The 139,925-nt window shown below is 32.9% G+C and overlaps 8 protein-coding genes and 2 long non-coding RNA genes across 13 annotated transcripts; 4 read left to right on the top strand and 6 right to left on the bottom strand.

Moving 5' to 3' along the window:
• Nucleotides 1-17,027: 17,027 nt before the first annotated feature.
• On the bottom strand, nucleotides 17,028-18,255 carry LOC149490665 (uncharacterized). The gene is made up of 2 exons (XR_016317701.1): nucleotides 17,991-18,255; nucleotides 17,028-17,534 (listed from the first exon to the last, which is right to left on the bottom strand). It is a non-coding gene; the product is annotated as an uncharacterized LOC149490665 (long non-coding RNA).
• A 4,266-nt stretch (nucleotides 18,256-22,521) lies between these two features.
• Nucleotides 22,522-63,680, top strand: LOC149490666 (tyrosine-protein kinase transmembrane receptor ROR2-like). 2 transcript variants are annotated; one of them, XM_089707777.1, is made up of 8 exons: nucleotides 22,522-22,929; nucleotides 59,541-59,622; nucleotides 59,758-59,913; nucleotides 60,062-60,162; nucleotides 60,682-60,885; nucleotides 61,050-61,272; nucleotides 61,536-61,694; nucleotides 61,867-63,680. In XM_089707777.1, the coding sequence occupies exons 1-8, from the start codon at nucleotides 22,870-22,872 to the stop codon at nucleotides 62,640-62,642; spliced, it is 1,761 nt and encodes a 586-aa protein (XP_089563903.1). In that variant the 5' UTR covers nucleotides 22,522-22,869; the 3' UTR covers nucleotides 62,643-63,680. The 2 variants fall into 2 exon arrangements, with proteins under 2 accessions (XP_089563903.1, XP_089563911.1); XM_089707785.1 differs by having other exon boundaries at nucleotides 61,104-61,272.
• A 2,299-nt stretch (nucleotides 63,681-65,979) lies between these two features.
• On the top strand, nucleotides 65,980-106,562 carry Ziz (dedicator of cytokinesis protein Ziz). Its single transcript, XM_089707765.1, has 34 exons — nucleotides 65,980-66,187; nucleotides 66,680-66,799; nucleotides 67,013-67,185; nucleotides 68,363-68,657; nucleotides 68,743-68,914; nucleotides 69,143-69,350; nucleotides 70,060-70,363; nucleotides 70,724-70,941; nucleotides 71,165-71,355; nucleotides 72,118-72,362; nucleotides 72,696-72,895; nucleotides 73,303-73,423; nucleotides 73,816-74,085; nucleotides 74,340-74,456; nucleotides 74,561-74,743; nucleotides 74,865-75,002; nucleotides 75,089-75,284; nucleotides 75,381-75,451; nucleotides 75,754-75,913; nucleotides 76,081-76,320; nucleotides 76,500-76,617; nucleotides 76,838-76,981; nucleotides 77,213-77,430; nucleotides 77,604-77,840; nucleotides 78,143-78,303; nucleotides 78,613-78,733; nucleotides 79,007-79,099; nucleotides 79,621-79,751; nucleotides 80,129-80,270; nucleotides 100,599-101,011; nucleotides 101,787-101,994; nucleotides 103,397-103,562; nucleotides 103,853-103,978; nucleotides 104,390-106,562. Exons 1-34 carry the CDS (start codon nucleotides 66,140-66,142, stop codon nucleotides 104,601-104,603), a joined length of 6,162 nt encoding a protein of 2,053 aa, XP_089563891.1. The 5' UTR covers nucleotides 65,980-66,139; the 3' UTR covers nucleotides 104,604-106,562.
• On the bottom strand, nucleotides 80,345-92,679 carry LOC149490668 (venom acid phosphatase Acph-1-like). Of its 2 annotated transcripts, none has more exons than XM_089707794.1 (10): nucleotides 92,534-92,679; nucleotides 90,392-90,507; nucleotides 88,404-88,471; nucleotides 87,793-87,900; nucleotides 86,930-87,011; nucleotides 82,574-82,731; nucleotides 81,860-82,042; nucleotides 81,651-81,771; nucleotides 81,169-81,416; nucleotides 80,345-80,817 (listed from the first exon to the last, which is right to left on the bottom strand). In XM_089707794.1, the coding sequence occupies exons 1-10, from the start codon at nucleotides 92,563-92,565 to the stop codon at nucleotides 80,665-80,667; spliced, it is 1,269 nt and encodes a 422-aa protein (XP_089563920.1). In that variant the 5' UTR covers nucleotides 92,566-92,679; the 3' UTR covers nucleotides 80,345-80,664. The 2 variants fall into 2 exon arrangements, with proteins under 2 accessions (XP_089563920.1, XP_089563928.1); XM_089707802.1 differs by lacking the exon at nucleotides 92,534-92,679 and adding an exon at nucleotides 91,730-91,903.
• Nucleotides 83,011-86,094, top strand: LOC149490669 (uncharacterized). The gene is made up of 2 exons (XR_016317196.1): nucleotides 83,011-83,164; nucleotides 85,607-86,094. It is a non-coding gene; the product is annotated as an uncharacterized LOC149490669 (long non-coding RNA).
• Nucleotides 92,931-95,721, bottom strand: LOC149490670 (venom acid phosphatase Acph-1-like). Of its 2 annotated transcripts, none has more exons than XM_089707404.1 (7): nucleotides 95,461-95,721; nucleotides 94,922-95,032; nucleotides 94,594-94,833; nucleotides 94,078-94,188; nucleotides 93,885-94,005; nucleotides 93,592-93,803; nucleotides 92,931-93,241 (listed from the first exon to the last, which is right to left on the bottom strand). In XM_089707404.1, exons 1-7 carry the CDS (start codon nucleotides 95,614-95,616, stop codon nucleotides 93,080-93,082), a joined length of 1,113 nt encoding a protein of 370 aa, XP_089563530.1. In that variant the 5' UTR covers nucleotides 95,617-95,721; the 3' UTR covers nucleotides 92,931-93,079. The 2 variants fall into 2 exon arrangements, with proteins under 2 accessions (XP_089563530.1, XP_089563521.1); XM_089707395.1 differs by having other exon boundaries at nucleotides 94,078-94,260.
• Nucleotides 96,448-99,151, bottom strand: LOC149490671 (venom acid phosphatase Acph-1-like). Its single transcript, XM_089707414.1, has 7 exons — nucleotides 98,966-99,151; nucleotides 98,754-98,864; nucleotides 98,293-98,532; nucleotides 97,852-98,034; nucleotides 97,648-97,768; nucleotides 97,163-97,374; nucleotides 96,448-96,864 (listed from the first exon to the last, which is right to left on the bottom strand). The coding sequence occupies exons 1-7, from the start codon at nucleotides 99,089-99,091 to the stop codon at nucleotides 96,709-96,711; spliced, it is 1,149 nt and encodes a 382-aa protein (XP_089563540.1). The 5' UTR covers nucleotides 99,092-99,151; the 3' UTR covers nucleotides 96,448-96,708.
• Nucleotides 106,563-111,829: 5,267 nt separating the features above from the next.
• Nucleotides 111,830-116,530, bottom strand: LOC149490672 (protein phosphatase 1L). The gene is made up of 2 exons (XM_089707426.1): nucleotides 115,414-116,530; nucleotides 111,830-114,135 (listed from the first exon to the last, which is right to left on the bottom strand). The coding sequence occupies exons 1-2, from the start codon at nucleotides 116,419-116,421 to the stop codon at nucleotides 113,746-113,748; spliced, it is 1,398 nt and encodes a 465-aa protein (XP_089563552.1). The 5' UTR covers nucleotides 116,422-116,530; the 3' UTR covers nucleotides 111,830-113,745.
• A 1,967-nt stretch (nucleotides 116,531-118,497) lies between these two features.
• On the bottom strand, nucleotides 118,498-123,092 carry Atg4a (Autophagy-related 4a). The gene is made up of 9 exons (XM_089707437.1): nucleotides 122,816-123,092; nucleotides 122,550-122,745; nucleotides 121,786-121,932; nucleotides 121,440-121,519; nucleotides 120,707-120,846; nucleotides 119,817-119,951; nucleotides 119,443-119,541; nucleotides 119,198-119,363; nucleotides 118,498-119,122 (listed from the first exon to the last, which is right to left on the bottom strand). The coding sequence occupies exons 1-9, from the start codon at nucleotides 122,934-122,936 to the stop codon at nucleotides 119,064-119,066; spliced, it is 1,143 nt and encodes a 380-aa protein (XP_089563563.1). The 5' UTR covers nucleotides 122,937-123,092; the 3' UTR covers nucleotides 118,498-119,063.
• Nucleotides 123,093-125,664: 2,572 nt separating this feature from the next.
• LOC149490674 (NHL repeat-containing protein 2) lies at nucleotides 125,665-132,999 on the top strand. Its single transcript, XM_089707447.1, has 11 exons — nucleotides 125,665-126,025; nucleotides 126,110-126,276; nucleotides 126,379-126,538; nucleotides 126,746-126,924; nucleotides 127,275-127,422; nucleotides 127,597-127,764; nucleotides 128,390-128,581; nucleotides 129,911-130,030; nucleotides 131,258-131,362; nucleotides 131,664-131,773; nucleotides 131,867-132,999. The coding sequence occupies exons 1-11, from the start codon at nucleotides 125,869-125,871 to the stop codon at nucleotides 132,671-132,673; spliced, it is 2,313 nt and encodes a 770-aa protein (XP_089563573.1). The 5' UTR covers nucleotides 125,665-125,868; the 3' UTR covers nucleotides 132,674-132,999.
• Nucleotides 133,000-139,925: the final 6,926 nt, after the last annotated feature.

Here is a 139,925-nt window from a genome sequence, read left to right on the forward strand (position 1 = left end):
CATTCTTACTCGAAGTATCACTGTCACATTCGTTACATCGCTGAGTTTGCATTGGGACAGTTATTTCATTTATTCACTTATTGCATAAACTCTACGGTTTATACAAAATGTTCATTTGTTAGAAAATATATATATTAAAATACTTAATGTAAGTAGAAATGATCATCGTTTGTTTGCTTCACAATACAAGAAACCAGTCATCAAATTACAGCTTAAATCTTCAGAGTTCAGAATATATTAATCATTTCTGATTCAAAGAAAGGTATGTAATAATGCGAAACTGGTGAATCACGTTTATATTTCAATGCGTGTATACGTAGTTATATGAATAAATTCTGTACCGTCGGTAATCACTTTGATGATTATTTTTTGCTAATTTACCGTGGCCTGTCGATAGCAAGCCGGAGATGAGAGCGCAATTTGTAATTATGGTCAGAAAGCTTTGACCGGGAAATGCATCTACACCGGCTTTCTTGTTTCGTTTCTACCTCTGCAGCATAGTCATTAGATTTGATAGAAGATTGTCTTCGTTATTTTCACAATAGAGTAAATAAAGACTTATAAATAAAATATCTTTAACATAAGATTATTGGTAAGTACTTTTCATATTCTAAATAAATAAATATACATGATTACATACATCATAATGTCGAAATACTAGAATTCTTGTACAAACGTCAGGTTCATTAACCCCCACGCTAAAATCATCAGTAAGTAATGTGTTACAAGCTCCTCCTACACATTTTACAAATAATATTTATGTATATTAGAAACCAATGCAGAAAGTTAATAAATTGCAGTTGTACTTGACGGAGGCTGGGCCAAGGCCCTCGCATCGGCTTGTAATCCGACACCTCTTGTACTCAATCTTCTCTACTAATTTGCGGTTCCCTGCTGTTACAGGGTTGTATTTTACAAAGTTAATTATGTGATTAATTCATTACTGCCATTTCTCCTAAAATTTATTATTATTTATAATTACCATTAGACATTGTAATTAATGATTGTTATTAGTTTGCATTCGGTAAATATTTGTATTCACTATTGACATAAATTGAATAGTTTGTGTTTGTGTGTTTGTGCTTGCCTTTGTAAGAGTTCATAGGAACTTTCTTAGAAATTTTTGGCCTTTGATTGCCAAAATAATTTAATGATTTCCATTAAAAACTTTACTAAATATCAAAAGAAACATAATGAAGTACATTTCAAAATCTAACTGAATGGAAATCGATTTTCTCAAACTCACACCAACAAAAGCACTTCATTAAGTTACTAGTGGCACAGTCTATGTAAATTTTACAATGGAATTTGGTATTTTAATTATGTATTGTGGGAACCCTAGCGTCCAGGCCTGTGTGTAAAGAGGCGGAACCCTACAACGGGTTGCGTTGTGCCGCACGATAAATCGAACATCGCCGAGGACAATTTCGCTGTCCGCAGAGATCGACTTTCATGATATTGCCCAGATATGTAAGTTATTTCTAAGAAATCGCAGGGTGTGAAATGTTTAACCTTCTTGAATTTATTGTACTGTTGTATGAAGGTGTATTCTCTATGTAATTTAATATTTTATTATAAAGCCTTGGACCTGTTGTAGATACCTAAGGTAACACGACGTCTTGTTTTAATTAATTTTAAGTGAAGACAGTATAGGCATCTAAGTCTACCACAGTGTTGACCACAGTTAATTTTATTTTAATTAAAACACTCGACAAACACTCACAATACCTTTTCAACAATTAAATTCCACTCTTAAACTTCAAATCCTATTAAGCTTTGAGCAACCAGGTACTATAATATCTAAAACATGCATAATTCCGCAAGACTAATAGGAAATACTACAAATAATAATCGGTCTCAATAACAACAAGCGATTTGCTTTGCATCTAGCACGCTTTGTGCGGTTACTGTAAATCCTACTTTAATAAACCAAGCCCAGTTGAAACAGTACACTCATATTCATTAACAATAATGCTTGCAATCTACACAGCTTCCTATCTAGTAGCGGACGCAATAGAAATATTATCTATTCGACTTATTGAAATTCTGCTTCATTCCGATAGTTTCGATCGTACAATTTCTCACGATAGGTAATTTCTGTTCTGTATAAATTATCAATTATATCCTATTTAGAAAATGGCAATGTTGCGCAGGTACAATTTTTATACATTCTATGCTTGTGCATATATATGAAGAAAGAAATAGGTATGTTCGTATATAATTTATGTCTGTATATTTATTTTTTCATGAGTAAATGACACGTAATATATTATTTTATTATTTGAAATAGACATAACATATTTCTGAGGTTTACATTATAAGTGTACAGGTACCTACAATATGATTTAGGTACGTCTAGATATAGTGGAAATCAAATATGTAGAGTCGGTCTTCACGCATAAAGGGTTTTTTATTATTTTAAAAGAAGTATATTTTACATAATATCAGTAATAGAACTACTATTTTTTTAAGACTCTTAACAACTAGATACATCTATTTTCCATGGAGCACTAAAAGCTCAGTAGTAGAGTTCACACCATTTCACAAATCACAAAAGAACAAGGCACAAAGTTCGAAGTTTTAATCATTAAATATCTACAGCTAATGTACAGACAATGTGGGGTGATAGTGTATCACGAAGAACGTGTTCCCAATGTATTCTGAGTGCATCCATTTCTCCGCAACACAACTTCAAGTACGATAAGGTAATTACTCTCTAGATTGACTCATGTAAACAAACACGTATAAAAACAAATATAAACATCAGCAATTTAAGTTCTATGAACTGTTAATATGGCGATACTCAATTTATGTCAAGATTTATCTTTAACTAGTGGTCCGCCCCGGCTTCGCCCGTGGTACATATTTTGAAATAAAAGGTAGCCTATGTCCTTTCTCGGGTATCAAAATATCTCCATACCAAATTTCACGCAAATTGGTTCAGTAGTTTAGGCGTGATTGAGTAACAGACAGACAGACAGAGTTACTTTCGCATCTATACATATAATAAAATCGTAGGAAAGTCAAAACTGTACATTGAATATTTTTTTAAAAGAATACATAATCCATGATCTATAATCGATATAGAAGCCAAAAACATAGTTTTTAGAATTTTTGTCTGTTTGTCTGTTTGTCTGTTTGTCTGTTTGTCTGTTTGTCTGTATGTTTGTCCAGGCTAATCTCGAAAAGTACTGCATAGATTGACTTCAAATTTTGCATGAATATTACTAACAGGTCGGGTGAGGCTTTTTTAAACATATTATCATGCTATCACCTCCGGGGGAGGAGCTGTGAACCTTTTTTTTTCTTTCGTATTCCGTGTATTACGACAGCGTACAATCTAAAGACTCATGTTTAAATGTTGGTTTCGGGTAAGCCATGCTATTATCTAGCTTTACACAATAAAAACTATGTCATTTACGTAATTTGGGCAGAGAATCAGTTTAATGAATTTATTAGTATACAAATTTGAAACAGCGCCATCTATGAGATTTCGTAAAAATCAAATCAATTTACATGTTAACACTACTGAACACAATGTTAAAAATTAATAATTTAAATATAATTATGTTATTTATTTATTTAACTCTTTAACCCATATCTTCCCTTCCCTATAAGGTGCGCTTATAATTCGTGTGAATATACTACATTTTTAAAAGTGAGGGTAGATGTTTATTATTTTAAGTCAAACTAGACACCATTACAGTTAATCTAATATTGATTGTGTTCATTGGTTACATTTTTAAAAATCTTCGTGTTTTAAAAATTCGATAACGAGGCGGGACTCGAACCAGCATTCTTTAGTGGTCGAATTTTTTCTATTCTTTATAAATTTATTGTTTATGAATTTATATTTATAAATAATAATACAAAAAGGTTAGTTCGTTGATAATTATTATTCCTTCATCATTTACATGTTGTAAGTAAAAATTTACTTTGACTGTTAATACTTTTGTTCAGTATTTACCTGTATGATTATTGCTTGGTAATTAATATATTTTCATGTCGTATACCTAATTAAAAACATAAGTTTGATGTGAAACTAGCTGGATTTATTTTTACACACTCACAGTCTTATATTTTGTGTTAATGTTAAAATAGTATTTATAGTGTAAATCATAATATTTTTTCACAATTAAAAATATTTCCTTTTTTTGATGGTGTTGGCATCGAATTAAACCGCGCTGTCGTTTCGTTCACAAAAAGTGAAGTTATGAGGACCGAATATGTAGCCGCCTCAACTTACGGAAACGAGAGTAACCTGCGTTGTCTGTTAGTTATTGTATAGTCGAATTTAACGTTACATGGAAATTGGCATCTAATTATATGAATAATACTTATATTAAATCTGTAGAGGTCAATTCTGTACATGAAATATATTTCCTAAATAACTATCACGAGGTGATTAGGGATCGACACTGACGCCAAAAATTTTTGTCCGTCTGTCTGTCTGTATAACCGTTATAGAAACAAAAACTACTCGACGGATTTAAACGAAACTTGGTACAATTATTAGTATGAAAGAAATGTTCTCCATATTATATAAAAAATATCTCCCGACATCATAATTAATGTCTATCTTTTATGGTTGAGCTTAGGAGTTCAAAGCTTTCTGATTATATTTGTCTACTAGCTGTGCCCGCGACTTCGTCCGCGTGGAATAGTGACTATGGGACCTATGACCATGGGCTCAGGGTGGGGCAACAATAATTGTTTTTATTTTCATGCTTCCACTCCCACGCCCACTCCCAGGCCCACGCCAACGCCCACGCCCACTCCCCTTCACAATTGGTACCTACCAGATCAAAGCCAGGGTAAGCGCCCCACCCAGCCCCACCGTGGCTACGCCCATGCTGAATTACTACTTAACATACAATTATTGAGTAAATACGTACTACCATAAATAATTAAAAGAATTGTTATTAAAATTTCTTACTAAACTGAGCTAAAAAACTTACGTACCAACTTATTAAAGAAAATCAAGAAATGAAATGCCTAACCTATACCAAATAGTTACTACATAATATTGTAATTAAAAATTATGATTAGTATATAATATCGAAAATCAAAAAAGAAATGCCTAACTAATTCTACGTAAAATTTCTTTTAAATTATGTCATATTATTTTTTAGGAACCAGGGGGGGAGAGGAGCAAATTCTATTTCCTTCCTTTCTTAAATGGATGTTTTTAATAATGTATGGTGTAGCCACTGATCAGCTTAATCGATACTCAATTTTTATCAAATCCAGCAACAAATCCAAATTAGATGTTTCCTGTCTCACGCACGTAACTAAAGGCTGAAGAGAGAGAGAGGGAGCACGTAACTTAACCGTTTAGACGAAGAAAAGTGTATAGAAAAAGGAATAAATAATTTCATAAACTTCCCAACGATCTTTAAAAATAAATTATTATATCATTTTTTTCATTCCCACTTTTACCCCTATGTAGGTATAATAAGTGGATGAACCGATTTCGATACAATTTATCTAAGAACCAGCGTCGGAAAATATGCTGCCTAACAAAAAAAAGCCGCATCTAATTCGGTTTACCTGTTAGCCAGCTACGGTGCCATAGACAGACACACACACACACACAGAAATACATAGCAGTCAAACACATAACACCCGTCTTTTTGCGTCGGGGGTTAAAAATATAATTTACCTATTAGAAGTAACCATAATGTTAATTTGACCCCGCCCCCCCTACTACCTCAGCTTACCCCCAAACCCCTGGGGAATTTTGATATGATTATCTGGACATGTAAAGGAATAACTGTAGCGTATAACAGATAAATTACGTTTTATCGTACACTGTACAGTGTACAATAGAATGCCTTAGCAAATGTTCGCCGTGATTACTTATAAATTGTCATAACTTTTTTATTTATGAACCGATTGACATGAAATAAACACTAACTGTTAAATGAAGATTACCACAATACATTAGTGAAAACCGCATCTAAATCGGATAAGCCGTTTCTGAGATTAGCGTGCACAAACATACAGACAAACAGACAAAAAAATTTTTAACTACAGTTTTGGGTTCAAGATCGATTTAATAATAACACCTGCTAATTTTTTTCTACATATTTTCATTGTACAGACATCGCTTTTCCACAATTTTATTATATGTATTGATGATGATGATGATTGATGATTATAACACTCTCAGTCCGTTTTAACTTAATTTTTATTTACTCGCATCAGTGCCACCTAAAAAATCTTTATATCGAAATTCGAGCAAAGCTAAAAAAATGAGAAATAAGAGTTCTCAAGGATCGTTAGGGGATTTTCCGAGCATTTCCCGGGGATTTTCCGGATGTTTTCCAGACATTTTCCGGACATTTCTCTGGCATTTTCCGGGGATTTCCAGACATTTTCCGGGGATTTTCCCACGGTTTTTCCGGAAATTTCCACGCATTTTCCGAGCATTTCCCAGGCATTTTCCGGTTATTTTCCGGGAATTTCCCAGGCTTTTCCGGGGATTTTCCGAGCATTTCCCGGGCATTTTCCGGATGTTTTCCAGACAATTTCCGGACATTTCCCTGGCATTTTCCGGGGATTTTCCAGACATTTTCCGGGGATTTTCCGAGCATTTCCCGGGGATTTTCCGGATGTTTTCCAGAAATTTTCCGGACATTTCTCTGGCATTTCCCGGGGATTTTCCGGATGTTTTCCAGAAATTTTCTCTGACATTTCTCTGGCATTTTCCGGGGATTTTCCAGACATTTTCCGGGGATTTTCCCACGGTTTTTCCGGAAATTTCCACGCATTTTCCGAGCATTTCCCAGGCATTTTCCGGTTATTTTCCGGGAATTTCCCAGGCTTTTCCGGGGATTTTCCGAGCATTTTCCGGGGATTTCCGAGCATTTCCCGGGGATTTTCCGAGCATTTCCCGGATATTTTCCGGACATTTTCACGCATTTTCCGAGCATTTCCCAGGCATTTTCCGGTTATTTTCCGGGAATTTCCCAGGATTTTCCGAGCATTTCCCGGGGATTTTCCGGATGTTTTCCAGACATTTTCCGGACATTTCCCTGGCATTTTCCGGGGATTTTCCAGACATTTTCCGGGGATTTTCCGAGCATTTCTCTGGCATTTTCCGGGGATTTTCCAGACATTTTCCGGGGATTTTCCGAGCATTTTCCGGACATTTCCCTGGCATTTTCCGGGGATTTTCCAGACATTTCCCGGGAATCTTCCGAGCATTTCCCGGATATTTTCCGGACATTTTCACGCATTTTCCGAGCATTTCCCAGGCATTTTCCGGTTATTTTCCGGGAATTTCCCAGGCTTTTCCGGGGATTTTCCGAGCATTTCCCGGGGATTTTCCAGACATTTACAAAAAAAGAAAAAGAAAGCTAAAATCTTTCATATTAAATGTAGGTATATGGGATATTCATATTTCATACTTAATGTATGGGAGGGTTTAAAGATATTTTTTTTGATATTTCTCGATTTATTTTTAAAAATTTATTACTGCCATTTTACTCATTAGGTTAAGTACTTTCGATATCAGTTTAAAGTTTTTTGTTATCTGTGATACTTACGGAAAAATCGCCTGTGCACACTTAACGATTACACCCTGTATAATGATGCGCTCAAACTGTTAATCTACATTTAATTTAGATTATTATTTGAATTACTAAGTAATGTAGAATTTAAATCAAATTCATGTTTTCCTCAGATTTACGATGTCCTCCGATTTTAAGATTTTCTTATCAGAGTATTCAATTTTAATGTAGTTTATTTTTATAAGAGACAATTAAGAACATTCAAAAATAAAGTGTCACGTATTTTTTTTAAACGACGAATGACGAAAAACGACGTAATCGCGGACGAAGTCGCGGGCAACAGCTAGTTTATAATATTAGTATGGATGAATTTTGTAATGTCATATGTTTTCCGGCAACGACTCTATGATGTATTGGTACATATTCTATTAGATTGATTGCATTAGGTAATTAATGCAGGGATTAACATTGATCATTTTATTGAGCTAGGATTACAAAAATGTTGTTATGAATTAAAATTAAAAAATGACAACATTTCTATGGGAATGTTAGTTTTTCATCACTATATATTATTAAAGATTATATACCAATGCTATATATTCATACAAGCTAGGAATGAAGTGACGAAGTTTATTCCAACTTACCTTAACTACATATTTCATAAGATTTCTCTCATTTTCCCACAAGAGCGGCTGCGGTTAATTAATCATAGATGAGCTTTAGTTAGCGTTGATCAAAATAGGGATGTTTACATTATGATTTAGCTACATTACAGTTTGCGCTTGTTATTTGAGGCTGCTCAAACATTGAACTTTGTATCATTATATAAACTAAATATAGAAAAACAATGGATTACCAAGATAAATTAATATATGAAAGCTTTGCTGCAGGTAACGATATTGTCAAAAGCAATCGAAAGTGTGGGAGAATAGACATTGATAAGCAATAAATTAGAGAAGTTACTGTGGACATCAATTGAGTCTTCGAGAGTCTTCGTGTGTGGTCAGTCAGGCGGCTGATTTATAATCATTATAACATTGTAATGTCTTTAAAGAATAGATCAGTTAATCTCTCTACGTAATCACTTGCGTCATAGTGCCAAAATTGTTGGTACAATAACATGTTACTAAATTTAAAAATAACATCCAAGAGAAATAACTGAACGAAACACGCAATAAATCATACCTTTTTAAACAAGTTTCCGAATTCTTTTATAAACTTTGTCAGTTTCCAAGCCACTTAACATAAATAACTGTGAAACTTACGACTATTTTAACAATCAACATGTACCTACACATATTATTGTTAAATGCATTGTATTCTAATTTCTAACAGAACGCTAAAACACAGATATTTAACGAATAACAGTTAATTACTTCTTCGTTCTTGGAATAATTTTTGATATTATTTTTTTTTTATTTATTAGGTACAAATATTAAATAGTTTGGAAAATCCAAAAGTGCACGCCTCATAATTTTTTTTTAATAATTATTTATTAATTATTATTTTTGTTTATTTAATAACAATTAAACCACATCGAATCAGACCCTGAAAAATGAAAGGGTTCTATTCCTGAGCATACTCAAGCGTAAGAGAAAAAAAAAGACTCGATTAGTAAAGTATTTCGGTCGCTATCGTGTTAACAAGAAAAAGGATCCGCACATACAGACACACGGACGTCCAAGACAGAACTTTTTTAAACTGTTTTTTAACTAGTTTAAATAACAAAAATGACATCAAAAATATCATGAACGTTAAAAATAGTGTTTTTTCTTAATATGTGTGTGTATGTATTATCTTACAAGTGCAATGTATGATACATAAAGACATTTTAAGTTTGAAAAATCAGATGTTTTGCGCGAAGTGACAGTAGTACCCACCTCAACGCTTCGCTTATGAGGCGTGCAATATACTTAATTAGAAATTTCCTTTCATTTGTTTCGCACTAAATTCCATTAATTTTTCGATAAAAGACTAAAGCAAATAACTATAGGTAAACTTATTAGGGGCTTAGTTAATATGGAAAAACCAATTTATTCTACGGCTTGTCATTTTATAAGAAAATATTTCAATTAGGTACATAACTACAAACGTAATAAAAAATTTAACGCATGCTTAACTAGAATTGTAATTTAAACACTTCAAAGTAAAATATTTTTCATTAGTCGCTACAGGCTACGACCTATATCAATGGCAAAAGGACCCGCTATTGAAAATAAAATAAGATAACGTTCTTACAGGATAAAATAAGCAAGTTTCTTATTACAAGCTTGGTAACTTGCAAGCTATCATGATTGTTTCATATAATATGTACTAAAATAAGAATTATCGCTATTTTTTTTCGAAAACAGTATCTATTAATTTACGCGACGCGGACGGTATCTATTTAGTAATTTGTGGTATAATCCTGAAATTAATAATTCGTTCCACATCCAAATGTAGACATAATCTTCCTCTGTTAATTAAAAAACATACAATTAGTGCTTGAAGGAAGATGACCTTGAATGACTTTTAATCATTTGACCTTATTCTCATACAAAGCTAGCTTGTTAGCGGTTCTGATAGATGTTTCTAATTATTATTGGTTCAATCGTTCTTTTCATGGTTTTTTGTTCATATAAGTTTGCAATTTGAAATCTGCTACAAATTCATCTTATAGAATTAAACACAACACAAGGTAGGTACCTACCTAGAGTAAGTACATGTAAATAAAATTTATTTCTGTTGTTCGTGTTTTAATATTTTCAATTACATATTTATTTATTAGACCGTAGTATTTAAGTAGTTGTTTTTTTTCTTCTTAAACTCTATTTTTACTTTCCTAGCTTCGCCCATCCGGCATAATATAACTACCGCTCCGCTAATGTGGGCATTGTGTCCCTGAAAATAAGTTAAAGGTAAGTGCGGATGGCAAAGGTAACATTGAGTTATAATAATTCATCTTTTTGAGCTTTATTTGTATTTTTTATGTAATCGGTGTATGTAGAACTATAAGTTCCATTGAATATAGTACACCGACCGTGATACAGTCTGAAGTTATGATCACAGAACTATATCGATTAGATATGATCCATTACACTTATTACTTACAATTTTATAATATGATAGAATTCACGTGTCAATCTCATAATATTTTTGAAAAATATATATGAGCTTTTTTAATTTCTAAGCTCTTGGTCCCAAAGGTAGGTAGTAAATATCTTAACAATTATTTGAATTGTTTTTTTATGGTAAGAATTGAAACAGAGTGAAATCAACAATACAATGTACCTTCCGTAGATAGTATAAATTGCATCTGTCACTAGAAATCACTCGAGTTTTAGATTCAGTAGCCGCTGCTGAATTGATAACGATTCGTATCATCAGTGATTATTATAACATGTGTATACGTGATCTGGAAGCCGTATTAGAAACAACGCTCCTTTACACGTAAGATCGATCAGTCATTGTAAGAAAACTATTGTGGTTCTCAACAATACTAACTGACCATGTCGTCGCTAGCGCAGCGTGCGTGCGTGACGGGAGCGACCTACATTGAGCCTTGTCTATTCACATCGCGGATGCCTTGAATAATATTATCTATGGCAGAAGCTATTCGGTGAACTATGTGTTTTCCCACCATTTGAAAGACAAATTGTCTTCATTAAAAAGACGGATACAACAAAATGCATTCTTCTATTATCTTGAAAAAGTGTGTAAGTTGGTAACATATTGAGCTATATATACGTATGCTATTTAATGAAATGAATATGAATAATAATTTACAATATTTATTAGTTTATCTATAGTCATAATTATCATAGTTGTATCTATGAAATTGTTGGAGCGTGTAGCTATTAGTAAAACGACATCGAATATTGATTGCCTACTACAATTTTAACATAGATAGTTCTTTCTCAGAATCGAAAACCGCTTTTCGTACTTTGCATTGCAATTAGAGTTTATCACGGCGCTCAAGTTAATCGTGGCTCAATCAATTAGCGTGATTTGATTAATTTGAAAACAGTCACGCACTTGCGTAGAACTGGCCTACCGGATTAGATTACCAGTGTAAGTTGGAAATCGTGAGGAAAGCTTATATTTGCCGTATTCGTGTAGTTACAACAAACATTCCCAAGATAGAAATGCCATCAGTTTGTGATAGTGCTCCAGACAGCTTATGATCTAATTCATTAATCCTGTTTTATTTCTGACCTTTTTCTGACAATTTTGATAAATTATAATTAGAATATTTTATGTATTTTGATAGTAATACTCTAAATGTTGTATTTTGTGATAGAACATATTTTTATAATATTTTAAAAAGGAGTAACTACACTTATAATATTTTAAAAAGGAGAGTTTTTAGTTTTTATCCCCGGGCGGAGTCGCAACGAGTGCAGGCTAGTATAATTTATTTATTTATTTATTTATTTATAACACTTCATTGTACAAAACAATATAGGAAATTTGAAATAATTGTATACTTATATTTATTTAACAACATATTTGTAACCAGATTTTTTCTATTCCTTAAAAATTTCTCATTTATAAAGCGTTTAAATGCAATAAATCAAAATATCAAAAATATTTGTAAGCAGTTTAAAAACATCTTGAATGCCCAACGTCATCATGACGTGTTGCATATCCCTTGACGTTGTGACCGGTGCGAGTATAGGTACTCTGAATTCTACGAATCTCATCGATGCACCTACAAAAAGGAAATCTGTTTAATTTATTTAAATCATACTTTTCAGGAACACATAAGCAACCTTCTGAAATTTGCAGAGATAGCGGTCACCGCTGTTTAGAAAAATATGAAGCGAAATAAAGACAAATTCGTACCTTGTTATTATTTGTATACGAATATATTCTTGACAAACTATTTAGATAAACCGTAACGAAAATTTTAGCCACCCACACTCTTACGTCAATCTGAATTTATCTCTTTAGGTATATAACTATAATACCAACAACTAACATAATATCGGAAAACAGGAATAACAAATGTAACCAAATTGAAAATCCCTCTTATTGTAATAATTGTCACATATTGTTATTTCAACATTCGTCCAGGATTTAAGCTTATTTTTAGAAGTAATTGATATTAATCCCATTACTTATAGATTTATAAATTTACTCATAACATCTAAATAAATATGTTAAGAGACCATAGACAAACAAGTATGGGGCGCTGATAATTAAGTGCCTATTAGGGCGATGGCACTTTATCACTCATTTAGCCGGTAAGTACTGTCTTTAACTCTGCGTTCCAACCAAATACGGGCAAAGGAGATAGTTTATCGGGTTCCCAGTAAATTAGTACCTTATTTATTATAATAATGTTTGCATATTTTACCTAATATAGCACAGAGCTCCTTTAGCCGAATACTTGTACACAATTAAATAATATTTTATCGTAACTGTATTTACACAATATTGAAGCATGAATATATTCCAACAAGAACGGTATTGTCAACATTTTGTGTTGTTTCAGAATTGTTTTGTTAAAGTATTTATGATTATAAAATAAAGCTCATTATAGTACGGGTAATAGGCAGAAATGAATGGTTAACGATTCAAAATGAATTAAGATAAAACATCAGTATCTACTAAACACACGACGAAAATTGTAAATTTTCCAGCAACGCATTCGTTTTACGTGCCTTTACTATCGAGTAGGTAGTAGAGCGTACATCATATTGTTTGTAATTAGTATGTTAGTAAGATACCCGATTACCTATTAACGACGCTATTAGATTGTTAATGTGGGTTGTTTCTCTTCTTTATACTATTTAAACCCACTTTTATTTTATTAATGAAATAAATAGGCTAAATCACTGATGAATTTGACATAAAAATATGTAAGAAGAAGTAAAGACTTGATCATAATCCATACTTAATATTATAAATGCGAAAGTAACTCTGTCTGTCTGTCTGTTACTCAATCACGCCTGAACTACTGAACCAATTTGCATGAAATTTGGTATGGAGATATTTTGATACCCGAGAAAGGACATAGGCTACCTTTTATTGCGAAATATGTACCACGGGCGAAGCCGGGGCGGACCACTAGTAATTTATAAATTGAAATTATTTCTCATGAAACTTAACGAGAATTGTTTCTCAAACATCAAACGTTTCCTGACGAATATATAATTAAATATTTTTTCTTACATTACGATTAAACGAAGAAATTTCCTCTGGGACTAGTATATCGTATAAATTCAAGCTTGCGTTCCCTCAGTAGCAGAAGGTCAATAAATCAGATTTATAGACTCTAACTTTACATTCAAATTTTTAGTAACCACTGCTGGAGTTATAAACCTAGAATAGTTTTTAAAGCAGTGTCAAAATTGGACTTAAAAGTCATTTTCTTATTTAGCTTTTCTCAAAATTAACATCGTAAAACCAAACTTGCTATTATTTATTACATAGAAATAAGACATTTTAATGTTAATTATTGTACCCCTGTAACGACGGCTAGTACCGAACTTAAATGTATTATTTTTATAAATAAAACATATTTTCATCGAGCTCTACATTAAATACAACGTTTCTAATTTATTGCAAGCCGTTTATTACTTGTCTAATGAAATACAATCAAGATGTCCATTCATCAAAATTTCATCTAGTCTAGACTCTATGACACTTCTTATAGCAAATGAATCGAACTAATTTCTGCAAAGACAAGCATGTCGGCCACTCTTTCAATAAAAGCTATTAACGTATTGCACGCCTCATAAGCGAAGCGTTGAGGTGGGTACTACTGTCACTTCGCGCAAAACATCTGATTTTTCAAACTTAAAATGTCTTTATGTATCATACATTGCACTTGTAAGATAATACATACACACACATATTAAGAAAAAACACTATTTTTAACGTTCATGATATTTTTGATGTCATTTTTGTTATTTAAACTAGTTAAAAAACAGTTTAAAAAAGTTCTGTCTTGGACGTCCGTGTGTCTGTATGTGCGGATCCTTTTTCTTGTTAACACGATAGCGACCGAAATACTTTACTAATCGAGTCTTTTTTTTTCTCTTACGCTTGAGTATGCTCAGGAATAGAACCCTTTCATTTTTCAGGGTCTGATTCGATGTGGTTTAATTGTTATTAAATAAACAAAAATAATAATTAATAAATATTTATTAAAAAAAAATTATGAGGCGTGCACTTTTGGATTTTCCAAATTATTTGATACTAGCGGTCCGCCCCGGCTTCGCCCGTGGTACATATTTCGCAATAAAAGGTAGCCTATGTTCTTTCTCAGGGTCTAAAGATTACCTGTGCCAAATTTCATCAAAATCGGCCCAGTAGTTTATGCGTGAAAACCATACATACATACATACTTACATACATACAAACCTTTCCTCTTTATAATATTAGTATAGATTACAGTTAAACCAGTTAGACTGCCAATTATTTATAGATTAAACATTAGACAAACATGCAAATACAATTTATGTAACAAACTGCTAATAAGCTTTGTGGCTTCGCCCTCTTTGTCTAAAATATAATAAATTATATATACTTGTACTAAAAACCTTCCTAGATTATCAACTATCTATTACAAAATACCCTATCAAAATCTGCGGCGTATCGTATGTGTATGTAGTGACTATAGTGACGGCCAGCTCTCCGTGCGAGGCTTCACCTGCATAGTCAAAGGAAAACCCCGCGGAAATGAGATGTTTTACCGCGGTAAATAATAAAGTCTATATATCTCTCTTGCCTTCTAACAAGCTTCTATCTCTAGAGGCAAAAATTTTTATTTAATATCATGACGTTACGACTTGATAGAAATAACAAAAAACAAACACACTATCAAATTTTAATTTTAATTTATAATTGGAAATGTCTTTTTTAATCTTAAAATGTGTTGTTCAACTCCTATGAAAACAATAGTAATAAATAATAATGTGACTCTCAATGGTTCATTTGGATTACCGAATCCATATCAGGATAAAAAGTTTTATCTAGGCACCTAACAAAGCCTAAAAAATAACAAGATCCTTAATTAAGTAAATACATATATACCTAAGTAAGTAACAATATTTGATTCGTACAAAGATAGCACCGTTATTCTTTAGACACTGTTGGTGTTTTGATAATACCTGTCTCGACATATCGCATAGGCTACACGTTTAACCTCATTTCTCGGAGCACACTAGTCAAGGAGGCATCACATAAATCACTTTGAGTAATTGTCGAAAGCAAACGATAAAATGCAGTGTTACGCGCCGCGTGCATTTTTATCAAATGCACCGTAATATTCAAATCAAATCTAAGAGCACAATTCAAATGTATAAATAGTGAAATCAATGCAATGGAGACTCGAAATTACTTTACAGTGAATTATATTAATTAGCGTTTGATATTTTTATTGCTATAATATTTCAATTAAATTTCAAACGATCACAGCACGACTTAACAAATTTTATGAAACCGGTAGGTTTTACTGCGTTCGTGAGCTCTCAGCTCTCTGAAAGTCTGACACAAATACTGGACATATCTCTTCTTTATGATTATTATTAGTACTGAATTACAAATTGTTTCTTAAGGTATATTACCTACTGTGTCTGTATTCGTGCCACCGACGCGGATGGTATCAACTAATTTTCATAATTTAATGATTACGTCGTGATTAATCATGGTATTTAATATCAATTATTGTATTGTAAAATGCTAATCAAAATTAAGGAGAAATTATTTTTTTATAACTTAAGACTCATATTCTGGATTTATATAAAAGCACGAAAAACTTACAAACAAACAATAATGTTTAAAAACATTAATGTTTCTATGTATATGTCGAAGATTTTTATCTTACATTTGTACAAATACATATTCACCTAACAAAGTAATAATTTATTCGACTTTATAAAACCGAAATTTCCCATTTTATTTTCAAGTTTTAAAGGGTAGGTACATTTTTAACATTTAATATTGTTCAGAGAGTGGAGGATTGTAATCAACTTTTTTTCATTTAATAAATTGCCTCTCTGGCGAAAATAAATTCAAAATTCAAACATTTAAGTATGTACCTACATCCAGTCGAATTTAAATTGTCCAGTCAATGATTGCTTCGTCTATTAAAATATTGGCGATTGACAAGAGCCATTAGATATTAGATTTGCCTAAAACATTTTTCATTAAATAAAGAAAAATCTAAAACTGGAATATTTAATTTTTAAACATAATTGTGCTGTATTCTACTACATATATAAAAATAAGTCGGGTTTTCCATCCTGACGCTATAACTCCAGAACGCATGAACCGATTTCCACGGTTTTGCATTCTTTGGAAAGGTCTCGGGCTCCGTGAGGTTTATAGCAAAGAAAAGGTGTCTCTGGTGGCGAAAACGGACTTCGCCCGGTTTGCTAGTTATGTGTAAAAGCAAAGAATTACTTTCGTAAGTAAGTAAGTAGGTAGGGTAACGGCACCAGTGGTCAGCCTCATAACAGCTTTTTGAAGTTTTGACAATTGCCATTTCTACGACAATCGTCGAATAAAAAAACGTACAACATGTATGGATTTATTGTTTATTGTAGTTTCGAATCAGCGTTTATCAAAAACAATAATTCTCTTAGTAAAATATATAATTAATTTTAAACAAAAAATGGCCCAGTGTCCCAGTGAACAGCCTCTAAAAACCAATAAACAGCCTTGTTGAACCCAGTGTTCAGCCTTTAGTAAGTATAACTAATTATGAGATCAAAATAATCAAAATCAACTATATTAATCACATTTTTATAGCAACGATTCACTTAGCACAAAAAATATATATATCGTACATAATACAAATATTATTTTAAACATACTATTACAATCTCTTTGTGTCTTCTTATTTTCTAGGAATTTCTTATTATTTATCATAAAAACAGCAATAATTCTTTTTAAAAAAATCAGCGATATTAGTTTATAATATTATTGATGTATCTATAATCCACAATATATATAATTATAATCAACCACAGGAGGATCTCTTTCGGAGGATTTCTCTGGAGGATACTGTTGTCTTGGCGGCATTTTTAGCTAGAAAAAGAGGGAACAATAATAACTTTTGGATATGAATACACATAATACCGTTATTTCAGGTAAAACTTAACTAACATGAAGTATTACTTACATATTTAAACACAAACATTCGCATTTATACTTAAAATATTATTTCAATAACATCGTGGCTGAATACTGGTTCATTGAGACCACAGATTGAGACCCAGTGGTCAGCCGCTTGAAAAAATATTTTAAAATGCGGCTGACCACTGGGTTTTCTAACAATTAGGAATAATCCCAGTAATCAGCCTCAGGGGCTGTCCATTGGATCTTTCATAAAAAATCAGTATCCAATGGTCAGCCCCTCAAATTTTTAAGTAAAAAAACAATATTTTTTATCAAATTTCATAAAATTAAATGCTCTAAGTAATCTATAAAGTTATTATCTATAAAACACAATCACATTTCATACTAAAATATGTTATTTCTCACCTTTCAAAAGAGCACCACGTGAAACAAAAATATTGCAGACATGACACTTTTGCTCTTGTCGGCGGACAGCACCTGTACGAACGTGTTTACTTCTCTCCCCTGACCCCCTGCTGCTCCTATCGCGTGATGCATGAACCAATAACGAAACAGAGCTTCTATTTAAGTGCGCGTGATTTGGTTATTTTGATTACAGCGATATTTATGGCCAATAAACAACGCAATAGGCTGATCACTGGTGCCTGGCTGACCACTGGTGCCGTTACCCTATGTGTTTCATGTACATCCATAAAATTCACATCTCATGTTTATAACTAAAATCTTCAAATTTTTATATTATTTTTTGTGTCTATTTGGTAAGTCTGGGAATAAGTCATAAACATTCGTTAATACCCCTAAGTGATAAGAATGTCCTGGCAACGCTTGCAGGGTCAACTAGTTTATCTTCCTATAAAATAAAGTCGACGCACATAAATAGTTCCTAATGAACTTTGAATAAAATTTTGTATGACTTTCCATAAAAAAAATATAATAATTCATAAGTTTGTCAGTATATTGGTCGTACAGTGTTTCATTTCTAATTTAATACTAGCTGTGCCGCGCTGTTTCACCTGCAGAAGAACTCAAACTCAAACTCAAACTCAAACATCCATTTATTCAATTAGACTACTATTTAGTAGCACTTTCGAATCGTCATTACATAGTATTTTTAACATTTACCACCGATTCGGAAAGCAGTATCTATGGAGAAGAATCGGCAAGAAACTCCAAGAACCTGAGCAAAATCAAGTATTTCTATAGTTCCTGGTAAAGATTCACCCTAATTCGTCTAATGGTTTTTAGTTTTTTACTTGAATGATTAACAAATATCCATAGATCCATCCATCAATACAAATTATACAGGGTGTCCTAAGAAGTATTGATATGCTGAAGCTGGGAGGTCGAGGACCTAGGGGGCTGTCCGAATCACCCCCATGTATGTTTTGCGATTTTTTGTATTTTCGGAGTAATTATGAGTGAGTGTTTGAGTTTGTATAAGTACTAATAAAATTTCGCGTTTATAACATTAATATGAAGTATGAAGTATGATGATAAATCATTCGTAGATCTACCATAGACAATGCATTGTAATTAGCGGGTCAATTTTTCATCCATCGTGCATCGATGAGAGACGCAAAGATCAATAAATCAACGAGGACGTTTTATTTATTTATAAAGTTTTATTAACCCTTAACACGGCACGCCCTGAAATAATGTACCCAGATATGACCTGAATTGGTTTTAGTGATAGTTATTGATTAAAAAATACTATAGTAGAGAAAAAAATAAAACAAATTTTCTGTAAGTAGGTTTTTCAGGATGTCCGTTAAAACGGCCTTTGCCAAGAACCCCGTCTTCATTGCTGTCTTAAAAAACGGACAACGCTGTCATACAGCTTATAAAATAAGAATGAAAAAAAATAAAATTCACATAATATAACACAATTGAAAACAATTTCAAGTAGCATTTTCTTGTTTTATTGTATCATAGTATTTTCACTATCTATTATAATTTATAACAAAAAATTCTTCAATTTTAACTAAATACCTAACAAATGATAATTGAGCCCTCTCGAGCTCAATCACACTATTTAGTTGTGTGGAATGTTAAATTACATTTATTATGTCGTGTGAAGCAACCTTTGGTTTCATTTAATACAAATAGTAATGGTTTTTCTAAATGTGAAGTGATATTTGGCCGATGATTAGGACATTTAGACGAAATGCATGTGGAGGTCGAGGAACTCCCGGTTCTATTGTAGACCCAACAGACTTAACTGATCTTAGATTATATTCGTCATTTTGAACTTAATTAAAATAATTCTACATATAATTAAAGACTCTAAAGCAAGAAAATCCCATAAAAGTGATATTTTATTAAAGTACGAATCATGGCAACGTCCGTTTCTTGGGACATGTCAATGGGTTCTTAGGTACCTGTATCTACGGCACTGTCCCAAAAAACGGACCAGCTATATTTCGAATATTTTGGCATAGAATTATTTGAATATTTCATAATCTTTAGAGCAAAAACAACAGTTTATCTCACCTGAAAGTTAAATCAATAGAAATCAAACATGGAAACTATTTCATTAAAGCTATTATTGACCAGAAACACAAACCATCACTAATTTCGGGAATCCCTAAATTCAACAGTCACCTAGCACACGAATCAAATGTTCTCTATAATTAGCATGTAGGAGAAAAATAAAGGATTGTTATCGTACTTTCTCCAACGTACTCAATTTTCTAGATTTTTTGGAACGTTCAAGATTTACACGGCATTAAGTACATGTACTAAAAAAGTGACAGAAAAGCTTTAAGGGTTAAGACGTCACGGCATATGAGTATTCTTATGAAATATGATCGCCGTTGGCTAATACGAAAAAAACTCGTTGCTTATTTAAATAAAATCATACAATCTTGTTTGTACAGATTTTCCAGTTGAGATCCATGATTCTAACCCTTTCTTTTTACGTGAGGTGTCAAAAATGTTTTGATATATTTTTGAAGTGAAAACTTCTTTAGCGGCGTTGGGTATAAAATCTTAAACTCGCGTCAGGACACGTGGCCTGATCGAAAAAGCGTAAGACGGATGTTTTATTTTTTTAGCCCTTATATTCCATGCGTAAGACGGATACCATTCCAAAATATCAAACATGATGAACGTTAATAATCAAGTTTTCACTTCTGCCGGCACTCCCGGAGTGCAACCCGTCTTTTTTTTTAATTTAAATAATTATAGATTATATTATTATTATAGACCATTAGAAAATATCGGTTTTCATTACAGCATCGTAACCTATACATATATTTTTTTTAATTTTTGAGAACAACGTAATAACGTAACGATAACGTATAACGTTCGGTTCTCTGTTATAATTATTTATAAATATGTCCATCGTTTTTTATTGAAGTGAAACTTTTTTAGGCGCGTTTAGAGAGTAAAATTTCAAGGTCGCGTCATGGTAATACCGTCACGTAATGAAGTAAGAAGACGATTTTGATATCTTTGAATCTTACCAAAGAAGTTTCATTTCTGACACGTGTGCGTGTGTTATTGTAAACCAAAAGTTAATGTTTACCTTCCCATATAATGAATGAGAGTTTGTTTAAACTATGACCTCATTTCACTTACATAGATTTTTGCATAAGTGCCAAAACGAAGACTGAGGCTAACGTTTGGGTATTTTGTGTTAAATTTAGTAAAGTTGGCGCTTAATACATAGTTTGAATAAGTTTCATAAACAATGAAAATTTATTTATATAAAAACAATCAACATAGAGCTAATTTAATTTATATATGTAATTATTTCTTATTCAATTACCTATTCAATATACTATGAAAGATAGAATGTTGATTAATAAAACAATTATTAACGAATACTTTACCAAATCATAAATAAAGTGATCGTGAGTGTTTATGAGCCATAAAATAATGCCGCAAAGTGCGTAACTTTACACGTTTATATTTTAAAGTGACATAGGTGGAGACGTTCAATTTGTATGCGGCGTCAATGCAACCCGACGTTTATTACAAACTTGTTGTAGTCATTAGCTTTTAGCGATAGCGACGTAAGCGGCACTAAGTGAAAATTATCCATCGTAGCCTGCATTTATATGTAAACCTTGTTATTTCGCGTTCTAAAGAACTAAGCAATAGGCAAATTATGTGAGAAGTGCCTGTATTCTCAGGTTACTTCCAATGCTAATTTGCAACTCGCGTGTTAAGTGCAAATATTTAATTTTATGTTGAAATTCAAAATTCTACTTCTTTTGTAGGTTACATGACAGCTTTGCGAAGGCTGTCATAGTTTTAGTTCAAGTAAATAATGGTTCTTATCATTCATTATAAGAAGTTATGTTTACCTATTTAAAACATTGGTATATTATGTTTAATCTACATAAATAATTAATAATATTTGGGTACAATGCATTTATTACGTAATATCTTATTTTCATCTATTAAATTCCAAAGGTTTATCATAACAAACTGTTTTGTAACTAATACATACGTACTCGTTTAACTGATATTTATAATCATCAATAATAATTTTAATCAATTAATATATTATGCAAAGTTCTTCCTATTAACATTTGACTCTTCTACATGTTCAGTGTAAGTGAGAACTTTATTTAGTATTCATATTTATCACGAATAAATGCAGCATGATTAATAATCCCATTAAAAGCAACCGTACGACTTCGCTGGCGGAAAATGCGGTGAAAATTATTAAACAAACGTTCATTATTTCCTTTCATCGATAGATATATATATATTAATTTAATTAATTAAATAAACAAAATGGCATATGAAATAAATAAAATTATTTGATTTAAAATTTAAATTGAATGTCTCTACATCTCTATCTAGAGACTTTTAATTTACATCGAACATTGATTTAGGTACGTGTCATTGATATTTAGCTGAAAATTGGCTGTTGTGTGTAGACAGTGAAATAAACAAAAGAATTAATTAAGAAGAAAGCAAACAATGTGATCTATTTGGATGGTGGCGGGGCGCGGGACGCGTGCGGCGCAGGCAGAGCGCCACAGGACCACAGTCCACAACACTCAAATTGAGTTTCCTATCGTAGCGAGACGTTCCCCTACGCAAGCTCATACTCGCGTATACTGCGTACGGACTTTCAGTATCACGCACGTTCGGTGTTACTTAATATGCATCGAACAATCACTTTCTTACGGATTTGTGCGAAAGAAAAGTGCTGTGTTAGTGATTTTACTCCGTTCAAATTTAAAAAATCATAAACTCTACATAATGTTCTTATAACTTTGTGATATAGTGAAATGTATTGATACTGTAGTGAACTTAATTAATAAAAATGAATATCCGAGGGAAGAATCACGTGCACACATCGGAAAAACCGAGTAAAAAGAGAAGGGTGAGTTAGTTCTAGAATTGATAAGACGCGAGATTTGTTTATCAGTTTGTTTTGAAGCGGGGCAAAAACATTAATATGAGGAGAACGTGGCACAATAATAATTCATCACATTATCTTCTTGTACCGTTTTTTTACTAGAAATGTATCGAGCTATCTCTCATAAGTAGTTTCAAGTCTAAATAGGTACTTTTTAAATATTTATGAGCAATATGTTGGTATTTGGTATGTACCTACTATGTTTTTGCTAATTATAATAATTTGCATAATTTTCTGTAGTGACAATAGATAACAATAGGATGAAAATAGGTACTTTTTAACTTTTATTAATTAAATTAAAAAAAAATATACAAGCTATATAAGTATCTCATATAAAAAGTCTCTCTCATTTTTTGAAACAAAAAAAAGAAAAACAAAATATATTGAGATGGCGACGCAATTATTTACATTATGATAACACTAATAAATTTTTCACACTATATCTTTTAAGCTCCTTAACCCAGGTGTACGATCCATAAAAGTCCCGCCCATAAAAACATAAGAACCATATAAAAATATTAATATCTATCCAGTAGTTAATTCCACATTCTGACCTAAAAACTTTTTTGTTCAAGCAGCTGTACTTATATTAAATTCGATTGACTTGCATTGAAGTAGCTTTAAGGCAAATGCCCGCGGCAATATTTATAACGTTATCAAACGCAGCCGTAAATCAGTAACGCTAAATATAGATACCTAATCCATACATCACTCTTAATTTTAACGTTCACTGATTATTGATTAGTCTATATTATGTCTGCCCACACGTAGAGTCCCTATTTACATTTCCGTGTGCAACCTACATTCAATATATTTTTACATAATAACAAACATCCGCTACGAAAGATAAAATATTATATTTTGATTAATTTATCCTCACACATTAATCGGACGAAAAACAGTAGCAAATTTCTAGTTAGAGAGTGGGAGTGCTGAACGATCAAAGCTCTACTTATTTTCATGACAAATACATACGTTGAGATTTAATATGTTTAAATTTATACAATTTTACATAACTAATTAATTCTTATTTTATAATATTTAAATTAACAACTGTTGTGTACATAGTCAAAAGGACAGAACTCTACAAAATCATACAACTTAAATTATTATACAATAGCTATTACTCGCGGTTTCATCCGCGAATGAACTTGCAGGCAAAATTAAGTATTTCTATGGCTCATGTTTTATTCTGATGACCTATATTCCTGTAAAGTTTCATCCAAACATACATTCATCCTCACAAACTTTCGCATTGATAATATAAGTCAGATGCCTACTAAGTTAAATTACTAACATGCACAACAAATAAATATGTACAAGAAACAACGATTACAATAATGTTATCTTAAAGTTCTTCATGATCGTCTGATAAGGTAAAATGTAAAAGTTTTATCTCAACAGAATGATGATCTTATATACCTATAGTTTATTTCGCCTCCGTGAATAAAATCTTAGATAATAAGCGAAAATATTACTTAATTAGTCTCTAATTATCTCATTTATAGATCATAATGGAATTCTACGTATTGTTTGTCCAATACGTAGGTATTATTATGGGGGGGCAAGTATCTCGCCTTGCGGCGGTGCTGAAAAAAAACTCCGGCTGAGTGGCCAGACGGCCGGAGTCTAGGGCGGCTGAGTGAGGAACCTTCGGACTATCCGAGCGTTATTATTTATTATTATGAGTTAATATTTACTTAAATCTTTAAAACTAATTGCAAAGAATTTAGATGCGGTTTTTAATAGATAGAGTGATTCAAGATGAAGTTTTAAATAATTTATTAGGTTTTAGACAAAGCGGGTGAAGCCGCAGGCCGAAAGCTAGTAATATAATAACGTAGTTAGCCCACTGAACATTTTTCTCTTCTTTTTCTGTCAACTGTAAACATTCAGTATTTTATTTTTATTTTAGCAAGTCGACCGTATCTACAGAAAAGATATTAGGTTGACTATTTATAGGTATAATTTTATAAAACAACGTAGATTTATGTAACGTTTTTATCTATACTAGTATTATAAAGCTGAAGAGTTTGTTTGTTTCAACGCGCTAATCTCGGGAACTACTGGTCCGATTTGAAAAAATATTTCGGTGTTAGATTGCCCATTTATCGAGGAAGGCATATTATCATCTCACTAAGACCAACAGAAGCGGAGTACTGCGGGTAAAACCGCGGAGCACAGCTACTCTGTATATAAGATAAGATGATATATTAAATAATAACATTATTTCTTCTGTCATATACTTATTGAAAGGGGTTATTACCTAAGTTTATTCATTACTTTTCATTATGTTAGTAAAAGAAGTGAATATTTTATTAAAAAAATGTATTAAATAATAAATATTCTGTCTCTCAGTATAGAATATTATATTTCATTTAAAGGGTACCTAATAATGAATGATTTAATTTACCCACGATAAGAGTTCGGCTTAAAATAAAAGAGTAAGTATAAAGCTATAATAAAGGAGCTTTACATCGGCACACCGGTCATTTGAGTGCCGATGTAATTGAATTGAAGGAAGGTACTTTTTATAAGTTTTATTTTTATACAGTTTTGGACTTTGAATTCCTTAATGGTGAATATTATAAAATTTCATCCTTAAAATATGTATATTTTTGTATGCATTGTGCATCAGTAATTATAACAACTTCATCAAGACGTATCTCAATATCAAATTGTTATGATGTTATAAATTGAAAATAATGCGAAAACGTGTTTGTTTGTTGGTCTATCTTTCAAGACGCAACGGAGCGATGTTATGGTTATTATGATTTTCGAGTGTGGATATAGTTAGGAGGCTTGAGAGTAATAAAATATGCTACTGTAACTACGATGAAACAACGGATAATTAACCTCCTAAGACCCCGCGTACAAAATTTTGTACAAAATAAAATAGTGCTATCTGACCCAGCTCTGTCATATAGTTTATAGTAGTAACCACCCAGTGTACAATTTTTTGTACTTATTCTTTTAACAACTGTAGTTTTTTTCAAATCTTCCCGCGAATAGTTTCACATGTCAAAATTACTTAAATAGTTTGTATTGTCTATGTTATCAACGCTGCCAACAAAAAAATAAGTATATTTTCAAAACTAGCTGTGATGAACGACGAAACCTGCCGCTCCCTCGTGCTAAGAGTAAGTTTAATCTCAAAATACTTATATAATCACTAGTTTTCCCACGTCACTGTTAATGTTATTTTATACTATAAGGTGTAAATATTACACACTATTAATATTTTTTGTTGATGTAAAGTATAAAGGTGATTCACAAAGTCATCAATTATTTTGTTCAATATTTTGTACATTGGTTCTCAGTATCAAACGTTAGGTATCTGCTTTTCATAGAGAGTATTTTTGTTTTTATTTTAGATTCTAATGAAAATGAGATTCTTCAGTGTCTAAATGAATTAGAATATGAGTCAGAAGCTGAAGAGGACCCTTTTGAATATAATGAGACAGATGACGAGTACATGCCAGTTGGAAGAGAGGAATCTTCATCTTTAAGTTCTTCTAGTGAAGATGAACAGCCGCTTATTGAAGATGACAATGATGATTCTCCTTTTTGCGAGGATCAAGTCGCAGCAGAACACGAATTCGTCTACGTTGGACACGTGGTTGTAGTCGTGGAAGAAATATTATAAGCACTCGCGGAAGAAGGAAGTCGTGGGAGTAGAAGTCGAGGACGCGTAATTTAATATTGCCTTAATAGAAGTTAAGCCTAAAGATCTCAAATGGAAAAATTTTGTTTTCTATTTAATTTCTATAATAAACTTTATTTTTTGTAATTTTGATTTATTATTTTCTCTGCTACATTAAGACCCACTGTACAAAATTTTGTACAAAAGATAGAATTACAGAAGGTGACCAAAAATGTCCCATAGACACCTGGTATTACGGTAAAAATACTTTCGAAACCCTAAAAGGTATAGCTTCAAAATTACGACGTTTTACGTCTCTGGGTCTGACAGCAATAAATTAATTTGTGCATAATTTTGTACAGTGGGTTTTTACCACTACCTTTGGTAGTTCCGATCTGGGTCTTAGGAGGTTATAAGAATTTACAGCTAGTAGGTACAAAAATAAAAAAAAATCCACTGTAAGGTATGTCTGTAAATATTTTAGCATAAGTACATTTTATGGTTAGTTTACACTACACACTAACAAAAAAAATCCAAAATCTATCTAATAAAAGTTATGTGATGGTTGGGTGTGGTTAACTTATATTATCTTCAATCTAACAATAACTTGTATAAGAATCCTCCGTCGAAGATCTCGATGAGATTATTGTTTATTAATTAATGATTATTAACAAATAAGAACAATGATTCAGAAGTAAAACCTGATAACTGTCTTTTGCTATTTTATCCAGGTTTAGTCATAACCAAATTATGGAGCTTTTATGCCTATCTTTTATTGGTTAGAGTAAAAGTTTAAGAAGTTATTATCAACGCAAATGTGATATTGAATTGTTTTTATCAGTAAGAGGTATTTAGTAATAATTCATCCTACTGTTTATTAGTTTTTCTTCAAAAAATCAATCATAATTTTTTTGCCACCGAAGAGTACCTATATTCTGCGAAACATCGTAGCTATTATAGAAACAACCATATAATTTGAAATGTAAATTATAATTAACATATCTTCTTATATATAAAAATGAATCGCAAAATGTGTTGGTAAGCGCATAACTCGAGAACGGCTGAACCGATTTCGATAATTCTTTTTTTATTATATTCCTTGAAGTACGAGGATGGTTTTTACGTAGAGAAAACGTATATATGTACCACGGGCGAAGCCGGGGCGGACCGCTAGTAAATCTATAATTCTTAATGTAATAACACAATAACACACATAATAATGATTAAAATTGCTTTTATTTGTACATTATAATAGATTTGTTATCTATATGAATTCAAGTTGAAATGGTTTCCATTTCCATGCAAATTATATTTTGTCGAAACAAACACAACTTTTCTAATCGTATAGATACATTGTATAATTTGTACTATATTGTAATTTGTTACACTCTACACTGTACTCTTATGCTTTTTGCATTCATAAATTTTTATTGAACACTGAGAGCTAAAAGTACCTCTAGCAGAGGAGAGCGTAACTAAGAAAGAATATAAATTATAGAGTAATATACCACACTACACAATTCGTGATGGAGAGAAATTTGTATATTTAAGGGCTTGGTCTAGTAGTGCAAACAAATGCATCCTGTCATCCTATATGTAAATAATACAAATGTACTAAGGGAAAGTTGCTCCACTTAATTTTTAAAAATTAAATCATTCGTATGCATAATTTAATATTCGTAATAAGTACCAAAAATGACAATTTGAAACAATTTTCGTGAAAATTACACCGGGTGATTTTTTTTTTATCAGTACACAAAATTTGCGAATACTTTCTATTGATATCTTCAACTTCATGTTTATATAACTGATCAACTTTTACAAAGAAATTTGGACGAAATATAAAAAAAAAATAAGCTTTCCATACAAAATGCATAACTCTATACATTTTTTTCGACCTAAGTTTCTTAGTGAAAGTTGTTCAGTTTAACTAATAAAACGGATAAACAAATTTTGTATATAATAAAAAAAAATGTAATGTTTGTGTTAAAAAATTATAAAATAGAAAAATACGCAAATGAAAACAAAAGATATTTATTTCTGACTAGCTTCCGCCCGCGATGTCGGTCCTCGCGTCTTCTACAGATTTATTATATTATGTATAATATATAGATTTATATTGATAAACCTAATAAATCTTTTGCTAGCATTCTGATGCTTTATCGGTTGCACTGGATTTATCTCTTTTTTTTTTCAATCGCTTGAATGATATAGGATGGGTCCTTGATGGGCATCGAATGCTGAAGTCTCAAACTCAAACTCAAACTCAAACATTTATTTATTCAATTAGACTTCTTCTAGAAGCACTTTTGAAACGTCATTAAGTACATATTTTTAACATTTACCACCGAATCAATCAATCGAATCAATCAATTCTGACAGTAGGCAATTTATGTAAAATCTTGATAATGGTCCATCATTTTATTTTGCCTAAACGTTACATAATTTTTTATATATTCTTTTTTTAACGAATGATTCACTCCAGTCCAAACAGCAAATAAGCAGACTTCTGCTTCTGCAACGTTTAGTTAGCAGAAGCAGAAGTCTGCTTATTTGTATTTCAGAAGTGTTATTTTTTGCATTGTAATTCAAATATTAATTTTTTTATTTTTAACCGCATCTTCCGCATTCATGTCTTTTGCCGGAATTAGACATTTAACTTCTACTAGTCCCATTTTCCCTTTTTGATATGGGAGTGTATAAAGTAATTTTTTTAGATATTTCTCGTTATACTTTAAAAAAGTTATTATTGTCATTTTGCTCATTAGGTAAAGTAATTTCGATATCAGTTTTAAGTTTTTTGATACCTGCAATAATAACGTCATAATCGCCTGCACATACTTAACGATTACACCCTGTATACAATCCACCATCCACATTCATAATGTTTTCCTGTCCTCCTCTCCTTTACGCTGTTCACCGATACATTTTAAATGAGTAAATCTGCTACCACTGAAGGATGTTTCATTGTGATCAGCAAATTTTCACCACTGTTGTCGATTATTTGTTTTTCATTTTTAATCAGCAATTGGGAATCATCAGTTTTGTTTTTTGCAGATTGGTGATGTACCCTAACAATACGTCGAAAAGGGAAAGCATCAACGAATTATCGTTTTCGTCCTCTTTTTTATTCTTCGCGTCTCTGTTACTTGTGTTTGTTTAGTTCTCAACACCCACTGAATTTTCTATGTTATTGTGATCTTCCATTACATCTGAGTTTTGATGATGTGATGATAATCCATTCGTTTTAATATTGGTACTTAGAGTTGGTGGACTAAACTAGAAATGGCGGACTAAATTTGTCAGCGCGTCTGTAAGATCAGAATATAAAACCAACATCCTGTATTTAAGTTACAAAATTAATAATCAAACAACATGCCGCTACGTTGAAAATGACTAGAAGAAAAAATTAAAACACCTCGGCATATAATTTTGGAGTAAACAAATCATTTTCCCCGTATGGGGATTTCCCCGGATGAACTTGGGAAGTTCAAGTTCTCAATACAAGTTTATATTATATTTCGTATTTCTCAAACGAAAAATAAACATTTTTGGAACTTCAAAAAAAATATATATTATAAGAAAATTTATGAGCTTACTTTAGTTTTAAAGAAATATACATCCCTTTACTGACACCCCGTAAAATAAAGAAATTGTTGCCAATCACCTTTGCAATCTATTTGGTTTCATTAACTTTATGTTCGAAGATAATTTTTTTTCTAGTAGTTACACGCGTATTTTTTTCGTTTATTTTCCACTAGCTTTCCGCCTGCGGCTTCGCCCGCGTTTTCAAAGAAAAACCCGCATAGTTCCCGTTCCCGTGGGATTTCCGGGATAAAACCTAGCCTATGTTACTCGTGGATAATGTAGCTTTCGAATGGTGAAAGAATTTTTAAAATCGGTCCAGTAGTTTATGAGCCTATTCATTACAATCAAACAAACAAACAAACAAAGTTTTCCTCTTTATAATATTAGTGTAGATTAGTGTAGATATCGAAATCAAATGTTTAAAAATACGAATATTTGCACAAAACTAAGATAAAAATAATCAATTAACAAAAATATTAAATTTAATGAAGTAGAGCAACTTTCACTTCGGTATGAAGGAAAATCGAGCGTAGAGCACACGTCAGAACGCTCCGGCCCAAGGAGCGCGACTAAAGAAATTCGCTAGGATTTTTCCTAATTATTTTAAATATTTTTTTAATATTTAAAGAATTATCAAAATTCAAAAAAAAATTTTTTTAAAGGATTAATACTCATTGGTCTTCAACCAACTCGAATAAATTAATGGAAAAAATAACTTTTAGCAGTATTTATCAATAGATTTTGTAAGGCAAAAAATGGGAAATTTAATGAATTTATAACGTTCTAATTAGGAAAATCATAAGTTTTTCGGCAATTGTATTCAGCAGTTTTTAATAACGACTATATAAGGATAATAATGCGCTGATCAGATTGTATAAATTGTAATCGGTTGCAACGTAGTGAGTGCACAAACTTAGCTCGAAATGTCTTTGGGGGAAAGAGACTTATCTTGAAGGCCTGATTAAGGTAACATAAAGTAACTTTATAAATGTGAAAAAATTCACGCGCATTGCGTATATAACACTAATTGATAAACAAGAAAAAAAAATTCAGTTTATCATTTCATTAGCCGGGAAAAAATTGTCAAATAACTTGTTGAAAACGCAATTTTGCTAGACTGCAGCCTTAATGTTTCACTTTTTTACTAAACTTTTGTTTTTCACGTTTCAAATATTGTGCATTTGTCAATTTGGAAGTGACAAGCATAAATGGAAGTGTTTTTCGAAGCGTACTGCGTAGGTGCATTGTATTGTTTTTGAAATATTTTAGGGAATGATAATAACTATGTATTAAAACCTTAATAAAAGAAGTGAGTTAATACTTAAGCTTTTTCTTCTCATCTTCATCTCAAATCATGAGTAAATTATAAGAATTTTTTTAACACGTTTTTGTTAAAGTTTTTACCAAGTTTTTCTACACGGTACATGTATTATGCAGTTTAAACGGTGCAATTTACATTATTTTATTTTGATGGGATTCAAGCATTTGCGTCATTGAATTTAAATGCTTCGGTGGGCTGAAGTATTGTTTATACATACCATCATTGTAAAATTTTAACAATATCATCAGAATAGTAGGTAAGTATTGTTATTGGAAAGCGACTTTGTACTTTTCTAGTACGTCATTATTTCAATAACAGCTTTGTCCCAGCTCCCATTCAAGGTTCCTTTAATTTTTTGTATTTTAATATTTATTCACTGAAGCCATATTTAAGCAATTACTATATTTAAATCTTATTTAGTAGGTTTGTTTATGTAAGTTTTAACTTTAGCTTCGAAGAAATACATCACTCATGATGATAAATTTTTATTTCGGGTAATAATGACCCCACCATGTCAAATAAATTGTTATCAAATTCTTAAAAGTCATATTAAGTTGAAAACATAATATGTTATATTATGCGCCTCAAACAACAATATAACAACATGATGGTTTCGTTAATACAGGTTTACGATGTAGATACCGAATAAATTCTTAAAGTATCATATTAATATAATATTTTTTTGATACTTTATTGGTAATTTATTTCTATTACACTGCATTATATTATTAAATATGAATGATTCGACACTATATTTAGATGTTAGAACGTTTTTATCATAGTGACCAATATCTTTATATTTCGCTAAGAACACAGCTAAGAATATTAAAAATCTTATAGAAATAAAACATGCCAGGCTTGCATTTATAATGAAAACCCATTCATAATTTTTATGGTCAAATATCTCTTAGCAATAAAAACTAATATTAAATTGCCACAGGTTTTTAAGAGACGAATTATGCGGTTAAGCGGCATAAGGAAATTGAGCATTTTTTATTTTGTGTGATTTTAGTAAGCGTCGTTCGTATTGTGTCACTTAAGATTTTATCTGTGATAATATACCGAATACATAGCACGCAATTTAATGTACTAAGGTTATTGACTGTAGTTTAAAGTTTCTACTTGGGTAGGTTACATCTCGCAATTCGCATCAAGATCTTTGCAGGATTTTTCGCCGATTCGTTGAATTCATATTATTTCCATAAACAGTTAAAAGTTTAAATGTTTTCGTTAGATAAAATCTTGATGAATCATATAAATTTCCTGGACATAAGAGTAGATACGTAACTATTATGTTATCTTTTTCTCAAAACTAATATTGTCTCCAAAGAATCAGCATTGGAAATTTAGTCATATTTGGCCTCGACCAGTAGGAGAATATTCCAAAATTACGAATCATTCTTACCAAACTTTTATGTTCATTATCTTACCGTAACAAATATTTGAATTCGAAAGATCTTTGACCCTTGTAGCTGATATCAGCGAAACGAATTTATACTTCCATTACAAATAAGTATATTAGAAATATGACGTAATTAAGTAATTCATTGATGAACGCCGACTTTAATAAAGCATCATATTATTTCCTCCTATTTTACACATTGTATAGTATAGTAAATACTTTAATTAAAAAAATGCTAATTAACTAATGCTGTGTGGCCAATTGTGTGGCACTATAAAATGTAATTATGTTAGAGAGAATCATTAATAACAATTAAATTGCGCACCACAAAGTTCTCAATAATCCCCTGAGTCTCAGCTAAGGATGGAAATTTACTAAAGAGATCTAGGTATTGCCTTCAGCCTTCGGGAGTAAGTACGATTTATTTATAAATATAGGATATAGGATATTAAATGTTAAATTAAATAACACATTATCGGTTGTGTTTTTAACTTTTTAACCCTAAGTTAAGCCCTAAGTGATGACGTACCTAAATTCAAAATTCAAAATTGGCAGGACATAGTTGCTTGTCTAATCTATATGATGTTTTAATAATAAATTAAAATAAAATATGTTCTATTGGAAGTAAATTTATTGATTTTTAGTTTTTGGATTTGTTTTTAACCTGTAAAATGTATGAAGAATATAAATATCATAATCAAGATCATATTATTTGTTCCCACTGTACCCAGAACTCTTTTATACCATACATCCATCCATCGTCCTGGCCAAGTGCGGCTTGGAAGATGTCACATGTCGAACTTTTGATTTTTGGACATGTCTCGGCCAGTTTCCTCACGATGATTACCATTACATTTTCAAACAGTGATAATTTGGGTAATGTGCAAAAAAAATAAAAATCTTATTTATTTTTTCCACCTTCGACTGGTCTCAATGCTCCGACTTTTCTGTTGAAATCGGAATCTTCATATAAACACGGAGCCACCACCGTTTCAAAAAAAACCTATAGAAGTAAACAAATACAATAAAACATAAAATAAATAAATTATACATAATATCAGAAAATTAGTGTTGCGCTACAGAACGAATAAAATAAAGTAACAATCACATAAATTAACAACTGTTAAATCTCAATGGATGTACAAAGTGACCTTAGCGTAAGGAAAAATAAACCATAAGGGGATAACGCAAAAATAGCGCACTACAATGCCTCTGTATCTCGAAATGTATCTGGTATGTTTTATTCATTCATTCACCTCCAACTTGTTATTATGATCAATCAGATGCGTTTATTTTTACGGGCCGATTGCATTTGGGCCCCACGTGCCATGCCGTTGCTCCGCCGGACCCCTCGCGGTATGTCCGGTCCCGACGCGTCATTTTGTTATCATTTCATTTATATTTTTGAATTTGAATCCGGCTCTTCTTCAGTTCATACAAAAAATTGGTCAATTAGAGGTTTGAATGATGAATCAAACTTACAGTACTTGTGAGTTGTGCTTGCTTACTAACAATACTTGCTACTTACTAAACTTCTGCTCGTTGGAGGCTTCGTTCATCCTCTATCACACACACATTCATGTTTTATCTTCGAATCAGCAAATGTGTCTCCAATGTCTTATCTACATTTTAAGCATTTATGCTAAAAAAACAGCTAAAAGCCGTTGTGGTTCGAAAACCGAATATTTCAAAATTAATTTCGGAATTTTTCCTCAAGCTAGTGGACATATTCATCGTTAAATCTAAAAAGACAAAATAAGTAAAATATTTATAAGTAGAAGTATCCGTTAAAAGCTGAATTAGCAAAGACAGATGCTATTTATAGTTTCTGTAATTTGAAGAGAAGTTATCCAAATACAAATCCCACTCATAATTACAATAAATCAATAACAACAGAATAACGTGAGGGCGTTATAATTGCCAGTTTCGTATTGGATCCACCGATCAATTCACAGTAAATCATACATACAAACATAAAAAATCTGAAAAACGTAAAAATCTTTATCTCAAGATCGTTTAATAAATTAATATTCAAGGTGGTCTTTGTGGATTATAAGCAATCAAAAGACAGTTCGGCATTTCCGAATGAATGGTTTCGTTTGCTCACATATATTTATTTGCATTGGAGTGATCGCTGTGAGATGGGCGGGCGGTGTCCAGAGATAATAAAGGTCACGTTCTTCAGATAAACTACAGATAACACAGACACATAGTGAAGACACACGAGTGTCTTCAAGTCGCAGACTCAAACGTACGGACCTATACCTATTCTTCATCTCCAACTACCTACTATTGAACTTGTGGAAGTTGTAAACAAACAGTTTTTAACTTTCTGTTACTTTTGTACTTATAAGAAAAATATTTTTATTTAGGAGCCCATAAAAAAAGGTAGCCAAATTTTCGAGCTTTAGCATTTTTTTTTAATTTTGTATTATTATTATATATACAACTAGCTGTTGCCCGCGACTTCGTCCGCGATTCGGTCGTTTTTCGTCATTCGTCGTTTAAAAAAAATACGTGACACTTTATTTTTGAATGTTCTTAATTGTCTCTTATAAAATTTAACTACATTAAAATTGAATACTCTGATAAGAAAATCTTAAAATCATCGAAAATCATAGACATCGAATATCTGAGGAAAACATGAATGAATGTGATTTAAATTCTACATTTCTTAGTAATTAAAATAATAATCTAAATTAAATGTAGATTAACAGTTTGAGCACACCATTATAGAATATGTACCTAAGTAATAAATTACGTTAGTTTACATAGTAACTTTACTAAAAACACCATGACTTTCTTTCGCGCTCGGTACCACAAACTAAACATGTTTGTGGTACGTGGCCCGCGTCACTTTACCCCCCACGAGTTCCCCTCCGTTGCTATGCGAAAATACATTCGTCGCCCTACTGTAGGAAAAATTGTAATACTGCGGCCTGGGCGTTATAACACGCTCAGGGAATTCCTGAGTGCTGATAGACTTCCGTCTATCGGCATTTATACCAATTTTATATTAATATCACCATCTTGAGGAAAAGCTTCTAATGTCGATTTAAAACGCATATATACGGATTAACCTGATGAATTAACATGTTCTAAAATTGTGAAATGAGTTCAGTTTTAAATTCGAGAAATATTGATTTCTTGTATTCGATTATTCGTCGTAGTCGAATACAAAATATATTTAAAGAAACTTAGGTTGGCCTTCAGGCAAAAGGGATCCTATCAAATGATAAACTTGACCTTGTATCTTAAAAGTAAGAATGAAAGGAGCATCTGATAATTGTTGAGCACCAAAGGATCATTTAAAACGCAATACTATAAGAGCTAATATTGTCTAAGAACTGTTTAGATTGCACATGTTCCTCTAAAACTTAAAAGTAGTGATTTCAAAAGTTCCGGCGTATCTTCAAACGAAAGCCGACTCCTTACTCCACTTTAAAGCATTACAAAAAGAACATACTACGTTAATATCGCCTATACAGAAGATGATCTGTAATCAATTGTGAGGTTATAAGCAAACCCACTTTTATATTATTTTGTCGGACCACACCACCGAATTTGTAGATTGATCTTCTATGTTTACCTCTAAGTCATTAAGACTATGTCGAAATCTGTCTGCAATAAGACGGGCCTCTCGCTATTCGTCCGTTTAAAGAGACCAATAGTTTCAATTCTTAATCTTTCATTAAACAAACTTATTAATCGTTCTTGTCTCAAATAATGGTAATATTCGCGTCCCTACTCTAGTCATTGCTTATGCTCATGTTCATCTTCGAGAGATCGAATAATATTATGGTGCACCCTATTATTTGTCAAACGGTCTTCATATTGAGTAAAAGTTTCAGAATTCTCGAGATAAAATATGACGATCGTGATCAGCTGTGAGACGTAATTCCCTCTCAGTGAGGGTTTCGGTCTTACGGGATAGTACAATATGCCATTTGCGATCAGCTGTGAGACGTTATATATACCCTCAGTGAAGGTTTCGGTCTCACAGGATAGTACATGCCGTTCGCGGTCAGCTGTGAGCCGCAATTCTCGTTGTGAAGCGGTTTCAGGTTCGGCATAGCACATGTTGTTTTCGGTCAATAGTAAGCCTCTTATCTCTAACGATCCTTGAGAACTCTTATTTCTCATTTTCTTAACTTTGCTCGAATTTCGATATATAAAGATTTTTTAGGTGGCACTGATGCGGGTGAATAAAAATTAAAACGGACTAAGAGTGTTATAATCTCAATCATCATCATCAATACATATAATAAAATTGTGGAAAAGTGATGTCTGTACAATTAAAATATGTAGAAAAAAATTAGCAGGTGTTATTATTATCGAGAAATCGAGAGAAACCATTTTTTTCTCTTAAAAGCTCCCCCCCTCCCACTTCCCGAACTCCGATTGACCGTAATTTATTTTTCCTTACATTTTTATCATATCCTTTTCTAATGGGTTTCATCCTACTGCGATTTTTTTTGTTTCAAAAATTATCTACCCTGATGTATAGGTAAATTTTCCACATAAAATCGTGTCGTATTATATTTTTAACCCCCGACGCAAAAAGACTGGTGTTATGTGTTTGACCGCTATGTATTTCTGTGTGTGTGTGTGTGTCTGTCTATGGCACCGTAGCTGGCTAACAGGTAAACCGAATTAGATGCGGTTTTTTTTGTTAGGCAGAATATTTTCCGACGCTGGTTCTTAGATAAAGTGTATCAAAATTGGTTCATCCACTTATTATACCTACATAGGGGTAAAAGTGGGAATGAAAAAAATGAAAGTTATAATTTATTTTTAAAGATCGTCGGGAAGTTTATGAAATTATTTATTCCTTTTTCTATACACTTTTCTTCGTCTAAACGGTTTAGTTACGTGCTCTCTCTCTCTTCAGCCTTTAGTTACGTGCGTGAGACAGGAAAGATCTAATTTGGATTTGTTTCTGGATTTGATAAAAACTGAGTATCGATTAAGCTGATCAGTGGCTACTGGCTACACCATAGATTATTAAAAACATCCGTTTAAGAAAGGAAGGAAATAGAATTTGCTCCTCTCCCCCCCCATGGTTCCTAAAAAATAATATGACATAATTTAAAAGAAATTTTACGTAGAATTAGTTAGGCATTTCTTTTTTGATTTTCGATATTATACAGGGTGTCCCAAAAGGTTACGTAGCTAGGAAGAGGGGTGATAGGGGTGGTCATGAGAGTCACCAGAAAAATAAAAAAAAAATTCCCCTCTGGGTATTAAAAAAATAAAAGGCATTTATAAAAAAAATTAAAATTTTATACCTTGTGAGGCGATTTTGCCCCCGATGACCTACAATTATTGGTATATTTAAAAAAAATTGCTGTTATGCTATCGTCAATAACCCCTTTTCAAATTGAAATAAGAAAAACAATACATATCTAACCAATATTTTAAAGAAAATTAAGTTTTTGTCCAATCAAGGACTTAGTAATTACGATTTCACTCAACTTCCTCTAAGTGTACTGAAAAAAAAAAGTACTATGCAACTCCGGCGAGTAACTTAAAAAGTTAGGTAATTTTATTGCAATTCCAAAATGGTATAACACTTACTTGAAAAATTCTTATTAGGATATGTAAAGATAATTTTCGGGAACAATACCCCAGCAGAACAAAACATACCAATAACAATGTAACCAAACTAAACACGTTTGGTGGTTCACGTTGGGTCTGTTACCACGCGATTATCCTGCGAGACTTGCATTTTGTCGTAGGATGTTGCGCATGCATAGGGAGGACCCTCAATTTTTTAATAAAATACTGTGGTCCGACGAGTCTACTTTTAAAAAGGACGGATACATGAACCTACACAATTTGCACGAGTGGCACGTAGAAAATCCCCACCTACTTAGAGAAGATCGGTCCCAATATCGTTTTAAAGTGAACATGTGGACCGGAATACTAAATGGTAAATTAATAATAAGACCCTTTGAGCTACCTGAGGCACTGACTGGAGAGGCGTACTTACACTTCTTACAAAACGAATTACCAAATCTATTGGAAGATGTGCCGCTAGAAACAATGAGGAATATGTGGTTCCAGCATGATGGGTGCCCAGCACATTATGCACGTCCTGTAAGGGATTTCCTAGATGAAGAATACCCTGGTAGGTGGATGGGAAGGGCCGGTGCTCTAGCGTGGCCAGCTCGTTCACCAGATTTAAACCCGTTAGATTTTTTTTACTGGGGTGCTATAAAAGAAAAAGTTTACGGAAAACCCATCAGGGACTTGGCTGACTTGAGGGCGAGGATCACAGAGGCTGCGGAATCAATAAACAATAGAAGATTTGCCCGCCATATCTCCCGCTCATTTTTAAAACGATGTAGGGCGTGTATTTATGTTGGTGGTAGACATTTCGAGAATTTTGTTTAAATAAATAATTACGATTTTGTTTTATTTTTGAGTTTCAATTAAAACCATTGCAATAAAATATTATTTATCTTTTTAAGTTTTAAAGAACAGAATAGACATTTAAAAATGTACTATTTGCGTACGAGTTTGAGACTATTGTTTTATTGGTATGTTTTGTTCTGCTGGGGTATTGTTCCCGAAAATTATCTTTACATATCCTAATAAGAATTTTTCAAGTAAGTGTTATACCATTTTGGAATTGCAATAAAATTACCTAACTTTTTAAGTTACTTGCCGGAGTTGCATAGTCCTTTTTTTTTCAGTACACTTAGAGGAAGTTGAGTGAAATCGTAATTACTAAGTCCTTGATTGGACAAAAACTTAATTTTCTTTAAAATATTGGTTAGATATGTATTGTTTTTCTTATTTCAATTTGAAAAGGGGTTATTGACGATAGCATAACAGCAATTTTTTTTAAATATACCAATAATTGTAGGTCATCGGGGGCAAAATCGCCTCACAAGGTATAAAATTTTATTTTTTTTTATAAATGCCTTTTATTTTTTTAATACCCAGAGGGGAATTTTTTTTTTATTTTTCTGGTGACTCTCATGACCACCCCTATCACCCCTCTTCCTAGCTACGTAACCTTTTGGGACACCCTGTATACTAATCATAATTTTTAATTACAATATGTAGTAACTATTTGGTATAGGTTAGGCATTTCATTTCTTGATTTTCTTTAATAATTTGGTACGTAAGTTTTTTAGCTCAGTTTAGTAAGAAATTTTAATAACAATTCTTTTAATTATTTATGGTAGTACAACAGTACAGTATGGTTGTACGTATTTACTCAATAATTGTATGTTAAGTAGTAATTCAGCATGGGCGTAGCCACGGTGGGGCTGGGTGGGGCGCTTACCCTGGCTTTGATCTGGTAGGTACTAATTGTGAAGGGGAGTGGGCGTGGGCGTGGGATTGGGACTGAACGTGGCATATGGCGTGGGAGTGCGAGTGGGCGCGGGAGTGGGAGCATGAAAATAAAAATGATTTTTTATTGTTGCCCCACCCTGAGCCCATGGTCATAGGTCCCATAGTCACTATTCCACGCGAACGAAGTCGCGGGGACAGCTAGTAGACAAATATAATCAGAAAGCTTTGAACTCCTAAGCTCAACCATAAAAGATAGACATTTATGATGTCGGGAGATATTTTTTATATAATATAGAGAACATTTCTTTCATACTTGATTTCTGTGTAGCTTTAACCATTAAGATACACGCATTAAGAACGCACACGCGACGAAAGCTTAAAAATGGAGTTGCTGCTCTGCTCACGAATATGAAAAATAATTGTACCAAGTTTCGTTTAAATCCGTCGAGTAGTTTTTGTTTCTATAACGGTTATACAGACAGACAGACGGACAAACATTTTTGACGTCGATGTCGATCTCTAATCACCTCGTGATAGTTATTTAGGAAATATATTTCATGTGCAGAATTGACCTCTACAGATTTAATATACTTAAGTAGGTATACATATATTTAGATTCCAATTTCCATGTAACGTTAAATTCGACTATATAATAACTAACAGACAACGCAGGTTACTCTCGTTTCCGTAAGTTGAGGCGGCTACATATTCGGTCCTAATAACATGACTTTTTGTGAACGAAACGACAGCGCGGTTTAATTCGATGGCAACACCATCAGAAAAAAGGAAATATTTTTAACTTTGAAAAAATATTATGATTTACACTATTAATACTATTTTAACATTAACACAAAATATAAGACTGTGAGTGTGTAAAAATAAATCCAGCTAGTTTCACATCACACTTATGTTTATAATTAGGTATACGACATGAAAATATATTAATTACCAAGCAATAATCATACAGATAAATACTGAACAAAAGTATAAACAGTCAAAGTATATTTTTACTAACAACATGTAAATGATGAAGGAATAATAATTATCAACGAACTAACCTTTTTGTATTAGAGTCCCGCCTCGTGATCGAATTATTAAAACACGAAGATTTTTAAAAATGTAACCAATGAACACAATCAATATTAGATTAACTGTAATGGTGTCTAGTTTGACTTAAAATAATATACATCTACCCTCACTTTTAAAAATGTAGTATATTCACACGAATTATATAAGCGCACCTTATAGGGAAGGGAAGATTTATTATGGGTTAAAGAGTTAAATAAATAAATAACATAATTATATTTAAATTATTAATTTTTAACATTGTGTTCAGTAGTGTTAACATGTAAATTGATTTGATTTTTACGAAATCTCATAGATGGCGCTGAATCAAATTTGTCTTTATAGTACTAAGATTCATTAAACAGTTTCTCTGCCCAAATTACGTAAATGACGTAGTTTTTATAGTGTAAAGCTAGATTATAGCATGGCTTACTCAAAAACAACATTTAAACATGAGTCTTTAGATTGTACGCTGTCGTAGTACACGGAATACGTAAGAAAAGTAAAGGTTCACAGCTCCTCCCCCGGAGGTGATAGCATGATAATATGTTTAAAAAAACCTTACACGACCTGTTAGTAATATTCATGCAAAATTTGAAGTCAATCTATGCAGTACTTTTCGAGATTAGCTCGGACAAACATACAGACAAACAGACAAACAGACAAACAGACAAACAGACAAAAATTCTAAAAACTATATTTTTGGCTTCTATATCGATTATAGATCATGGATTATGTATTCTTTTAAAAAAATATTCAATGTACAGTTTTGACTTTCCTACGATTTTATTATATGTATAGATACTTATGTAAAAGATAATAAATAAGGAACATTCTTAAATGCCACTGATTAACCTATAGTTAATCTCATCATATATCTTCGCCATAAAAATGCACGAAGTGTAAAAATAAATAATATTGGGACCGTAAAACATCTTCCAAAGTTCCATGTTATATAACTATTTATAACTAGCAATGATAATAGGACGATGACAAACATAAGTTATACGATGATTTTTAATGCCTTTAATAAATCATGAGCGTACGGTGTCTCGACGACCCACCATAAACATTTTAAAGATATATTTAAGCGATTTCAGTTATAAGACTTATAAGTAAAATATATGTATGTGTTAAGAAACGAGGAAGTTTTATGCAAATATGCTTTGCTTTATAGAAGTTTATGTAATTTAATGTGTTGAAGAAAAAGAGACGACATCTATTAAGTGTTCGATTAGACTTCTCCATAAGAGAATAATGTATAGGTATAAGTATTATGTACTTGTATAGTTTTCTTCATCTTATTATTTAAAATGGCAAATAATAATAGTTATGTCTCGAAGAAATGTAAGTAACCGAGAAGTAGAGACTTGAGAGTATTGTTTTCCGTTGACACCACGTTCATAGTAACTCGGTATATGTATTCTGAGTTCTGACCCCGAGGTTAACGTGATTTATACTCTTTAGAATTACAATATTTCAGTTTAGTTGGTAAATTAATATATATTTTAAAAATATATATCTATACTAATATTATAAAGAGGAAAAGTTTGTAAGTATGTATGTATGTATGGTTTTCACGCAAAAACTACTGGACCGATTTCAAAAATTCTTTCACCATTAGAAAGCTGCATCTTTACTGAGCAACATAGGCTATATTGCATTTTCAAAAAAATTAGAGATCCTTACCAAAAATGCAATAATGTAACCCAAGGTGTAAAAAAATCCTCAATAAAACTTCTGTTATCGCGTGCGCTGCGGAATCTATTGAAGATAGAACAAAAAAATGTTCTACGGTATTATAGAATGGATCAATATCTACAAGAAAGTCCGCGATACCATATGTCCATCTTCAGTAGTTATGTTACTACAACAACTTTTTTACGTTTTCAAAGTAAATAGAAATGCCGACAGTAATCAAAGCATGTTATCCATACACATATATTAATCCTTATCCCATTAAATGATGTTTTATTATAGACTGTTTCAATACCAGCAAAATACTTTTTAAATGAAAAGAATTGGATATTCCATTCAAAAGATATAACGAATTTTTAAAAGTGTCAATCTACAGAAAATAGTAGGTATACTGTTCGAGCAGGCCGTAGTGCGGGGGTCACGGAGGAATTCTACCAATATGCGTCTTGACGGAACACAGTGGGGTTTTGGTCGGTAGGAATCCGACATAACCCACGGCACCTCCCCCGGAGGCCGTGGGTATCTATGAAAGATTTCCCCACTAAAACAAAAAAACCGGCCAAGTGCGAGTCGGGCTCGCGCACAAAGGGTTCCGTAGCAGCAAATATAATAAATTACAGTTAAATCAACCTATCTCAAAAACTATAAGAGATACTTTGATCAAACCAAAAATCGTTGAAAGAGTTAATTAGCATGCATCACCTCTATTTTTTTTAGAATTTTATACCCCGTAGTTATAAAAATAGAGGGGGGGGGACATACTTTTTACGACTTTGAGAGCTGATATCTCAAAAACCGTTCACTTTAAGAAAAATGTTTTTTAGAAAACTTTATATCATTTTAAAAGACCTTTCCATTGATACCCCACACGGGTATGTACATCGAAAAAAAAAATTTCATCCCTCAGTTACATGTATGGGGGGCCCCACCCCCAATTCTTTTTTTTACTATTTAGTGTCATATTTTTGTAGCGGTTCATACAACACATATTCCCATCAAATTTCATCACTGTAGTACTTATAGTTTCCGAGTAAATCGGCTGTGACAGACGGACAGACGGACAGACGGACAGACGGACATGACGAAACTATAAGGGTTCCGTTTTTGCCATTTTGGCTACGGAACCCTAAAAAAAGGCCGTAGTGCCGGACGGGGTAAAGGTGATTTTCATGTGATTAAAAATTAAACCTATAGTCCGACCTATAGTAGACTTTTCACTGTAACGATATCGCTATCTATGCGGGTGAAACCGCAGGGCATTGCTAGTTTTTAATAAAGGCATATTTTTCATTATGAGCTCGAGATTTGTTTAAGAGCGATATAAGTAGGTAGGTTAATTTAACTTATATTTAAACAAATATAATTAAGGCTTTCTATTGTTTAAATAATAAGTATTAATTATTTATTCGTAACAATGTCGATAATAGTTTGACAGCGAAAAATGCGCTGCGCTTCGCTATATCTGCGCGGGTCCTTTTTTTCGAAAATATGAAAACTGCATTGCGTTATCGATGAAAATGTGGAAGTACATACCTACTATACTACATACTCATTTACTAACATTTAAGTACTTTCATTTAATTCTTATTAATTATTATAGATCCGGTTCATGCTAAAGTTCTTTATCGAGACACTAACTTTTATGGTGACTATAAACCTGAACGGAAAAAGAAACATTGTTTTTGTTTTAAGTGTCATACCTATATTTATTTCACACCTCATTTTAACATAAATAAAACTTTTATTATGCGTTTAACATACTTTTTATTTTTACGTTTTTATAACAGACCTCGATTAAACAATGCTTTCTATGCCCACTCATAGGTTATGTATATGAAATAAAAAACGTATTTAAAAACTACAGGCTGAAATAAGATGCCTTATATCATGGAGCATCTACAAATAAAAAAATTACACCCGTCATTAGATACCTACTGAATTTTGCAAACTTTCACCTGAAACAGTGTATATATGTATATAAGTAGGTATATAAAAGACACCTTCATAATATCTAGAAAAAAACTGGTGCCATTTACTTGGTTCTCTGAAAGCAATAAATAACATAAATACAAACTTTCCTTCATCGGACACCAGACTATAAATAATGGAATTTCGCGCAAATAAAGCCTTAGTAATTGCGATAAAACATTGCCTTTAGTTTTATATAAAAACGTGGGTTTCACGAAACATGGCACCTAATTAACGTCACTTATTCTCCGTGCAGTGAATAAAATACATTACTTAGTACACATGACCACTATATATGGATAAATTGCACATTCTTAAAGTTTTTCTTCCACAATACTCAATAGCTCTTTATGTACATTGAATTGATGTTTGTTAACAGTTATTGGTTTTGTATCGAAAACTTGTATCGTGGGTTGTACTTATTCTGTTTTTTTTATATAAGTTTTTTATATAAGTTATAGCGCGATAACCCCAGAATTTAATAGAAATCGGTATTTTTTTCAATGATTTATTTGTTCTTAGAACCAATACAATTATTATTAACGATACTTTTCCTAAAAAGGAAATTTAATTAGTTACGTACGAGTAAAATATTTTATATTGCAAATTAATAAAGCTTTGAGTTACTTTTTATTTTTTTGGTTATGAAATTAAAGACAATGTTTTATATTAAGAAAAAAAAACACTTTATATTAAAGACTAAGTACATCGATTCTTGAAATCATATTTAAGCTACTTACATTCATAACAAGTAATAATCCAGATACCTATTGATTTTACTTACAGAAGAAAAATGTGATGAGAAAGAACATAGGTAAATTTTCCTCCAACCGTCCGCGTCTCTACTCTCTACCTAACATAGGTAAATACAATCATGATTTGATGCTCTGGCATTAAACCTTTTAATTTCATTCGTTATTGATGGTTCAATCTGAACCTATACTTTGCCTAATAGCGGATGCTTTCTTGATGGTGAATCGAGCAAAAATAGCCAATATCCACGTTGGCGTTAAGTGCTAGACGACAGTCGAATAAACAGAGAGCCGGCGGCTCAAGGGCGCACGCGTTTTTGTATCTAGTGGAACATCCCACGCCCCGCAGCACTCATGCGCTGATACATGACCACTTACCAAACCGAATCATTGCTGATAATATAAATATTTTATTGAATCTTACTTTTGCACGAATTATCAGCGAGGCCACAGAGAAAACGACCATACTACCCAGAAATACGCCATACGGCATTCATCAGTTTTTCCACTAGGCACAACGTTGATAGTTATGTTTTTTGCCGCTGTTATCCGCTAATAGTTCTTATCAATATTTATCGATTCGATTTTGGTAATGAAAATGTCAAATCTTAATAATTGATGTTACACAAATAGTAAGACTGGTTTTCATAAGAGGAATATTTGCATTTGCATTTTATTAACCAACAAAAGATGAATTAACTTAGTTAGGTATCCCTACCTAATTATTTATCAAAAATCATCCAATATATATACCTACTAATAGGTAATTATAAGATGGGGTAGAGTAGGCTAGACTAGACGTTGTTTTAAACTAAACCAGATTTACCTATGGTAATTGGTAGATAAGGGTGGTAAATCATATATAGTTTATTTTGACAAAGCATGATTTAGACTTCAAGCAAATTGCTTCTAAACCATTTTCCAATGAACATTTTTCTCACGTAAAATATAAGGTTTTAGAAATCAATCAAGTTGGAATGAATTTTTCTATCCATTTATAAGAAAAAGACGTCGTAACTTAGACACTGATTAAATTGTTTTGGAACATTTGAGAAAGAAATAAGATAATATCGAGTTTCTGTTTACTAGAATTAAATGAAACGCTTAATGTTTATGAAGGTTTATTTTAATTGAGTAACACACTCAATAAGCTATATCTGATGATCAATATAAAATTATAGAGCGTAAGCATAATTAATTAATTATATAAGCAACGATTTAATTTATATAAATATAAACAGTATATTGGCATTTTCAACAGAAAAAAATAAACTACTACGTTATTATAATACCTTACAACAATAATTATTCTAACAAACTGGGCCAATGCCCAATTTTTATGTTTTCAGCGCATCACGTTGGCTTTCTCATTTAATACAAATAAAACAAATCATTTGCTGAAATTTATAGTCAAATACATACAGATATGCTACAAGTTATTGGCGGTAATCTATCTTAAGGCTGCAGTCTAGCAAAATTGCGTTTTACACATTTATTTGACAATTTTTTCCCGGCTAATGAAATGATAAACTGAATTTTTTTTTCTTGTTTATCAATTAGTGTTATATACGCAATGCGCGTGAATTTTTTCACATTTATAAAGTTACTTTATGTTACCTTAATCAGGCCTTCAAGATAAGTCTATTTCCCCCAAAGACATTTCGAGCTAAGTTTGTGCACTCACTACGTTGCAACCGATTACAATTTACACAATCTGATCAGCGCATTATTATCCTTATATAGTCGTTATTAAAAACTGCTGAACACAATTGCCGAAAAACTTATGATTTTCTTAATTAGAACGTTATAAATTCATTAAATTTCCCATTTTTTGCCTTACAAAATCTATTGATAAATACTGCTAAAAGTTATTTTTTCCATTAATTTATTCGAGTTGGTTGAAGACCAATGAGTATTAATCCTTTAAAAAATTTTTTTTTGAATTTTGATAATTCCTTAAATATTAAAAAAATATTTAAAATAATTAGGAAAAATCCTAGCGAATTTCTTTAGTCGCGCTCCTTGGGCCGGAGCGTTCTGACGTGTGCTCTACGCTCGATTTTCCTTCATACCGAAGTGAAAGTTGCTCTACTTCATTAAATTTAATATTTTTGTTAATTGATTATTTTTATCTTAGTTTTGTGCAAATATTCGTATTTTTAAACATTTGATTTCGATATGGAAAATAAACGAAAAAAATACGCGTGTAACTATGTACTAGAAAAAAAATTATCTTCGAACATAAAGTTAATGAAACCAAATAGATTGCAAAGGTGATTGGCAACAATTTCTTTATTTTACGGGGTGTCAGTAAAGGGATGTATATTTCTTTAAAACTAAAGTAAGCTCATAAATTTTCTTATAATATAATTTTTTTGAAGTTCCAAAAATGTTTATTTTTCGTTTGAGAAATACGAAATATAATATAAACTTGTATTGAGAACTTGAACTTCCCAAGTTCATCCGGGGAAATCCCCATACGGGGAAAATGATTTGTTTACTCCAAAATTGATCCGAGGTGTTTTAATTTTTTCTTCTAGTCATTTTCAACGTAGCGGCATGTTGTTTGATTATTAATTTTGTAACTTAAATAAAGGATGTTGGTTTTATATTCTGATCTTACAGACGCGCTGACAAATTTAGTCAGCCATTTCTAGTTTAGTCTACCAACTCTAAGTACCAATATTAAAACGAATGGATTATCATCATATCATCAAAACTCAGATGTAATGGAAGATCACAATAACATAGAAAATTCAGTGGGTGTTGAGAACTAAACAAACAGAAGTAACAGAGACGCGAAGAATAAAAAAAGAGGACGAAAACGATAATTCGTTGATGCTTTCCCTTTTTGACGTATTGTTAGGGTACATCACCAATCTGCAAAAAACAAAACTGATGATTCCCAATTGCTGATTAAAAATGAAAAACAAATAATCGACAACAGTGGTGAAAATTTGCTGATCACAATGAAACATCCTTCAGTGGTAGCAGATTTACTCATTTCAAATGTATCGGTGAACAACGTAAAGGAGAGGAGGACAGGAAAACATTATGAATGTGGATGGTGGATTGTATACAGGTTGTAATCGATAAGTATGTGCAGGCGATTATGACGTTATTATTGCAGGTATCAAAAAACTTAAAACTGATATCGAAATTACTTTACCTAATGAGCAAAATGACAATAATAACGTTTTAAAAGTATAACGAGAAATATCTAAAAAATTTACTTTATACACTCCCATATCAAAAAGGGAAAATGGGACTAGTAGAAGTTAAATGTCTAATTCCGGCAAAAGACATGAATGCGGAAGATGCGGTTAAAAAAAATTAAATATTTGAAATACAATGCAAAAAATAACACTTTTGTCATAGATAAGAATCATGACTATTTTTTCTAAATTCAGGGACAACTAAACGTTGCAGAAGCAGAAGTCTGCTTATTTGCTGTTTGGACTGGAGTGAATCATTCGTTAAAAATAGAATATATAAAAAAGTATGTAACGTTTAGGCAAAATAAAATGATGGACCATTATCAAGATTTTACATAAATTGCCTACTGTCAGAATTGATTGATTCGAGAATTCAGCATTCGATGCCCATCAAGGACCCATCCTATATCATTCAAGCGATTGAAAAAAAAGAGATAAATCCAGTGCAACCGATAAAGCATCAGAATGCTAGCAAAAGATTTATTAGGTTTATCAATATAAATCTATATATTACACATAATATAATAAATCTGTAGAAGACGCGAAGACTGACATCCGCGCGGACGGAGTCGCGGGCGGAAGCTAGTCAGAAATAAATATCTTTTGTTTTCATTTAACACAAACATTACATTTTTTTTATTATATACAAAATTTGTTTATCCGTTTTATTAGTTAAACTGAACAACTTTCACTAAGAAACTTAGGTCGAAAAAAATGTATAGAGTTCTGCATTTTGTATGGAAAGCTTATTTTTTTTTATATTTCGTCCAAATTTCTTTGTAAAAGTTGATCAGTTATATAAACATGAAGTTGAAGATATCAATAGAAATTATTCGCAAATTTTGTGTACTGATAAAAAAAAATCACCCGGTGTAACTTTCACGAAAATTGTTTCAAATTGTCATTTTTGGTACTTATTACGAATATTAAATTATGCATACGAATGATTTAATTTTTAAAAATTAAGTGGAGCAACTTTCCCTTATAGACCGGGAGATACTGACACAAAATTTCGAGTCATTTGTAACAGGATGGCGGTTCTACAGGGGTCTTAGTACGCAATGATAAAAAGAAAAATGATGGTGTGATCGCTGGTATCGGTGGTTTAGTCGCGTGGGCGTTAGCCGAACTCGTCGGAAAAATAGCGAAAGTCAAACGATTTGTAACACAAAAATTTTAGTATTTACCGATAGCCCATAAAAAAGAAGTAGGCGGTAGTGTCATGCCATACTTTTCCGGTGTGACTTACAGCCCGCCATACCGACGCGAATATATTGATTTAAATAAAACAATTATTCAACCATTTGTACCAGGCTAACTTTTGCACAGGTAACCATCGTCGTGCAGCCATTTACGAAAATCGCCATGCCATACTTTTCGGACGATTCCAAATGGTCGCCATACCGCCGAAAATCTGCAAAAAAAAATTATTTCGCCAAACTTTTTGTACCAGTATTGCATTTGGATTTTTGGAGAGTATTTGATAAAATGTGACCATTATTATATTTGCCATACTTCTAGTAGGGGGAAAAAGTGCTGTCATACTTGAAAAATTAATTTAGTATTAATTTATATAAGTGAAGATTTCCAACACCTAGATCTATGAAATTTTGTATTTATATTCTTTGATCCTCAAACTTCCAGGAAAAATAAGTGCCATACTGTTACAAATCGTTTGACTTTCGCTATTTTCCGACGAGTTCGACTAACGCCCACGCGACTAAGCCGCCGGTACCAGCGTTCACACCATCATTTTTCTTTTTGTCATTGCGTACTAAGAACCCTGTAGAACCGCCATCCTGTTACAAATGACTCGAAATTTTGTGTCAGTATCTCCCGGTCTATTAGTACATTTGTATTATTTACATATAGGATGACAGGATGCATTTGTTTGCACTACTAGACCAAGCCCTTAATACTGAACGTTTTCAAGTGCAAACGCCACTACAAATAAACCAAATGCATTGCGTAATGAGATATGCAACGTTTGGTTACGTTGCAACGTCTAATTAGAAGTGATAAGCATGTGGGTCGAGAGATTTGTAGATCAACGCCCAACACCTACGATTATTCTCATACCTATTCGAATATTACCCATTACTGCTATTACAATAATTCCAATTTTACGGGCGACAGATGTCCGAAACAAAATGGTTAACTAAACCTTTTTGTATCTTCTCTATTATTTTGAAAGTAGCTTTGTCCACCTTTAACTGAGAAGGTTTTTCTTATAGTATTACCACACTGTATTACATATAAAACGAAGAACTGAAAGGGATTGAATTACAATAAAGACAGCGAAAATTCATATTATGTGTATCTATTTCTATGAAGTTGTCGATAAATTTAGCGAGACTTAATTTAACATTACCAAAAGAATTGTTTCTTAAAATATAGAGTCGTAATAAAAGAAGGCTCGAAAACACCCTTCAAATACCTTTATAATATTTAGTAATATTTAATTTATTTCCGCTCTAGCGAATAATTACTATTGAAAGCGAGGTAACAAATATAAGGTACCTATTTATTGTATAAGGTATTTTCATTGTTTTGTTTGCAAATTTAAATTCGAATATTCGTACATTAACACTATTATTGAGCCTTGAACTTTAATTCGGTCTAGGTAAATATCATATGCGGGTGCTATATCTGAATACACACCTAGTCAGTTCGGATGTCCCAAATGCTTGTTTCCGCATTAAGCCCCAGTGCCGCAGACACTCTCAATAATTTTAAATCATACAAATTGTTACACCCCAGAAATGTTTACACTTATATTAAATCACGCTTGGGTAAAAATGAAAGTATTAGGGAGACCTGGAATAAGATTATAGAGACGGTTTAACACGAAAATTCTATTACTGAAAAAGTTTACCTATGTCCAAATATAATGTGTAACTTTAAGCTTCGATCAGAGTGAAATGAAGGAAAAGCAATTTTCACATTTTTTCTATATTGATTAAAATTATGAGCGAACGTGATGAACCATATCGCTTGATAAATCGTATAATTCAAATAAAGATATTTACATTTTGAGAGGAAACCATTTAGGACTAATTTGGGAAAACGAAATTGTGTGAATTCCGGAAGTATAACTTCCTATTTCCCTTGTATTTTTTGATAGCTTGTTTTTATACGCTTGATTGATGATGATTATTTTGATAATTATTTTGATTTCAATATTATTATTGAAATCAAAATAATCATTGGATAGGTACAGGATATTCATTTGGCTACATTTGTATTTGTTTATAGTAACGGTCGATAATTACTGTTTATATTAGGTACTGTGGAGACTGGAGTAATGTAAAATAAAAGTTTAGTACACTTACTTAGATTTTTATCTACACTTTGAAAAAGCCATAAGACTAGGTAGCTAATGGAAGAAATACTTATAATTAAGTCCATATACCTATCTCTTATCTAAGTATCCATTTTCAAGGGAAAAGCTACAACAAGTTACCTATGCTACTAAAAAATTTAAATGAAAAAGTTTTATGGATAAGGCAAAAATCACATAGGCATATTATCACTTCACTCTTACCGTTAATCACGCCTTCCTTCTATTGAACAGTTATCTGTCCTTAGAATGTCCTATGTCCTAGAATCTGACGGCCTTAAATAGGGTGTCCTTAACTATGAGCATAATCTAATGTAACATACGCTTGAGTGCTAGGTCACTACACTATTGCTATTTTATAAAATTTATTATTATGTAATAGGTATTTAATTTCAATGAACTCAACAATTTTAATAAATTTAATTGAAAACACTACATACATTTGAATATATATATAGGCCAAACAGACTATCTGTCCGTATTTGTACTCGCTACAAACAGCGTAAAACAATGGCCCTTTAATCCAGTTTTAAATCTATAAATATATTTCACGTTAAAGCAATTCTATTTGCTAAACGTTCATTTCGCACATATAACTGCCAAATAAACAACAAGTGCAGTCATTATATTAAGAGAAAATCAGGGCAGCACCAAAATAATCTGTGCTGAGTTTTATTGTAACATAAACTGCTATAAGCCATTTCGTAAACCACAATATACAATTGTATGTCGAATTGCATTACAATAAATCTTAAACATTTTAAGTGTAAGATGAAACTACGGTCGATGTAGCCATACAATTTATTAAAGGCCGTGTTAACCTTTGCAGAAGATTTACTGAAAAGAAACGTTTATATTATAAGGAGTTGTAGGTTCACGGATTGATGAGATAATAAAGCGTTCATTTTGACACCAATCTGGTGTTTATTATTTGGAACAAATGCGACCCGCCGCCTGTAACCCGACACCATGCCGTCTGTCGACCGACACCACTCATCTTGTTTGATCTACTGAGAGCTTTTTAAACTTTTTATGTCATAGTTTAGTGTGCTTTAAGCGCCTTTATTGCTGTATAAACATTTCAGGGATTATTCTTCGACTGCGGCGGAGACATTATAGGATTCCGTGTTTTGACAGTCCAGTTCAACTACAAAACTATTTTTGTAGCTTTCAATAGGACATATTTGAAAACTGTGAAGTGATTTAACAAATACGGCACGTTCTCTCGAAAATATAACATTGCACAAATAGTTTGTTGTAGGTAGCCAGCATTAACAGAAGCTCTCTAAATGTTATCGAGAGCGCCGATAGATTTATTCTGATAAGATAAACAAAACAACAAATTAAGGGCTCGTCTTGTATTGTATATTTTTACCTTCAACGTTTTAAGTTCTCAATATATTGTTGATGTTAATGAAATATATATAATTTGCTAAATAGTACCTAAGTATAGAGTATCTCTTCACATAAATCGATCGCTATGTTATGTTGTACATACTTACAAATAATAATATTGCCCCAATTAATTCGAAAACATCTTATCGCCTGCAAGAAACCGTTTATATTTATTTAAATAAATGAAGGGATGCTCCACTGTCGTCTACTCTATGGCAGCGTTAAGCGGTCGGATTTTTAAATAAACATTTTTAATGATCGGCCCGCGCTCCGCCAGGTGTACGCAGACGGTCCGGCCCCACTCTCCTCAACCCGAATCCTTCCCACTTCTTTTGTTCCTATTCATAGAATTCCCTGACATGACCTGTAACAATAATCAAATTATGATTCCAAGGAAGTGAGCCATTCACCATTTTACCGAGCTACTCAACGTCACTCTTATTAATGTTGATGACGTCCAAACGATACCATTAATCATTGAAGTATAATTTAAAATTGGTATCCGCTACTTGTTTTATTTAAAAATTATAGATGTTACATCCGCTATGTTATTATTCTTCAATTGGGTAAATATTTGTTTATCGAATTAAAGCTTTCCTCACAAAATATATTCATAAGCAATCCTAGACAATATTATCCTCTTGTAATAAAAACGAATCATCTAACTGGTTCACATTATAATAAATATACATTATACAGTTGCTCATAATTTTTAATTATATCAATAAATTGTTGATATCTATAAAACTGTTTCGTAATAAAAGAGAAATGGAGCTTCATTATCCTATATGTATATTATTATCACGAGTAAGGTCAATAGTTATCTAGCCATAATGTATTGTCTTCGATATTTAATATGCCAGGAAACAATAACATCAAAAATGGGAAGAAACAATTACTTACCTACTACTGATTTATAGTACCTATATGATTGAGACAAATGTATAATATTTATGTAATCAGCACGTGTATTGTTCGAAACAAAAGGAAGATATATAAAGGCTAAAAATACAACTACAGATTTAACTACACCTTAAGGCTATCGTTAAGAAGCTTTAACTATCGCAATTTAACAAGTGGCCAGTGTGGGCGTTAGAAATAAACCTCTGATTATATTAAATAGACTGTCAAAAGTTGAAAGGGAAATGATGTATTGTCCGAATAACGTTTTGATTTTAATGGAGCAACCCTTATTATAAATACCTAGATATTAAATGGAAATCATTGTTATTTATTAAAATGCCCACTTTCACGATAAGCTGTGTCCTTAATAAATTTTACTAGATCGATTAAAAATAAACTAAAAGTTATACATATACATACTCATAAATGAAATAAAAAATAATATTTTTAAGATAAATTAACATAAGATTGTAGAGCCTTTTTTTTACGTGGGGAAATCTTGCATAGATACCCACGGCCTCCGGGGAAAGGGCCGTGGGTTATGTCGGATTCCTACCGACCAAAACCCCACTGTGTTCCGTCAAGCCGCATCAACGACGGGGCCACGGGTATAGGTAGAATTCTTCCGTGACCCCATCAGCAGCTGCCCGTCTCCAGGCCAACACAAACTATGAGCCCGCCAGCTCTGACCTCATGGGGCGGCGTGAGCGGAACACGTCTCACGCCGCCTCAACTCACTGGACGATGGACTAAATAAGATTGTAGAGCCTAGAATGGCAATTCTATTCCCATTCTTGGCGCTACAATTGTTAATTTTCATTGAAAAAGCAACACTTGCAGTTTATAAATTATATACCCATTTTTTTTTTCTGAGATCCTGAGCATTAGCCCTTGGATTAAACGTTAACAGGAACAAAACTTTCTTCATTAAACTGGTTGGAAGAACATTAAGACCTAAACCTTTGCCTACAATTCACTTGTATACTGTACTGATTATGTTATTATCTATAATTATTCATATTCCTTAGATAATATTTTGTAATATACATTTAAGTATATTGTCATTAATAATCCTTTCATTTTAGAGAATGGCACAATACATTAAATAATTATGTACTTATTACAAATTCAGCTGGCATCGCTTGAGGCTGCAATCTGACGCCATCTCTGTGCAATGATACTGATCCGTATCGATCACATTTTACTTCGACCACAATAACCGTCTCGTTAACTATGCCCGTTAGATAAATGCTTGTTTATTGTGCAATACACCATGACTATACCTTAAGAACACGGATATATTACATGTAATAGCTTGAATAACAAAATAACTTCTAGTTACACTGATTTACATTACCAATACTCGCTTGGCTTTATGTTTCGACTTTGCTATTTAGCTGTATTGTATTTTATCATAAAATGCATCAAATATTCAAATATGACATGACAAGTATATTTTGTTTTCGCTGGTAATAAATATTGTTAAAAACGATTCAATATTGAATTTTTAACTTGATTCACTTTGTCTGATATTGTATACCTATATAGCTCTGAGTTGCCACTAAAAAGCATCTTATATCATATTTAAGACGATAAAAAGAATATAAAATGTTCTAATGTACTCCATTTGTGCCAGTTTATCAATCGATAATATAAGTTACGTCTTATAAATTTATTTCCCAAAGCTCCAGATATCATTTTATGTGTACCAAATTTTATTGTGCACCATAAAATTGATTTTACTACCGAGTTAAAAAGTCTGCATTTGTTCACGTGTATGGTAAATCATGAGTTACGGTGTTCGAAGAGTCATAATATCATTGTTAATAATTATTTAGTAAACATAAGAATTATTCAGTGTACATAAAACTTCCATAGCGTATAAAGAGATAACTCTATGATTTTATAAAATACTTATTATTTTAATGTTTGGATGCCTCTGAAAACCTGCTTTAATATGATAGGTATCTTGAACTTAGACCACTATGATTTTTCGCGAGGTTGCAAACCTGAATCACCTATAATGTTCAGCAACAGGTATAATAAAGGACGAGCTTGTATAACCAGTAGCAGCAATTCCACGCGGGATTCCCAGAAATCCATGCGAATTAGCAATTTCATGAGGGCAAACATAATCTAAATCTCATCAGATCGTCAATTAATACACGACACTATACGTAGGCGAATGCGTGATTTAAAAAAGAATCAGAGGATATTGAGCTAGATATTGACACAGAATAAATAATAGTACCTATCAAAGTATACTATTAGGCTGTTGTTTACCTACGTGTCAAGACCTCTGAATGTGCCCTATTTGTAAATAACGTCGTTCGTTTCAGTTAATATTATAATTGTTAAGAAATATTGTATTACTATTTATGTAGGATTAATTTTATTGTCAGGTTTTGATTTACAATGTACAAGACTTAACAAGACACGTCGAGATGTACTGTTGTGTAATGCTCGTTAGTAAAGATGGATGATGTAAATTGCATTCCTAATCAGTTACGTTGAGATCTTTTAAAGAATCATTCGAGTTGTTATTGTAAAGTAATGGTTTATCGATATTTCATTATGTTTGTTATGATGATACATCGTAACGTCGGGCTCGCCAGAGTGCGGCCATGCTCTACGATAAGATGTCCAAAATAACTACATTGAACATCTCAAACGCTCCAGATAAAACAACTATACAATTCAATATAACGCAATTCTTAATTATATAATGTGCTTCTTAGATGTTCATAAGACGTTCAAAGTGTTGTGAAAATTATCCAAGAGCTACTTTTAACTACAGAATTATAATATATTAAAAGTTTATTTTTATTTTTTCAAGCCACCAACCATGATTTAATCCATTCAGAATAGGTAGAACACTTATTTCTATACCTAATGTAGATTTCCATAAATCTGTAAAATGCAATAGAAACGTGGTATTTACTTACATGGGAAATAAATCAATATTCTGAACGCGTTGGTTAATTAATATTTTAATTTATTCTAATTAGTAGCATGAATCTCCTGTTAAACGTTATTTGGCATGGACAGCGGGTAGCAAGGTCCACGATGAGGTCGTGTAGAGGTATTTTTAATGCGTTCTAAGGAATACATTGTTTACTTGCATGTGTATCATAATATATAAATATATTTTCTACTAGCGTAAGGTAGCGTTTGTAACATTGTTTGGACATTCCCTGTTCCAATTTAACTTTAACACAAATATTTCGTATTTACATTATACATAATACCGTAGTTCGCGCTTGCTCTACATTAAGTGTGTAGTTCCTTTTTAGTTATCATTTTTCTTTTAATTCTCTATATTTTTGATCTAATATGGATATTCTATTATCTAATATATATTATAATGGCGAAAGTTTGTATGGATGTTTGTTACTCTTTCATGTAAAAACTACTGAATGGATTTGAATGAAACTTTACCACAATATAGCTTATACATCAGAATAACACATAGGATAGGTTTTATCCCGGAAATCCCACGGGAACGGGAACTATGCGGGTTTTCCTTTGAAAACGCGGGCGAAGCCGCGGGCGGAAATCTAGTTGATCATAATAAAGTCCACGTGTCACTAAGAACAAATCATTCATCTTTTTTCTCATATAATAATATACTTTCATAATCATAATCTTTTATAATTTGAAAACCAAACATAAATGGAAGAATTAACAGTGAAGCAACATTATTCAAAAATATGTAAATTAAGCTTTAAAATAACGAACGGCGGCAAATTGAGCCTTAAAATAACGAATTTCTATAGAATTTATAATACCTAGGTATTTTTGAATTTATATTGAAATGAGCGTAATCTCCGGCATAAAGATGAGTTTAAAATTCAATGTGTAACTGAGCTTCAATTTCTCGTGAACATGTAACGTATACGAGTAGGTACGCCTCACTTATACGCTTCCTGAAAGCATTATACATATACAAAGCAACCTTGTTCTTCTCGAACCGACTATGCACACACACTCACACACATGGCTATGTAGTCGAATAAAGTTAGGATTTATGCAGAGAATACACTCACTATATTATTATTATCCATTTCTAATATATTTCATTTTCCTCCTCCTAGGAGAATAGTGTCTAACAAAGTCTCTACAGAATGACAATCTGCTTAATCAATTTATTTTCATTCTTTAACATGAATGGAATGAATAAAAAGATTATGATTTGGGAAATACGGTATTTATGCGAGATACGTGATAAACCTACGACTCAGATAAAATTTGTAGGATAGCTACATAACTACATACATACGCAACTAGCGACCCGCCCCGGCTTCGCACGGGTGCAAATTGCAATACTGATACTAAATACACTACAGAAAAACTGTGAATGTTGTATATAAAAACATAGTACATTATTTTGATAAAACTCGTAGGGTTCGGCCTGCGTTTGCAATGTAAGCGGAAAAAATGTAATTTTTTACGACATCACATTAGAAACCTCAAAAATAACAGTACTTCTCTATAACTATTTAATGGATGTTATTATACATATAAACCTTCCTCTTGAATCACTCTATCTATTAAAAAAAACCACATGAAAATCCGTTGCGTAGTTTCAAAGATTTAAGCGTACAAAGGGACATAGGGACAGAGAAAGCGACTTTGTTTTATACTAGGTATGTAGTGATGATGATAGTGATGCGTCAATATGTAATTGAAATAAACCAATATTGAAGGTATTGCACCTACGTCGCGTCGTCGACATCATTTTTTTTATTTTTTTTTATTCTTATTTAATTTAGGGACTTTGAGTCAGCGATGACTATGTCAGTCCCATAGTATATGCTATAAATTTAACCTAACTAGCCTACTAATATCCGTCGTGTTCATATAACTTATAGTTCAACTAATAGAAAGTTAAAATCGGCTTATCGCCACATAAAATTATTATTACTGATAGTTTCATTTCCATTTCAGAAAAATAAAATAAAATTTATTTTCTTTTAGACGCAGCGGCAGAAATCAGAAAAGCGGGCACGAGTGGCACGAGAGGAAGCGCGCCCTAAACTTTTCATTCAAAACACAACCAGTAAGTTTACATTTATTATTTGAAGCTTCGTTATTTTTTTAGTTATATATGTAGAAGTATATTTTAATTTTTAAAAAATCAGTCTTTTTTGAGCGATTAAATATAATTTTGCTTATGGTGACGTAATGATTTCAGTAAGCGTTATCCCCGGCGGTTGTGAATCATCATCATGCGGTGGTCCAGATTTTGGTTGTATTCAGGCGTTTAACAATACCTATCACTACTGCGTTTGTACTTCAAATGGGCAATTAGTAAGAGAAGGAGAAGAAGAAGCATGTCCAAGAAGTACAGGTAAAGAATTCCTTTTTTCAAATCATGTTTGCAATTTACCCCGTTACTTTTATATTATCTTTTTAATTCACTTTCAAATTATTTATAAAATAAAGAATATGTCAAAATATTTACTAGTTAAGAGTTAAGAATATCTTTCAACTTCCAGTGCCACTAACGCAAAGCAAAGCAATCCACAACGTTATCCCACCGTCGAGACCGTCAAATGCGACAGGCCCCAGATTCCCGCCGACAGCGGCCCCGGCACAAGTAAGACAATCCATCACTATTATATCTTATCATCTTATCTATCATGCTACAATGTTGTCTTATATAAACACTGCGATTAGGACGAGAATAGTTTTTTAACCCTACCTCACTTTATTTACGCCCTGTATGTACACAATGTTACATATATTCAAATGTATGTATGATGATGTAAGGTATAAACAATAGGTACTTATAAAATTAATACAATAAATATATTATTAGCTGAGTAGAATTTTTTGAGAACAAACGAATGTTAAACAATGGTTATTTTTTCTGGCATTCAAGCACTTTATTAAAAGCTTTCTGGCAGACAGACGGGATGGGATACAAATGAAATCAGTGTTTTTCCATGGTCACTGATAAATATTCATTCAATCGTGATAACGTTTGATACCGACCCGTCACTTCGCCGTTCGCCAAATTAAGAGAAAATAGGTCACTCAATACCTACGATAATTGAGAATGGAAAAATGGTTCCTTCATTAATAGATATAGAATTAATATAAAATATTTTTTTAGGGAGCCAAGTCTCTGGAGAGTAGCGAAATACTTCCTGCAACAACGGGAACCGACCCTTCGTTAATCGGCTCAGGAATCCACGCCAGTGCTAGCGCCCCAGTCATCGTAAGCATGGTCGCTGGCTGCTTCCTATTGGTCCTCATACCGATAGTTATCTTCTACCTCAGAAAAAGGATATGCAACGTCGATGGCAAAGTAAAACCGGTAGGAAGAAACTTTATCACGTCAGCTTCAGCTTTACATCTAACAACTTTCATTCCATTTCTCATACTAACACCCGATTGAATGCTCACTGAATCTCGTCACCTTAGTCATACGTGGTTGACGTCGCTTTGCAATTGTCAGCTTAGTATACATTATGTTTGTAGCGTGTACGACCAGGCGAGCCTCTGCTTGCTGAACGGTATATAACGAACCCGCAGTACGGCGTGTGCGGAGCGGCGACGGTGGCTTCGCTGGCGTCAGCGCCGGGGTCGCCGGCGCCGATCCATGCGAGTGAAGCCAACGAGCCACAGGTCACCCTGCTGGAACGTAGCGCCCTCACATTCCTAGAAGAAGTTGGAGAAGGATGTTTCGGCAAAGTCCATAAAGGTAAATTAATAAAAATATTAAACATTCATTTACATACTTAATTGAAATCCTTAAAAATCTCTTGACTCTTGTCCCGTTAATATGTTCGACACTAGGATTCGGATATACATATAAGGATTTCCTTCTTTGAAAACATAATATGATACCACAGACTAATAATAATATACTACGTATACAAGTACTACTTATTTCATGAGTAGATAAACGAGCATTTTAGTTATCAGATATAACAATTAACGTGTTAATAATTCTTCGACTTTCAGGTGTTCTGCGTATTAGCAATGGTGAACAAGTTGTAGCTATAAAAGTATTGAAAGAGAGTGCCGGTCGCAGTGCAGAAGAAGACTTCGTCAGAGAGGTGTCCATAATGTCCGCGTTCCGACATCCAAATATTTTGAGCTTGGTTGGAGTAGTATATAGAGGTAATATTCCTATTAATTTTTGCATTTTTTTTAAATAATAGCGTATCGTCAAAGTTATTATTAATCTCTACTCACGCAATTAGTTAGTATATTCCTTCGATTGATTTCAAAAATCAAAAGCTCTCTTTTTGTATTTTCCATACTTACCACAATTTATAACTTCTTTTTCCAGATGATACAAACGCTAGTCCTTGGATGGTATTTGAGTATATGGAGTGGGGAGACTTAGCAGGAGTTCTAAGAGGATCCAGAGGCGGCGGGAGGGCTGGACCTACCTTAGTTGAAGCAGCATTACTTCACATAGCCCTACAAGTCGCACATGGCATGCAATATCTAGCTTCAAAAAGATTTGTCCACAGGGACCTAGCAGCTAGAAATTGCTTAGTGGGAGCAAATCTAGCAGTTAAAATAGCTGATTTTGGCATGTCTCGTGATGTGTACACGTGTGATTATTACAAAATGGGTGGCGAACGACCGATGCCAGTCCGGTGGATGTCACCAGAAAGTATTGTCTATGCACGCTTCACTCATGAATCCGACGTCTGGTCTTACGGAGTTGTGCTTTGGGAAATTTATAGTCGTGGAAAACAACCATACTATGGATGTAATAATGACGATGCCACAAAACGTATCATCAACGGAATATTATTGGTTCCTCCGGACGACTGCCCGCAATTCGCTTGCAGGTTAATGAGGGAATGTTGGGCAACAGATCCTCGAAATAGGATCGGCTTTGATGAAATATGTAGAAAATTAGAAGTAGCCGCAGCGGCAAGTGGAAGTAATACTCAAATAAGATTACCCCGACCTCCGCCTCCACCTCAAGATTCAACTGGATATTTAATTCCAACTAAACCGCCGTGCAATGCAGAATATTTAAAACCACTTCCCGACTTAGATCCCGATTCGGATTCCAGTGAAGACGAGGATATTGACGACTACACCTGACGTCCAGCTTTAAAACCAGAGTCTCAGTATGTGCCGCGCACTTCGCCCCTGGCTGCCCAAAATTTTACAACCTTCACATATTTTTCATCTGGTGAGAATATTGAACAATTTGACTGTTAATCGTGTAACGCAACGAGATGTTTGTGGAGGAAATACTCAACTATTTTAGTGTGATATTGTATATAATATAGTTAAATATGAATTGTATGTGTATGAGATAAAGTAAATATGAGTATACGTATATTAATGTATTAAATGTGCCATAGCATTACCAAAAAAATATATGCTTATCTACCTACTAGAAATGATTTCATTGGATATGGAAATTTATATACAAATAATTGTATTTTTAGGCTACAGTACTTTGTAAAATTGTGTTGTTTACATTATCGATATAAAATTATTATATGATCTGAATATGTCCCCAAATAATCAATACAATTTAATCATTACTTACCTATTACGTTGATTCTGCGGGTAAAAAATATTTATTTATACTTAATTTGTATAGTTGTACGTTTTAATATTAAATTTATGGGTAGGTATGTAATATTATAGATATTATATTGTAATAAAATTTAATAATTGCCAATCTATGGGTACAAGATTTGTGTGAAATTTTGCATAATAAAATAGTTGTTAACTAGTAGGTAATTGGTATTCAGGTAATTTAGTAAAAACCGAATTATTGTACATTTGGAACTTATTATTATACTATAATACAAAATATACCTATAGTAACCAGCAACACAATATCACCCATGTAGATTTGTGAAATTCTCGTACCTACTTTTAATGTGTATTACAAAAAATGCATTTGTCTATATGATTAAATAACGTCGAACAATATTATTTTATTTAATATTTTTTGATAAATAATGTTTTTAAATACTAAGCTGCATAAAACCAATAGTGGGTATGTAAATATAAACATACCTAAACTTAATAACCAGGTGTATACTGTATACTGTGCCAATTTTGTAAAAAGTTATGAAATGTAAAAATTATCTGGATTTTCGAATTAAAAATTATCTATCATTTAACATGATAAAATTGGTTTCATTCTCAGTCCTACGGCCTACCTAGTAGTAGTTCCTACTGTTTGTATCCCTACATCCTTTTTCAATGCAAGCAACAGTCTCAAGATAGTTAACTGTGTCTAGTTTGGTTTGGAAAGCAGTCTAGGTATTGTTCATTTTCTATATTGCTGTAGGAACCTACACAGTACCTACCAAAAATAAGGGCTCGCCGCTGATAAATTCATTCTCCATTATTTCAAATACATACTAACGCCATCGTAATTTTCTGTTCACATTAACTGAGGTAATCGGTATGGTCTCTCTGGAACTCTACATTATAAAATGGGTATGTTTTACAATCTGCAAGCAGAAATAGTTCAGACATTTCACCAATAAAATAATAAACTAGTCTTTCCTGCAGATTATTGATTACTTATTTATCCAATTTGCCCAATCATATAGATGTAGACTATAGTGAAGAATAATTTAATTTGCGTAATGCAGCAAAAAAAATGTACCTACCTATAAGCAGCTGCTAGAAAGCAGCTCCCGACTTCGTCCATGTGTTTATGAAAATAAGGCAAGCTTATCTTGAGCTCATATTTAAAAAGGCGGTATATTATGTAGGTCACAGAGCAAGTACCTAATATATTTAATGTTTAACAAGCCCCTATTTAAACTATAGTAAGTCACAGTCGCCGGCGACTAAGTCGCCAGCGACTGGTCGACAGTGCGTAATAGCTCTTAGAAAATCCTGAAACTTGTAGTATTGAGATAGAATTATAAGACAGGTTTACTAGTTACTACATTTACAATAATTATTGTATTTATCCATTATCTAAATAATTGCAACAATTTATTGCTCGAATATAATATTTTTCTACATTTTTCCACCTACCTCCGTTACACATTCCGTATATAGCACGTATAGTGCCACAAACTTATCTGACCCGGTGACAGTGTCACTCTCAGAGGAATAAACCTAACTGATGTCGCTTTCTTTTATATAAACAAAATATTCCGTATGAAAAGTCTGTGAAAATGTGACATTTCAAAATGGCGGCACGTAGTTCCAGTTTTTGCCACCGGGTCAGATAAGTTTGTGGCACTGTATATATAGTATGATAGTACTTGCTTTCCGCCCGAGGCTTCGTCCGCGTTTTCAAAGAAAAACCCGCATAGTTCCCGCTCACGTGGGATTTTCGGGATAAAACCTATCCTATGTGCTAATAATTGAAGTTACCCTCTATAATATGTGTGCCTCATTTATAATATTATTAGGATAGGATTAGAAGGATGTACCTAGGTTAAATTCCAGGCAATATTAAATTTAAGTATTTTACTATATATACTTAGGCATTATTTCTCCATCCCACATTCAGGATTGTTAACTGTCGTCAGTCGTCCCGGCGACTCGGCGACTCGCCGCGTTGTGGCGACGCACAGGCGACTGGCGGTCGCCGGCGACCAATAGAAGCACGGCTTCAAATGGGAGCGAGCGTTCACACTGCAAGCAACTGTCGTAGCGACTCTTGTAGGGACCGGATTCTGCACGAATGTACTTAGAATACTGTCGCTCGGCTTGGTTTCCTGCCCCTAGTTTCTCTGTTTTGGTCGCCGAGAGACTGAGTCGCCGGCGACTGGTCGACAGTGCGTAATAGCTCTAAGGGTGAAATGATAATATTATGCATAAATAAATCACCGCCACAAAAGAAGTCTCACGGCGAAGGTAGGAACAAAATTTAACAGGTCGGCCATATTGTAGAAAAAAATCACGAGTTGCCGCTATATCACTGAGATTTGAACTAAATAGAAAAAAATATTCTATGGAAAACGAAGAATCTCATTGCAGTGTAGACAACTCACACTTCACATACTACCTGTTTCAAGCGAACTATGGTCTATGAGTGCTTTATAACTGATAGAAAACCTTTAAGCGTTACAGAGTAATATAATTACTGTTATTTATATTATTAATACTCCATAAAATAAATAAATACTCACTAGTCACTACACGCTACTTCACTCAACACAAATAAAATGTATTTCTTATTAATCTTATCATATCTATTTACCCTAGGACTGGGGGCATTTGTATTCAAAAAATGCTGGCAACATCATTTAAGGCGCCGACAGCGCCGCGTCCACGGGACTTCTTTTGTGACGTTCATTCTAGTCCGAGATTCTAGTGCTCTCGCCATTCTCGCCATCGCTTATCATTATCTATGGACTGTCATGTCAAATGTCAAGGTAATTGTCAAATGTCAAGCAAGTACCTAAAGGCTAAAACAATTTTCACTTTTCAGTTCTCAGTTCGTGCGGCTGCGGTTTTGTGTTATTTTTCTAAATAACTATAAAAGTTAATTGGTATTTATCTTAATTGTATGTGTTCAAAATTCAAATGGTGTGTATTGGTTAATATATCAACAATGGAAACTTTTAAATTAAAATAAAGCTTCACATTGTGGTATTGTGAAAATGCCTCCTGTGAATTCTAAAGGAAAAAAGAACGGCGCCGAATACGAGGTAAGTATTTATTTATAAGAAATGAATAAACTTAATTTCTATTACTCTCATAATCGTTTGTAAGTGTTGAGTTGAATTTATTTGTAAGAAAAATATGAGTAAAGTATGTATTCTATTATTGTATTGCAAACTATGTCACCTGGCTTTTACATGTAACTTGAATACGTACTTTACAATTTAATATTTTCACATTTTCTTTAATGTATTCGTGAATTGAAACTGCGTAATTTTTTGTTCGTGACAGAAAATTTCATTCTAAAATCTATTATTGTTTAATTGTTTAAAGTCTAACTGGAGACATGTTTATGTCATGTGTTTGAAATTGGCCTGTTAAATATCCATAATATTTACATAATATTAGATGTTATGCATTGCCTGACAAGGTTAAATGCTACTTTGGCTTCTGTTTTCATAATATCATGAGTTATTTTTTACTTTCTTATACACTTATGGTTTGAGTGGGTTGTTGTAAAGCCAAGTATCATGTTACAGAATATCATTACCACAAAATGTACAGTGTTGGATTTCGAGCGATACATTCAAGAAAACAAAACATTATTACTCAATGATCCATTGAGAGACATACTATTGTATCCATCTGATGATGTTTCCGTAAGTGTTTATTGAAATTAATAGCATGTATCAAAATTTCCTTTTGTAGTTAATTTTATATATAATATGTTGCTTAATATTAAAATACATTTTATGAGTCTCCATTTAAGAGTAGAACTGATATTAATAAAAACATACTTAATTTATTTGTTTTACACAATCATTGTTGTTATTTCATTTCTATCATTCTGTCTGACATATAAATATTTGTAGAGTGTAGTACTGCCCCGAAGATGGAGGACAGTAACAACAGCTGTTCCAGATGTCAGAACCGCTGCAACATGTCCTCTCCTCACGAGACAAGCCCTGCTCAGCTATGCGTCCAGTTGGAATCTGGTTCACTACAAATATAGCAATTATTCAGGCTCTTATCTAAACTTGCCTAGGTATGTTGTTTTCCTGTTAAAGTATATCATGTTTGTTCTATTCAATTGATGTTAATATACCAATAATATTAGAATAAACACAAATGACACAAGTCAATAACTGCGTTAAAAACAACCGACTTCAAACTTGCACTTGCAACATTTACAAATACAGACAAAAATGCTCATAAAATAAAAACTACTGGGCCTATCTGAATAAAATTTTTATGGGACCAATTCAACACCATCCCGCATCGAACAAAAAAAGAATCACGCAAATCGGTTCAGAAACCACGGAGTAATCGGTGTACATACATAAAAAAAAAACATACCGGCCGAATTGATAACCTCCTCCTTTTTTTGAAGTCGGTTAAAAATGCATGAGTACCATAACGTTTGATCAGTAACATAGCTAATTAATACTATCTGAAATATGAATAATATCTAACTTCAACATATTTTTCTTATTTTCACATTTACAAAATTCTGTAATAATTTTTATTATCAAGCCACAAATGATAAGGTCTTGAACAGGAAATAACAGACAATTCAGAAAGGAACAATCCTATATTTTAATGAATGCTAAATAAAGTGGAATCATGGAATTTTATCATAAGACAAACAAATTTTAGAAATGCTTGGTTGCTCATTAGCAAACCAATTAGAATTGAATTCATGGTCGGCATTCAAAGTTTGTAGATTGAAGTAAAATTTTTGAAGGTTAATTTGTATTTTTAAGGTCAAGAATATTTTCCACTTAAATATTAATAGGTGGCATTTAAATGTTACTCATATTAAAATGTAATATAGTCTTTCTTGTATTATTCAATAAATTATTCATAATATTTTATTGCACATAATGCTAATATTTATTTTGAACATTTTTCTTTGACCATTTGATTGGATTACATGTTATTATGTATTTTTTGTTAATGTATGTAGGTATATTTGGAATAGCTATTGCTAAATTTAAACATGTGTTTTAAGATGTTAGGTATTAATAGATTTAGCCATTATTAATTGGAAAAACTTAGACTAAAAGTTAAAAATTATAACTTGTTATTATGTATATTTTTAGCCATTAGTATATTCAAGCTATATACTAATACTACTATGTTGAAAAACTGCTTTACCTGGTAATTTTATGTATTTTTATATTAATTAAACTTACTCCCCATTCATAAATATATAATATCAGACCCTTAGATACAAAACTACCTGTAGAAGTCTATGACATAGATACTGAAACAGAAAGTGATCATGAAGCTCAAAGTAAAGTTGATATTGGCACCAAAGAGGGCTACCTTCTTAAAGGACCAGAGATTGGCTCAGATAGGATATTCAGTAATCTCGCCTCCAAATCGTTTAAGAAACGATACTGCTCAATGGTCAGAGAAGCTGATGGGACGTACATACTTGAAGTTTACAAAGATGAAAAGAAAACGGATACAAAACTCACGATTGTAATGGATTTTTGTTCTGATGTTGTGAGAGTAAGTACGACTATCCTGTAGGTAAATGAAAGTAATTTAAATTTTGCTATGAGCAGAGTTAAAATTTATTTATTGTTTTTTGAAGAATACCAAACGGGGGCGATTCTGTTTCGAATTGCGTATGTCAGGGAATAAAGGATATACGTTTGCTACCGAAAATGAGGATGAAATGAAAGACTGGATAAATGCTTTTACAGCGGCTCTCAAGAAAAATAACGACCAAGGAAATCATCCTAATGACGAGGTATTAGACAAAGGTAAATTTAATTAATATTATATACTGTACTATTTATAGGACTACACTCCACATAAAATATAATATTATCATATATTTTTTAGGTATAACTTGAATGAATTAGCCCTTCTTTTCTTTGCTTTTAACCCATTGACCACCGTAAGCCCCGATCGGGGCGCGACACAATAGATTTTCTATTGTGTCTGTGATTCCAAGGACTGATGGATTAAATAGTATTTAATGATTTCAGATGCAGATATATCCTTAACTGCCGAACCTCCTCCCCCTATATACGGCACCCTTAAAGGCTTGGAACACAGTATGAATCCGTTGCTAATGCGCTATTCAAGGGAGACTGACTTGTCCATAGCAGCAGCTCGAAATGACTGTCGTTCGAATATATTCAATCTGCCCTACAAAAGGGCACCCTCTCCTGAACCTCAGTTAGAACCGTTCAAGTAAGTATCTGTAATGTATGTTTAATGTAATATATGTTTTTCGTATTATGTTAAACAATTTAGAAAAGTGTTAATATATTATGTAACTGCCTTGATGAATCACTTGGTAAAAACCACAGGGAAATCCAATCAGTAGTTTTTTTTTTTACTTTATTTTTATCAGTCGCGGCGTAGGCCTTTGTTTTTCAATATACAGTAGTGATGTTGATTAAATTAAAAATTTTAATTTGGGACTACTACAACAGGATAAGCCAGTTCTCTGATAAGAAATTACGCTAATTTACTACTACTAGAATGAGCTTATTATATTCGAACGATAAAACTATGTTGCAAAATAAAGGTCTCATTTATTTAATGTAGCACATTTTATTCGTATGAGGTAATATTTTAATTTCATTTGTTAATACCTTCCAGATAACAAATACATCACTGTGCATGTACTGTTTGTTTAGGAGATTATGAAAGTTGGTTAATGGCTATGTTAAATATATTATAACCATGTAGATATGTATTAAAAGTATGCAATTTTAAAATAAATAGTAAATAAAGTTATTGTAACTTGATGAGACAAAAAAATTACGAATGTTATATTTTTTCCTTCTTAAAATGATTTCCGATATATTGTCATATTCATTTCATTATGATCATGTTCCAAAACTTATGATCAATTCTAAAATCGTCTATATTTTATCTCTCCTTTGTCAAACAGGGAACATTTTGGCCAAAGAATATTGCTCAAATGCGAGAGTCTAAAGTTTAGGTTACAAGCACCGATAGACGGTGATAAGGAACTGCTATGTCAAGTCGAACCGTACTTCACATATCTGGCAGTATACGACGCTCGGAGCGGCAGGAAAGTGACGGAAAACTTTCACTTTGACCTCAACCACACAGCCGTCAAGGATCTAGTCAATGAAAACGAGTGCACAAAGTCATTAGTTGAAAATTTTAGCTACGATGTTAAGTTAGATATTAAACAGATATCCGATGAGTGGTTTAAGTCAAAGAAACAGGTAATGGTATTCGAAATATGGATAGTGATTGTTAGATACCAATGCGAAAATTGTTAAACTATCGCAATTTTAACGATGCATCTACTAAAGTCCGACTAGGGTTTGCCTTACAAACCATCAATACACTGAATAACAGAAAAAAACCTGTGTTAAACAGATTTAAAATGGTAATTAAGTCTATCTTATGGTTTAAAATAGGAGATTTATTTCATCTCGAATTCATTTCTCTTAATTGCTTGTTTAAAATAGCATATGTATAAATCACAAATACGACACATTTGTTTACTACGCAAAATAGTACACTTTCACAATGTTACTATTTTATTTATTTTCCATTAATGAAATGTTTCTCCTTCATAGGTTGTTTTATCAGTAAACAATCCACATTCTGATCTGTTTTTGGTGGTAAAAATTGATAAAATCTTACAAGGCCATGTTAGTCAAGTTATGGAGCCATATCTCAAAGCAACAAAGGATCCTCGCCTGGGACTGAAAGTGCACAAAAATGTTCAAGCGTATGCAAATCGCGTAGGCAATTATAGAATGCCTTTCGCTTGGGCTGCGAAACCTTTGTTTAGGTAAGATTATTATGTAAAGGCCAAGGCACTTTTAGATCTAATAAAGAAAGTGAAGAATAAAGGGCAGATTTAAACAGCTTGTACAATTTTTTTGTTATGTGGCTATTGGCAGAGACTATTTCTGTAATATTTCAGATTTTTACCACAAAACAACATTGCATGATAAACTTGTATGATAGTAATTCAGTATGGCATATAATAAATGAATTTTCCTTGTTTTTAGATTATACAGTAATGATTTAGATACAACTCCCGAATTTCCGGCGATATATCGGCAGGAACCGAACAAAATGTCAGACGATGATCTATTGAAAATTCTACTGGAATACCGAAAGCCAGAGAAATTAGCAAAATTAACTGTGATACCTGGATGGCTCTCTATCAATATACAACAGAGTAATGAACAAATACCAAGTAGGTTTTGATTAATATTTTTATTACAAACATTTAATTATATTTTATACTTGCTGTGCCCCGCGTTTTTACCCGCATTTCCCCTTCTAATAATCGTAGAGTGATTACATACCTATACAGGGTGTAATCGTTAAGTGTGCACAGGCGATTATTCCGTAACTATTGCAGATATCAAAAAACTTTATAGTTACTGACATCGAAAGCCCTTTACCTAATGAGTAAAATGACAACAATAACTTTTTAAAAATAAAACGGGAAATATCCAAAAATTTTACACCAAACACTCCCATACATTTAGTATGAGATATGACTATCTTAAACATGTTATATGAAAAGTCTCTTCTCCCTTAACTGTTCAGCTTTATACTATTAAGTATAGATTACTATAGATGCGTTTGTATGAAAGTATTCTAAGAGTTGTATCACTGCGCGTTTCTGTTTTATACAAACAAAGTGCTCTTAAATCCTTGGATCACTGCCAACACTTGAAATTGATCATTTACGAATTACTCAATTGTATCGTAGATAGCATAATAGTGATAACATTGCTTCTACTTTGATCTATAATACTGTATTAATAGATTTTTTTATTTATAGACACAGTTTCAATTAGCCATATATAACAGTACTAGATGACCTACATAGTTAAAAAAGTTTACAATTTCAAGTTTTAGATAGTCAAACACACAGTGATTTATTTATATACAGATACATAGATTATAATAAGTGTCAATTGTAATACTTTCTATAAACCTTTTCTAGATTGTATGACAAGTTCATACGCAGCACTGAAACCGTTCCCACTGCCGCCTACATCGCCGCTCACGTTAGAACTGGCGACTTTTAACCTCGAACCGGAGCAGCCATATGCAGCGTTCATACATCATTTGTATGTGCGACCACTGTCCTTGAATTTTGAATCGCAAAAAGTGTTTGTGAGAGCGAGGAATATTGCTTGCACTATTGAATTGAAGGATAGTGATACGGGGGATGTTAAGGCTTTGCAGGTTCGAAAATTTATATTTATATTTAAAAGTGTGCTAATTTTGTAAAAAAAGAACACTGTACAGTGTACACATAGATTTATGTTGTCACTTCATTACATCACGAGTACGCAAAAAAGTAGTCTGTTAAATTGTTGAATTAAATATTCGTATTACTACGGTAACCACGTTTGTGTTGTTATATTTTTTTTAGATATTAGACAAACTAAAAACAGATGTAGTGTTTAACTAATCTAACAATTGAATTCATGAAAATATTAAAATTTAATAGCTAGTTGATAGTAAAAATAACACACCTAAAATCTCACCTGTTATCAAAATAACGTTTTTTATCAGGTTATACACGGGCGACTCGGTATGACAAATCAGTACAAGTGTTCAGTTCTTCACCACAATGCTAACCCCACTTGGTGTGATGAAGCTAAAATACGACTACCCACAACTATAACGAATCAGCACCATCTATTGTTCACCTTTCATCATATATCCTGTGATCTTGCCAAGAAAAATGACACAAATGTTGAGACTTGTATTGGGTAAGAAAACTTTACTGTACAGTGTACACATAGATAACATTGATGTAACATTTTTGAATGAAACTTCTAGGCGTGTTGAGAGTAAAATTTCAAGGTCACGTCATGGCAATATCGTCACGTCATGGAGTAAGGCGACGATTTTTGAATGAAACTTCTTTAGGCGTGTTGAGAGTAAAATTTCAAGGTCACGTCATGGCAATATCGTCACGTCATGGAGTAAGGCGACGATTTTAGTCTTGCTTAAGATCTTAGAAAGACCAAAGATCTTTGAATCTTGCTAAAGAAGTTTTACTTCTGACAAGTGTGCTTGGCACACATGCTCTTTTTTAAATTATAATTACATATTATGTGTTTAATAAAAATATTTTGTTAAATGTTAAATAAATTACAATAATATCTTATTTCAGATATGCTTGGGTACCATTATTAAAGAATGATAAATTCATAGATGAGTTTATCAATTTGCCTATAGCTACACACTTGCCATCCGGATATTTATCTATTCAACCATTGGGACTTGGAAAAGGGGTATGTAAAGTCTCAAATATGATATCAACTCTACTAATGGAATTCATTTATTACTATAAAGTTATTAGGTAATAAATTAAAGTTTTATTTCGACTTTAAATAAAAAATTGGTTGTTTGTAAAGTAGGTTTACGATCGAGATGTTTTCGTGATAACGTCTTATTGGTGGCAGCGCTCGAGATGAGACGGGAGATCGGTCCGTCTCTCTCTCGTTATACCTGCGATCGCGCTCGTGAGGTTTTGGTGTGACACAAGTTTTTGAACATGTCACCCGACTAAAACGATTTTAAAAACGTTATAACGTTAAAACTAGTCATAAATAATATAAATAATATGCTTTAGTCGATTCACAATAAACTCATATTAACGATTATGCCCATTTGAACATTCCAGAACACCGGTCCCGAAGTAGTATGGGTAGAAGGCGAGAAGCAACTGTTCCGATGCCAACTCGTACTAGACTCTACCGTCGGTACTCGAGACGCTAACTTGCACAATTTGTTCAGTGCTATAGAGAAGCTAATGAAGACAGCTTCCCCCCCCACAAGTCCCTCCCCCCCGTGGAATGACGTCACGAATGCGTTGAAAGCGGCGCACGGTATACAGCTCAGCTCGCTCGTGGCGTTCTTGCCTACGATATTGAATCAGCTGTTCGATCTTATGGTACGTTTATGTAATTATGTATTGATATTTGATTGATCAGAAAATTTACTTGTTAATCTCTCACTTGTCAATCACTTTATTTGTTGGAAGGAATATTTTAGTAATTATTTAAGAGTATTTTTTACATATTTATCAGAATGTCTCTTATCTTTATCAAATTAAAGTTAACTTTTATTTATAAAACCTAATTATTCATCTTTAGTTTTTACGTGAAACTCGATTTTATGAATGACTTGGGATTTGGGCTTTTGCAGACAGTAGATAAAGGATACAACCAAGATATGGGATATCAAGTAGTAAAGCTGATTGTTCAATTTGTACACATGATACACGAATACGGACGAAAGGATCTTCTCGATAGCTACATAAAGGTAATATTTTTCGTTTGAATAACCATTTACCAGACGTTGATCCTTTCTATTATAATTGTCGTTATTTCCCTTGCTAAACAACTTATAGATTTTTTTAATTCCAGTACGTATTTAATTGTGTCGAATTCAAACTACACACAGTGCTCACAGCACCTCTGTATATGTTTGTGGAACCGTCACAACAAGATTTCCTATTAGGCCATAAGTTCATGCAGTATTCTGGCTTCTTTTTCGACATTATCGTAAAGAGCATGGTGCAGTACTTGATTAACACTGGACGTATTAAGGTATGTGATATCAACATTGATTAATTGAAACACAAACAAAATGAAGATAGTTGGAGAAATTTATAAGTGTCATTTCTTTTGTAACTTTGTTCCATATTATACATAATTTTGTATGTTTTAGATGTCTAGGCATGAACGTTTTCATACAGATTTGTTGGATAATATTGATAAATTAGTGACTACAGTTGAGCCGGCTTACATACTACAGCAACCACTGCAAACACATATATTCAACAAGAACTTGGCCCTATTCCTGAAGGTAATTATTGTAATTTACGTATATTTTTAGTTGTCTTTTAAATTATAGGGTATCTGTAATTTTCCTAAGCTCTTTCTCTTTTTCAGTCATGTCTTTCATTCATGGATCGAGGTTTTGTGTTCCGACAAATAAAAAAATATCTAGAAAAGTTCAAAGCGTGCGATCCTAAAGCGTTATTTGACTTCAAGTTTACGTTCCTACAAACAATCTGCTCGCATGAGCATTACGTGCCATTTAACTTGCCTCTACCCGCAAATAAAATTGCGAAAGACTGTGATGAAGGTAAGAATTTTTTTTATTAATTACTACTTATGATAAAGTATATTAATTTTAGTAATGAATGCGCAAAATGTTTTCTAATCATTGACTTGTTTGCAGAACCAGCCAAGTTAAAGTTGACTGAAGATTTCATTATGAGACATTTTCTAGCTGGTATTCTGTTAAAACAGGTAACTAAACTTGAACTTATATTTTCAAAAAGATTGTGTACTAATAAAGTTCTGACTGCCTTAAGTTTTTTCAGCTTGAGGTGGCCTTTTTTATAACTTCCCATCGGCTGGAATTTCATTTTTACAGATTGTACATATTTTAAATTTAAATATTATATAATTTGTCATGGCAATACCATCAAAGAAATTTCACTTCTGACACGTGTGCTCGGCGCACGCTCTTTTTTTAATTTAGAATACGTTAAGACTCATACTTGACAATGGAAAACAAAATATAAATTGTTTACTGAATCTATAAACAGGTGGAACAATCGCTACGTGAAGCTCCGCAAAAGCGTCGCGTGGCGCTAAGCGTATTACGCGCGTTACTCACTAAGCACGAACATGATGATCGTTATCGAACACGGCAGGCTAGAGCGAGACTCGCACAACTGTATGCACCTTGGCTTTCTGTTGTTCTGGGTAAGTTCTTTTTTTCATAATTTTTCTGTTATTGCGGTTCTGTCATTCAGAGCAGTGAGAAATTTAACAAATTAAGAATTATAACAAAACATCACAGCCATTCTTGAAATATAAAGCTTTAACAAACTATTACATCTGTTAAATTAATAGTTCGATTACTTTATCAGATAACGCACATCGCCTGGTCACCAAAACTCTAGCGAGTCCAGTATTAGAAAACGGCCATGACAAAATCGACGGTGACGCCACACCAAACCCTATACTGAGCAATGCGCAAAAAGAAATCGCCTCAGCCAATAGCACGCCGAGAAGAAATCGATTAACACTACACTTTGATCACACACCCACTAGAAATTCAGGACACTTTAAGGAACCACCGAATATTTCCAATAATATGTATGGAAAAGGTACATATTTGCTCCCTTTTGTCTTGATAATATGTTTCAAGTTATCTGCAAGTAGCTTGTATAAATCTCTATAGCTCTATATTTTTTATTACTTGTATGAAGCTTTTGCTAAATAAGAATTTCATTTGTTTTCTATCTATTCCTTGCTATTTTGTATTATAAAATGTATATATTTGTAGATAACACAAACAATATGTCGCACAGCTCTTTAGAGTCTGTATCCACAATGTCGGGAGGAGACTCACTTCCTAGAAATGCTCGATTAGATTTAAGTGAAATTGGTGATCAAGTTAACAGGTAATTCAAGTTGTATTATGTTTGTATCGAACTGAAATAGTTTCTCCAATTCTGTACTTCTTCAATAATTTGTATTGCTTACAAATGCTTGGATGTTGCAAAAAACAACTTTTACAGAACACAAAACATCGTACAGGATTAAAAAATGGAAGATAAGATGAGACTTAAATTTGTATTGGAATTAGAATTGTATTTTTTGTGATTGTTAATTTGTGTTCAGATTTGGTGTGATGTCCGCGGAGGAGGTTCGGGATGTGCTTTTGTGTTTCTTGTTTGTGTTGAAGTATTTGGACGAGGAAAGACTTGTGGAGTGGTGGAAAACACATTCGCCGGCTCAGCAGCAATCGTTCTTTAATGTTTTGGAGTAAGTGTTGCCATTCATGCTACGAAAATGACATAAGATGTTTACATAATATTATGACCAGTTTTGATTTCCATAATTTATTTATTTCATATTGTCTTATCTTCAAAAATTTTTCATATTTCATTGATTAAACAATTTTTTGGTGTGTATTAGTAAATCTAAAGAAAATTACGTAGGTTGAGTATTTTATTTCTGAAAAGAGTTTTAGTAAATTACAAATTTCCATCTTAGAATATGCGCCGAACAATTTCAATACGTTGGCAAAAAGAAGATACTGTCAGAGTTAAAGGTAACAACGCCAGATTGTACGGACAAACTGAAACCTGCAAAAGCAAGAACATTACCCGCAAGGATGAGTCCGCCAGACTTCTCCAAAGAACCGCCTATAATTGTGGAGAAAAACAACACCGTGAATAGAGAGAACCTTGTTAACACCTCACCTCCCACAGGTGTGTATAGAAACAAATATAATCATAGTTTATTAAGACAAATTTAATATAGATTCTTCTTCTTTCTTTCTTCATACAGGTTATCTATAAATTCCAGAAATTTCCTTGTAAAAATTAGAAATCCTTCTCCATATTTTGGCTATTTTATATTACTTAGGTTGTTTTTTCCTCAGAATTGGAAGCTATGTCAGAACATGCAGTACTATCGGCTGGTTGCCTAGCAACAGAAGTGGGACTCACAATAATAGACCGCTCTTGTCTCTTCATGAAGAACATGGGAGCGGCGGAGGGGATAGCGGCTAAGCCGTATTTGAAGTTGTTGCAGTTTCCACAGAGTGAAACACTGTATAAACATCTGTTTGCGGCTCTCAGGGCGTATATCAATCAGTTTTCTGAGACGCTATTTGAAGGTGAGTACGTAAAATAAAATACCTTATTTTCTAAGTTTTGTTATTGAAAAATTTCATTTAGAAATATTTTATTAGTTAGCTGTTATATTGATGACATAATAAATTCGTTAAAATTTACTAATATCAGGCTTATATTTAAACCTTTATAAATAAATAAATAAATAATAAATAAATATATTTAACTTATGCTATTTCAATTTATCGTAAAATATGTTAGAGATATGATGAGATATGAGATAAATATGTAAGTAGTCCTTTTTCTTTTTGTATTTTATTGTTATTTTAATTACGTATACCTATAGGTGGTAGCGCATTATGCGCGGGCATAGTAGGCGCAGTGGTAAAATTATGCGAAGCACGTGCGGCCTGGCTTCGACGGGAAGCTGCGGCTGCGTTATATTTGTTAATGAGAGCTAATTTCCAACATGCTACGGGAGGAAACCTTACTAGGGTACATTTACAGGTATGTGGACTTTGTTGAGGGGGGGGGGGGGATTGTTGACAAATTAAGTGCAACATGGTGTAATATTTTTGTTTTTATTCAGTTATGAAATATACTTTTGTCGTATGTGTAGCATTCTTTATTTTTTAAAGAATATCGAATGAAATATGTAATTTGCAATTAGTAAGCATAAAATATATTTTATGGCGATCAATCTACGCATCGGTTATAACGTTCGTATGGTTAGAATGGTAGGATTCTTTGGAATAGTAACAGTTGGGATAGTCTACATATAAAGTCAGAAAAAAATAATATTGATTTCTATTTTAGGTCATAATCGCCGTGTCAAAACTGCTGGATAACTCGACAGCATTAAACTGTAAACGTTTTCAAGAATCGCTTTCAGTTATCAATTGCTTCGCTACAGGAGACAAGGCAATGAAGGGAACTGGTAAATATTGACTGTTATTTGATATAGTTGTTTGAAAAAAAGGTTATCCATTTTCTTCTTCAGTAAGATAATTTATTTTTCATCTAAGATAAATTAATCACTTTAATGCCTGAATGTCCTTTTGACCTTTCTTTAAAGGAACATGTAAAATTATTATATAGAAACAATCAAACCTAACACCTTCTTACATATCTCCCTATTCACCATGGCGAACTAAATAAATCGATCTCAATTCTCAAATATTAATGTTTATTATTATTTTTTTTTAAATAGGTTTATCAAGTGAAGTTGCAGAACTAATGCGTCGCGTACGCACCGTAGTGGGTGCACGTGCTAGACTCGCTGGGGCCGCAGGGGGCGGTACGGGTACGTTATTTGAAAATTTGTTTTCTGATTTTAAAAGGTTTGATTTCTTTACGAAAATATAAAGCTGACGTTGCTGACTAAGTGAGTTTTGTAAAAGCATTAAAATGGCAAATAATATCCAATTTCAGTAAAATACCTTTTTACATTCAGCTGCTCAATTCTTAGTTATTTATTAATTCGTACTACTTACTACGTATTCTTACTAGCTAACTTGCTTACTAGTTACTAGTTGGGAAACTTGAAATTATTTTACACTAACATAATACCATTTGAACATCCTATTAATATTATAAATGTGAAAGTTTGTATGTATGGATGTTTGTAACTCTTTCACGCAAAACCTACTGAACCGATTACAATGAATTTTAGCACACATATAGAGGGTAACTTGGATTAACATATAGGATAGGTTTTATCCCGGAAATCCCACGGGAACGGGAACTATGCGGGTTTATCTTTGAAAATGCGGGCGAAACCGCGGGCGGAAAGCTAGTATTACATAATGTAAAAAAATGAAACAGGTGCAGGCAGTATCCAGCTATCAGAGTTACAGTTCGCGTTAGCAGCGTCTTGCCGCGCCACGCCGAGACTCAGGCACGCCTGGCTCGCCACGCTGGCAGATTTACACGCTAGGAATGCCGATCATGATGAGGTATGGCTTAATAATTGAGTATTGGAATGGGAAATTAACTGTGAAGAAATGCAAAAAAAATGTCACGAACTATTTTTCGAAAAGGCAATATTTCGATTTGTACTAAAGTTTTGGAGCCGAATATTTTCAAACGTTGTAAATCATTATATGAATAACAAGTCATGATAGATGATAGATGAAGTCTCAACAAGTTTTATTTTTTCTTGTGAATTTAAGTATGTTTCTTTGGCACACTGTAGCAAAAAACTTGATATATAAGTTGAATCTAATAACAACAAAAAATAAAGTAACGTCGCGGTTAGGGTTTTTTTATGCGTTTATTTCTTTGTTTAATTTAATAAATTCATAAGCCTAATGATTCCTATATTTTTCTATAGGCAATGTGTTGTCAACTGCACATAGCGGCATTGATAGCTGAATATCTAAAGCTGCGCGGCGTACAAACCTGGGGCGCTGATGCATTCGCTGATATATCCAAAAACATTCCGAATGACGAAACGGGACTCAAAATCGACGAAGGTAAGAAAAACTAACAATACAAGGAACACTTTATTGAACGTAAAATGAGACAATGGAATTGTTAACGAATTGCATTAGGTTCTATAACCGATAACACATTTTTATTGTAACTACAACAGTTATGAATTATAGTAGTTAGTCACAGAAATATGTTTTATATTTAACATCTATCATGTTTTATCAAACTACTTGGAATGTATGGGATGCGCTTAACTAAATTACGATATCATCCTATCTACGAAATATGTATTAAAATACATTATTAAGCAACGTGTTTAACTTCTATTTCATTTATAAGTGCTCTATTCGTCTATTCGATATATTTGGTGTTTTAAGCACTTAAACGTTTATTTAATCACATATTCATAATATTGCACACAAGTTATCACATAAATCATGTTATAGGAACAAGTTTACAATCCGTCTTATAATTGTACGATACGATAGATTTTGTAATTTCTTTGAAAGTGTCCAACGGGCAGAAAGCATTGCATCCAGGCACTTCCATTAGTCGTGGTTCTGCGGAGTCGTCGTCCCAGTAATAGATCTGAAATGAAATATATTTTAACTTTTAACATCTATTAGGTATACACTATACTGTACAATACGTGCCTGTATATGTATAGGAACATAGTCAAATAAATTTAAATCATAATTCAGACATTAAATTAAATTTCCAATTGATAACAATGCCCTATTTATTTTTATGGCTATATTTTATGGCTCTGAATTTCTATTAAAATGCATATTAAGATAAACTGACATTCACACATTCATAAATTTTATTTAATTGACTATTGATAGAAATGTCCTATTTCATTTAATCTTACGATTTTCATCACCTCATACACGAGTTAGGTACTTTAAATTATTTTGTTGGTAATAAAGCCGTACGTACCTTAAATCCGAATTTCTGTCCATGCGACAAGACAATTTGATCCTTCTTCCCTTGTGTGGAAGGTAGTTTTTCGTGTAGTTCAAACAGTAGGGCCGCTCCCGGGTCGGGTAAGCGCGGTGGGGGAGCGACGCACGCGGATAGCAATGCGGCAACGGACACGGGCGTGCCGATGCGTACGATCACTGTTGGTGTGCTCGCTTCTAGCGTGTTTGATATCGCTTCTTTTATTATTTGAGAGAGTAATGCACCTGAAAGTATGGAAATATAATATAGAGGAAATATGCCGTTGAATAAAGTTTCAGTGTTATAAACGCTAGACAAAAAAAAAACTTTATGGCTAGTAGATGAGGGAAGGGGACGTATAGAAATCTATTTTGGGTTAAGTATTAGTTAATTATTTTCACAAAGCTTCCGGCATTAACAGACGTTCATAATAAAATAAATATAATAATAGGAATCTAAATTATGTAATGATATCTTACCCCCACTTAATTTTCGTAGTAGATTATTATGAAACATCATTGTGTACTCCAGTCTTGCAACGTCCATTAGTTTTCTCTTGACGTGCTTAGCCCATTTAGGATTCGCCACTTTTATATCGTCCTAAAATTTTACAAATATGTTATTTTTCAAAACAATTATTTGTGTCTTTGATACGATTTATTTATGGAATGATATATTAAATAAATACCTGAATTAAAAATAAGTTGTTCAAGTGATAGGCGTCATGCGGAGTACTAAAATTAGTACCGGTAAGTTGTGCAATTTTATGAAACAGGTCTCTATAAGGCGTTAATAGTCCCTCTTCTATAAATGCCTTCAAGAGCCTCTGTTTCTCTTGATTGTATCGCGGACAGTTATCTTCATATAATAACTGAAAATTATTCAGTAAAAATTTTATTTGGAATTAATCATCATCTAGCTCAATATTTTTTATTGATATTTTTTATTCCTAAACGATAATTCTTCTGACTTCGCGCACTCGAATATTACTTTAAGTATATTTACGAGTCCATTAAAATAAAATAAACAATAAATTTTAAGTGCAAACATAGTATGAAATGTAATAAATTTGTAAAGACCAATCACAAGTCATCACGTGCAAATTCAAAAAAGGCAGATAAACGTAGAGACATACATTTTATAAATTACTATCTTATCGCCCGCGGCTTCGAACGCTTTGTCTAAAACTTAATAAATTATATACTAAAACCTTCCTTTTGAATCACTCTAATCAGTTGCGTAGTTTTAAAGATTTAAGCATACAAAGGGACAGAGAAAGCGACTTTGTTTCATACTATGTAGTGATTATTATTTTGTACGGTCTTCTACCTATCTTGCTTTTTTCGCAATACCATAAGGATAATGTCGATAGGAATAATTATTCTATTTTTCCAATACTCACATAATCTTCGCCTTTGGAAGGATACTGGTACGGCACAGGCTGCCACCAGAACGTGTCATTCCACATCTGATCTTGTGTAGGAGGCCAGAGACCCGCCGCTATCAAAAGCGCTGTCATCTTACTTAGACTCGTGTCCGAAGTTATCACCATGCTCTTGTCTGAACAGTGTTGTAATTGGTTAAGGATTTCAAGGAACACGAGACTATATTATGTAAATGAGACTTAATTTTGCAGGATTTGTAGGATCTTTGGATATATAATTAAATGCACTTCTCCCTGATACAATAAGTATAAGGGAGAAGTGCCTTTTGTTAACAGGTCGCAGCCAGAAATTATTCTGTTGCTTGTTGTAGTTCTATTTGAGATGTATATTTTTTTATGATGAACTTATACGTAAAGAGAAATGTATAAGTTTGTTTCTTTTGCACAATATAACCTCCTAAGACCCCGCGTACAAAATTTTGTACAAAATAAAATAGTGCTATCTGACCCAGCTCTGTCATATAGTTTATAGTAGTAACCGCCCAGTGTACAATTTTTTGTACTTATTCTTTTAACAACTGTAGTTTTTTTCAAATCTTCCCGCGAATAGTTTCACACTTAGATTACAAAATAAAAGACAGATGGAGCGTTGCCGAACTAAACCGAATAATTTATCGTCATTTCCATAAAGCTATGTGTGCTGTCATTTCGCCGTTGCACTGTACGTACACGGTACTTCTGTGTTGGTGTTATGTTACCAGATATTGAAAATTTTCCCAAAATTTTCCCCGACTACGGAAGAAAGAGGGTTATGTTTTTCGAGTGTAGGTATGTATGTATAATATTTCTTTGACACGCCCTGCAGTATAAACTGTTGGATCGATTTTGAGTTGTGACTTATGAGGTGTTATTGCAATCATCTGAATTATGAAGGTAGCTGTGGTGGTAGTGACGTAGGCTACATAAATTATTAGCAGTCATGTTTTAATTTTTATTTAAATATAAATTCGGGTTTTTGATATTATTTTATAATATTGTAAAAATTATTTTATCACCTATCTACTAAAGTTATAGATGGACAAAATAATTTTATTCAATTTTTATTAAATAAGTAAATTACATTAAATTTATTAAATAAATTACATTAAAAAAAGTTTTTATTTTTCAAAACATATGAATGCGAATAGCGGTAGGTTTTAGTCGAGAATGCGGGACATTTTATTTTCATCATATCCATCATGTGTTCACATGAATTAAATCGCAAGCGAAAACGACGCTTTTTATAAAAGTAACAAAAAAATGTATATCGTCAACCGAGGCAAGTGTGACAGTGGGGCTAGTGTAACAAATTCAAATTACGCGCCCTAAACACGTTTATTTGTTTTAACGCCATCGTACGTACGTTAGAAGAACTTTTTCATCATTAATTTTTGTATCGACACACAGCAAATACTCAACTGTTTTACCGACATACGCCATTTTGAAAAACAAAGCGAATTATGATTGAAGTCCGTGATATCTGGGACGTCGCGTTTAGTGATTTTTGGTGTTTTGGAGTGTTGTTTTAAGGAGTTAAAGGTAAGCGACAAAGTATTACGATTTGTATTTGAAGTTTTATATGTTTCTGTGCCCAAATTTCTGATATTCTTTGACATATGTGCATTATCACACTTACCTCACCCGCTAACCTAACATGGGAAAGTGTGACACAGTCACACTTACCCCAGCCCTTTTGTATGAGGATACCATGATAGTGATGGGACAGCATATATTTTATACGATTTTTTTAAAAGTAAAATTGAAGCATTTGTTTTGTTTTAGATGGTACGATACTATAAAAGAAAAACTACTGATAAATACTCTCAAGAAACTCTACGCGAAGCAGTCAAAGCAGTACGGGAGCAGCATATGACAGCTTTGAAAGCATCCAGAGTTTACAATGTTCCTAGAGCAACTATAATTTCACACGTAAATGGTGTTCGTGGTGTAAAATCGAAATCTCATGGGAGACCAACAGTTTTTTCAGAGGAGTTTGAGAAGAAAATGGCTTCAATTGTAATAGTTACTTTTTTAATTAAATATAATTTTTAACTAGTAAGTACATATTTACGTTTTATTATGCTTAAACCTTCCCGGGGGAAGTGTAACATACTGTCACATCACTAGTCCTCGAAAAATCTGTCACACTTACCCCTTCTAGAATATAAATCTGTTGCAAGCAAGAATAGACTATCGTGTTATTGAATTAGATTATAAATTAAGTTGACATATTTAATATCTCATTATTTCAGTAAGAGACCAGCAACAATAACCAGAGGAACAAATAAAAATGCTATCTGTTACACTTGCCCCATTCCTGGGGTAAGTGTGTCAATCTCCAACCTTCCTTTCTTTTTGCTTACGTATGTCACACAAAACTTCTAGAAACATTACAAATCATTGTTAAAACATTGAACAAATGAATAATTAATGTATTAAAATTAAAATATCGGCATAGGACTATTACGGTAACGAAATATTTAAAAAAATAATTTGTACCATTTAAATATATGCCACACTTGCCTCGGTTGACCTTAATGCTTTTTAAAATAATCTAATAATGACCATGAACTTTTATTGCACTATACAAATAATCACATTCACGATCGAAAAATCCAACAGCACTACCCTGAATATCTTTTAACCATTTTACCCCTAAAAATGGCAAATTCATTTTAAAAATACTGGCAGCATACGTTGAAGTTTTGAATTCCTTCGTATTTGTAAAATTATTATTTGTATACAAAATTAAATAAGCCAAATAATCTACAGAAAATCTGTAAAACGATGTTTTATCTTTTTGTTTGTTTTCGGGTACAAGTTTTACAGCGTTTTAATATCACAAGACAGCATTTTTTTACTAAAATATCAAACCCCTTTTGACGTATTGCATGACACTAGAATCGCTATAGCACTAGCGGAGGAACGTATTCGTTTTTGATTTCGTATTTTCTTTGACAAGGGCGATGAATGATTGACATGCTCCATCTGTATTTTATTTTGTAATCTAAGGTTTCACATGTCAAAATTACTTAAATAGTTTGTATTGTCTATGTTATCAACACTGCCAACAAAAAAATAAGTATATTTTCAAAACTAGCTGTGATGAACGACGAAACCTGCCGCTCCCTCGTGCTAAGAGTAAGTTTAATCTCAAAATACTTATATAATCACTAGTTTTCCCACGTCACTGTTAATGTTATTTTATACTATAAGGTGTAAATTTTACACACTATTAATATTTTTTGTTGCTGTATTGAATTAAGGTGATTCACAAAGTCATCAATTATTTTGTTCAATATTTTGTACATTGGTTCTCAGTATCAAACGTTAGGTATCTGCTTTTCATAGAGAGTATTTTTGTTTTTATTTTAGATTCTAATGAAAATGAGATTCTTCAGTGTCTAAATGAATTAGAATATGAGTCAGAAGCTGAAGAGGACCCTTTTGAATATAATGAGACAGATGACGAGTACATGCCAGATGGAAGAGAGGAATCTTCATCTTCAAGTTCTTCTAGTGAAGATGAACAGCCGCTTATTGAAGATGACTATGATGATTCTCCTTTTTGTGAGGATCAAGTCGCAGCAGAACACGAATTCGTCTACGTTGGACACGTGGTTGTAGTCGTAGAAGAAATATTATAAGCACTCGCGGAAGAAGGAAGTCGTGGGAGTAGAAGTCGAGGACGCGTAATTTAATATTGCCTTAATAGAAGTTAAGCCTAAAGATCTCAAGTGGAAAATTTTTTTTCTCTATTTAATTTCTATAATAAACTTTATTTTTTGTAATTTTGATTTATTATTTTCTCTGCTACATTAAGACCCACTGTACAAAATTTTGTACAAAAGATAGAATTACAGAAGGTGACCAAAAATGTCCCATAGACACCTGGTATTACGGTAAAAATACTTTCGAAACCCTAAAAGGTATAGCTTCAAAATTACGACGTTTTACGTCTCTGGGTCTGACAGCAATAAATTAATTTGTGCATAATTTTGTACAGTGGGTTTTTACGACTACCTTTGGTAGTTCCGATCTGGGTCTTAGGAGGATAATAGAGGTTATGATATTTTGTCGAGGCACCTAATTTTACAGAGTCATTATATCATACATTTTAAAAGACTGAATGAATGTTTAACGAATGCAAATATCTTACGTCGGATTTTTTATTTTTATAATATTTTTTAGATTGAAACATTATAATAATACCTTGCTGGAAAGGTCAAGACAGATTTAATTTATAGATAAAATTAATTCATAAGGAAAATCAGCTAGGTATCCCAAGTATCTTACAAATGTGTACGAATTAAATATATATCTTTATATATTTACCGGCTTCATAATAAGGCCCCAAGAAATTATTGTATCTTTTTCTTAATAGCGCACCCATCTCGTAAGTCAACATTTTTCCTTCCTGTAAACGATATTACAATGTGATTATGTTGTACACGAGTTTTACTTAAATCATTTTTTCTCTTAATAATCATATCGTAATATTAGAAACAATAGTTCAAACAAGTCTGCAAAATTATATTTGGTGTCCATGTATCAAAAGACTCCATTCGCAAAAACCTAGACGTGCTAAAAATATTGCGACGCAGCGAGGCGAATGCCTTTCTATAAGCGGGATGTGCGTTGCAACGAGCAATAAATCATTATTAGTGTTGGACAGCTATCTGCGACTCTGACACCTCGTTCCTGTTTAAACGGTGACCTTCAGGAATCGAGATCCCTCCCGCATTCGCACCGGGAAGTAAACGCTTCGTTAAAGTCGTTTATCTGATAGTGGTTGATACATTGTAAAAGATATAGATATGCAAATGCAGTAATTATAAGTATGCCATTCTTAAATACAACATTTCATGAAGGCAGGGAACCAAATACCAAATAAACAGGCTCCTCCTCCGGTTCTCTCCGTATATCCACCCTAATTAAAAAAAATTGTAAAACAAGAAAAAAAATGTGCTATCTTACTAGACGTTTTTAAGTATGTACATATAATGTATATTTAATGATGGTTACTTTGCTCTCATGAAAACATGTTTTTTGTAGGTAGCCATGCATTGTTTACTAGCCTCCATCCATGATTTGCCCTTATCGGCTATTTGGATACACGCGCTACCATTTAATAACTCAGTTTAATTGCTACCTGTACATGCAGTCTAGTAATAGACATTTAGAGCAAGCTCACTTACATTGGTTAAGGCACCTGCGCCGTAAGGAACGAAAACGTGATCGGGTGGGGGCGCCCCCAGCATGGACAGTTCACGCTCGTCCGGCGTGCGCTCGCCGTGAGACATCAGCTAAGCACGAGAATAATAAAATCAATTGATATGTTTATACCAGATATCCCTTACTTCTAGAAATAGATGAAGGTTCACTTAGTGTCAAAGCAGATCGCCTTTAGAAATAGATGAAAAAGGTTCGCTTAAGTTTAAGTGCAGAATTGATGATATGCGTTTGTAATTAGGTGCAGAGAGCAGTGGGCTGGCGCGTTTAATTTTACGTTATTGGACTGCAGTAACATTAAAATTCTAAAGTATGACAAAAATCTTCTTATTTCATCACTAAATGAAAAGAAAAAGTTCAGTTTGCTTGGATGAACCTTCTTTTTTAGATTAAAACGCCCATTTATGCTCTTGTCGTCAACCATAAAAACTAAACATAACACCCAATTGAAACAATTTCGATCGTCAATTAGAACCATTTAACACAATCAGCAATAGCAACCAATTCGACAATCACTTTATATTACTGTTTATGAATTGCAAAAAGTAGTCAAAAATACAATATGGAAATAACTTACCACATGAACTTGCCGTAGAACTGTGATTTCGACAGTGGAATCTTTCATCAAAATCACAGCGACGAGGGCTGTGAATTAAAACTCATTATCATCTCATAAAGGTGGAATGACTGATTATGTTTATAGCTTAAAGAATAAAGACATTTAGCACTTCCTGCTCCGGCTTGGAAGTCAATGGTCCCGGCAACATACGATGTTTGACCCTTGCACTTTTCGATAGTGAAATAATTAGTGATTTATCTATTTAGTACAAAATAATGTGTAATCATTCATAGTTAAAAATATGCCAGTCAAAATAAACAATTAATTATATTTATACGTAACTATACAGGGTGTCCCACTGTTGGTATACTAAGCTCAAAGGAGGTTATAGTTTTGCATACGCTGAGTACGTAAAAAATACTTAAAAAATTCCAGACACATTTTTTTTTCAAATAGATGAAATCTTAAAACTCTATGTGTACACCCATAGCAAGCAACCCGCCCATTTTTGCCACTAGAACGTGAGCTATCGTTTAAGATTATGTTTTCATAGACAAAATGCTCACATTAGAGAAGCGGTATATGACGGCTGCGCGAAGCTAGAGAAGAAAACATGGATTTTCAGGAAAAAAATATCAAAAAATTTTTAACGTAATTTTGTTGTTTATGTATTTTTTACGTGATCAGTGTATGCAAAACTACAAGTTCCTTCGCGCTTAGTATACCAATAGTGTGACACCCTGTATAAACCATTAAAATAGGCGAATGTTAATTTTCTTATTGGACAGCGTGAATTATTGTGTAGTTTGGTTTGGTGAGCGTTTCAGGCCCTCAAATTTGATAGAAAGTCTTCTCTAACCGATATTATATGGTTAAGAACAAGGCGTGAAAAAGTATTAAAATGTCCAATTAATTTGCGACATGTTCGGAATCTAGTAAGAAAAAATTAAGTTCATGAATTTTTGCATAACCTTTTGTGAACAAGGAATGAAATGTATACTTACAGAGAAAAATAAAGTCGAAACATTCATATATATGTATACAAGCGTATTGTTTTGTAAATCCTTCGATTAATTCATATAAATTCTTGTAGCTTTGAGAATGTTAATGACGTTCGTCTTAATATTCACGTGCGTAGAGCATATGCAGAGAAAAACTTAAAAAAAATTTCTTGGCCTTATATGGAAGAAGCACGTGCGTACATTAAATGCATATGATGAATAATTGATATTGATAATAAATTCACTAGTCAAGCTAAAGTAAAAATCGATTTTATTAGAAACTTAAATTGTTATCTGTTTTTACAAAATATTTAAAATACATTCAATTATTACGAATAGTTTCCGAAGTAATTTCCTCAAAGCAATTACTGCTGAAATTAAAAAAAAGTTAAAAAAAAAGCCTGTTATCAGAAATGATTAATTTTATACAAAGTCACATTCAAAGAAAAGAAGAAAGAAAAGATAGAGAAAGAAATTCAGTTTACCTAGATTCAATTAAAGTTCAAATTTTGGCAATCCTTTTTTTTTCTTATCCATTAATTTTTAAACTTTAAACATTCAGTGATCGAATCCCTAAATCTTTGGAGTACCTACTTATGCTTCTAGTTAGTTCTGTATAACAAAACACGATCGACAGGAGCTACTGTCCATTATTATCCTCTAAACCTAGTTGTGGATACTGTTTAAGGAAAGAGTCCGCTCTTTTTCTGTAACCACTCACCCAGTCAAAATTCTTGTTACCATCCACAATTCACTCAAGAAATTCGTTCATTGAGCCACTTTGCAAGTGTTTCTTGTATTCTAGTACTTGGTTATGGGTATTTTCTAAGTGTATTTTTTTCTCGAGGGGGTCGGCCCCGCGGCCCCATCATTAATGCGGCTCGACGGAACCCAGTCGGGTTTTAGTCGGTAAGACTCCGACATAACCCACGGCTCCTTCCCCGGGGGCCGTGGGCATCTATGCAAGATTTCCCCACTTAAAAAAAAAGTTGTATTTTTTCTCACCGGCTATGAGTGAGACGCCCACCAACACGCCGAGACAGCAGCAAGTATGTTCGGTCCTCATGCTCGGTGCCACATCCGCCGCGTTGGTCGGCTCCTCCTCGCGACCGCCCTCTTTCCTGTTAAAACATTTCAAATGTATGTTATGAGCCTAGGGATCTATTTGTGGATAAAGTCTGAGTCAAAGGATCAGACGTTGCTTGAAAGTTATGAGTCATGAGGTCATTTAGGGTAATCTCGAATAGAAGTCAATTAAAGCACAATTATAGTCTGACTATTGGTCTTCACCAATAAATAGCCAGACTATAATTGTGGGCACGTAGGTATTGAAGCGTAACGTACTTGACGAATGTAATTTTGTTTATTCTTTCTACACCGTGGATATTTTAATTTTTTAATTACTTCTTCTTGATTTATCACCGTTATCCTACAATTAGTAGGTACTATTAGATTTAAACCTAAGTCAATAAATAGAAGTTCCCCTAGCCTGAAATAATATGGTTATTGTCCTCAAGTCAGTTATTTTAATTTTTATATGCATAAATAACTGAACCTTGAAACACTTGTCTTTCTTACTAGTTATTGTAAACAGTCTTATGTCCCAAAAAACCTTATCTCACAATTATTTCTAAAACTATGTACCTCCTTCGAAGTCTTTTTTATATTAATACAATCTCAAATCAACAAAAAGGCAATAATTTGGTCACACAAAAGCCAATGATGATTCTGCCTATTAATTGTTATGGCGAAGAATTCTAAGAACATATCAATCCACTTAAGGACTAACATAACGCTCATCAAGTTCTCTTGCTATCGTTAATCATTTAAAGTTGTAGCTTTCTTTCTTCTTTTTTTATCTGATATATACAAGAATTATCAAAATTGTCTGCTAAGTAGGTTATCTATATTAATTATGCCAACTTTCAGTATTCAGATCTTATCAAAAACAGGTTCTTTTTCACATATGTACTTCATTTTATCCTTGACATAAAATAGTCAGAAATACGATTAAGTACAATAAAATAAACTATATTTAAATATATCCACAAAGGCCTCAACCAATTTTGTTTCAGCTACAACCTTTTCATATTAACATTCTTTTAAATAGATAAGTTATTCATGAAGTACGCTGATTAAACTTCTACAAACTATGATTGCATGAAAATTGTGATATGAGAAGTATCATCCTTTTAAAATAATTTTGTCAAGGCAAATTTTGTATTGTCCAAGACATTGTTTAAACTAGTTATAAACATCCTTCTTCTTTCCTTTACACGAACATTAATTAAAGCATCATTAACATCAATCAGTGCAATATCAGCAATTACGATTATCACTTACATTTTCCTCTTCCGGATTGACAATTCTACATTGTATCCCAATATTGAACCGCGTATTGATCACTCAGTAGTGCACATATCAAAGGACTATGCTCGAATCATAGCACAAACAGATACAATGGGATTGTTCGTAATTGCGGACGATGCAAGGGCGGAAGTGCACGACGCGCGAAGTGCTGTCCCACTGAGTCCACGCGGGACGCTCCGCGAATTCACGGTCGTTGCGACCTGCTCAGATGATTGACTTTGTCCAATCGATTGTACGGTATCTATTTACACATGCGAGAGCAACCATCACGGCTATTTGTATGTGCCGCACTGACTCCCCGGTTACGCCCTTGTCACCGTCAATTTGAATGGGATGTTCAGATTTTATCATTACGTCGCCGCTATATAAAAGCTATTTTATGTGGCGTAAAATGTAATTTGTATTGTGCTGTTTTTTAAACATGACTGAAGCTAATTTTTTCTCAATGCCTATACAGTACAAAAGGCCGTTGTGGTATAATTCTCCCACAGTACTGCACTGATGTTTTCAGGTAAATAAGAAGATCAAGTTATATTATACCTTAAGTAATTAAGTCGGATACCGTATTCGTGGTTCTTAAGGATTCTCATTTCATTAAATGTCTGAATATTGACTAAATCATAGTAAATCAATAAATGTTATCTGAATAATCGGCTACGGCCTCGTCGTTATTAACTAACATAATATATTTCTATAAACTAATAACTAGGAATCATGCTTATAATCAAGCTGGATGCGCGTTGCTTAAATCATAATAAATTTAGTTAACATACATACCTGACACACAAAATACTAGTCAGATGAACCATCACATTATTTTACAAATAAATAAATGAAAAAGATGATCACTCAGAAAGTGTAATTCTAGACACTTATTTGCATGGTGTTGTCACTAGTAATCAGTGTCTCTGAATACTCGAGCTTAATTCTGATATCCTTCAGAAGATAAGAGTATGATATCTTTTATATTTGCTCATCGTATTTGCCTATTTGTTAATTAATCTTTGCTAAAAACAAACTGTTTACTGCATATTATTATCTCTCATATAATTTCTACTGTTGGATTTAATTCTCAGGTAATCCGAAATAAGTTAAGTTTATTGTATTTTCTTATCTCAGGATTCTCAAAAACAGTTTCTATTTTCTGTAAAGTCGTTGAAATAAAACACAAAAATATCATATCACAGCCAATTTAATATAGATCTATATCGAATATCGTTACTTTAAAATAAATAACGTTAATCTTAATCTACTTTTCACATATACTCAGTCTACATGTACTCCAACATTATATCTCTGGATCATTTTATTCGATTTGGATTCTTATGTGACGGGAGTAGCGCATTGTTTCTTGTATTCACTATGAGAGAGAACGAATTCACGTGTTAATGAGAGGAAGGTGTCGTAGTCGCACAAGGGTAGCCCGCCACAGCCCGATATCGGTAGTATAATACCAGGGCCCCCGGCTTCAGCCGCATATACAGCCTGTAAGAGTAAAAAAACCCTTATTAAGAGATTCTTATAAAAAAAATTGATATAAACCGTTTCCGATTTCGTAAATTGTTCAAAGATAAATTAATGAGGATATACTTTTCAGATAAAGACATGAAAATCTGTTAGACACTTTAGAAAAAGTAATCTACTCAGTTATTAATAATGTATTGCATTTTGTGTAATGTGTACGCTTTATCCGGTTTTTAAGATATCTAGTTCTTGTAGTATAATCTAAATGCTATAAATAATATTTGAGTAATCATTCCCATTATCGTATTGAAAGTAGTCAAGCGTAACCAATCGTTTCGTACCGTTCTAAAATAATAATTATTACATCTTACCGTAAATCCATACTGGCCGGTTAAACGCCGTTTTCTCAATTCAAGTGATATGGTAGAACCGTATTTGGGCTGGTGCGGTCTGAACACTCGGGCAGCGGACATCAGAGCTGCTACATTGTTCTCGTGAGCCGAAAACAACCACAGTTTAGGTAAATCTTTTTCCCCAGCTATAGCCGCACCCGTTACATTCTCTATTTTCTCGAGCAGCACTCCTAAAAACAAAAGGTCATTTTACTAGTAATGTTTTTCTTGGAAATTGTTTCAATTAACTTTTTGTTTTTCGTTTTTATTACCTGCAGCTAATCGTATCATTTCACTAGTATAAAACTCGGCAGCGTATTCGATTTTAGTTACCTCTTTTATCTTTGGCATAACTTCTATCGCCCATTGCGGTGGATGCACTCCCACATTTTCCTATAAAAAAATTATAAGTCATAGCAATTATTTTAATGGAAACACATAAAAATACATATAAAATGCTCATACCAAGGTTTGGAAAAGATTGTCTAAATAAAAGACATCTTCTGGTGTCGTAATGTTGGTTCTAGTTTTGATACTCAAATATTTGTAGAGTCCTTCGTATGGTATCATCCTCTTCTGGAATTCAGGCGAAGCGTAAACTTTATCCCGTAATTGTAGATATCGCGGGCAATTATAATAATACATGAACTGAAAAATATTAACATTTTTTATCTAATGTCCATAAATCTTTACCTGATGCGGCTTTTTCTGTAATAGATTATTTTTTTACAACACCGGTACCGCAGCACATGAACCAATCATCCAAATCGTGTAAATACCGGTTACTTACATACCAATTACCTGATTAGCATTAAGTATTATCTGAATTATATTGTCTTAACACTTTATGTCATGCACTTACAGTCCAGTTTGCATCAATTAACTTCTATTATGTCTTTAATGAACTAATCGTTTTTATGTTGACTTGTACGAGTAATATTATATTTAAAAATGTAATATTCAATACTTTTTAGTACATACATCGTCATCTTCAAATGCAGGGGTATCATAAGGAACTGGTTGCCAGTTAAGGGTAGGGTTCCATCTTTGTGCAGGTGGTGGTGGAAACAAAGCAGCCAACGCAGTCAACACTGTCATTTTAGTGCGCGCGTAATCTGTCGTCTGAATGTGAGTCTCATCGGGTAAATAAAGACTAGATATTATATTATTGTAACGTCTCCTCAAATACTCCCCGACTCGATACCCGCGCTGCTTTCCTTTCTGTTGCAAAAAATAACGAATTAACTATGTATATTTTGTTTAATTTTAATTTTTATACTTATTCAGAGAGTAGAATGATGTTACTAACGTTTGTAAGTGATTTCTTCCCGTAAGGAAAAAATATATTATCATAGTGTTGATCAGAAGGAAATTTGTCTAGCTCTTCTTGATCTGGAGTTCGGTCACCGTGTCTAAAAACCTGTAAAATTATGCAAAATGCATCATAACATTTATGCTCATTGTTGCTTAGGGTACATAATATAATAATTTACATATTAAACAGGTGTTTCAAGAAATTATTCTTTTGTAAAATATATTTTTAATTATTAACAAGATAACGATAATTTATTTTCTTATATTGCTGATTTTAATTTATTTCTATTATGTTAATAGGTAAATTTTGAAGGTCATCAATTTGTCATCAATTGAATGTTAAAGTTTTTGTCCTAGCCATTTCGCAAAAATCGTATGAAGTGTATGTTATAAAAAATAATTCAATTGTACGTAATATAAACCGTACATACAAATATAAAACACAATAATCAATCCAGCCATACAAACAATATCACTCGGAAGAGGCGTGACACCTGTGACCCGATACAAATAGGATCATACGATTGAACATACCACAAAAGCCATCAACAGATCAGTGTTGGCCAGGCCATTGTCTACTACGTCCACCTTGTTGTCGACCTCCACAGCCGCTTCTAGAGGAAGCTCTGGCTTCAATTCATTACACGACACGGCTACCAACAACAGACCGAACACCATCAAAGGCCCCATTATATGAATTTAATTAAAAAAAAAGAAAAAGTATTTTTAAAACAATAATCGACTAGGTAGCACGCGCTACCGCGAGTCGATTTCGACTGCCATGCTCTGAGCCTCCGTATAGTTTATATCTAGATAGGTACATTGAAGAGGGCCGAGATCGTAATGTGATTAGAGCGCGAAATAATCTGGAGACCCTCAATAGACGAGACGGTGATACTATGATATCTAGTGGTATCTAGTTTTCTGGATAGATGGTGAAACGTTTAAAGAAGACATATATAAACCCACTTCTACATATTATATCGATTGTTACCTATCTTCATTGTATTTTTTACCATACAACCGAGTTAATAAAAAATTCAGTCTAAAATATGAGCGTACAAATTTAGAATAGAAAAAAGTTCAATTATGTATAAGACTATTCATTTTTTGTTTCACAACCGAGTCGGTTACATTTAGAACTTGTTTGATAGGTCTCGTTTGATTGCTGGAATATAGAGACCTAAATACCTATAAGCGCATTTCCACAACTTTGAACAGAAGTACTTCATTTAGGATTATTCTCAATGACAAATAACGTATTTCCTAATTTCTGAAAGATAAGACCATTTTATTATTTGTCTAATAAGTAAATAGAGCACTCTTATCTTTATTAACTTAAGTTTCAAATATAAAGGTTTTTTATGTAAATAAATAAAATGTTTAAATTACAAACCTTCAGATTTAAAGGTAAAAGATTTGATGAAAATACAGTTATATATAATTATTTTATCTGCATTCTCGTTAAAGTTACCTCGTATTGTCTGAGATAAAAATAAGGACAGTTGAAAACAAAAAACATACAAATCACAGCCAATTTATTATTGTTTCATAGTACTAGGTATGTGTTGTGTGTTTCTATGTCTATTAACTATTATATAGCATTATTTATTTTCAACTAATATTTCATTACAACAGCCTTTATTCACGCATCAAAGATGGTGTTTACCAGGTGATACCCAGATGGTTTCCTACGGTTATATTAATCTTAAACTTTCGATATCATTACAAATAATTGTCGTAGGTACTATTATTCCTGTATATAAAATGCATTACTCAACTCTAAGCTATAGTACAATGCTGTTTGTATTCACTGTGTGGTAGTAAATAATCTTTGGTTAAATCAAGAAAAGTGTCGTAGTCGCAAATCATTCCGCCGCCGCAGCCTGCCACTGGCAATGCCTCTGATCTGCCTCCGATTTCTGGGGCGTATACAACCTGAAACAGAATAATGTTTATATTATCTACTTCATAAACATTTCTTAAAATATTCTCTATCTAATTTTTTGTTAATATCGAGGTACAGAGTCACAGTATAATCTATTAACGGATATATGAAAGCAAAATGTGATTTCAATATATACTATTATAATAATAATAAGCTTGGCACGATGCATTTCCTTTCTGCGATAGTGGGTATTTATATACAACTCCAAAGCGAATTACAATATGTATTTGTTTCCTTACTGTCAATGCGCAACTTACCTGCTTATATTCAAAAAGAAAAGTAACATACCATGAATCCGTATTTTCCTGTTTCACGATTTCTCCACAATTCCAAAGAAACTGTAGAACCGTATTTAGGCTGGTGAGGCATGAACGCCTTGCACGCTGCTAATATTGAAGCTACGTTGTCTTCATGAGCAGAATATAAGAAGAGCTTAGGTTGATTGTTATCACCAGCTATCTTTGCTTTTGTTGCCTCTACAACGTCTGTTAATATTCCTCCTAAAACCAGAAATCAAGTTCAAATTTAAGAAATGGGATGGTTATTGATCTTAATATGTATCTACACTAATAAAGTAAAGGATATAGTATATAGTATCTATACTTATAAAGTACTGGACCGATTTTGATGAAATTTGGCACAGAGAATCTTTAGAACCTGAGAAAGATATGTTCTTTTATTGCGAAATATGTACCACGGGCGAAGCCGGAGCGGACCGCTAGTCGCTAATACATTTATTATTTAAATAAACCAGTTCCATTTATCCTTCTTACCTGCTGCTATTCTCTTTAATTCGTCGGTGTGATACATTACCGAGTACTCTAACTTGGTCGTTTCTTTAATTTGATGCATAATTTTCTGCGCCCATTGTGGAGTGGGTACATCTACATTGTTCTGAAAATCGTAATTAAAAGATTTACTTTGGCAAGAAAGTTATAAGGTTTAATCCTGTCGCTATACAAAAGCGTATAACTTACCAAAGCCTGGAATAAGTTGTCCAACATGAAAACCTCCTCCGGAATGGTAAAATTATATCCAGATTCTTCCGATAATGTTTTAAAGAAACCTTTGGATGCTTGCATATACGATTGAACCTCTGGCAAATCATACAATTGGTTCTTCAATTGCGCATAACCTGGACAGTTAATAAAATGCAGCAGCTGAAATATAATTTTGAAATTAGATGGTTATTTTGGCTAAAGGCTGGCAAAGAACATACTTATTATAATATTCAATTGCGACACTGGGTACTAATTATCATAATATAATAATCTTATTCGTTAATTTTACAATTAATATCTTAAAACATATTATGATTATTTTTCTACACGTAAATTATATTAAAAACACAAATGTATAGGCATATCCGAATAACAATACATAATATAATTGCATATTCATTGACATGGCATACTCACACTGTCATTATCTCGTTGAGGCGTGTCGTACGGTATGGGCTGCCAGTTCAGACGAGGATTCCACCTCTGCATGGCCTGTGGTGGGTACAGAGCAGACAGAGCCACCAATACTGACATTTTAGTCCGAGCGTAGTCCGTCGTCTGTACGTGAACCTCTTCAGGAAGATAGAGCTTCGAAATTAATCCGTCGTATCGATTTCTCAAATATTGACCAACTCGAAACGCTCTTTCCTTTCCTCTCTGTAATATTTATTGATATCGAGCTGTTATAGCATATGGTAAATTAAAAAGTAAGCGCAACGAAACCTATTAACCATTGTTACACTTTGTATTAGCATAATGTATTAAATCTTGTAGTTGTAGGATTCATTCAATTATTCACGCGTACTCAATTTTCTTAATAAACAGCAACACAAATTATGAACGTTTAGATTAATGCTGCATTAACATTGATTACTTACGTTTGTTAAAGCCTTCTTCCCGAAAGGAAAGAATATATCTTTCTCCAATTTGAAGTTTGGATATTTATTAAGCTCCTCGTGGTCTGGGGTCCGGTCGCCATGTCGAAAAACCTAATGAATTAATTTTAATTAAACTTTTTGTTTAAACAATACGCCATCTACTCTGTAGTAGATATGTGTTAGAAAGCACTATTATAATTTTTTGGACGTACCGCAAAAGCCATAACCATGTCATATTTAGTTAAAGCATCATCTCTATCGGGACGGCTCGGTTTGTGTGAGTTATGACAACTGCATATTCCGATCGAAAGTATAGTTAACAATACCACGAGTTTCATTTTTATCGATTAAAATCACCTTTAACTACATATGACATTGAAGTCCGCGCGATCGCGATCAGATTTCGACTGCACATGTTCTTATATGTTCACCTTTTATATAGCGATTTGCTTAAAGCCTCGTTTAGTTAAAAATTTAAAGGAAATTTATACCGGTTAGTGGGTTAGTTAGATGATTTCGGCTAGTTTATTTGTCATCGCCACAGCTCGAAAACTTAGGACAATACTTATGGAAAATATCACGTAATTGGGCAAACCCCTTTCCGCAGACACCATACCCTTGTCAAAAGCATTACATTAGACGGAATTCTATAAGGAGTATTAATTTGAATATTAACATAATCAATGGCTATATTTTCTATCGAAGATTTTTATGATTTCGAAAACTTTTTTATTCTATTTTGTAGGTGGTCGAATTATTAGGCACAAGATGCCGTTTTGGAGATAACTAGAATTCAAGGACTTTGTGAATAAAGAACCTGTTTAAGTTTTTTAAATATGTATGCTAATATTATTATAAATACAAAAGAAACTGATTACCGGTCTGTTTGTATTTTTGGAGACAAAACCATTAAATTTTTTTTATAGAAATGTACATAGGTATATAAGTCAATAAAAGATACAGGGAAACTACTATATATTATAAGAACTAGCGGTGCGCCCCGGCTTTGCCCGTGGTGCATATTTCGCAATATATAGGTCGTTTATGTCTAATTTCATCAAAATCGGTTCAGAGGTTGAAGCGGGAAGCGTAACAGACACAGACAGAGTTACTTTCGCAGTTATAATATTAGTAGGGATTTATTATTTATTAATGTGCCATAGATGGCACATTAATAAACAATAACGGCCTTACTTATAAAAAGTTAAACAATGGATAAATTTCTAACATTTTCTACTATAGCTTTGTCCTGCTCTTGCTCACATGAAACGTCAATCATAAAAACAAGACAGGTTATTGCAATAACTAATCCATTGCTTAGCGAATGGGTAACATTTTATAAGTAAGACCGTAAATCCCTAATAATAAATAATAAATAATAATCCCAGTAGACTGCAATGAAAAATGTAAAGCATCACTAACACTTTGTCGATGGTTATAGGATATCTCAAAAATATTTATTGATCAATACCTTTTTATGATAATTTATGATTTATGATGACACAAATGTGCTATGCGGGCACATAGATATACTAGTATTATATATTATGTAATAAAAAATGTGTTTAGTTTGTGTGTATCCACACAACTATTTGTATTGGATGATTTGATAAACAAGCAAGATTAAAAATATATCCCAGTCTATTGACTGGGATATATTTTTAATCTATGCTCTACAAATATATGTATTATTAAGTATATGAAAAATCTCATCTATTATTATTTAGATTTATAAAACGATCAATTTAAATATCAAATAGAACTTATTAAAAATCTCTTGAGTGTTAAAAATTAATATTTTAGCAATCGATCTCTTTCTCAGATAGTTTCGCCACTTTGTTTCAGGTATGACCGACATTCACTACAACGAACAAGCCCTCCTCGATCAGCTGATGCTATGTACAGAATACGTTGACAAAGCTGAAAGATACGAATTGCTCGGTCCACTGTACCGCCTCGTCATACCGATATACGAACGAAGAAAGGATTATCAGGCACTTCTTGCGTGCTACCAGCATCTGACCAAAGCCTATGCGAAAGTTATTGAAGTGACGAATTCCGGGAAACGTCTCTTGGGCAGATTCTATCGCGTCGCCTTCTTCGGGAAGGCCCACTTTGGCGAAGATGAAGAGGGCGTAGAGTTCATTTACAAAGAACCAAAATTGACGTCTCTCAGCGAGATTTCGGAGAAGCTACAACAATTCTACGAGCAAAAATTTGGCGCCGGCTGCGTTAAGATGATCATGGACTCAGCACCGGTTTGTTTATTAATATTAAACTGGTTTTGTATGTAAATATTACGTTTGGTCAATGATTAAACATTACTCATAATTGGAACGAAATGTGGTAACTTTTCTCAATGTACTGTTCCCGGTATTGCGGGAAGCCCGTGACGATTAAAATGTCCTTTATATAAATATATTTAATGATTTGACGTGCATTAATTCGTATATTAATTTTTATGATGACAGGTTTCATAGTACAGGATTTTTTTTTTAATCTACAGAGAAATAAATGAATAAATTATGTACAATAATATATTGAACAGTTAAAAACAAGGAAAATGTGTTAAACTGTGATAAAATAGTACTATAAAGAATACTTTAGTTTGGTCACAAAGCAAGGTTATTTTATGTACTTCTGTACTTTCAAAAAACATTAGTATTTACACAAGTGCTTTTGATGATGATTCGGTATATGAAGAATTAAATATTAATAGTAAACCAATACATGTTTGTGTAGCATCAATTGTTATTGCTCACAACGTGTTACTTTTATTTAGGTATCACTATATTATACGAATAAAATTTAGTGCGATTCTCTATTAAATAGCACCAACACTGTATGGGTTTGTTAGTACACAATGCACCAATACATAGTTACAAACTAAAAATATATTTTACAACATTGGTCCTTCGAGCCGGATCGTATTCCGGGAAGTCGTATTGTCTGTACGCGATTACTGTAATCGTACAACTATACTGTACAAAACCATATTGGCTCTATATTTAACAACATTCCATACCACAACAGGTCAAGCGAGAGGAGCTAGACAGCAAGCTAGCCCACATCCAAGTGACGTGGGTGCGTTCAGAGGGCGGCACCGGTGCGGGCGCGAACGAGAACACGTTCGAGCGCGCCCACAACGTGCGCCGCTTCGTGTTCGAGACGCCGTTCACGCGGGACGGCGCCGCGCGCGGGCCCGTGCACCACCAGTGGCTGCGGCTCACGCACCTCACCGGTTAGTGCACGATAACACGCGATGTTTCTTTAAAGTGGGAGTCGAGAACTACTTCGGCACGAAATGGGTCAAGCTCGCAGCGGGGAAGTTACCGACGCACCTCACTCATAATATATAAAAAAACCGATTAAGTTCGAATCTGTAACACCAAAGATTCCGTACAAACGTTTTTCATTATGTGTTGTAACTTCAAACTTACGCTTTTCGCAATTAATCCATTATTTGTGCTACAAGACGTTGCTTCGTATTCCTGAGAAAAAAAGCTCTTGACAGACAGACGGACAACAAAGTGACCCTATAAGGGTTCCGTTTTTCCTTTTGTGGGTCGGAACCCTAAAAAGATAAAAAAATAGGTATATGAAAAAATTATGTCAATTTTATTGATAAACAAACGATGTTCTTGTAGTTTGAAATAGTAGTACCAGTTTTATATTCATTAATTAATGTGACCTTTTCATCTAAAATCCATCAAACCGTTTGCTGTATAAAGCATGCAAAAAGTATACATACAAACACAAACTAAAAATGGCATATGTCTTAATTTATCTATCTTTTAATAAATACTGTACCGAACAATTGATAAAATTTGCAAATTACCAATAATAATAACAATAAAATAACAGACATAAAATAAAAATAAATAACATTAATAGCTCATTTGGTAATAATTATTTTAATTAGTCGGACGACTTGATAATTATTTCAATATAGTATCGTGAAACCAGAATTAAACACGTGTAGACTTATTCCTCCAATTTTAACTATAATAGTATATTATTGGGTATAAACTTTTACACATTCATAATAACGTATCGAGTCTTACAAAAAAAACGTCGTTATTCCAAAATATATTCACATTATTATAATTAATGCTTTAGAAACATCCATTTAAGTATTTAATGTCATGTATAATTGATTACTATTTTTTTTTTGTATTCGTTTCAAACTGAATAAATATTCACAAATGAAGTCATTAATACAATCTGATCTTCGTAGAGCAAAAAAATATTTTTTTTTTATACTTTTGATTGACTCAAACATCAAAGATTATTTGTGACAGAACTGGCATACATGAATATCTAAAATGAGCTAGCAGTCAAGAAATGAAAATCCCCATGGGCAAACGTAACGAATTTATTATGTAATTTGAATAAAAAAGACTACAAAACCAAAAAAATTGGTTGTCTGTAAAGTCGGTTTACTGACGATAGTTGAACGTGACAATGGCCTATTGTGCTTCTTTGTCGCTCGTTCCACGCTCTCGCTTGCACTTCAAGCCTACATGGAACGCCTCAGAGCGAGGTAACGTCGCATGAGTCATGTTTTTTCGTGCGTGCAGCTGGCTATCGAATTATAAGACGTTGTCACGTCAAAAAATCACAAAACTTCTGCAAAATTCCAGCGGAAAACTGGTTCCCGTACGTGAAGCGTCGCATACCGGTCACCGAGTGCCGCGTGGAAGAGCGCAGTCCTATAGAGGTCGCCGTCGCGGAGATGGAGGGGCAGGTGGCTGAGCTCAGCGAGATCGTGAACGCTAAAACACCTGATGTTAAGAGGCTGCAACTCAGGTGAGGGGATGAATTGGATTGAATAATGACTAACTTACTTGGTGTTCCTTGTGTGGTCTGAAATAGGTTCTCTGGTTAATTTTATTTTCTAATTTCTCTTAGATTTACTCACTCTTTGATTTTACGTAAATAGTGCAAAAGATACATGAATGAAAAATAGTGTAAATAACATGGGAAAAGACCTCTTATAAACTAGTTTATTTTAAGTAGTAGTAGTGTTAGAATTACTATTTACGTTGAAAATATAAATTTTTCAAATATAAAATTCCCTTATTCTTATAATTTCACAGACTGCAAGGCAGCGTGTGCGTGCAAGTGAACGCGGGGCCGATCGCGTACGCAAACGCGTTCTTAGACGCGGCGCTCGCACACATGTACCCGGACGAGCTGGTCGACAAGCTGAAAGCGACCTTCAGGTGAGTGCCGTAGTGTCGATTACTGCGTGGCGATATTGTTGTTAATCCATATTATTAATATTATAAATGCGAAAGTAACTCAGTCTGTCTGTCTGTCTGTTACTCAATCACGCCTTAACTACTGAACCAATTTGCATGAAATTCGGTATAGAGATATTTTGATACCCGAGAAAGAACATAGGATAGGTTTTATCTCGGAAATCCTACGGGAACGGGTTTTTCTTTGAAAACGCTGGCGAAGCCGCTGGCGGAAAGCTAGTAGGGAATAAAGGAATAAGCATGAGTTTGTTTGTTTGTCTATTAAGAAATAATGCTCCTAAGGTTTTTGTGAAGAAATTAGTTTATATTTTATTGTTACGTATGTAGTTTTCTGTCTATAATTTAAATTCATTAAAAACCATTTGTCCACAGAGAGTTCCTAACAGTATGCCACGCGGCATTACAACTGAACGCAAAACTCATCAGCTCCGACCAAGTGTCCTACCAAGAAGCACTCGAAGCTAATTACTACAAACTCAGCGATTCTCTCTCCACCTTCCTTGGACAACCGCTACAAGATATACTGGTCAATGGGAACCTCAGTACCACTGTCACTGGTGTAGAAATGGACTGTAGTAACGCTTGAACAAACGAAGAAATAACGGGTAGGATTGTATCGAATGTACTAACTAGGATAGAGGGGTCAGCGATAAAATGAAGCGTCCGATATGTCGTCGCGATATTGTGAAAACTTGCAGTTGGAAAATGAGTTTGAAACCTGAAGATAATTGATTTTCTATTGTTAGTAAACTTTAGATACAATGTCGTATAATAATGGTCACTCATTACGTCTCGCGTCATCATAACAGTAAATTATTTAAACTAAAGAATTACAAAATTCTTATCTATTTAGATTGTTAGATTAGAATTTTTGACGCACAAAATGTCATCCTCATAATAAGTCCTACGAATACTTACGAATCTCGATTTATAAAATAAATATCGACAAATAATCTCGATTTAAACTTACAATTGGCTTGAAAACCTCATAATTAAACATTAAAGTGTCATTAGTCATATTTTAAAATCTTAAATCACGTGCTGATGACGTTTTTATTCTTCAGTCATGATCCAACATTTCTATATATAGTTTGTATAAAATTTGTCGAATGACATCTCGTGCACGCTTGTGGAGAAATAAATGGCTTGTTCAATAAAATATATTGATGTTATGGTATGTTATACGACAGTCGTCTAAAATATGATCATGAAATGTGGTCAAAAAAGATAACGAGTAATTCCATAAAAATGTACAACATTCACATTTTACCAGACTTTTTTGGGTAAGAATACTTGGTCGAAATCGAAAATGTTTAAATGAGGTTTTTCTTATAAGCCATTGCTAAAACGATGTTTAATAACTTTAAAAAAAATGTAGTGACATTGTAGAAAGGTATTTAATTATGAAATTATACCTTAATAAATATAATTACCAAAGATCAATTTTAATGCCTTAGCAATGATACTAAGGCCTATTGAAAAATCGATTTGCTATATGAATCTTTTCAAAATATCTTAATTTGTTTATCCCATTTCTCAAACCTACGCACAAATATACAAATAATTATAATGATATTTAATACGGGATATTACAAACTCACTTAAGTAATCTCTTTGAAATTCATAATATAAAAGTAATAATACTTTACTCTAATTTCCTTGACTGTACGTAGATCCACAGTAAAATGTGATAAAGTTTTATTATTGTATTTTTCCTTATATTCTTAAAATAAAACAAAAGCACTGTATGACAAATAATAATATTAGCGTAACGGTATTTTTTAATTTTAAATGTACTTTTTTCTTAAATAACCCATGCTGATAATACCGTAAACGAATACTTGCTAATTTTTATAACAAAGACAAATGAAAGTCAATTAAATTTGTTAATTGAACTATAGAAAACGTCCGCAGTACTGCCGAATAGATGAATGATATTTCATTAAAAAATGTAACCAACACCAATTAATTATCTAACAACACTTTGCACTCGAATTCCATTTGATACTCTTTACTATATTAATAGCAATATTGCAATTTTATAACCTAGTTATATACTATGTACTTAATCGAAGTAAGTACTAAGTAGTAAAGAATCTCTCAACATTTATACGTAGATAAAGTAAAACACATTAAAAAATATTAATGATTAAACATGTAGTTTAGTATATTTATAACTTTGAAAGTAATTGTTGCTCACACTTTAAAGGTATCATGAAAACTTTTTATTTGTAAAATCAACAACAATCCAATAAAAAAAATAAAAATAAAATATTTATAACTGATTTTATTTGTACGATGACAGTTTAATTGTTTGAGTGCTAGTACAAAGTATATTTCAATGTTGATTTAATCTCAAACAATGAGTTGCAACTCGATTTTTATTTTTATACAACTTTAAATACATAAAAATATAAACTTATAATTCTTCACAACATTTCAATAAATTAAGCATTGCTTATAAGCATTGTTTTTCTTTTTCATTATATGTTATACATGTAAATATACATATTTTGTAAGACATACAGCTAGTATGGACACAAATTCTACAGGTCAATTAGGGAAAGCTGGCATGTTCACAGTACTCACACTTATGCAATTTCACTTACAGTATGTTCAAAAATAAATGCGACTCTAGTTTCATTTTAGACTTGAATTGTAAAATGGGTGCGTTGTAGATATATATATATATATATATATATATATATATATATATATATATATATGCAAATATAATTACTTATGAAAGCTCTCATAATTTACCTGTAAAATTATAATTTAAAAGTAAATCAATTGATGAAGTTAATTATTTATTCTAATAATAATCAATTGGATAAAAGTATTAATAATCATTCAATTATCAAATAATAATTAAATTCCTGACTTTGGTCGAGTAAAGATATCTAAGAAGTATTATATTTGTAGTAAGTACGTAATACCTACCAATACGCGCTAACAAATATGTGTTACATGTTTATTGTATAATTTTCACACTATTGGTTTTAAACTCAAACTCAAACATTTATACAATTAGACTTCTTCAAGAAGCACTTTTGAATCGTCATAACAGTTTAACAGTTTTAACATTTACCACCAATTCAGAAAGCAGTATCTATAGAGAAGAAGAAGAACCTATTTAATCATAATCGTAATCTTCTACTTCACTGTAACTTTCATCGCTCGAAGAACTCGATGTTTCGTTGTCGGAATTTCTTTATGTTATTATAAATGAGTCAGTGTAATTATCGATCTACTTTTGGTTCTAATTGAATATATTTTTCCTCATGTTCTCGCGTCTTTCTCCAAACGTCACTAAACATATCCAGACTAATAGCATTTGCTTCCTTTCTAAATAATTCTTCCACAGTTTTCAAGTTAAAGTTCACATTTTGTGATGCTACTTTCCCTTTAATTATGCCCTATTGAGTTGAGTTCTGGATGGTATGGTGGAAGGCGCAATAGGTACACTATGTCCATGATCTTTGAGGATTGCATCAAGTAGGTAAAAATTGTGTATAGTTTGGCTTATTTTTTTTAATAATGTGATAACTCTGATTATTAATTAGTAATTTGATTTTTGAAAAAAAAATGCCGATTTTAGTCAAAATTTATATTTTTCTAACAAGATCCTTATCATCCAAATTTCCACCTTGGTGAGAAAAATTGACATTTCTAATGAAAATGAACAAAAAATTAAATGATTTTATTAAATACTGTAAAATAGTCTATAATTCTTCCATTTACTGTATCACAAAATTCTTCATAGATTTTTAGATATTCTTACTACACCAATTACATCACCCTGTATTTATAAACAATTGCAAAATATGACACATACATAGGCCGGGAGATACTGACACAAAATTTCGGGTCATTTGTAACAGAATGGCGGTTCTACAGAGGTCTTATTACGCAATGACTAAAAGAAAAATGATGGTCAGAACTCAGAACGCTGGTACCGGCGGACTAGTCGCGTGGGCGTTAGTCGAACTCGTCGGATAAATAGCGAAAGTCAAACGATTTGTAACACAAAAATTTTAGAATTCACCGATATCCCATAAAAAAGATGTAGGCGGTAGTGTCATGCCATACTTTTCCGGTGTAACTTACAGCCCCCCATACCGACGCGATGCGTTGATTAAAAAAAAAACAATTCAAACATTTGTACCAGGCTAACTTTTGCACAGGTAATCATCATCGTGCAGACATTTACGAAAATCGCCATGCCATACTTTTCGGACGATTCCAAATGGCCACCATACCGCCGAAAATCTGCAAAAAAAAATTTTTTTTCGCCAAACAATTTGTACCAGTAGGTTGCATTTGGATTTTTGGAGAGTATTTGATAAAATGTGACCATTATTATATTTGCCATACTTCTAGTAGGGGGAAAAAGTGCTGCTATACTTGAAAATTAATTTATTCGTCACGTTTCAAAAATACGACTGTACAATACGTAAAATAATTTTTTACAGTATGGGATCATTATATTCTGTTTGTTTGTATACAATTCTACCTAGAAAAAAATATCGCAGATTGCAAACATGGGGCGGATGATTGTAAGACTTAAGCCAAGACGTAAAAAAAAATGAAAAGAATTGGCGATTTGTACCAGTACGGCATTTTTGGAAAGTATATGATGCAACGTGACCATTATTATATTTGCCATACTTTTAATAGAGGGAAAAATTAGTGCCATACTGCTACAAATCGTTCAAACTACGAATAAAATCTTACAATAAGAAAAAAATCTTATACACATTCGCCACCTCCCACAGGTATGGCATTATCACACTTCTATTTATAATCATTCAGGAGTTGTTGAAAAAAAAAATGTAGGGTGGTACAAATCGTTTGGCGAGAAAAAAAAATTCAAAAATTTGCAGATTTTCCGCGGTATGGCGACCATTTGGAATCGTCCGAAAAGTATGGCATGGCGATTTTAGTAAATGGCTGCACGACGATGGTTACCTGTGCAAAAGTGAGCCCGGTACAAATGGTTGAATTGTTTTTTTAAATCAACGCATTCACGTCGGTATGGCGGACTGTAAGTCACTGTATGGCGTAACTGTATGGCATGACACTACCGCCTACATCTTTTTTAAGGGCTATCGGTAAATTCTAAAATTTTTGTGTTACAAATCGTTGGACTTTCGCTATTTATCCGACGAGTTTGACTAACGCTTACGCGACTAGTCCGCCGGTACCAGCGTTCTGACCATCATTTTTCTTTTTGTCATTGCGTACTAAGACCCCTCTAGACCGCCATCCTGTTACAAATGACCCGAAATTTTGTGTCAGTATCTCCCGGCCTAACATGTGCCATGTGTAAATGTGTTGACGTTCCAGCTCTTCTTAATATACCTATACGTCACAGGCGCTCCCTGAACGTCAAAGCTCAATTCAGTGTCGCAGTTGCTGCATAAAACATTAATATTATTTGAAAATTAGTCGACTATAATTTTATACCCTAAAACGGAATCTTTCATTATTTACAAAAAAATTGTAAATTTTTCTAAATTCTTCTCAATATAGATACATTTAATAAGAAGCACAAGCTACGCAGTAGTGTTTAATGATATATTTAATGCGCATATGTTAGGCATATCTAAAGCTTATGGCAGGTTGCAGAGCTTCACCGACCATCAGTGCGTACGTCAGTCGCGCTTGTCATATGTATGGAAATACGCGTGCGTATGGTCGGTCTAGCTATGAACGGTTTTATGAATTTCCATACATAATATGACAAGTGCAACTGACGTACGCACTGATGGTCGGTTAAGCTCTGCAACCGGCCTATAGTATACGTACTCACTTGCAATAACACACGTGGGCTTTAGTAGTAAACCTTTTAGGTACTTTTAATTGTTTTAAAACATTCATTGAAATTGCGATTTTTATATTGTTGGAAAAAAGTTTCTATTTGTGAAAAAACAAAAATCGCATGAGTAAAATTCGCTAGGTATCGAATCTCAGCCATTAAGTTCGATCGAAGGATGAATACAAAAATTATTAATATTATTATACATCGCTTGTCATAATTTCCTTTTTATGTTTATGAAACACATCATAAAATGTGTAAGGTATCTTCAATTTTGAAGTATAGATCAATTATTGTCGAATTTTTATGTATAAAATTCAACTGCTTTTTTTATTTTTGTTAATAGGTATTACTTTGTGCTAAGTATTACGCTTTAAAATCATTTTAACCTAATTTATTTCAGTAATTGTTTTTAATATTAACACATAGAATACGTCATATTATAACAATTTCATTCCAGTTATGTTTGTTATGTTTATGTTTCGTTTAAGATTTAAATAAGCTTAGTTGTAAATTGTAATACTTTATTGTATGAAGTAATTATTCATTTATTTTGACTGAACTGAAAGACGGTGTGTTGAAAATCAATTATTAGTAAGTGACATATCACACTAGCGGATTGCGAGCGGTTTCAAAGCGGAGCGGGTGCGCAACGAATACGTTGCGGGCGCGCAACGAACACGCCGCGGTTGCGCAGCGAATTCGTTTCGGACGCGTGGCAGATGCGCAACGTTTACGTCGCAGTCATGTACACTCATTAACAAAATGGAATCCGTGCTGGTTGTTACTTAAAACTTGTGATAGTATAATGATTATGAGATCATTATTTTTTACGAGTTTCATAACATGTTAATGTTTAGGGTATTTTTTTATCCATTAAATCTTGGTCGAAATGCAATCAGATAACTTAATTGCTCATAAAGAAAGTTCATTAGTGAAATAAATGTTAAAGCTCCTTAACTAAAACAGGTCTATCTTATTATTAGGTAAATAGGTAGCAGTGAGTAGAAAATTTTATCAAGCAACCAGCAACTCACTAGTCCTAGTAATTCAATTTTATAGCACCTTTTTTAACAACTCCAGTTGTTACTATTACATCTTTAGTTAAGTAAGTGCATTTCCACAGTACGGTTAAAAAATTGAGTGCTACAGAAACGATGGAAATATTGAATGGAAGTTAGGCAAGGCGGAAGAGCTGGCTTTTGTGCGAGAGTATACAAAATGGCGTCGACGCTTCTATTCCGCGACGTGTTCGCTGCGCATCCGCGGCGTGTTCGTTGCGCGCCCGCAACGTATTCGTTGCGCACCCGCTCCGCTTTGAAACCGCTCGCAATCCGCTAGTGTGATATGTCACTAAACTAAATAAGAATGCCCTCTGAATCAAACTTTAGTCACCTAAAAAATTATTATTTGTTTACCTTCGCTCTTCAATTTGTCTCCCTTAGGTGGGTTCTAGTTTGTGTTTAATGGTTTAGTGTTATTTTTTTCCTTGTTTTTATGCCATAAAGTATTTTAAGGTAAAACATAATATAATATAACCTTTATATAATAATTATTATCCTCCTATTTAAAAATGAATGAAGCATTTAGGTAGGAACTTGTATGCACAAAGCATTGATCAAAACTTGGATCATTTACTATCATAATCGTATTTCTGCTGTTTTAATACATTTATAATAACTATATTATTGTTGTTTTATTTCAACCCCTTTGTGTTTTTTCGATAGCTAATTGCTTAAGTATACATATTTCGAAAAAAAATGAGAACTTTGATATACCTATGCATCAGACTTTATACAGTCACCCAAATGTTCAGTTTTATTCACATTACTCAAATATGCAAATACTTATGTGAAATTTTTCATGAATTAGAACATTAAATGCATCTTGAGATACAAAGGATTTTTTTTAACAAATCTAATGATAATAAAAATATTTTAAATGTAATATCTTGGTAATATGGATAGGATAAGATGAAACACCAATTTTATTTAAGAGTTATTTATTGTACACATCATTAGTTTACAACAAATTTAAAAACATTTTATATACATGCTGTGAGGATATTATGGAGAACCTACTTTTTAAAAAATGGAAACCAGAAACGATATGGACAAGGTTAAATATTGACTGCTAGCAATCGAAAACACGAATACTATTGAAAACCTATCCCAAGTCATGAAAACAAATATACAAGCAGTCTATATGTAGGAAATAAAACTTTTTAATTAAAAATTAGTATCACGTTAGTACAAAACATTATCACAACATAACTATAATGGCGCTAAACTTGACCAGCAAGTTGAATTTACAATCCACAGTTTTACTCTCCATCCAATTCATAATTTAATTTCAATTCATTTTGACAATTTTAATCTTGGACCCATATGCATAAAATGTAACAGGTTACCTTTTTCTGTATGTACTTAGTAGGCCAGAAGTAATCTTATTTCCAAATAGATGTCTACTCATAATTTTATATAATGCTTGACAATACTTGTAGAAGAAATACAAAAATATTCTTAGTAGTTACATAACATTTTAGTACTTCATATCACAACAAATTATAGGTATGTTTATTGCACTGGTTTATAATGAAGAATGAAATAATGACTAGCACCAAAACAATACATAATATAATAAAAGTATTCCAATTTAATTTAGCTAGTGACGCTAATGATAACTATTGCAATTTTCCCAACCACCCAAATTATCCTAAACTTATTTATCGCCCAAAATTGTAACGTTTGAAAGTATCTAATATATAAATGATATGATTATTGAGAAATTAGGATCATATTGCATATTAAATTGGAGTTATATGCTTCAAGGCTTTAAGACTAAAGCACATCACACACGGTGAAGATACTATAATATTTTATGTTAAGATTCTCTAATATAAAATATTACAGTATCTTAAGGTATCCGGTATCAGCGTTCTGACCTTCATTTTCCTTTTTGTCATTGCGTACCAAGAACCCTGTAGAACCGCCATCCTGTTACAAATGACCCGAAATTTTGTGCCAGTATCTCCCGACCTATAGTTGGCTTATCGCTTGGTATCTTAAGATATTGAAGGTAAAATATATATAATCTTCGTCGTGTGTTATGGCTCATAGGATTTGTATGGCGAGCGAAAATCGGAAATATGCTCTAAGATAATATATATATTGTATTTTACATTATCTTCACCGTGTGTTATGCGCTTTACTCACCATTATAGTAAAACAAACACCAATATGATAAGATCATACAAATTCATTAAGGAACAAAAACACAAATATCTCATTTCACCTAAATGAACCAATGTGGGATCAGCAACCAGCATGTTAAGTTTACATAGGAAATGCAACACTGATGCCATAAAAAGCCGCCTTAACAGGTAATTTCTTTTAAACATAATCTATTTTCATGGCAAAATAGAGCTACTTATTGTACTTTACTACTACATATAATAACAAAACTATGTCACAGTGACAATCTATAAAGGAAACCATCATTTAATATAATAACATTAATATTCTTTTAAAATCACCCACAACAGTAATATTTTCACAATCACAACCATCCATATATTTTAAATTGGGTAATAATTACACATTTATAATGATATAACTTTAAAAATATGTTTTTATTAGTATTTCTGGTTCTACATGGACAACTATTATGAATAATTTAGATTTTAGACTCAAAAATCTGATTAATTATTATTACCAGAAAATCTGCTCTGCAGTTATTCATTAACCTATGTTATTAATAAGATTCGTTTTTGAATTGTATAAATCAAGATATTGACGTGTAAATAGGAATCTACAACATCTTAGAATTCTTCTATAATATCATGTGAGAGAATAAGTTCAATCAATCACTAGATATCTTATCAAAACACTTCATTCACACTGCAAATTTATGAATGTACTAAGTTTGCAGTTGAAAACTGTTCAAGTAGAAAGTTAATGACTAATACTGTGATGTTGTCAACTGATCCTCTGTAATATGCTTGCAATGTAAGGCTTTTGGCACCAAAATCAGGTTCATCCAACCTCTCCTTTATAAATTTGACAGCTTCTTCGTTTGTAAATGTATCCCATAAACCATCAGAGGCAAGAACTAAGAACATAGGTTTATGGTCTTCTAAATTGAATGTTAAAATATCTGGATCAGCGATAACAAAGTTTTTATCTTTTAGAGGGTAGTCGCCCATAGCGCGAGACGTTGCTAATATTCCAGCTACCCTCCATACTCCATTAAATGCAATGTAACCTCCAGCAGCTTCTATTCGTTTCTGCTCTCGAACCTGCAGCAAAAATAAGAATTTTAGCATCAATAAAAGGTACTCAGTATGCAATATTAGTATTTTGTAAACACAGCCTGTGAATAAAAATGAACACAGGACAATAATTTGTAATAACAATGCCTAGCAAACAAGAACATATTATAGTGAATATTATTATGCAATTAGAGTAGAATTTATGAAGTCTAGTTTTGTATTTCAGTGCATTTATTATAAAGAAGGTTGTTTAAATTTTATTAATGAATGATCTTTTTAAATATAATAATAATGTTGTATTTTCTAGTGTTTCATTTTACGCGAGTTTTATAATACATTTAGAAATTACAGATTTTATAACGGATTTAAAATGTGATTTATTCATTATATTATTTCCCGACGTTACAAACACTTTACAGCATTAATAATGTTTTTAAGAGTAGTTACATGATCTGTTTCACATGTAACATTAGGATTGTGTATTAAATTTTTGGAATGCAGTATTCAATGTTCTTGCTGAATCTAGTGCATTTCAACACAACTACCGAACATGAAGCAAATTAACAGTCTGAATGTTTAATTAGCACTTTCATATGAATATAATTTACTGAGTTTATACTTAATTTAAATGAGCTTGATAACCATTTTAATGAATGCTTTCTAATTTGTTGTCCTAACTTTTATTTTGAATTCAAAAAATCTATAATTATCTTTTTTCTTGTTTTTATTCAAATAGACAACCCTGAATCATAAAATTGATTAATTTGTCACGACAAAGACATAAAACTGGTAATATATGTAACTTTTAAAGCAAATTTGCACTCAAAACAGTTCAATAAAATCTATTAAATATGTAAGTAATTCTTGCAATATATTTTATGAATCATGATGAATTACTAAGCATTATATTTGTTCAGAAAAAGTTAAACAATAATAGATAGAAGATTTTTGAAAGAGATAACATGATAAAATATTATGGTCTTTCAACTTTTCCATAATATTCAGTACCTATCTAATTTCAGATAATGGTGTTTACACCCACTACTACAAGTAATTAAATATGTAATCACATAGTTATTTTCCTGGTACTACATATGTTTGTGTAAGTATTAAGTCTAATGATATAAAATTCCCAAATAGAGACTAATAAAACTATCATTTTGGCAGTTAAGATAAAAGCAGATCATCATTTATATTGAGGAGTGAAAAAGGTATGAATTACACTAGATCCAGCCCACAGCTAGTTTCTTAAATATAAGTAATGTAGGAATCTATAAAGTAAGAAGCTATAAACATTTACTTTACCTGTTGCGGTTTGTGGTCAAAAGAAACTGGTATAGCATTTCCACGAGAGTCACACATCACTCCTCTTGAGTCACCAACATTAGCCACAATCAAATGGTTGTCTTCTAATATAGCTATAAGTGCTGTTGTTCCAGCAACATTCAGTGATCGCTTAGCAGCTTCTACAAGTAGTCGGTCTGCAGCCAAAACCTCGTCAGTCAACAACTTGCCATAGTTGATCTTACCTTTATCAATATAACTAGACAATGGCACTGAAATATTTTTAACAGGTTTGATTGGTCTTACTTCTCTTGTTATTGGCCTGGCTTTGTTCAATTGAGCTAATAGCTGTGGGTCAGTTATCTCTTTTTTAGAAGTGTCATCAGCAGTACTAACAGACTTTTTAAAACTGCTCTTTCTTTCCACACTAATAGTATTCTCTTTATCTTCCTTTTTAATTTCATCTGGTGTTTCAATTTTAGGTGTCTCTGGAAGCTTACCATCTTTATAAGCATTCAGTTCCACAACTTTATTATACAAGTTCTGAATAAGGTGATCTTTAGCATAGTTGGCGGCAAACTCACCACCGTGTCCATCAAATATAGCAAACAACGAAATGCCTGTATTGTTTATATTTTCGTTTATTATAAACTTGTCCTCCATGTGCATCCTTCTGCCTTTTATTGCATAAACGGCACTGAGTGAGCCTTTAAGTTCCCAGCTCTGTTTATCAGCGTCCGATCCCTCCATCAACTTCATCCGTTGCACTGCACTTATGGGATTTACTGCATGTGATAATCTGCTGAGTAAAGATCGACTCCATAGTCCTATAGTTTGTAAATACATGAAGCAGACTACGACTCCCAATGTGAAAACTAAAACTTCGGATCGTAGTAAATAAAGTCGCACCATTTTCCATAAATAGCTCGTCGGGGTGTCAAAAGCTACGCTGCTACTAAAGCGTGACAAAATTTTCATAAATGATAAATAAGTTTGATGTAAAACTCTATCTTCTAATTCGTCTTCCATGACCACGCAAAGAAATAAAAAATAAGCAATAAAACGCGCAAAATTATAAAAACTGCAGTTTCGCCATAAAATACACAATAGCACCACAATAGGGCTGACAGAATTTAAATAACTGACGTCTGACACTTCACACTTGCATAGAGAGTAGTATATTCTTTGGACACTTGCTTCTGGCAGTGTTACCAACTCTCAAAAATATTTATCCCTAAAGTTTGTGTCAAAAACCCCTAAAAACGCCTAAATTATTCAGTTGTCCCCCTAAAAAAATATACAAATATAAATTCATGATGATTTATCATGAATTTATATTTGAAATATATTTATATTAATAATAAATATATAATAATAATATAATAAATATATAATAAATATATATATTTATATTTGAGAAATAATATGCTGTAATATGTTTCAAAAGTCTTTTTATTACAAGTTATTTAATACATAAAATATTTCGTCTTCATCTGAAGATTCAGCGTTTTTGAAATCATACATGTTTTGGATGGATTAAATGTTGTACAAGATCCACCATTTAGATTTAATGTAAATCGGACCATTATGATGCTTTGCAACTCGGAGCAATTGCTCCGAGCTTTGCAATAAGTATTTTATTTAATTACGTACTAGATGTCGCTATGAGTCGCTAGGTCAAGAAATAAATATCAAAACTAGTTATGTAATTATCAATTTAAAAATATTAAAGAGTCAAAAAAAATCCCTAAAAATTTCAGACCCCTAAAAAAATCCTATCTCACTTATTTACCCCTAAATCTGGGGGGAAAACCCCTAAGTTGGGAACCGTGGCTTCTGGTTCTGAAATCTAACAAATGACAGCTGTGAATTATAGCATCTACAGACGCTCCGATTTGGTTGGTGCCAACCATCCGACCACGACCAAATCGGAAAGTGTAGAGAGCGGTCGGTCCGACATAATTATTATTAATATTGGTTTGACGTGGTCGGATGCGCCGGCGATACCGACCAAACCAACTTCCTATCCGATCCAACCAAATTGGAACGTCTGGAAGCTTTGTTCCGACCAAATCGGCTCATTCCATAGAGTAATATAGGTAATTGGCTCATTCACATTCGCAACGCCGCCGGTGTAGGACGTCAACATGAACGCCGAGGGAGTTACGGTCACCGAACGTGGCATATTAATAAAATTGCTGGAACTATATAAAGACTTTCCCTGTTTGTGGGACTTAAGTAACAAAGATTACGCAAATAGAGATGCCAGAAATCAAGCGTATTTTATTATGTTAGAAGTATTAAAAAATTGACAGTGCGGCTACATTAAAAACCTTAAAAAATAAGTTGTAAGAGCCGCATATGACTGTAATTTTCTCTATTTCTATAGTAGAATTTAGCCCATTCTCTTCGTACTATGGTCAACTGACATATTACTCTATGGTCAACTGACAGCTGGAAGGCCAACCGTCGGACAATCTGTAGCAATGTTGGAATGGTTGCCTTGTCGGTTCCGCAGTGTATAATAAAGTCTAGTACACATTATGCGCATAAATATATTTTTTTAAGATTTTATAATTTTATCATACCTACTCGACTTTAAGCCTACTCCCACTGGTTAATTCGCAGAAAACCACTGATGGGATGTGTGAGTTGACGGATGATTCTACTGGAAAATCGAGAAAAAACCCAATACTGCCCTTGATGACCCTCTTTTATAACTAAACAAGAAGATACAAAAACATTATTTATTTATTTTTGAGATCTTCAACCGACTTCACAAAAAGGAGTTTCTCAATTTGGCTATATTTCTTTCTTACGTTTGTTACCTCAGAACTTTCGACTGAGTGAACCGATTTTGATGATTCTTTTTTTATTTGAAGGCTGTTAAACGTCTCATTTAAATTTTGTCTAGGTCTAACAATTTCAAGGTGGTCAATTTTTTGTTTAAACAAGGTTTAAATATTATTATAGCCATGACATTTTACCAGCGCCCGATTCACAGGCCCGATTGCTTATTTTCATAATCGGGAAGAATGCACGACAGTTTGTAAATATTACATAGGGGATGAATTGGTCCATTTACAAAGAAAACAAACAACAATATGGAGGGGCATGTAATGTTTATTGCATGTTTCATTTAAAAAGGCACTGCAAATAATATTCTCTTATCCTATACAGTCTAATATATTTTTGTATTAAGCAAATAATTTACAAACATTATTTACGAAAAAGACATTAATAATCTTAATCATTATCGTGCATAGAATAAAGACAAAATTTGTTTATTAACAATGTAACAAAAATATATTTGAGCGCTTATGCAGTTGCCTATAACTATCAAGTTGATATAATATCATATATGATCTTTACAAAACGTATCCAATGATGTATTACGTACATTGGTCATTTACGTGACCATTACATGAGCGTTTATCCATTTAAAATGTATTATCTACGAAAATTTGTATAATTTTATTTCTATTTAAGGCATGCAGTAGATTCTATTGAATAAAATTTCCGTTCATTATTGCATATTAATCATGTACATTTTGTTGATTACCATGTTTGAATATATTGGTTATCATGACATGGACCACCAACATGGAATACTCGTATCATGAATATGTGAATTTGTATTTTAATAAGAATACATAAAACTTAGCTAAACCTCATAGAATTTCGAATTCATCATCTGAATCATCAAATTGTCTGTCCACATCTTCGAATTCTGAAAAAAAATCACAGATTAAAAACAATTGGAATGAAAAGTAGTAACTTAATTTATGTGGAATAATATGATTACCAGTAAAGAGATTGGTGTTCTGTAAGTCTATATCATTGGTATTTGGACCCCAATGTGAGGGTCTCTTCTCGCAAATCTCAAATAATGGTTGAGACTCTTTCATGAGATTTTCTTCAATTGTTTTGCATAGCTCATCAAAATCAGTCCTCGTTCGACAAAGGAAACACTAAAAAATAAAATTAATTAGAAGATTAAAATTAGTAAATTGCCTACATAAACAAGTATAATAAAGTTAATTATCTTACCACAGCAACTGAGGGATCCATGGTAAGTATCGGTATACGAGAAGCGAATTTACAGTGATATGAACAGTCCATTTCTTTTTGCTCATCTGTTTGCTTGTTCTATAAAACGGAATTAAAACTTCATAAATTGAGGGTAAACAAAAATAAACTCAATATGAGCAAAATGTTTACGATAAAAGAACGGAATTCATTTATCCAACACTGACATGCATTCAAGATATTTTTGCTCTAAATAAATTACGTACTTCATAAGCATTTATATTGGCTTATAGCCAATTTATTTACTCATGGATTCAAAACGATAAAAGCACCTGTGCAGATGTCGATGTTAATATTGCATTATCATTATGTTAAATTTATGGCTACAAACTCACTTCGACGGGACCAGATCTTTGAGTGGTGTGGGGGTCTAAATATATAACCTCGTCGCTAACACACCCTATTAGATACAGCGCTTGATTTGGTTTACCGCCAATTACACCTATAGATTGGGGAGACTGGAAGCACATCTGTAGAACAAATATAAAGCAAATACTATTTATTTTTATTTTGTTAAAGTGAAACTTCTTCAGGCGCGTTGAGAGTAAAATTTCAATGTTGCGTCATGGCAATACCGAGGAGACGATTTTGGTATCTTTGAATCTTGCCAAAAAGTTTCATTTCTGACACGTGTGCTCGGCACACACGCTCTTTTTTGGAAATTAGACATTACAGGAAATGTATATGTATAGAGTAGATCGCAGTGGCCATCAAACAACAGACTACTCTCCATATCCGGATTGAAATTGGTCAGTAAAGTTTAGTAATAGCAAAAATACATCATTAATATCTGAAAGTGTTATTTGTGTATCTTAAGTCTGATAAGTAGAAGTGCATACTAGTAAAACTAAATATGCATGCAGATAGATGTACGTAAGACGTAGCCATCCGCTAAGAAAGGATTTTGATAAAATTTTACTCCCAAGGGGAGAAAATGGGTGATGAAAGTAAAAGTAAAATTTATATTTTCCATGCACGCGAATCTGCGGGCAACAGTTAATCTATACTAATATTATAAAGCTGAAGAGTTTGTTTCTTTGTTTGTTTGAACGCGCTAATCTCGGGAACTACTGGTCTGATTTGAAAAATTCTTTCGGTGGTAGATAGCCCATTTATCGAGGAAGGTTAGGCTATATAACATCACGATACGGCCAACAGGAGTGGAGCTACGGGGGTGAAACCGCGCGGAGCAGCTAGTATTATTATTAAACCATCCATAAATTACCTTTAACCCATCAACATATACAGGGTTGATCTCACTAAGGCCAAGTCTGAGAGGCACTATAAGCAGCAGGGGCATCCAATCAGTTATGTGAACATTATCGTGTGTATCACCATTATCATTTCTTACTATACACTGCTGTACTGAAAATTAATTTATCATTGATTCAATGAGCAATGGTTTATTCGTAATTATACATTATAATGTAAGTACTTCTATAATGGCAAGATAAATTTTTAGATATTAATAGTTGAAATTTTTGGAATATTGAAGCACTCTATAAATGGTATGCAATATGCATATTATCATAACTTGAATCATTAAGGTATAAAAAATATCTTAAAAATATGTAGTTTCTTGAATGCCAACCAAAAAAACATCAAAATGTAATAGATTAGAGAACATATTTTGCATACCATTAGCATACATATATCTATAGATGGATTTTGAAAACATTGTAGCATTAGACTCAGATTATACTATTATGTATAAACATTAATACACAAAAGACTTTGAAATATCAATATTATGCAGAAAATCAATATGATTATCGGATATTTGTTTGTTTGTTTGTTATTTTAATGCATAAATGCAAAAGTTCTTTCCTTATTAGATTTGTATGTGATCTAAAAAGGCTGCATTAAATGTACCATGGGCAGAGCCAGGGTGGGCCATAGTAATAAATATTTAATTTCATAGCACATATAATGGGAGCCATATTACAATAAATACTTACAAATATCTTCTTTCACCACTGTATTGTCTAAAGCAACATGTATAACAAGAGAGCTCCATTTGTCATAAACAACTAATTTTCTGAAATCGAATATATATGTTAATATAGTTCGAAATTATTTAATTTAATATGCAAATTAATAAATTATACAAGATATAAATACATAAAGAGAAGTACACATCACACTATATTTTTCAATTGTATACTACATATCTCTTTTTTAAATCTGTAAATGTCATATTGGTTCCATTTATTAAAAACAAAGTTTACAAACATCAAAACACCAATTTCAGGAAGATTTTTTACGAATTATAATGTGAGAGAAATAAACTAAAATTCCACTAACTTCAGTACTTGTGCCACTGTGTTTGGTCCAAACCACTGACCCACTTCCTTGCCCTCACTGGCACCCATTAAAGCTACTTGATGTATTGAATATGGAGCCTGTTTCCGTTCCTCAAATCTTTGAATAATCTTCAAATAGGTTGGATCTCTGTGGACATTTATTGAAGTGCATGAAATTTGACTGAAAGCTATATATATTATTATAATTTTTACATAGATTATTATAATACTACAACTTCCTTAAAATACTTATACATATTACTTACTAGCTTTCCGCCCGCGGCTTTGCCTGCGTTTTCAAAGAAAAACCTGTTCCCATAGGATTTCCGGCATAAAACCTATCCTATGTCCTTTCTCGGGTATCAAATTATCTCTATACCAAATTTCATGCAAATTGTTTCAGTAGTTAAGGCGTGATTGAGTAACAGACAGACAGACAGAGTTACTTTCGCATTTATAATATTAGTATGGATATCTACACATGTACATACATACATAAATAATATAGCTATTAACTATGCAATAAATTAGTTGTAGATAATATAAAAATGTATGTCATTAGATCAGTTGTTATCTCATGTTTAGTGATGTTGACATTATTATCAACAATTCTATTATGTAGTCAAATTGCATATTATTAGTTTATTACAATATATTTTAATTCAAAATTTTACATTGATCAAAAATTATGTTTATTTATATTGATTTCTATGCTTGCCATATCCAACAACAACAATTTCAAGAATCAATTTAATAATTTTGTACCTAGTTTCAGGAGTCCACACCCAGTCTGAAGCTAAATGTATTCGCAGCAAGGAGACTCCAAGGACCATCTGCCCACAACGTAGCATGCATCCCCAACCCTTATCTGACGTAAGACCTTCATCACCAATTGGAACGAATCCCTTTCTATATGTAAACCATAAAATCGATGTAATATCTCGCCGTATTCGATCCAAGTCTGAAATCAAAATAAACTTGCTTCAGTATTTGTTCTATCTGTTCATACACTACGAACACAAATTAATTACCTTGTACAGGGCTGTATTTCTTCCCTAATATCCACACATTTTCCTTTGTCTTAGGAATATCATCGGGTTCAACGTTATTACCGTCGGGTGTCAGGTAACAAATATCAAACATGGCATCCATTTTTGAACATAATTAATTATGACTGGATTTATTCAATATTGTTATTTCGTATTCGCAGTCAATATAAATGAAGTAAATTAATAAAAATTTAAAAAGAAACAAGTCACGTCGTAGTGATTATATCGTATCGTTATGTTTTGTAAACATGTCAAACATGAAACGTCATCGACAACTTAAGTTTTCAATGACATTTTACGTGTGTCAAACACCCCGTTTTCCAATTACAGAGCATAATGCGACTCAGTGCCGCACAATGCCGAATTATGCTGATGCTTAAGTGGAACGTGAAACGCACCAGCAGGTTGCGGTAAGTTCAGTGTTGAACGGTTATTTTAAGTAATTTGGATTTTGATTATTTCATTAACATTTTTTTCAATGTTTGTACCTTCATCCATACTTATATTTATTTTTTTAACAAAATTTGAATTAACTTTGATTATTTCGAAAAAACTACAATGAATCGAAAGCTTTAAATTTTTTTCCAACAATTTATAATTACTAACGATAAATCGATTGCACGCATCAATTCACGCCTTAGATCATTAAGTAATGGATAACACTCGCAGGCGTTTCCCCTTTTGCTGAGGTATAAGATTATTCGAATCGAAAAATCTTATGCTTTCATAAAAACTACTTGCGTAATCGATTACAAACACTCTGCGTATTCGTAAAACATCGAAAGGACGTCTGCGAGTGCTCCGCTAAAAATGCCGTTTTGCACTGTCAAGTCTTGCAGAAGCAATTCAAACATGTCGAATATTAAAAAAGATGGAATAACCTTTAATTTGTGTATATTTCTTTATTTTTTAACGTACATTTCTAATTAAATGCAATTTTTAATAATCGTCGATGTATCGTTTAGCGATATGATCAAGACAACTTCAAGACAAATAATCGAGTCATGTTTCGAGAGAGAAAGAGACGAGACTATCATGGAAAGAAAATATACAAATTTAATCTTTATCTACTAAGAGAGAAAGTTGAATTTAAAACGCGATAATGAACCGCATTCCTTACGAGACTATCTTTTAAAGAAATACAAATTTAATCTTTATGATCTAAGTTATAAAGTTGAATTTAGAACGCGATATTGAACCACACTCCCCACGAGACAACTTGGAATGAAATACAAATTTAATCTTTATGAACTTAGGGATAGAGTTGAATTTAAAAACTCGTCGCTTAAAAGGTCGTAAATTTTTACGACTTTCGTGACACAAATTATTTTTGTGAATGTGTGATTGTGTTTCAATAGTGTGAGTTGCCCTCCCCGCACCAAAATCAGCAGAAAGTTTAGTTAGAACATTTGCCAACGTACTCCATCCATTACTTAATGATCTAAGATTCACGCGCATTACTTTTTCTAGTGCTCGATTGTGCGAAGCGTTGCTGTAGTTGGAACATTCAACGTTAAGCATTATGCCGCATAATGCGTTCTAGTGCTGTAATTGGAAAACGGGGACAATGGCCCTTCTAAAATTAACTAAAATGTGAAAAGATACAGATGTAGTGAAAAGGCCTGGTACGGGAGCTAGCAACGTTAAAAAAAAAGTCATTTTAGTATAGTTCGGTTTTTGATATACTGTTTCTCTTGCTATTTCGGTTAGAGTCCGGGCTGTCTGGCTGGCCGCAGTGGTTGCGTTTATTAGTGCGCATCTTATCTGCACAGGAAAATATCCTTAATTAAAGTCATTTTTTAACGCGTAATTTTTAATCTTTTGCCTTTAGATAGATCCATCAGACATAAATTTTTTATTGCAAGACGTTTTTTTCGTTGTTAAATAGGTGCCAGACGCAATTTTTTATTAAAATAATTAAAATGTCATCGAAATACGTGAAATTCTATCAAGATGAGTCCGCTTAAAAGGTAAGTAATAACTTTATTATTTATATTATATTATCCTTTTTTAATACTTATATTGAATAATTAGTAAACTAATATTTTTAATAGATGGTTTCATATTTATTACACTTTTGGGTATAAATATGAATTTGATGATATTTGTATTTTCTAGTGTTTGATTTTACGCGAGTATTATACATTTAGAAATTAAAGACTCGGGAATATAATATAATGAATAAAACGCGTTTAAAATCCGTTAAAAAGTCTTTAATTTCTTGATGATATCTGGTTTTTATCAAGTTTACATTAACGTCCTATTTGAGGTTCGTTGGGAAAAGAAGGCACCATGGTAGATTGTTGCAAAAAAATTGTAAATAGTAAAATGAATATTATATATAGTATAAGTTACACAGTGATTACTTATCCTTCACGGGGACTCATCTTGATAGAATTTCACTTATTTCGATGACATTTTAATTATTTTAAATAAAAAATTGCGTCTGGCACCTATTTAACAACGAAAAAAACGTCTTGCAATAAAAAATGTATGTCTGATGGATCTATCTAAAGGCAAAAGATTCAAAATTACGCGTTAAAAAATGACTTTAAATTAAGGATATTTTCCTGTGCAGATAAGATGCGCACTAATAAACGCAACCACTGCGACCAGCCAGACAGCCCGGACTCTAACCGAAATAGCAAGAGGAACAGCATATCAAAGAACCAACTATACTAAAATGCTCACTTGTCAACGTTGCTACCTCCTATACGAGCCTAAAAATTTCATCTCCGCTTTTTAAAATGTTCTCTTTTGGCTCTATTAGCTTCAACATTGAAATATCCATTAATCTACATTTTGTGTTGATTCTGTCAAAGTCAAAGTCAGAATTCAGAATCGATTGTGATGACTGATGACGGATGTCATGAGCAAAACAAAATATAAATTCATTATTCAGTACAAAATAAAGTGAAATTGTAATTAAAAATTCATTTAATAGAATAATTAAGTCAACTTTCACCGCCTGGTGTAATTGCAAATATTTTCATGAATGTTGTGCTATATGCTGTAGCGAAAAATTTGTTCTAAAAATGGAAACAAGTCCTTTAGATTACGTAGCTCAGGCTTGCATGGATTTAACAGAGGCTCTGGAAGCGGCACCAAATGAAGCTGAAAAGGATACAATAATAATAAATCACATAAAAAAAGTCTGGACTGTAGTTCCACCTATTGACGACTTTAAAAAAAGTGTGTACATTCGTTTAGATCTGAGATATAGTTTTTGTGATGCCAAATAACAGTTAATTAATATTTTCTTATTTATAATTTCAGATTTGGAATGGGTTAATGTTGCGGAGCCAATTTTTTTAGCACAGCATTGTCAGGATAAAGTGGTTGTTTTAGACTTTTGGACATATTGTTGTATTAATTGTTACCATGTTTTACCAGATCTTGCTTATCTGGAGAAACAGTATAAAGTTGAAAATGGTCTTGTGGTTGTATGTATCAAATAATTGATTTATTAGTAACTGGACAGTATTATCAATTGATTGATATATATTTATTATTTATTATAAAATAAAAATAATTGATTTTTACAGATTGGTGTGCATTGTGCAAAGTTTGAAAATGAAAAGGTATCATATAATATACTGTCAGCTGTTCAGAGATATCACATAGACCATCCAGTAGTAAATGATTCAGAAAGTTGTATGTGGGATGCACTGGGAATAAGGTGTTGGCCTACTCTACTGGTTTTGGGTAAAATTTATTTACAAACTAAATTGCATCATAAAATATTTAACTTTTGTCATAAGCCAATAACAAAATATAAATTAATAACATTGAGTAAATTACCTATGTTATCATATTCTATAGATATTCAAAGATATTCTTCTTACATAACCCTTGTGAGGAGCCAGGTGTTTGTGATCTCACTAACCACTAAACCTCTTCTATAAATTGTAGGGCCGGGTAACAAACCCATTTTTATCTTCACTGGCGAGGGTCATAGAGATGAACTTGTGTCCTATGTTGGAGCTGCAATACGCCATTTTGGAATCAGAATATCGACAGCATTATTACCCATTGCACCAGCTAAACATATAAAATCGAAAGCAAATAGCATCCTGTATTTTCCTAGTAAGGTATATATTTATTCTTGTAATTTGAACTTGCTTTTTTTAATGATGTTGATGATTAGATTTTAATACTTTATACATGCATGTGGGGTTTATTCTTTAATATAAGTAGTTTTATTTTAACACTAGCTGTGCTCCGCGGTTTCACCTGCAATGCTCCGCTCCTGTTGGTCTTAGCGTGATGATATGTAGCCTATAGCGTTCCTCGATAAATAGGCTATCTAACACCGAAAGAATTTTTTAAATCGGACCAGTTGTTCCTGAGATTAGCGTGTTCAAACAAACTAACTCTTCAGCTTTATAATATTAGTATAGATTTGACTATTACAATAATTCACTATAACTTTTATTAACAGTTAGCACTTAATCCATTTTATCGTGGCCGCGGTGATGAGCCATTCCTCGCTATATCTGATACTGGCCACCATCGCATTGTGCTGACTGACTGTACAGGCATTATTTTACGAGTAATCGGAGGTTCCGGACAAGGATTCAAGGATGGCAGTATGTTTTTTTTATTTATTGTAATTTTAAGAAAATTTTGTTCTGTTCAATATTTAAAGAAGTATGTAGTGTGTATTTCAACAGGAATTCCATATATATTTTACACATTGCTATGATTAGAAAATATCGTATTTTTACACACGAAACTCGAGACTAAATAAAATTATATTTCAGAACTTATAGAAGCACAGTTTGATTCACCACAAGGCCTGTGTTGGCTCTCTAGCTCAGTTCTATTAGTATGTGATACAAACAACCATGCTGTAAGAGCGGTGCATCTTGACGAAGGTACTGTGGAAGTTCTGGCCGGTAATGGTGAACAGGCAGCGACGGGTGATCAAGGTTAGTTCTTTGGTCGCTGTTACTAGATTTAACTGCAAAGAAATGTGGTGATAGCTATCCTTTTAGTTACTTCAACAACCTAAAGGCAATTTATAAGTTTTTGTTTTAAATACAGTGGTTTCAGATATAAAAATAGTAATATGAAAATTATAGTGTAATTTTATAGTCTCCTTTTATACCTCATTAATATTTTAAGTTGAATCAATGAAATTTACTGATAAGTAGGTTCAAATGTTGTTAAATAATAAATACGACCTTTTAGAATGGAGCACAAAACATGATGTTAGTGAAATGTAGCCACCGAGAGCGTGGGCGTGATGAATACAACTTCAGTCGCGTAACGCAATTCGAAAAGTTCGTATTCTAAAACGAATTGAACGAATTTGAAACCTATAATAAAAAAATTGGTTGTCTGTAAAGTCGGTTTACTGACGATAGTTGAACGTGACAACGGCCGATTGTGCTTCTTTGTCGCTCGTTCCGCGCTCTCACTTGCACTTCAAGCCTTACATGGAACGCCTCAGAGCGAGGTAACGCCGCATGAGTCATGTTTTTTCGTGCGTGCAGCCGGCTCTATCGCATTATAAGACGTTGTCACGTCAATAACTATTAAGTGACATTACAGGTGGTAAATGTCTCGGACTCCAAGCGCTATCGTCCCCCTGGGACATACTGCTCTACTCGACTCCCGATATGGACATGTCTGTTCGTCCCGCTGCCCCCGCTCCCCCCGCACCGCCGGGACAACCCTCCACCCCCGCACCAACTACTGCACCCCTCGCCCCGCCACCGCCGGAAAATAAGAACGCGGATAAAGGTAAGTTATTCTAATCTTATCATAAAATTCCCGTGTCACAATGTTAGTTACCATACTCCTTCAAAACGGCTGGACCGATTCTCATGAATTTTTCTGTGCCTATCGGCACAGAATACATTATAGTAGCTAAACGATACAGAACGGACACTCTCCGCCTCCCGCCAAAATTAAACACTTACCTCACCCCGCACGATCAGGCTAAAAATGGTCCACATTTTTCTACAAGGATGATACACAACATTAATCAAATTGACTTAAAGTAATTTTATTATTTTGGATTTGTGATTATCGTTTTTCGTAGAAAATGGTTACATATTATGCTGTTTACGGATGTATTTCATCAGAAAAACGCGAAATTTTTTTACGCTAGTCACAAATGTGCCAACCATAAAGCGTTAACACACACATTTGCAGTGTGACTGTCAAAACGATAATTTTGTATGGAGTGTCCGGGGTGTGATATCGGGTAAGTCTGAGAATCGGCCAACATTTTTTTTTCGTATGTACCACGCGCGAAGCCGGGGCGGACCACTAGTAATATTATAAATTCGAAAGTTTACTATGTATGTTATTCTTTCGCGTAAAAAATACTTAACCGATTACAAATTTGGTATGTAAGTAGCTGAAGACCCACAATAAGACATACACTATTTTTTATTCCGGAAATCCCACAGGAACGGGAACTATGTGGGGCCAGCTTTAGAAATCTTTTCTATTATTATTTTCTTATTAGAAATGCCTTTGAATGAAAGGTCCTGCTAGATCTTTCGCTGTTTGCAAAATTAATGAGTTTTAATGAAATAATAAATAATATTGTAATGCATTAACATTAAAAAATACAATAAAAAAAACTATATTCACCTTTTTAAAGGTCGTCAGAAAATCTCCGAGCGATGTTGTATAAAAACATTCATTCAAATTTATACCTTATTTCGTTGCAATAATGTCCAAAGTCTATTGTATCACTTCGATAACGTTGTCTATTACTACTAATAGGAGGTAGAGTTTTTTTTGGACAATTATTGTCTGTATGTACGTCAATGTTACAATGTTTTCTGTTTGGCATAGAAAGTTTCGTCCAAAATTTTGAACTACAGTTTCCGAATTCGTTGATTTGATACTTCGTGATTAAATTTTTCTTGTACCTTTACGTAGAAGCATATCCCTTTTTTATGACAAAAGTAAGGCACAAAAGGCTGACAGTCACCACAAAAAAATGTCATTACTCGTATCCAATAATGATAAAAATATAAAATATTAAATAAATAATAATTATATTTTCCGAATTTGAATGGCTATCTAAGATCTACAATATTTCTCATATTGCAGATAAAGACAAAAAGGACGAGAAACGACGCGTGCTCCTGATAGCTTGTGCCGGTTCTCATCAAATATGGGCACTTTTCCTAGACAATACAATATGGTGGAAATACAAAACATATACTGAAGGTATGTTCTTTTCAGATTTTTGTCTATTATTTCATAGAATAACATATTTTGGGAAGATACTTTAAAATTTCATTAGAATTATTGCACGCCTCATAAGCGAAGCGTTGAGGTGGGTACTACTGTCACTTCGCGCAAAACATCCGATTTTTCAAACTTAAAATGTCTTTATGTATCATACATTGCACTTGTAAGATAATACATACACACACATATTAAGAAAAAACACTATTTTTAACATTCATGATATTTTTGATGTCATTTTTGTTATTTAAACTAGTTAAAAAACAGTTTAAAAAAGTTCTGTCTTGGACGTCCGTGTGTCTGTATGTGCGGAGGATTTTCTTGTTAACACGATAGCGACCGAAATACTTTACTAATCGAGTCTTTTTTTTTCTCTTACGCTTGAGTATGCTCAGGAATAGAACCCTTTCATTTTTCAGGGTCTGATTCGATGTGGTTTAATTGTTATTAAATAAACAAAAATAATAATTAATAAATAATTATTAAAAAAAAATTATGAGGCGTGCACTTTTGGATTTTCCAAATTATTTTATTAGTATACTAGCTTCCCCAGCACACGTTGTTCTGCCCTATAGGTAATTTTTATTATCACGCTTTTACAAGCTCCATCTGTATACGTATGTATGTAACGGACTCCTTTAGACTAGATTTTGACCCACTTTAAACGGATAGATATAATTGAAACTTTGTACACTTATCAAGGACTAGCTGTGCCCCGCGGCCGCGGTTTCACCTGCATTTCTCCGCTCTTGTTCGTCCTAACGTTATGATATATAGCCTAGAACCTTCCTCGATAAATGGGCTATCTAACACCGAAATAATTTTTCAAATCAGACCAGTAGTTCCTGAGATTAGTGCAAACAAACAAACAAACAAACTCATCAGCTTTATAATCTTAATATATATGTATATAAATCTCGTGTCACAATGTTTGTCCTCAATGGACTCCTAAACCACTTAACCGATTATAATAAAATTCGCACACCATGTGCAGTTCGATCCAACTTGAGAGATAGGATAGTTTAAACATGCAGGTACCACGGGCGAAGCCGGGGCGGACCACTAGTATTAGTATAGATTATAATTTATAGTATAGGTGATAATAAAATAATTTTCATGGCCTTAAGCGTGTTTTTTTTTTAGTTTTTTGAAACTATATTAATTATTACGTAGAAGATATACATGTATTTTATTTCCCATGTACAGGCACATGCGTGCGCATCGCGGGTTCGGGCGCAGAAGCGGCGCGTAACAGTGCGTATCCCAATACCGCTGCGTTTGCGCAACCTTCCGGACTTACACTTAGAAATGGTAATATTTTTGTATATATTTGTTGAAATTGTAAAATTAAATATATGGTGATGAAGGAATATAATATAGCGCAAATCATACCTTTGCACATAAATTATTATGTGTTTAAACATACGTATGGGAAAATAAAAATTAATTGTTGCCCTATAATATCTTAAATAAATTTTAGAGATGCTTACTTTCTATCTGTAATCTTTTCTCTCGGGTTTACATACAATTTGTACCCCAGTTGGTTTGATATTATAATCCAAACATTTTTTCTAACTACATAACATTTTATCGCTTCACATTTTTATTTCAGGAGCTAGTCCAGAAATATTCATAGCGGATTCGGAAAGCTCATCCATCCGAAGGCTGGCGTTAACCACGGGACATGTGTCTACTTTGTGTGGAGGAGACAGGAATCCCTTGGTAATTAATTATACAAAATATAAATTATAATTATAAACACACCATTTACTTTTATCATATGAAAATTGTATTATGATTACAATTACGTTACAGAATCTATTCGCATATGGAGATGTAGACGACATCGGTGTAGAAGCGAAACTGCAGCATCCTTTAGGCGTCGCGTATTGCGAGTCAAACAAAACATTATACGTAGCAGACACGTATAACCACAAAATAAAGAAAGTCGACATTGGACCGCAAAAAGTATCAACCATATTACCCACCATGATAGAAACAACAGATCCCGCTAAGTTTAGTGAACCATCCGGCCTCTCCGTCAGTTTGGACGGAAAATATCTGTACATTGCCGATACAAACAACCACAGCATTAAAATACTCAATCTAGCGAAAAATGTGTGCCAAGAATTCAAAGTGCGCGTCCCAGACCCGAAATTCGTGGAACCAGATAACTTAATTCTATATAAAAACGACTTATTCATTAATAGGAAAGGGGGCAATCTGATAATTCATTTTAATGTCAATTTGGACACTGAAATAAAAAACGTAAAATTTTCGACGGGCGCCCCACAAAATTGGAATGTGTGCATTCGCGATGATGATAATAAGGACGTCACACTAGATGATTTCGAATTCGTCGGTTGTCCACATAAAGGCAATAAATTACCCGGTCGAGTGGAAATGAAACTTAGAGCTCGTACAGATAAGACTCACTATCGCTTGTACCTCAGTTTTAATACAGCCCTGTGCGAAGGAGGCGTTTGTTTCTCGCATTCTTTCACAATTCGATCCACTATCTTAGTTAGGGATTCCGTCAAAATGATTGAATCTTATAAAATTACATGCAAAGTGAATCCAATCAACAGACAGGAATTAAAGTTAGAACAAAGTAAAGTGTAATTTGTATGGTTGAAAGTTAAAATAGTTTTTATAATAGATATGAAGCTTAAACTTGTTTAAAAATGTGGTTGCTATAGGGCATTTAAAAAGCACACAATAATAATTAATATATGTTATTTTTTTATAATAAATTTTAATGATAACAATAGTTAACTAATATGTACTAATTTGTATTAAACATACTAACTCTTATGATAAACAGCTATAAGCTTTAAAATATTACAAATCGTTTTTATTTTCTTATTCGTTGCTTTGTTTAAGTACACTTAATTTCTAAGAGACGTACCTACATTGAGTATGTAATTAATAAAAATAATTTAATATAAGTGTTTGTTTTTTTTACTCCAACCATTTCTGGATAGATCTGAATACACAAACAGTAAACATCCTCACAATTTCTATTGTAATTTTCTCTTCCTTCAGTGTTCAAATAAGTCCAAGAAAGGACAAGTGTGTTACAGTTGATATAATATATTTATATAACAGAACAACTGGCAAGTAGATAAATCAAGAATGTCTTTTTAATTATAATACCTATGTGCTAATCTCAAGAACTATGCATCCGATTTGAAAAGATTTTTCACTGTTAGATAGTCCATATATTATGTCATCACGCTAAGAAGAATAGGAGCGGACTGCGGAGCTATGCAGGTAAAACCGCGGGGCACAGCTAGTATCTTAATAAATCCATAAAATCCATACTAATATTATAAATGCGAAAGTAACTCTGTCTGTCTGTCTGTTACTCAATCACGCCTAAACTACAGAACCAATTTGCATGAAATTTGGTATGGAGATATGTATTTTGATACCCGAGAAAGGACATAGGCTACCTTTTATTGCAAAATATGTACCACGGGCAAAGCCGGGGCGGACCTCTAGTTAGTTATAAGTGGAGACCTACTACTTCGTTGAGGTATGTGTAGAGTCCAAATACGCAGTAGATATCTGATGATAATTTTCCGTTTCTTTAATATCCATAAGTACTGACAAATTACGAATATAATACTTTATGAGTAGATAAATCCATCGTCATAAAATAACAATGAAACAATGCAATGCAATTTTTTGTTTTGAAGACAATCGACCCCCTTTGTTTTCAACATGTTTAATCAAATTGAATATAAACATTGAAGTGTACTATAAGTAAAAATTTTGTTACTTTACGAAAAGTATGAGGTAAATATCCGCCTCCTTGGTGCAGTGGTTGAGGCGTGAGCACAGCACCGAGGAGTCCTGGGTTCGATTCCCGGTGGAGACGACGAAGATATATATATATAGATTTTTTTTTCTTCTGTTTCTCAATTTATTATCTCGCTTCTTTGCCTTCTCCCCGTGGTTGCCTGGCAGAAATCACTGCATAGTGATAAGGCCGCCCTTTGTGCTTTTGTTTATTGTAAACTGTTATTTTATGTACCTGGTTTATTGCACAATAAAGTGTTAAATAAATAAATAAATAAGATAAAAATATCTCGGTCTGGCAGGACTTAGAGGCTGTTCACATACTTGTCCCTAAAGAAAACCGATCAGTGAAACAGATGTACAATGCATCTGCCCCTTACCCCACTAGGGGGCATGGGACTTCACACACAAGTAAATATACTAAAGACAAATACAAAAATGCCTTATTATCTAGATTCTTTGAAATATGCAAATAAGGTATCACCTGAGCATCCGATCCTGAGATTAAACATTAATATACATCGTGCAATGACTGAGGTCTCATTTACATCAAGTTACATTAAAATAGTTCGATACCGTCTGCATGTACACTTGTATATAGATCGTCGATGGCCACATTGGGTCATGTATAATGATCAGAGACTCGGTCACGACCCCTTCGATTGACTGACCTTTGCTATAACATTATCCGTCTCATTTTATTCAGCGAAGCACAAATTTTACGCAATACTCCGTTCCCTGACCCTGTGAGTGATAGGCACACTATTTCAATCCTTTTTTGTTTCAGATATTTGATAAGGCCGCCCAGTATACGCGTTGTCATAAGTAGATTATTATTTATTATGCAATGAATAAGTGCGAAAAAAATTCATACATAATTTTGTTTCATAGAATTAGAATTACAAAATTGGCTCGTCTTATTTAGACGATCTAACAAACCGGTGCAGATGTTCATTGATAATTATGCTAAGGTTAGCTCACTGCTCAATTATTGTCATACTCGTCCTGTGACAATCGCTACGTGGGTTGACTATTAGTGCTTTGTACATTGTTTTGTTATTTAAATTTGCTAATTATATATTTCTTTATAAAGGCACTAACAAGGTGGTTAATAGTTGTGGTAGATCGTAGATACTAATAGAATAAAGTGCTGCGGTTAGTAAGATCACCAAAATTATTAAATCGATTCCAAAAATTCTCTCACCAGTTCTATGCTACAGAAGTACAGACCTTATTTTTATAGCCGGCTGCCGGGTCCTTGCAGCGCAGCGCGGCGTAGCAATAATTATACATAGTACCTATTTGTAAATTAATTAGTTAGGTATGTAGGTAATTTAAAAGATGCAGATCACTAATGTGATTCAATTACTCGAATATACATAATATTCTGTAGATCGTATAATATTGAACGGACCATCAATCATTATAAATAGGTTCCATCATTTTCCTCTTATCACTAATGAATTATACTTGTATAACTAGGTATTTTTCACTTTAAACAAATTGTTTAGGAATTATTCTTTATCTCCAAAGATATTCGTAATGGTATGTATCACTCTGTGGTAGGTATACGCTATGTATAAGTAGGTTGTAGCATGCTTACATACATGACACGCTGTTTGATCCCGTATTTCTACAAACAATTATTTTCTCACGAGTCACGACGCAGATTTGAATCAAAAAACAATAGACGCTGCTGTTTGGCAATTGTCTTTTCTTATTGAATAAGCTTAATCCACAAAGATTCAATCATTGTGATTGTACCTACTATGATAGTAACTTTTTATAGAAATTATAAAGGAATTTCTATTATTGATTGAGGATATCCTTCTATATTTTATAATAATTATTATTGACATTTTAGCTTTTTATACGATGCTTACTGGAAGTTATCATTATACCATATTGTAATGATTGGGAAAATTTTACTTTCGTTATTGGGTTGGTTTATTTTAAATATTATTTATTACACAGTGACTGCCCTTGAAATTTTTAATATTTAGGTGTGTATATATTAGTATGATTTTAATGAAATAAGTTAATCTTACCTACCCTATTATGAACTTCGGTATGGTCACTGTGATGGTCACAGTATGGTTTTCCTTTCGAAAACTTAGTAGCTTTATGAACACTCAACTAGGCATAGGTAGGTACCTATCTACTGCTTTTATTTTACGTGAAGTCTTTCATGCGAAGTCTTTAATGAGAATTTAGGTAAAGAGAAAATTAATATAATTGCATTTCTAAGCTCTAGATAATATTGTTTCACTAGTCGATTTTTTTTTAAAGGAACTGAGAGTTTTGATAGGGTACCGTAAATATTATGCAGGCTCAAAGTGAACCTTACTGAGGACTGTTTACCATGATACCAATTGCCAATAAAATAAAAATAATTTGGAAAATCCAAAAGTGCACGCCTCATAATTTTTTTTTTATAAATATTTATTATGTAATTATTATTTTTGTTTATTTAATAACAATTAAACCACATCGAATCAGATCCTGAAAAATGAAAGGGTTCTATTCCTGAGCATACTCAAGCGTAAGAGAAAAAAAAAGACTCGATTAGTAAAGTATTTCGGTCGCTATCGTGTTAACAAGAAAAAGGATCCGCACATACAGACACACGGACGTCCAAGACAGAACTTTTTTAAACTGTTTTTTAACTAGTTTAAATAACAAAAATGACATCAAAAATATCATGAACGTTAAAAATAGTGTTTTTTCTTAATATGTGTGTGTATGTATTATCTTACAAGTGCAATGTATGATACATAAAGACATTTTAAGTTTGAAAAATCAGATGTTTTGCGCGAAGTGACAGTAGTACCCACCTCAACGCTTCGCTTATGAGGCGTGCAAAACTCCGCGTAGTACCTACTCAGATACTTATAAACATTATTTAATATAATTATAGAAGACTAATTAGAGCCGTATAGCTGGACTATATCTTTATTAAAATATACGTAGGTACGTTATATTGCAAATTGTATCACGTATGGTTGTTGAAGTTATTTATTTTACTTAATAAATATTAAATACAAACAGTCTATAAGTTTTTTATTAGCTAAGTCACTAATTACTTAGCTGATGATTATATGGGAATAAAAAATATATCTAGTTAGAATATTAGTACACATTTAAAAGCAAATTAAATAGCGCTGACCTTATTTTTTTTACATGTAATCATTCAACAATCTTTATGATATCAATGCTTTTTTCATCTTCGTAGAGCTTACTGTTGGTCATAGTTATATACATTTTGTATAAATCACTATTGCGTTATGATTTTGGCGCGATACCCTTTGGCATAGATGATAGAATAAATAAAAGAAAAGACAAAAGTGTTTGTCTTTGGTTTCAATTTTATTGGCACAGATACAAAAATACTGCATATACCACGTCTACGATATACCATAACGTGGTACGACCATTAGCATACAATCCTTACTGCATAACAATGTTTGTTTTATCGTCGGCTACTTAATATTCTTTTAATTAAGTACATTTACCATTTAAAATAAACAGGTAAAAATATTTAAGCGTGAGGATTATTTTTTATAAATTCTTTTATTAGCCGTAAATATAGAGGAATCGGTTTATTAAAATAAACAATTTACAGTAGGTATCTAATATCAATTATTATTATAGACTTTCACTTCAATATACCTACTTACTATGCTCAAAAATCAAAATATGCAACTCACGAAACCTACCTTAAAAAAAATTTATGTCGACCTTGTGCCTGAAATTTTTTTAGTTAAGTTCAAAAATAGTGGGCTCAAAAAAGCATACTACTTACATAATACAGTGAAACTTGGTTAAGTGGGACCTGGATAAGTGAGAAACCTCCATAACTGGAACTCATGCTGAGGTCCCACTTTGGCACTGAATTACCTCTGTTAGTGGGACGAGGTAAACCTCTATATTTGGGATTTGTTCTTTCGATTTATCATCATAGTTACCTCTATAACTGAGACAGCGAGTAAATTTTATATGCATAAACCTCTGTAACTGAGATAACATTGTTTGTTTACTCATTCTTATTCTACCCACAAATTCCTCACGTAATTCCAAGTACGTAAGTACAAATTTTGAGCTTCAATTACCTTCAGTTTTAGTTTCGCTTTAATATCATACAGATGTTTATTTGAAAAATATCAAAACGAAAGCTACAATCGTTATCACCCCTCTGTAAATGAGACAGATATTTATTTATACCTGTGTATCTGAGACACTGGGTAAGTGGAATACCTCTATAAGTGAAACGACATTGCAGGTCCCTTGATGTCTCACTTAACCAGGTTTCACTGTACTTTATTTATTATCCATTTAATCTTTATTTAATCTCACGTTTAACGATGCTATTATTTATTTAGAAATAATATTTGTATTGAGTAAAATAACAGTTTGATTTTTTACTGAGAAGACATTACGAACCGGAGATCCGCGTCTTTCGCGTTAGATCCGTTTGCTTTATACGAATTCTTCATTGAATAATGATTTAACATAAACCATAATAATTACATATAAACATACTTACATGAAACACGATATATTTAAAATACTTTATACTTAATCGGTATAAGAAGTCTTGTTAACGTTTTTATAGATATGATTTCGTATTATGCAATTTATTTGGTGTTACTCAAAGTTTATATTATACACACAAATCCAAATGTTATCTTATAATCTGAAATCTCATTGACTCACAATTAGTTATGGTTGGTGGTAAATGTTATGAAAGTTATTATGAGGGCACCCACGCTGTATCTAAAAATGGTCTATTAAATGTTATGGGTTTTAAGTTTGAACATAATATTAGGCAATTGTTATACCACAGTATTACCATCCTACAGTATGGCGACGAATGTACTTGTGCAGAGAAACGGAGGGGAACTGGCGGGGGGTCGGGCGACGCGGGCCGCTTAATGCAATCACGCTGAGTTTGCATTAACTATCGCGAAAGGACGACGCAGTCGTATTTTTTGTGTAATAATTTTATTATACATAGGTACTTACATATTCTATTATGACGCGCAAAAACTGTTCCGTTTACGGATGTAAATCTACATTGAAATCCCAGAAGGAAACAATATTTCAGAAAGATTGTATTAATTGTATCTGTTGAATTAAAATCAAAGCTATGTATATGTTGTCCTCATTATTTTCTAATCAGATTGTACATCCCAATAAGAATGCATTACTTAGTTAAATGGTATAATATACAATTAAGAACATCCAAAAATAAAGTGTCCACGTAAATAATATTTAGCAGTGCAATATCTGTAATTATATATTTATGAACAAATAATTACATCAGATTTAATAATCGCAATTATTTTGAATGTACATATGAATAAATGATTTCATCATAATATTAATAATCAAAATTGTTTTATTTCCCATTTGTTGCAACCCTAGCGTATTTTCGTGTGGCAGCGTAAGTACCTACGCTGGCGGCGGCATCGCGCGACATCAAAGGCGATTCCTTACTGTAGGAAATAATATTGTAATACTGTGGTTATACTTTGCCCCACTAATTTATAAAAAGCAAACAGCGACTCGCTTGATGATAAACGATCACCACCGCCTATGAAAATTGCAGAAATAGAGTCTTTGATAATGCGTTGCCCGTTTTAAAAGGCAGAAGGGATAGGAAATGGATTTTGAACAAGAATAAAGAACAAACCCGAGTATTACAGTGAAACCTGGTTAAGTGAGACATCAAGGGACCTGCAATGTCGTTTCACTTATAGAGGTATTCCACTTACCCAGTGTCTCAGATACACAGGTATAAATAAATATCTGTCTCATTTACAGAGGGGTGATAACGATTGTAGCTTTCGTTTTGATATTTTTCAAATAAACATCTGTATGATATTAAAGCGAAACTAAAACTGAAGGTAATTGAAGCTCAAAATTTGTACTTACGTACTTGGAATTACGTGAGGAATTTGTGGGTAGAATAAGAATGAGTAAACAAACAATGTTATCTCAGTTACAGAGGTTTATGCATATAAAATTTACTCGCTGTCTCAGTTATAGAGGTAACTATGATGATAAATCG

This window comes from Colias philodice, chromosome 2, assembly GCF_061535455.1.
Source record: "Colias philodice isolate Cphi_HAF_F1 chromosome 2, ilColPhil1 Martin Lab GWU primary, whole genome shotgun sequence".
NCBI lineage: Eukaryota > Metazoa > Arthropoda > Insecta > Lepidoptera > Pieridae > Colias > Colias philodice.

Bases quoted from the DNA above. Each gene is read 5' to 3' on its own strand.
- LOC149490671 (XM_089707414.1), bottom strand. From the start codon at position 99,091: ATGAAACTCGTGGTATTGTTAACTATACTTTCGATCGGAATATGCAGT. The intron at 97,769-97,851 runs GTAAGTTATACG...TACGATTTTCAG, and splicing joins ACAACTTATTCCAGGCTTTG to AACAATGTAGATGTACCCAC. The intron at 97,375-97,647 runs GTAAGAAGGATA...TTCTGGTTTTAG, and splicing joins ATTAAAGAGAATAGCAGCAG to GAGGAATATTAACAGACGTT.
- LOC149490666 (XM_089707777.1), top strand. From the start codon at position 22,870: ATGAATATCCGAGGGAAGAATCACGTGCACACATCGGAAAAACCGAGT. The intron at 59,914-60,061 runs GTAAAGAATTCC...TTCAACTTCCAG, and splicing joins AGCATGTCCAAGAAGTACAG to TGCCACTAACGCAAAGCAAA. The intron at 61,273-61,535 runs GTAAATTAATAA...TTCGACTTTCAG, and splicing joins TTTCGGCAAAGTCCATAAAG to GTGTTCTGCGTATTAGCAAT.
- LOC149490674 (XM_089707447.1), top strand. From the start codon at position 125,869: ATGGAAACAAGTCCTTTAGATTACGTAGCTCAGGCTTGCATGGATTTA. The intron at 126,925-127,274 runs GTATATATTTAT...TTTTATTAACAG, and splicing joins TCCTGTATTTTCCTAGTAAG to TTAGCACTTAATCCATTTTA. The intron at 128,582-129,910 runs GTAAGTTATTCT...CTCATATTGCAG, and splicing joins AAATAAGAACGCGGATAAAG to ATAAAGACAAAAAGGACGAG.
- Atg4a (XM_089707437.1), bottom strand. From the start codon at position 122,936: ATGGATGCCATGTTTGATATTTGTTACCTGACACCCGACGGTAATAAC. The intron at 121,520-121,785 runs GTTAGTGGAATT...ATTCGATTTCAG, and splicing joins ACAGTGGCACAAGTACTGAA to AAAATTAGTTGTTTATGACA. The intron at 119,123-119,197 runs GTAATCATATTA...ATTTTTTTTCAG, and splicing joins GAACACCAATCTCTTTACTG to AATTCGAAGATGTGGACAGA.
- Ziz (XM_089707765.1), top strand. From the start codon at position 66,140: ATGCCTCCTGTGAATTCTAAAGGAAAAAAGAACGGCGCCGAATACGAG. The intron at 67,186-68,362 runs GTATGTTGTTTT...ATATAATATCAG, and splicing joins TCTTATCTAAACTTGCCTAG to ACCCTTAGATACAAAACTAC. The intron at 76,618-76,837 runs GTAATTCAAGTT...ATTTGTGTTCAG, and splicing joins ATTGGTGATCAAGTTAACAG to ATTTGGTGTGATGTCCGCGG.
- LOC149490672 (XM_089707426.1), bottom strand. From the start codon at position 116,421: ATGGAAGACGAATTAGAAGATAGAGTTTTACATCAAACTTATTTATCA. The intron at 114,136-115,413 runs GTAAAGTAAATG...TTTTTGCTGCAG, and splicing joins TTGACCACAAACCGCAACAG to GTTCGAGAGCAGAAACGAAT.
- LOC149490670 (XM_089707395.1), bottom strand. From the start codon at position 95,616: ATGGGGCCTTTGATGGTGTTCGGTCTGTTGTTGGTAGCCGTGTCGTGT. The intron at 94,261-94,593 runs GTATGTACTAAA...AATATTTTTCAG, and splicing joins CTGCATTTGAAGATGACGAT to TTCATGTATTATTATAATTG. The intron at 93,804-93,884 runs GTAATAAAAACG...TTTTGTTTTTAG, and splicing joins AATGATACGATTAGCTGCAG to GAGTGCTGCTCGAGAAAATA.
- LOC149490668 (XM_089707794.1), bottom strand. From the start codon at position 92,565: ATGGTTCATCTGACTAGTATTTTGTGTGTCAG. The intron at 87,012-87,792 runs GTAAGTGAGCTT...TATCGTTTACAG, and splicing joins GCGCAGGTGCCTTAACCAAT to GAAGGAAAAATGTTGACTTA. The intron at 81,417-81,650 runs GTAAGATATCAT...CCATACTTTCAG, and splicing joins ACTACGAAAATTAAGTGGGG to GTGCATTACTCTCTCAAATA.